Source organism: Chelonoidis abingdonii, chromosome 7 (assembly GCF_003597395.2).
Source record: "Chelonoidis abingdonii isolate Lonesome George chromosome 7, CheloAbing_2.0, whole genome shotgun sequence".
NCBI lineage: Eukaryota > Metazoa > Chordata > Testudines > Testudinidae > Chelonoidis > Chelonoidis abingdonii.
The window spans coordinates 34,626,310-34,758,833 of record NC_133775.1 but is presented as its reverse complement, the minus strand read 5'-3'; the positions used below and the strand labels follow the sequence as shown (position 1 = coordinate 34,758,833).

The 132,524-nt window shown below is 42.9% G+C and overlaps 3 protein-coding genes and 1 non-coding gene across 11 annotated transcripts in view; 2 read left to right on the top strand and 2 right to left on the bottom strand.

The window, feature by feature from the left end:
* The first annotated feature begins 27,794 nt into the window (after nucleotides 1–27,794).
* Nucleotides 27,795–70,394, top strand: DIPK1A (divergent protein kinase domain 1A). Its single transcript, XM_032773015.2, is given in 5 exon segments — nucleotides 27,795–27,911; nucleotides 61,992–62,126; nucleotides 63,489–63,596; nucleotides 66,327–66,503; nucleotides 69,551–70,394. Coding segments are annotated over 5 exon segments (1,287 nt in total). The 5' UTR covers nucleotides 27,795–27,857; the 3' UTR covers nucleotides 70,364–70,394.
* Nucleotides 70,395–74,808: 4,414 nt separating this feature from the next.
* Nucleotides 74,809–84,003, bottom strand: RPL5 (ribosomal protein L5). Of its 3 annotated transcripts, XM_032773013.2 has the most exons (8): nucleotides 83,884–84,003; nucleotides 82,684–82,753; nucleotides 82,457–82,572; nucleotides 80,963–81,097; nucleotides 80,301–80,503; nucleotides 79,022–79,199; nucleotides 75,726–75,814; nucleotides 74,809–74,970 (listed from the first exon to the last, which is right to left on the bottom strand). In XM_032773013.2, exons 1-8 carry the CDS (start codon nucleotides 83,884–83,886, stop codon nucleotides 74,871–74,873), a joined length of 894 nt encoding a protein of 297 aa, XP_032628904.1. In that variant the 5' UTR covers nucleotides 83,887–84,003; the 3' UTR covers nucleotides 74,809–74,870. The 3 variants fall into 3 exon arrangements, with proteins under 3 accessions (XP_032628904.1, XP_032628905.1, XP_032628903.1); XM_032773014.2 differs by lacking the exon at nucleotides 82,684–82,753 and having other exon boundaries at nucleotides 83,884–83,983; XM_032773012.2 differs by lacking the exon at nucleotides 83,884–84,003 and having other exon boundaries at nucleotides 82,684–82,786.
* Nucleotides 79,436–79,531, bottom strand: LOC116820516 (small nucleolar RNA SNORD21). Its single transcript, XR_004372635.1, has one exon. It is a non-coding gene; the product is annotated as a small nucleolar RNA SNORD21 (small nucleolar RNA).
* A 16,905-nt stretch (nucleotides 84,004–100,908) lies between the features above and the next one.
* The window catches only part of EVI5 (ecotropic viral integration site 5), a 138,877-nt gene continuing 107,261 nt past the window's right edge, over nucleotides 100,909–132,524 (top strand). For all 6 annotated transcript variants that reach the window (XM_075067792.1, XM_075067794.1, XM_032773011.2 and 3 more), the window contains exons 1-3: nucleotides 100,909–101,056; nucleotides 124,212–124,441; nucleotides 127,412–127,601. In XM_075067792.1, the coding sequence (XP_074923893.1) occupies nucleotides 124,293–124,441; nucleotides 127,412–127,601 (339 nt within the window). In that variant the 5' untranslated portion in view covers nucleotides 100,909–101,056; nucleotides 124,212–124,292. The remainder of the gene's footprint in view (nucleotides 101,057–124,211; nucleotides 124,442–127,411; nucleotides 127,602–132,524) is intronic.

Below are 132,524 nucleotides of genomic sequence, written 5' to 3'. Positions count from 1 at the left end.
AGAGTGAGCCAAAACACTGGAATTTTTGGATGGTGGCAGCGATATCAGATCTAAGCTGGTAATTAAGCTTAGAGGGTTTCATGCAGGCACCCAGATTTCTGGACGCTAAGGTCCAGATTTGGGAAAGATGCTTATGATACACCCACTTCTTGAATCCTATGTAAAGATCTGGTTGCCCCATCTCAAAAAACGTATCTTAGAATTGGAAAAGTACAGAGAAGGACAAAAAAAAAAATTAAGGGTATGAAACAGCTTCCATATGAGGCAAGATTAAAAACCCTTTTCAGCTTGGGAAAGAGACAACAAAGAGGGAATATGATGGCAGTCTATAAAACCTTGACTGATGTGAATAAGGAAATGTTACTTTTCCTCCTTCATGTAACACAAGAACTAAGGGTCACCAAATGGAATTTAATAGGCAGCAGGCTTTAAAAAACAAAAAAAAGGAAGTTCTACTTCACACAATGCACAGTCAACCTGTGGAACTCATTGCCAGAGGATATTGTGAAGGCCAAACTATAATAGAGTTCAAAAAAGAACTGATAAGTTCATGGATAAGTCCAAGGGCTATTAGCCAGGATAGGCAGAGATGCAACATCATACTCTGAGTGACTCTAGCCTCTGTTTACCAGAAGCTGGGAGTGGACAACAGGGGATGGATCACTTGATTACTTGTTCTGTTTATTCCCTCTGCAGCACTTGGCATTGGCCACTGTTGCAAGACAGGATACTGGGCTAGATGGACCATTGGTCTGACCCAGTGTGGCATTTGTATGATACTTACTCTGGAACCCCAGGGAACTCTGGAGTGGATGTTGATATTCCAAGGGCCTTTCTGAAGTAGGGCAGGCACATATCCTGGAGAGAGCTGCTTACCGGTTTTCTTTTCTATTCTTTTGTTTAACCCCCTTACTGACTACTAGCAGTTCTGTGGTTCTGCCTGGGATCATGGGAGGGGACGAGACTCCAGAGGCCTGCCAGAAAGACACTCTGTAACACCTGCTAGGGTGGGGGATAATTGGACTCACATGTGTGCTCCCCTTGTAACTCCTCAAGTGGGGGCTCTACCATGGACAGGTTTGTGACTTCCATTAACTCCTTTTGTGCAGCTGCTCTGCAAAACAAAGGAACTTTAGAAAAGTTGACTGCCCATTCAGACAAAGGAGAGTGCTTGAACTCATACAATCCCCTCAACCACTGTCTGGACATGGTACTGCATTGGGTAACTTTAATTCTTTCTCTGTCTGAGTTTGGTCCTGAGTCCTTACACAATGATGACTTGTAACCTTCATGACAATAGCAACTGTGGTCATAACAATAGATAAATTATATTTTATATAGACAAACTTTATTATATCAGCCTATCTATTAACTCAGATTTTCATGCCTACATTGCTTTTCTTTCAGAGATTCATGTAATACATTTAAGTGAATAAAAGCTTTCATTTAGCTGGGCTGTCTGTGTGTCCTTTTTACATGTACACTAATTTCATTATAGTTATTTTTCAGAAGAGTAGATTACATTTTAAATCTAATGTGCAAAACAAAATTGCAGGGTACAAGCAAATCCAGCCTAGTAATGACTTAGTTTCTGTTAAATCGCAGGGATGATTCTGAGCTGGTCTCTATCCAAACAAACCATCAAATATCATATCATCTAATTTGGATACACCCAGGGGCGGCTCTAGGAATTTTGCCGCCCCAAGCATGGCCGGCAGGCTGCCTTGGGCAGTGTGCCTGCAGAGGGTCCGCTGGTCCCGCAGCTTCAGACCGAAGCCGCGGGACCAGCAGACCCTCCGCAGGCAAGCCACCGAAGGCAGCCTACCTGCCACCCTCGCGGAGACTGGGAGGGCAGCCCCCCGCGACTTGCCACCCCAAGCATGCGCTTGGCGTGCTGGGGCCTGGAGCCACCCCTGGATACACCACTTAGACACAAATATAAAAAAACCTCTAAATCTAATTTATTATTCACAGTATAACTATAACCACTATAAAACAGTAGCCCTATGACTCTACAACAGTGATGATACATAGTTTTATCAAACTAAAATCTCTAATTACAGAAATATTGTATATTATAATTAGCAATGTCTAAGGTGCTTCTGACCCCAAATTACCTGCTGTTGTTCAGTGCAATAAAGAACAATTAGAAACTGAAATACTAAGAAGTTAATGTCTTAACATTACTAGCGTATGGATGCATCAAAGGTACATACTGTGCAAAAGTGTGTGTATATATATATATATATATAATATCTCCAGGATTACAGAGGCTGTAGCGTATACCAGTTCATTGGTTTGAGTTATGGTGGTAGTAGGGATTGTCATGAGGGCTCTACTGGCATCTTCTAACATACTATCTGATGGTACTTCTCCACTGAGCCTTGGTAATCGGTCTCGAGGGGATGACGGGTAGCTAGTTTTCCCATGATCTTAGTGCCTCATATGAGCTGCTGTGCTCTGCAATGGAGGGGGTGGCAGTGAAGTTTCAGCTTCAGTGTGGCTGCACATCACTTGTTCTTCCAGGTCTCTTGAGTCTGGATGTAATGTGGAGTTGGTCTATCTCAACTGTGAGAGCATTCCTCTTTACTTGTTGAAACGTTGGGTAACTAGCTGTTCTCAGTAAGTGTGGATGTAGGTCTTTTGTCCATCCATAGTCCCTCATACGTTTCATATATCCCTCTCATTAGTCTACTGTTGTAGTAGCATTCCATCAATTCCAGGTTCTTCTTGTTCATCTGAATGTGTTGTTCCAGTAGCCCACTTATTGTCAGATTGTCGTTCCTCAGCATCTGGTGCGGACCTTGTAATCGGGCGACGTCCCAAACCGCGATGACTCCTAGTTCGTGTCACTCTCATATTGGGTAGGCAGTGAAGTTTAGGGGGTCTTTTGCCCAAGGACCCCTACTGGGAAAGTTGGGTACCCAACTGGGATTTGAACCCCAGTCTCTCGTATCAAAGGGCGGTCTCCCATATCAAAGGGCGGCATCTTAACCACTACGCTATCCAGTTACATATGTAGTAATACCTGTTCTCCAAGAAACCATCCAAGGTGTACTCCCAACTGCAGTGCACAACACAATAACACAGAGCCGCCAGCAGCAAAAACTGGAACAGTACTGGAAACATATGGGAGAAAGAGAAACTCATACACCAGTGCAAAGTGGCTGCAGGACCTGAGAACGAGAGCACAGCAATCTGCCCAGACAGAAACCAGTCACCATCACAGTAGAAGACATCCAGCAGCGGGTCAAGAACATGAAGAAGCTGGACAGCACCTGGACCGACATGATCACACCTACTGCTAAGAGCTAACAGCATGCATGAACGCTAGCAGCACAGATGAACCGCTGCTAGCAGCAGCTCCACCCAAACTGGCTAACACAAAGAAGGACAGTGCTGATCATGAAAGACCCTGCAAGGGAACGAACCGTCCAACTACTGGCCAATAACCTGCCTCCCCACAAACATGGAAAGTCCTATCAGGCATCATAGCCGCCAAGCTACAGGACCATATGGGCCAGACATAAGCACAGCTCAGAAAGGCATTGGAACAACACCAGAGGCTCAAAAAACCAGTTGCTCATAGATAGAGCAGTCGCCAAGACTCAGATCTAGACAGACCAATCTGAGCACAGCCTGGATTGACTACAGAAAAGCCTAAGACTCAATGCCGCACACGTGGATCTGTGAATGTCTGCACTATACAAAGTCAACAGGACACTAAGTAACTTCCTCAAGAACTCAAGGCTATGGAAGACAACACTGGAAGTCAACTCAAGGCAGCTGCACAAGTGGCCATCAATGTGGCATATACCAAGGTGATGCACTGTCCCGCTGCTGTTCTGCATAGGCTTAAACCCCTCAGCCAGATAATCACAAGGACTGGATACGGGGTACAGGTTCAGGAGTGGAACTACCATCACCCCTCTACATGGATGACATCAAGCTGTATGCTAAGAATGAATGAACATCGCTCGCTAATCCACCTGACGCGGATCTACAGTGAGGATATCGGGATGTCATTCGGACTGGAGAAGTGTGCCGGATGGTAGCGAAGAGAGGGAAGGTAGTCAAGACTGATGGGGTGGACTACCAGCGGGCCACATAGCAGACATACAGACCAGCTACAATACCTGGCGCCCACAGTCACATGGAAACCACGATGAGGAGGCAGGAAGACAGCAACATCCAAGTATCCAAAGGATAAGACAGGTCCTGAAGAGCCAGCTCGGGGAAGAACAAGATCCACGCCATCAACAGATACCCTGCCGGTATAGTGAGCTGGCCAAAAGGAGGACATGGAGACATGGGGCTGCCGATGTGAAGACCGGAAGCTCCTCACATGCACGGAGGTTTCCACCCCAAGTCCAACACCCAGAGACTGTATACCAGCCAGAAAGAAGACGGGCAGGCCTTGGTGAGCGCTCAAAGCCACTGTCCTGGATGAAAACCCGGAACATCCAGGATACATCAGTAAGATGGCCCCCAAAGAGATGAGCTGCTGAGAGAATGCGGAGGCAGCAGCAGACATGAGAGGAAGACCAAGCAGAAGAAGTGCCATAGCAAGACAAGACCTGCATGGACAGAGAGAGAGAGAGAGAGAGGAGTGTGTGTGTGTGTGTGTGTGTGTTGTGTAAAAAAATTCCCCTCTCACCCCTATGGGTGTTATGTGTCTTCCTCAACCTCGGGTCCTCTACCAGAGGCCTGGAGTTTGAGGGTCTGTGCAGTATCTTAGCTGTTCCTAGCACTGCACTTTCTGACAGAGGCTCTGATGTTGTTGTCTCTGCGGATCTGTTGGAGCCACTCACCCAGCTTAGGAGTCACAGCTCTGAGTGCTCCTACCCACTGGGACCACTTGGGCCTTCACTTTCCACCTCCTCTCTAGTTCCTCTTTCAGGCCCTGGTACTTCTCCAGCTTCTCATATTCCTTCTTCCTGATGTTGCTGTCACTTGGCACTGCTATATCTATCACCACCACTGTCTCTGGTCCTTGTCTATTACCACGATGTCTGGTTGATTGGCCAGTACCTGCCTGTCCGTCTGATCTGGAAGTCCACAGAATCTTAGCCTGCTATTCTCCACAACCTTCTGTGGAATCTCCCATCTAGTTTGAGGGTCTAGCCCATACACTGTGCAGTTCCTGTACACAATGCCAGCCACTGGTTGTGCCGTTAGTGTAGCTTTTCCTGCCTGCATCTTACATCCTGCCATATGTGTTGGACTGTCTCGGAGCCCTCTGCACAGTCTGCACCTTGGGTCTCTCTATGTGTAGACCCTGCTTCATGGATCTGGCGCTCAGTGCCTAGTCCTGTGCTGCTATGATCAGTGCCTCAGTGCTGTCTTTTAGTCCAGCCTTTCCAGCACTGGTAGGATTTCCCAATGTCAGCCACTCAGCTATCTGTTGATGGTACATCTGATGCAGGGTCTTGTCTTGCCATGGCCACTTTTCTGCTTGGTCTTCCTCCCATGTCTGCTGCTGCCTCAGGCATTCTCTCAGCAGCTCATCTTTGGGGGCCATCTTACTGATGTACTCCTGGATGTTCCGGGTTTCGTCCAGGACAGTGGCTTTGACGCTCACCAAGGCCCGCCCACCTTCTCTCCGGCTGGTATACAGTCTCTGGGTGTTGGACTTGGGGTGGAAACCTCCGTGCATTGTGAGCTTCCTTTATATATATAAAAAAAAAAATTCCCCTCTCACCCCTATTATATATAATATAAAAGGAAATCCCATTACAAGACTCCCCCTGCACATTCTGTCCTTTTCTATCTTTGTTTATTTTTTATGGTGTTGTAAGAAGTGTTGAGTGTGACTGTGCATTCAGATATTCAGAAAATTGCAGTTACTCTATTAATACTTTATGGCATCTTTTATGTAAAAGATCCCAAAGTGCTTTCCAGAAAGTGTGTACAGAAATTAATCTATAATTGAAATGCAGCTATCTCTGGGGAAGAAACACAGCTTCTATTCTATGCCAGAAATTTACTTAACTCTTACTTTGAAAAGAAGTGAAGAATATTATATCAAGTTGAAACCACAATGAAAATATAAGTAGATTGTAAATATTGGTATCTGATTTAGAATTTAACCAGAGCATTGACATGTCCTGCAGAATGTGGGATTTTTCAGAGAAAAGTTAACATGATATACAAGTAACCTCAGACTTATCAGGTTTTAAGAAAATATTAAAAACCAGCAGATGATTACGTTGCTCTAACACACACAAGCTTTTAAATCTTGAGGTTAGATACTCCATGAAGGGGATGAGTTATTTCCTAAGCATGCTCACTGATGATAAACCTCAGATTACTCATTGCAAAACTCTTACATTCCTAACATAAAGGTCTGTGCATGATGGAAGACTAATACATGAAGAAAAAAGTGGAGTAAGATTATTTTATTTTCAATCACTAGTGCAAATGTTATAAAGGATGTGTTATGCAAGGTCCTGGGACATGCTTTCACTCTTATTCATGGATTCATAGGACCAGACTCTTAGCTGGCGTAAATTGGTGTGGCTCCACTGAAATCAATGAAGCCATGCAGATTAATACCAGCTGAGGAGTTGATCTATAGATTTTTAAGGCCAGAAGGGTCCATTATGATCTAATTGTACCTGTTCCATAAAATAGTGTTTTACCTGGTGATTTCTGCATCTAGCCCAAGAAAGTGTGGTTGAACTAGAGTGTATATTTTATAAATATTTATATTTTACAAAGATTTAGTTTTAACTTAACAAATCCACATATTGAAGAATTTACCTCATCCCTTAGTAATCTATTCCAATGCTTAATTATCTTAAGATGTAAATTTTTAACACTGATCTCTAATTTGAACTTTGCTGACTTCAGCTTCCACTGTTGGACCTTGCTATGCCTAGGTGTGTTAGATTAAGGATTGTGAACAAGTTGACTCTTAACCTTCTCTTGGCTAAACTAAATAGTATCAGAGGGGTAGCCGTGTTAGTCTGGATCTGTAAAAGCAGCAAAGAGTCCTGTGGCACCTTATAGACTAACAGACGTTTTGGAGCATGAGCTTTCGTGGGTGAAAACCCACTTCGTTGGATGCATGTGATGCATCTGAAGTGGGTTTTTACCCACGAAAGCTCATGCTCCAAAACATCTGTTAGTCTATAAGGTGCCACAGGACTCTTTGCTGCTTTTAAACTAAATAGATTAGTCTCTCACTGTAGGTGTGTTTTCCAAATTGTGAAAATTTTCTGATAGCTCTTTTTTGATCTTTCTCCAATTTGTGCACATCTTTTTAAAAAGGTGGACATTTATCCTTGGACACAATATTGCATTTGTGGTCTCATGAATGCCATATACAAAAATAATTGGAGTCTCAGAGTTTAAGGCCAGAAGGATCACCAGATCATATAGTTTGATCTCCTGTATATCATAGGCCACTGACACCACCAAGCACCCACACACTAAACCCAACAAGCCCATCTTCAATTCCTGCTTGATAGTCCCCTGTCTATACATCAAGGGATTATGTTTTTGCCACAGCATCACCCTGGGAACTGATGTTCATCTGGTTATCAAAGTCCTTTTTGGAGTCACTGCTTTCCAGGATGTAGTCCCAACCTTTTTGTAAGTATGGCCGGTGTTCTTTGTTCTTCTATGATTTACTTTACACTTGGTTGTATTAAGAAGCATGTTGATTGACTGCACCCATCTTACCATATGATCCAACCTGCCCTGTATCAGTGCATCCTTGACAGAATTTATCACCCCACCAATCTTTGAGTCATCTACAAACTTAGCAGTAATGATTTAGTATTTTTTCCAGTTCATTGATAAAAATATTTGAATAGCTTCCTCTGCCTCCATTTAAAAAAAACAAAACTGGTTTCGTTTGTGTTGTTTTGCTATGTGCACCCAGGCCTTTTTAAATCTTTCAAAAACATGCTTGAAACTTAACATTTGTCCCACCAAATAAAATAGGCAGTATGGCATTACGTTTTGGGAAGGTATCTAATGGGACCTTATACAAATCCTAAAATTATCTCATCTTGTTCAATATCTTCACTAACTACAATGAAGGAAAGTCAAAAGCACATTAATTAAATTTGAGGATGAATCTAAATTAGGAGACGTGGCAAACACCAGCGAAGATGTACCCTAGGAATAGTAAAGAAAGGGAGTTAGAGAGAGTAAAAAAAAAAATGAGCAGAAAATAACAATGAGATTCAACATGGAAAAATATAAACTAATCTGAAATCTACATATTCAATGAGAGATTCTTAGGCCGTGTAACCTGCATCAACCAAAGTTTGTAGTGTAGACATCAGCATAGAGCCACCACAGTGAGTATGCATACTTGGCGCTGTGTGTATTCACTGAGTGCCTGAGACGATGCACAGTGAGGTGCACCATGGGCAGGTATCCCCATGTACAACTTGCCATTGTCGAGTGCACTGTGTTTTACATGATGGGGCAGGGATCAGAGGGAGTGAGAGACCAAGTTCCTATCACACACCTTTTACCATCCCTATGTCATAATTTTCATGCCTTTGAGTTAAAATCTCACAAACCCGCTTGGCACTTGTGTCTACCATCTCTGACAGAAGCATGGAGCCTGTAAAGCTCCGCGCTATTGTCATGAGTGTTGCAAACACAGGATGTACGATCCCCCCATTTCCTGTTGAGGCTCCTGAGCCTTTCTTCTGTCCACTCTTTCCTTCTTCATACAGTCTGAAATAGTCATCCTGCAGGCCCTCCGTTCATGGTCCAGTACAGCACTGCCTTAAAGGGTCTCACTGTACATGTCATCCTGAGTCCTCTTCTTTCCCCTTCCTTACCTGGCTCAGGCATTCCATGAGTGTGGAAGGGGAACCCCTCAAGGCCACAGATAAAACACACAGAGGTACCATTATCAGTACAGTCACAGCTAAAGTCAAGTTTCAGAACTCCCCTCCCTTTGACCCCCATGTAGAGGAAATAGAGAAAATGGACTCCTGCGTCAGCTGGTTTGAACTCTGACACTGTAGTAACTTATCTGGAGACAGCAGCAACAGTCCCATGTAAGAACACCCTTTGGTGCACTGGTGTCATACACGGAGCAGTATGATCTCATGCCCAGCTGGCAGTACACTGAATTTAGGTAAGAGTAATAGCCAACATGTGGGACAGTTATGTTTATAGCCTGGACTAACAGTGTCAGTGTGTCAATTTATATGTTGGAAAAAAATATATTCCTGGTGGAGAGGGCCAGTACTGTGTAGTGATCAGCCATCAAAGGTATTTTTATGGTCAATTGAAGCACAAGATCTCAAATTCAAAATTTGCCTTACACCAAAAAGGCGCATGTGTGTGTATATATATACGCACACACACACGGCCCCTGAACCTGTTATCTTCACTATATTGTGGTGTATGCATCAGAAAAATCAGGTCTTTAAGCAAAAGTTATCAAGTACTACCCCACATATTTCCTGTGGGAAATCAATCCCAAATTATATATGCACCAAAAGAACCATTCAACCTCAGGTAATCACTCAGCCTCGGGTAACAATACAAAGAATGGAATAATTGTTTTCATTTGGCCTGCAGTTACAGCAAGGGTATAGCAGGTGCCAGAACACCCTTATGCAACTAATCATCCCAGACAGTTAATCACAGCCTAACAAATTTCTTAGCCTTCTCATGGCAATCTAGTAAAGCCCTAAATTTATGTGACAGGGTGATTATTAATAAACCCTATCAAAGAAGCGGTGGGACTTGTAGCCTATACATAAGGCATAAGTATAAGAAAGTAGTAATGCAATGAGCCTACAATCTCAAGACCTGTAAGATAATAGCTGAGCTAAACTAATCAAGGCATAAGGCTCAGAAAGCCTTAACATAAGCAGCTATCAAAGAGGAACCTTAGATCATAAAGTATCACAATATAGACAGCTGCTAAACTGCTGACAGGTAACCACAACATGCTACTTTATGCCAGTTTGAGATATTTTAAAGTTAGGAAAATCAGCAGATGCCCAACCACAAAGATGCTATGGTAACTAATTGATGTTTATGCTAATAAGCTTGAGGTAAAAAGATTAGGAACCTATGGGAGAATGGCACCCCAACATTAGTAGGGTGAGGAAATACAAATAAGGAAAAGGGGAGAAACTTCTACTGAATATGAATTAGGTGTAGTTGTGTCAGCTAACACATTATAAGTTATAGCCTGGTCTGTGTACTTTGGGAGATATAACTCTTGGGATATGCCAGGATGATGACCACTGGTTGATGGTAATGGTGAGTCTGATGAGGAAGATAATGATTAACACTTCAAGTTGTTTTGCAAGGAATTGTGCATCTGAGCATCCACACACTCACACCTTCTATGTTATCTCTATCTACCCTGCTGTGTTGGAGTGTTTTCAACTTTGCTAACTGTGTTAATAAAACTTTTACAAATACAGAGGGTTTTTCCTAGGTGTGAGTGTTGCAACTAGTGCACATTGGGGTTACCAGCTGAACAGTAATTTTAATAATACTAGGCCTGATTTTGAGACAAGAACCTGTCAAATCTCAGAGCACTAACTGGGATGTTAAGTCATCAATATAATTAATACACAATTAATAGATCAGGCAACTCTCTCCTAAAGTTTTAAACAAGATACAGTAACTCCTCATTTAACATGGTCCTGCTTAACCTTATTTCAATGTTAAGTGGCTGCTCAATTAGGGAACATGCTCGTTATAACATCATTTGGCTGCCTGCTTGTAAGATTCTGTGGAAGAGCAGTGACTTTACAAAGGAGCGTTGCACAAGTTCCTCTTCTCCAGCACTTCCCCCTCCACCAAACAGCTGTTTGGAGGTGCTTAGGACTTTCTGGGAGGGAGCGGGAGGAGCAGGGAAGCACCTCATCTCCAATCCTCCCCCGCCCTCCCAGAAAGTCCTAAGTGCTGCCAAACAGCTGTTTGGCAGTGCTTAGGACTTTGGCGGGGAGGGATGTGGTGTGCTCCGGAGAGAAGGTGGAGTGGGGGTGGGAAGAAGTGGGCCTGGAGTGGAGTGGAGACAGGAAGAGGCAGGCCTGGAGCATTCCCGGCAAAGTCCAAGCCTGTTCTTCTCTGGGGAAGCTGCTGCTGCAAAGATGCGTCCTTGCCTGCAGTGGGCTGTGCCTGTGGGGGTAAGCCGGGGTACTTCCCAACCACAGTACAGTACAGTACTCTACAGTATATAATGCCTTTTGTTTGCCCCCAAATTTCCTTGAAACCTAACCCCCCGCATTTACATTAAATGTTATCAGAAAATTGGATTCGTTTAACATTGTTTCACTTAAAGTTGCATTTTTCAGGAACATAACTACAACGTTAAGTGAGGAGTTACTGTATACTTATTGACACTTCAGTTTCAGAGCGCTTGGGCACAGCACTGCTCTCCAGTTCCAGCCATGGGGAGCATGGCTTGCCAGAGGTGAGGGGGTGAAGAAATGAGTAGGGAATTGTTCGGTTGCATGAAACAATATGAGTATAGGGCAATGGCACTGAGTACTAACACACTATTTCCCAAAGGGGGTGGCGATTTTAGATTGAGGTAGGGCAAACTTTTTTTTTTTTTCTTTTTTTCGGCCTGAGGGCCACATCGCAGTTTTGTAAATTGTATGGAGGGCCAGTTAGGGGAGGGGGTTGTGGTCTGGCCCTCCCCCAGGCCGATGACGCCCCCCCCCGGACCCCTGCCCCATCCACACATCCCTGTCCCCTGACTGCCCCTGGACCCCCGCTGCCCCATCCAACCCTTTCCCTCATTCCTGATGGGACCCCTGCCCCGACTGCCTTCTTCCCCCCCCAACCCTTATCCACAACCTCTGTCCCCTGACCACCACCCCAAACTCCCCTGCTCCCATACATGCTGCCTGGAGCACTGGTGGCTGGCAGCACTACAGCTGCATTGCCTGGCTGGAGCCAGGCCACATTGCTGATGTCACTATGCAGCACAGACACCGGTTCAGGATGGGCTCTGCAGCTGCACTGCCCCAGGAGCTCACAGCCCCACTGCCCAGAGCATTGCACCAGTGGCGGAGTGAGCGAGCTAAGGCTGTGGGGCAGGGGGAACGGTAGGGGAGAGCCTGGGGCTAGCCACCTGGGGCAGGAGCTTGTGGGCCAGGCAGGATGGTCCCGCAGGCCGTACTTTGCCCGCCTCTGTTTTAGATGATACCTCATTCCTCAGGGTAACAAAGGCAGTGAGAGCACAGCTGTTGCTGGAGTCCAGAAGCCATTCAGGCCTGTATGCTGCTAGCTTGTTTACTGCAGTAGAACCTGCAGAGGAAGAAATAAGGCTGTCATCCTAAGAAACTTTCGGAAAAGGATTGCAGAGTACCTCCTTGGAAGTTTCATTGAGACCTCTCAGGAGGATTCAAAGGACATCCCTGGGTACATAAACAAATTGTTCCACATTCCAGGCCCCGGCCTAACTCTAAGGGAATGAAAAGCAGGTAACAACCTCTCTGTTGTACTGTGATCTCTTCTAGTACTAGTAATTAGTGAAAAGTCAATAGCTCTGTCCTACTATCCTGGAGTCTAGCACCTTCAGTACATTAAATGCTAATGGGAAATATATTCACACACTTACCCAAGGTTCCTTCCCTGTATCCAGCTAGCCCATGCGTGACTGCTGGGACCAGCTGGACTGTGGTCAAGCCTTAAACAGGTTCTGGCTAGTGGCATAGCTAGACCTCCTTGGTTGCATGTCTCCCATCATCCTTCTTCTTGCTGTTCATGGCAGGGCTCTGGCTTGGGCTTCTGGGAAGTATCCATGGTGGTCTGCAGGGTACTAATTGTAAAAGCAGCAGGTCTGTGGCTCAGCACTGGATTAATGGCTGGCCTCCCGGGTCTTCTGGCATGCCTGCCTTAATTCCTTCACTTTCACACCCATGGCTGCTGATCCCAGTCATACCCATTCACTTGCATCCCCCAAGCAATCTGCTTGTAGATGTCAATGTTTCTATGACTGCTTCATAGCTGTGCCTGCACAGCCTCTTCTCCCAACATTCCCAGGAGATTCAATACCCCTGTATACTCCAGGCAGGAATGCATCTGAAGCATGTAGCTGGCCTGATCAGGTTGGCAGTTGTGCAAAACAGGGGAGAGCTGCTAGGTGTGCTTGCCAAGCTGGACAATCAGGCAATGTCTTCCAGTCTCTGTGACCTCTAGGCAGTGGATTTCACAATTGAGACCAGAGTGGTCTGGTCAGTGTTGGGCGTTGTGGGACAGTTGCTGAAGGACTGTTAGGATCAACATAGGTCATACAGTGTCTACATCTGCATTGTGTTGACATCAGTATGTCAACCATGGGTCAATGCCATTTGGAGAGGTGGTCTTACAGCATTGCTGTAATGGGGTACTGTAATGGTGGGAGACACATTTAAGTGTAGAGATATGCACAATTAAGTTAATGCAAGGTATCTTACATCAACCTAACTTTGTAGTGTAGACCAGGCCTTAGAAAGCAACAGTTATGTTGAGACTTATATGTATAACTCTGTAAAATGGTGGAGCAAAATAGGCTAATGCAGTTTTGATGTATACATGAAGAGGTATCACAGTCATGCAGTAATAGTCTCTCTCTCTTTCTCCCTCTTTGGATTTGGGGTCTCTACACATTAAATTTAAGTTCAGTCTGTGCACTACAACAACAGCAAATGCTGGGTGGAGAGGGAAAAGCCTAACTGGCTTTCACATACTTTTCTCCCACCAGGATCCCTGCCTCAGTTAGTGCACAGGATGGATGCACATTGGGTCAGAATTAAGGTTGCCTGGGTAACCATATAGCTGGCATTTCCTAGCTTTTGAATGCATGACTTTACAACCTAAATAATGTTCTTTTAACATAGCTTTTTTGTTTTGTATATATGTGGCTTGCCTAACAGTGGATATATAAAGAGAGGGGAAAATGATACATCTACAAATATTTCAAAGATTAAAAGGTAAGGGATTGCTTTAGGATTTTGCTTTCAGCATGAAGAAGCTGAGCCATTTTAATGGGCAAAAGAGAATTGCCTTGCAAAAGTGTGCTAGGTTGAATTACTGCTATGCAAGAAAAGGAAAAATGCTTATCCACGATGATTACCTGGGAAGACTATTAAGGCCCTCTCCAGAGGGAGCAGGGAGGCTGTATAATATCTGGTGCATGTGGAGTTCTACCTCTGGTAACCTTTCCTCAGTGTGTTGCCAGAGACAAACAAATACTTTGAGGAAGAATTTGTAACTGTGAACCAGACATAGAGTTTTCTTTTAGCTCAGTTAAGTCAGCCTGCTTTACAGAGTTTGACGAGAGCCATTTTTATTTTTGTTAAGAAGACTGGGTCTGTAAGAGGGAGAAAATCTCAGGGTTACATTGTACCTCAGGCTGCACAGCCATTTAGGGGCATAAGACCTCCCCCAACACCTCTGAGGGGCCACCTGTACTTGGAACTGGGCATGTATTAGTAAACAGATACTGTGTTCCTACTCTCCCTAAGTAGGTGAGGGGGGGTGGGAAGAAGGTAGAGCCTGTGCTTCCCTTCCCCTCTGTCCTCCAGTATGTTGGCCAGCACAGCTAAGGAGGCATGGTAGGGTGGTTGTGGTAGACTGCTACTGGTGGGGATTTATGGCAGATTCTCTCTCTAAAGCAAGAGGGGAGAGAGGTATGTGATGGGGTGTTCATCTCACACTTGTCCTGAAGGGGTTAACATAGGCTAAGTAGGACAATTAATCATACAGGCCACAGTTGAAGGAGATTAGGTAACTTAAGTAATCCACTGACTGAATAAGGCAGGAGCATGCCCAGCTGAAGACGAATGAGCTAGGCTGAGGCCTGGTCTACACTAAGAGTTTAGGTCGAATTTAGCAGCATTAAATCAAATTAACCCTGCACCTGTCCACACAAAGCGATTTTTGTCGATACTCCTCCTCGACGAGGGGAATAGCGCTGAAATTGACATTGCTGGTTTGAATTAGGGTTAGTGTGGTTGCAATTCAATGGTATTGGCCTCCGGAAACTATCCCACAGTGCACCATTGTGACAGCTCTGGACAGCAGTCTGAACTCAGATGCACTGGCCAGGTAGACAGGAAAAGCCCCGTGAACCTTTGAATTTCATTTCCTGTTTCTGCAGAGTGAAGAGCTGATCAGCACCGGTAACCATGCAGAGCTCATCAGCACAGGTGACCATGCAGTCCCAGAATCGGAAAAGAGCTCCAGCATGGACCATACAGGAGGTACTAGATCTGATCGCTGTGTGGGGAGACTAATTTGTGCTGTCAGAACTCCGTTCCAAACGACAGAATGCCAAAACATTGGAAAAATCTCCAAGGCCATGACGGATAGAGGTCACAACAGGGACTCAACACAGTGCCACATGAAACTTAAGGAGCTGAGACAAGTGTACCAGGAAGCCAAAGAATCAAACGGACGCTCCGGGACAGAGCCACAGACATGCTGCTTCTATGGTGAGCTGCAGGCAATTCTGGGGGGGGCTGCCACCACTACCCCACCCCTGTCTGTGGACTCTGATGATGGGGTACTCTGTTGCCATGCTTGAGGATTTTGCAGACAGGGAAGATGAGGAGGATGACAAGGTTGAGGAGACCACACAGTACACCATTCTCTCCCCAACAGCCAGGATCTTTCTCTCACTCTGACTGAAATACTTGCCCAACCCAGTATCCGAGACCGTGAAGCCATAGAAGGGACCTCTAGTGAGTACCTTTGTAAATATAAAACATGGTTTAAAAGCAAGCATTTTTAACAATTAATTTGTCCTGAGGACTTGGGATGCATTCATGGCCAGCGCAGCTACTGGAAAAGTCTGTTAATGGGTCTGGGGAACGGAGTGGAAATCCTCAAGGGACATCTCCATGAAGCTCTCCTGGAGGTACTTTTTGCAGAAGGTTTCTGGGGAGAGCAGCCTTATTCCATCCTCCATGGTAGCACACTTTACCATGCCATGCTAGTAGCAAGTAATCTGGTATCACTGCATGACAAAGTCTGGCAGTGTATGGTTCTGCTGTTTGCTGGCATTCAAGCAACAGCCGTTCTTTATCTCGCTGTGTTATCCTCAGAGAGATCGTTCATGGTAACCTGGTTGAAATACATGAATTTAATTAAGGGGACATTCATAGGTGGCCATTCCTACTGGGCTGTTTGCCTGTGGCTGAAAAGAAATCTTCCCTGCAGTTAGCCAAGCAGTGTGAGGGAGGTGGGGGGGGGGCATTGGCACTGAGCTGTTCACGTTTGGCTAGCAGAGATTGTCCCCGATACCAGCCACGTGGTGCAGGGAGTGTTAAAGTGGTCATCCCAGAGAAAAGGAGGAGGCGGTAGTTTGGTTTCTGCTGCTGCACGTTAACACAAAAACCACAGCCCTAAATGGGCAACTCAGTGGGCTTTGCTTGGTATGGGAAAGGACAGCACTGCTGTTATGAAGGTTCCAGAAGCCGAAAGACTATTGTTTACCATGGCCTCCTGCAAACTGAATTCTGTTGCTTGGCATGTTTTGATCTCAACACCAAAGCTGCAGGCACTCAATATAAGATGCAAAAATATGACCTTGTACCAAAATCACATGTGTTATGTAATGTGAATAGTATTGTTCACTGTGAAAGAATACCCATTGTTTTGTAAGATGTATCTTTTAAATAGTTCTCTCCCTTTTTTCTTTCTGCAGCTGCAGATGTTTCAAGCCTACCTCCTCCATCCCAAAGGCTCTCAGATAAGGTGGTGGGGGGAGGGGGGGAAAACACGTGTGATAAAGAGTTCTGAGCTCATGCAGGCCACCCACACTGAAAGAGCTCAGCAGAAAGGGTGGAGGGACACAGTAGCATAAGACAGGAAAGCAGCCAGGAACATAAGAGGCAGCAGTACAAAGATCAGAGGATGCACAAAGCAACACTGAGGCTACTGTAGGAACAAATGGACATGATCCAGCATCTGGTGGAGGTTCAGGAACGTCAACTAGAGAGACTGCTGCTGCAGCCCCTCTTTAACCACCCACCCTCCCCCCTCCTCATGTTCCATAGCCGCCTCCTCACCCAGATGCCCAAGAACGCGGGGCATAGGCTCCATGCACCCCAGTGGACAGAAGGCTGTCATTTGACAAGTATTGAAGTGGCCTCTTCCTTCCCTCCTCCCACACCCAGGCTACCTTGCGTTATCTCTCTATTTTTATAATTAATAAAGAATACATGATTTTTAAACAATAGTGACTTATTTCCAATTTGTGATCAAAGGAGGGGGGGGAATGGTGGTCTGCTTACAGGGAATTTTAGAGTCAATCAAGGGGGTGGGTTTTCATCAAGAAGAAACAAATAGAACTGTCACACCATACCCTGGCCAGCCATGAAACTGGTTTTCAAAGCTTCTCTGATGCGCAGCGCTTCCTGATGTGCTCTAATTGCCCTAGTGTCTGGCTGTGTGTAATCAGCTGCCAGGCAATTTGCCTCAACCTCCCCCACCACAAGCATCTCCACCTTAGTCCCACAACGATTGTGGCACATATAGCAAGCAGCAATAAAGATGGGGATATTGGTTTCACTAAGGTCTGAGTGAGTCAATAAACTGCACCACTGACCCTTCAAATGCCCAAATGCACATTCTACCACCATTCTACACTTGCTTAGCCTACAGTTGAATAGCTACTTACTACTGTCCAGGGTGCCTGTGTATGGCTTCATGAGCCATGGCATTAAGGAGTAGGCTGGGTCCCTAAGGATAACTATAGGCATTTCAACATCCCCCAACAGTTATTTTCTAGTTTGGGAAATAAATCCCTTCCTGCAGCCATTTAAACAGACTAGAGTTCCTGAAGACGTGAGCATCATGAACCTTTCCCAGCCATCCCACGCTGATGTTGGTGAAACATCCCTTGTGATCCACCAGTGCTCACAGCACCATTGAAAGTACACCTTGTGGTTTATGTACTGTCTGCCTTGGTGATCCAGTACCAAGATAGGCATATGCATTCTGTCTATTGCCCCACCAGAGTTAGGGAATCCATTGCAGGAAAGCCATCTGCTATGACCTGCAAATTTCCCAGAGTCACTACCTTTGATAGCAGCAGCTCAGTGATTGCATTGGCTACTTGCACAACAGCAACGCCCACAGTAGATTTGCCCACTCCAAATTGATTCCCGACTGGCTGGTAGCTGTCTAGTGTTACAAGTTTCCAAAGGGCTATTGCCACTTGTTTGTGAACTGTGAGGGCTGCTCTCATCTTGGTATTCTTGCAGTTCAGGGCACGGGAAAACAAGTCAAAGTTCCATGAAAGTGCCATTTCGCATCCGAAAGTTTCAGAGCCACTGGGAATCAGCCCAGACCCGCAACATTATGCGGTCCCACCAGTCTGTGCTTGTTTCCCAGGCTCAGAATTGGTGTTCCACAGCATGCACCTGACCCATTAACACCATGATGTCCACATTGCCAGGGCCCCACACTTTGAGATAAGTCTGTGTCCATGTCCTCACTCTTGTCACCGTGCTGCTGTCACCTCCTTGCCTGGTTTTTCAGCTTCTGGTTCTGCATAAGTATGTGAGGTGTTTACAATGCTCAAACTGCTGTGGTGAGCAGAATGGGCTCCATGCTTGCCATGCTATGGCATCTGCACAGAAAAAAGGTGTGAAACAATTGTCTGCAGTTGCTCTCATGGAGGGAGGGGCGACTGATGACTGTAGCTATCCCACAGTTCCTGCAGTCTCCACCAACCATTTGAATTCTGGGTTGAGCTCCCAATGCCTGATGTGGCAAAAACATTGTCACAGTTAGTTCTGGGTACATGTCATCAGCCCCACCCCCATGAAAGCAACAGGAAAAAGAGTCTCACCTTTTTTCACTGTCACCGTATGTCTACTGGATGCTCCTGGCAGACGCAGCAACATCTCCTTGCCTTGCGGACAGCAGATGGTACAGTATGATTGGTATCCATCATCGTCGTCCCATGGATGCGCCTGGCCAGCCTCGGTGAGGTCAGTCGGGGGCACCTAGAAAAAAAGGGAATGACTTCAGGTCATTCTCTAAGTTCTGTGTAATGGAGATTCAGTCCTGCCTGGAATATCATGAGAGCTGGAGGCTTCTGCCTCAGGCTGCTCTCCCAGTTGGTAGCCCTGCACAGTCACACCTACTCCAGCCTACCCCTTGCTCCTATGGCTCATGAAGGCTGGACAGCAGTAAGGAGTAGTTCAACTATAGGCTGAGCAAGTGCAGAATGGTGGTTCACTCTACTTCCCTGTAAGCCAACCACCCTCCTCTCCCCCCTTTGATCTCTGCTTGCAGAGGCAATAAAGTCAGTGTTTCAAATTCATGCATTCTTTATCACTTCATCACACAAATGGGGGGATTACTCCCAAGGTAGCCCAGGAGGGAAGCAATGGGTGGGGTGTTGTACAGGCACCCCCTAGAATGGCATGCAGCTCATTGTTTGTGGGATGTCTGGGGCTCTGACCCAGAGCAACCACTTGTACCTGCGGTTCTTCAGTAGGCTTTCCTGATATTCTAGGCAGCACTTGATCTCCCTTAGACAACATTTAAAGAGAATGAACTGAGAAGTCATTCCCATTTTTGTCCAGGTGCTCCCAACTGACCTCACAGAGGCTGGCTAGGAGCACCCATGTCTGCTTAAGCGCCCCTGACAGACCTCATTGAGGCCAGCAAAGAGCACTCATGACAGCAGCAGACAGTACAGTATGACTGGTAACCATCTTTGCTAACTTGTAAAGGCAAGGAGCTGCTGCTGTGTAGCACTGGAGTACCACATCTGTCAGCAGCATCCAGTAAACATATGGTGACAGTGAAAAAGGTTGAATGGGCTCCATGCTTGCTATGCTATGGCATCTGCTCAGGCAATCCAGGGAAAGGGCACAAAATGATTGTCTGCTGTTGCTTTCACAGAGGGAGGGTTGACTGACAACATTTTACCCATAACCACCCTCAACAAATTTTTGGCTCCATCAGGCATGGAGAGCTCAACCCAGAATTCCAATTGGCCGCAGGGACTGCGGGATAGCTACCACAGTGCACTGCTCTGAAAGTCACCGCTTGCCATGGTACTATGGATGCACACCGCTGAATTAATGTGCTTAGTGTGGATGCATGCACTCGACTTTATACAATCTGTTTCCAAAAACTGACTTCTGTAAAATAAGAATAATTTCGTAGTGTAGACATACCCCGAGTTTAAAAAAAAAAGACAGGAAGTAGTCCTCACTGAAGATTACTTAGTTCACACCAGTTATCTGCAGTCACTTTTTGGGAGAAATGAGGTGTGGTTGAGGGGGCTATAGAGTCAAAGTAGCCCACAATACCCCCCTGGGAGGAGAGAATTTCTGTGTTGGCAAACAGGGGAACGGGGGTCCAGAAGGTTAGGAAAGGCTTAGGGAAAAGGCAGTAAGGTACAACATGGGACAGACTGCAGCTGCAGATTAGAGGGTCCTGAAGCTGGAATAATGGGTGGGCCCATGTTTCCCTATCAGCCACTGGGGAAATGGCACTGGCTGGGCAGTGAAGAGGAAGACTGCCTGAGCCTGTTTGGAATAAGGGGCTTTGATAGCCTGCAAGAGGAGAACACATGTGACTTGGCTGGAGGCTAAGCCACAAACACAGAGCATCTTGTCTTGCTGAGAGTCAGAAGGAGATGGTAGGGCATATGGCAAGCAGTGGAAGGGAGGTGTGAGACCTAGAATCAGCTAATCCCCAGAGTAACCAGGAGGAAACAGAGTAGTAATAAGTAGATCCCATGATAAGGTGCTGCTCTTATAGGGCAGCTTGGAAAATTGCAGTGGAGCCCCATGTAAATGTCAGCTGGAATATTTACCTTAAAGAGCAAATACACAGATAAGAAACAAGAATTAAGACCATAGAATCAAGTCAACCTTGACAAGTTATTTTTCAGTGGATGAATATTAAACACAAGCTAAGTAAAAAAGTATTTCTGTAAAAAAAAAAAAAAAAATGCAAAAATTTCAAGCAATAAACATGTATATTAAATTACTAACTCAGATGGGGAACAGCCACAGACAATTAGCCAAAGTACCCATGATGAAAATTTGGTAGTCCTCTAACAACATTAGGTTAAAGGACTTTTGTGAAGATTTTCGATATCTGATTAAAACCTTTCCCCAAAGCTTATAATCTAGAGGACTCTTGAACAAGAAATACAATAATGCTAGCAACTGTGTACCAATCGAGCCTTTTAAAATTCATCTCTGAATGAAAATCCTGAATCTAAGGAAAATTAGCAATTAATGAAGGAAGTAGGCTGGAAAGGATGTGTATGTGTGCACAAAGGAAGACTTTTTTTTAAATTGGCTGACTAAATCTGAACTGTGTAGTCTTTGTAGACTCTGAAACAATAAGAACACAGATGCAGACTGTTGTATAGATTTGCTAACAATTGGCCATTAATGAGGTCTTCATTTTCATGACTACAATCAAACCTTTCCCTCTGAACAGAACAACTTTAGAATATCTTAAGTGCCCTAATATATGCAGCCTGCTATATTGAATTTATTAAAACAGATGTCCAGTAATTTAATTGATGGATACTTCATCGTAAAACATCTGGTGAAGCTCAAATTTCTTTGAAATTCAGAACTGAAATTAGATGGCAGTGTTTGAGTAAAGAGCTCCAATCACTTTGCAAATATAACTGATTTCACTAACTATTTTCCTAATAGCCAAGTCCACTACATGATTAACTTCAATGAAATAATGGCTATATAGCTCTTGTTTTAAGATGTAGGAACAAATTGAAAACATTCTTTGCTCAAGTAACACAGATTTTCTTCAAACATAGGTTAGACCAAGCTCTTTATTTAGGAGTATACAAATTCTACTGGATGACTGTGGAGAGCTTAAATTCTTCCTCAAATCTTCCATGTTGTTAGTCCCACACTCTCTTTCAACCTATGTCCAAAGCACACTGCACTCTGGATGTTCCAACAAGCATAACAGCCTGCAGACTGTTTTAAATTATGCTGGGTCCCTAACCAGCCCCAAGCTGGCTCCAGAATCAGGAATGAGTGCGAGAAGTTGGTGTGCCAGGTACTGTTCCAGTGCACCTGAGGATTGAGCCTTTTCTAATTGTAAACAGAGTCAGGATGAGCTCTACCCTGACATCTGGTGGTGAATTGTGGCAAGTTGTGGAAAAGAACTTCAGGGGCTGATCTTGTTTGCATAGGCACACCCACGCCACCTAGCATGAGTCCAAATGTTCAAGTGGGCTGCTATAGGATCCCCAGTTTCTCTGTTATTGGGGCAGGAAGAATAAAGCATTGTTACCCTGATTATGTGAATCAAGGACAATGAAATGGTTTTATGACAGAGGGACTCGCTATTAACTAAGTAGCACTCACTAGACAAGGGACATGGGTTCCGAAACCAGGTAAATTGAGAGAGGTTGGGGCTAGGTAGTTGTACCTGACTGTATGGGTTCCCTTTGAGGGCATGCAATACCATTTGCACCTTTTTCTTGGTCTACTGTAGACTGTTAGGGCTAATTTTAATTCTATTAGGAGTCTAGTTACAGGTTGCTGAGCTGAATTCACTTTGGGCCAATGGTGTACTAGCACTGAGGATCCCCACTACAAGCTGAAAGAGATAAAATTACTGAGTGCTGGGGGAGGCTGAAGATAGGTTGCTAAGCAGCTGACAGAGCAGTTTGAGGAATGGCTGGAGTGGTTCATGGTGAAGGCTGCAGCAGAACCCCATGGAGAGGTGGAGCAGTTGGCCTCAGATCACGTAAGGTGCCCCTTAACACCACCATGTGCCACCCCCGCCACCCCGAGGCTGGGAGGTAAAACTCTGCAGATAAACTTTTGAACTCTGTGGCTGCACTGACCAAGAACAGAGATTTTTGGGTTGTTGGACTTCAGACTCAGAGGGGAAAAGGATACTGCCAAACTTACTTGGGAGGGGGTCTTTTGTTCATGGTTTGTGTTATGAATCCTGTTTGTGGTGTTTCCCCAACATAATGCCACATTGTTTCCCTCCTTTATTAAAAGGATTTTGCTACACTCAGACTCCATGCTTGCAAGAGGGGAAGTATTGCCTCTTAGAGGCACCCAGGGGTAGTATGTAATTGTCCAAGGTCACTGGGTGGGGGTTTGAGCCAGTTTTGCATTGTGTTATTGAAACGGAACCCCTAGATACTGAACCCGGCCCTTCTTGGCGCCAACTCAGATGGACAGAAGGGTTACATAAACCAAGGTTTTTGTAGTAATTATTTGGAAATGACACTGAATTCAATTGATGAAGTTCAGTGTTGACATAAATGGTGGAGAAAGTTACATGTTGGGTGTAAGTAGTAAAGCGGTGTAGCTTGTATTGTTCTGACAAAACACATACCTTGCACAAATTGCAGAGCAGAAGGATGTGTATATGAGGAAAAACATCAGCAGTGGGGGAAGGATGGATGGCTTTATGTTGCACCTTGTTTGATTTTCCTGCTGTGTCTCTCCCTTTCCATTCCTTCAGAACATTCCATTTGTTTTGCACTCCCCCTGAATACAAAGTCAGTAAAAGCTATACCTCTTCTGCTGCTATTACTGCTAAATTGGCCTGGAGATTCCATGTGAATTGCACCCACACACAGTAGCCTGAATTTGGCCAACTCTATTTACAATATAACCAAAAATCTTACCTGACTCTGCATAAGGGAACAAAGAAAAAAATAAACTCCAGTGCTGGAAAAAAGCATCTACTCCTATAGTCAATAGTGTGACTAAAGTCTCATGTACTGAGTGAGAAACTTAGTAAACACATGTCTGGATCTGGTGGTATTCAGACATAATCAGAAATGGAACGTCTAGACCTCTGACTACCATGTGAGAAACCCAAGTTTTACTGTTAGTCCTAAACTATCATTCCCAGGGCTGGCACAATGCACTGGATGAAACAATTGCTCCAGATTATTCAACAATATTTTAAACTTTTGCTCTGTGTTGCCTCTAATGCTCTTGCCCTCTCCCAGTCAGAGGGAGGCCACTCAGGCTAGTCTTATAGGGTCCAGACCAGAGTCTGAGAGACGGGCAAATAGTCAATACCAGGCTTTAACCTGGTCTGGGGTAGCTCAGGTAGAGTCAGCCCTTAACTACAGTTTATCAGAGCTGTCTTTGGCCTGGGCAGAACTCACCAACTAGCAAACCAACAGTCTCAAAGGGGCTGACTGTAGCCAGAGTGGAGCTCAAGTGGCCAGCAAACAAACAGTATCAACAGGGCTGGCTGTGGCCTGGGCAGAACTCAGGCAGCCAGCAAACGAAGAGTCTCAAAGGTGAATGAGTTCCTATTCTGGGCTAGAGCCTCCTTGCACCATATATGGTGTCAGCCATCCAGGGTGGAGGTGGCAGGGGGACACAGCCCACCCTACTCCACTGCATCCCAGCCCAGAGCCCTGGCAGGGGCAGGACTGGCTGCCCCTGTGTCAGCAGGGATCCAGACACAAACACATCAACTGAACCACACTGGGTTCTGCAGCCAACTACTCCATGGCTGTCCCTGGGCTACTTCCTGCCTCCCCAGGGTTTAGTACCTGCAGCCTCCAGGCCTCTTCCAGCTCTTTGGGGTAAACAGAAGCAGGTACTATGGGCCAGTCCTCAGTCACACCAGGGGATGAGGAACAGCCAGGCATGGGTTCCTCTCAGGGCCTCCAGAGAGCAGACTAAGCATCCTCTTCCATTGCAAGCTCTCCCCCCTGAGCTGCAGGGCCGGCCTTTTATACTTCCGGCCTGCCCTGGTCCTTCCAAAGAGGGAGGTGGGGTTATCTAGGCCCCGCCCCCTCAGGAGCGTGGAATGCTCTCCCTCTCTCCCACTTGGGGGGAGGCCACTCAGGCTCACTATATTGCCTTTCTGTTCCACCTCCACACTGTAGCTGGACTAATACAAGGAGGTGGAGTGAAGAGAAGAGTAGAAATGATGCAGAAAGCATAGCCAGCACTGGGCCTGTTGCTATAGGAAGAGAACATTCTAACTGGTAAAATTTTGACTGTTAAAGCCTGGACTACTTTAAGAGGTACTAATCTTGTTCATGAATTAGCAGGGCTTCACTTCAGAGAAGGTCCATCAGTGACTGTGTTATTCCAGAAGTGTTCTCACAGCATTCCTGGGCCTTAAAATGCAAGACACTTTAAATTCTGCACAGTTCTCTACAGCTTCATAGCTTCACAACCATATGTAGTTTCCAGACTCACTTCCTTCTTTAAAAGAAGGTCCTGCCACAAAATCACTACTTAGAAGCTCAGCCTAGTATTTTTCTTTACCTTCAGTTTAATCAGAACAGCCTTCCTGAATGAACGTAATAAAATATATACTTGGTATATGCAGAATGCTTTCCCTCCATAGATCACAAAGCCCCAGATTTTAAAAGATTTTAGGCTTTGATGTGCTCAGTGCTGCAATGTCTAACTGATTTAGGAGCCTAGGTCTCATTTTTTCAAAAGGGATTTAGGCTCTTAGGAATCCAAATCCCATACTGTCAAGGGGATTTAGGCTCAGGCATCTGCTGACATACGATTGTTTGGAGGAACCTAGTGACCTACAGATCTCTGGGGTACCATAGGGGGAGAGTTGCTTCATGGGCAATCCTTGGGGGCTTGTGGGCTGGACACTGAGGATGCTCTTGATCAAAGGGGGCTCTGAGTCTCCTGTTGGGCAATTCTAGGCTGTGGATCCCCACCTTGCTGGGGACAGGAAAGACTATTTTTGGGGGGAGTAGGGAGAGTGGTAACCCCTTGGGGTTTAGAGAGCATGTTCTCTTTAAAACCTCTTCTTAAAGCAGAGGAGGTGCTGGTTGTTCCAGTGGGGAGGGGGTTGAGAGAGAGAGTGACAGTGACAGGTGTGAGTGTGGTCTTTACATAGCAAAGCGGCCGAGAACCAGCCAAAATACCAGGTAGGACAGAGTGCCAGCCAGGAACATCCCAGGATGGGAGGCAGGAGGAGTGTGGCACTGGGAAGGAAACACCTGAGAAGGACAAACTGAAGCCAGACCCAGTATTGCTATCACCCAGAACTATATGGGTCTGTGAGTACTGGGGCTTGTGACTTTGCACTGGGAACTAAGGAGGGAGGTTGTTGCACTGTGTGGGTGTGCAGAGAATGGCAGAAAAGGGCACTGGAAGGGTTTGTTGGGGAAAGTTTACTGGTGCCAAAGACAATTAGGAGCACCCAAGAATCACTGCTGGACTGGAAGTCTGCCAAGGATTCCTGAGGTCTGAATCTAGATGCATTGCTCAGTGTCTATCCTTTTATACAAGGGTAACATTGGGCCCGTGGGTCCTTGTGTTGGATGTAACCCTGCTTAGTGCTCCCCCTCTCTCTTCCCTCTATTTTCCTCCATTCATCTCACTGTCAATAAATATTTCCTTTACCTGTAGTCATTGTACTAATCCACTGTGTGTATGTATTTAGTCAGTGGGGTTAGGAACAGGTGCTCTTGGGGTGGAAGGGGGATTCTCTACTGTGTTCCTGCATATGCCTTTTCTTGGCCAGAGCTGCCCTGTAGAGTTGACTCCATCTTGGCCATGAGAGTAGGGTGGCCAGATGTTTGGTTTTTGACTGTAAAGTCTGGTTGAAAAGGGGACCTGACAGTGTCCAGTCACATCTACTGACCAGACACCATAAGTCCAGTTACGGTGAGCAGGGGAGGTGCCAGGTCATCACCCACTCCAGCCCCTACTCAGAGCCACCTGTCTTCATCAGGCAGCTGCAGCTCCCAGCCCCATCTCTGCAGATAAGTTCCTCCTGAGCTGGGTGGGAGGAGGAAAATCAGTGAGGAACTTGGGGCAGGGGGGAAGAAGAGGGGATAGGAGCAGGGCAGGGGTGTAGGGGGGAAGAGATGAGGCAGGGGAGGTTCTAGCACTTCTGCTAGAGACTCTGGTTTTTAAATATTACCAAGTTAGTAACCCTACATGAGGGTGCTGTAGTTATACTGAATGTGGAGGTGACCCACTAGAGAGCTATTGCCAGAGCTGGCCTGCAAGATACTTGGAATTTATGGATGGTGAGGCCAAGGCCCAGTTTGCAGTGCAGCAGAAAATTTGAACACGACTGCCTAGGTATTACTGGGACAGATGTATTAGAAATCCCATAGGGAGGCAGATAGGAATAGAGTTGGTAGAATAATCAGCATGAATAATGTATTTCAGTTCTTCCCCATCAACTATTCAATAAAGATTTTCATTATTCAAATGCCTCTGTACTACTGGAATATTATTTTGTGAATATCTTTGACCAATCTGACACATTAGTAATAACTTCCTTCCTTATTTGACCAGCACTAGATGGGACTAGACCTGCTGCTGCTGTCTGACCACGTGGCTGGAGGGAAGGGAAAGGAGAGATTAGGGGAAAATTAACCACACTGGGACAGTGCCCAGCATCTTAACTCCAGATGTGGGTGCTACTCCGCCCCCCCCCCCCGCCCTAGAACTACGGAGAGGGGCACCCTAGCTCCACGGCGTTGGCCCAGAGCCTGCGGGGGAGGGAGGGGGTGGATTTGGGCTCGTGACTGAGGGGGTGTCCTACCCACTATTGCAATCGCTGCCCCACGTACTGGGAGGGTGCTCGGCACTCGGTTGGGGAGCAAGCCCGGCCCCTTAGCGCTGGGGCGGCCAACTTCCCCTTTAAGCCGAGGAGGCGGCGCGGGCGGTCTCCGTCGGCAGAGACACTGGCCGGCCGCCCTTTAAGACTCCGCGCTGCCTTGCCAGTTGCTGCTGCCCTCAGCGCCGAGGGGCAGCGAGGACCGAGCCGCTATCTACTTCTCCTGCGCTGCGGGCCGCAGCGGTCCCCACCCCAGCCCGTTCTCCCGGCGCCGCGGTGCGAGCGGAGGGGGCCGGCCGGGTAAGCGCTGCCTCCGCTCCGCCTCTGAGCGCAGCCCGCTGCGGGGATGTGCCATTGCCATGGCGAGGAGGCTCTTCCCGGGGGCCTGGCTCAGGAAACGCTACTACGCTCAGGTAGGCCGGCAGCGTGCCGCCCCCCGGCGCTGGGTCGGGGCCGGCCTGTGGGGCGAAGCTGGGGGCGCTGTACAGGGCGGGCCCCTGGACCGAGCCTGGGGGGAGGGACGTGCGGAGCCTCCCGAGGCTCTGGTGGGTCCGGCCCGGCTCCCCGTCGCGGCCCCACTTGCCTTTGCCGGCGGTGCGCGGCACAGGGGTGTGGGCATTCCCCGGCCTGGCGTGCCGCAGCTATCCCCGCGTGTCAGGCGGCGCGGGCCGGCACCAGCTCGCTGCTCTCAGCTGTGCGCGCTCCAGCTGGCCGCGGGGCTTGGGCAGCCTCCAGGAGTGGGGTGCGGAGCAGCCTCGGCCGCGTAGCAGGTTACACATCCCGGGGCTGTGAGACCGGCAGTGTCGCAGGGGCACTGGGCCCTGTAGCCAGACTTCGTTTGTAAGATCTAAAACGCCAGCCGCTAAGCTGAAGTATCAGCACTAGTGTCATGTGCATGTCACGGGTTAATGCAGGTGTATAATGCCGCGCCATGCGCTCGCGCTCTCTCTCTGCATTGACTGTTGAGAATAGTGTATGTTGATGGCTGGGCTCACTGGTTCTTCATCAGCCCCCCTAACATACTGTCCTAGATCTCTCAACTCTATCACCCACCTTAACCAGCTCTCTTCATCATTTCCCTGTTGATGATCATGTAGTGTGTAAAGTCATCTCTGACATAAAAGGTTCAGAGAAGGGCAATTAAAATGATTTAGGGGTTTGGAACCAGTCCCATATGAGAAGGGATTAAAGAGGCTAGGACTTTTCAGCTTGGAAAAGAGGAGCTGAAGGAGGGATATGATAGGTATATAAAATCATGAGTGATATGGCAAAAGTAAATAAGGAAAAGTTATTTACTTGTTCCCTTAATATAAGAACTAGAGGCCACCAAATGAAGTTAATAGGCAGCAGGTTTAAAACAAAGAAAAGGAAGTTCTTCACACAGCACACACTCAACCTGTGAATCTTCTTGCCTGAGGAGGTTGTGAAGGCTAGGACTATAAAAGGGTTTGAAAGAGAACTGGATAAATTCATGGAGGTTAAGGCCATTAATGGCTATTAGCCAGGATGGGTAAGGAATGGTGTCCCTAGACTCTGTCTGTTTGTCAGAGGGTAGAGATGGATGGCAGGCGAGAGATCACTTGATCATTACCTGTTAGGTTCACTCCCTCTGGAGTACCTGGCATTGGCCACTGGACGGTGGACAGGATTCCTTGGGCTAGAGGACCTTCTGGGGTCTGACCTGTACGGCCAGTCTTACCGTTATGTTTACGGGTTATCAGAAAACAGAGAGAAAGAGGCTGTTTATGTTGGACTAATGTGCGTAACAAGTCCCAAGCGGACCTTATAGACTAACAGAGGTTTTGGAGCGTGAGCTTTCGTGGGTGAATACCCACTTCGTCAGACGCAGGTAGTGGAAATTTCCAGGGGCAGGTATATATATGCTAGCAAGCAAGCTAGAGATAACGAGGTTAGTTCAGTCAGGGAGGGTGAGGCCCTGTTCTAGCAGTAGAGGTGTGAAAACCAAGGAGGAGAAACTGGTTCTGTAATTTGGCAAGCCATTCACAGTCTTTGTTTAGTCCAGAGCTGATGGTGTCAAATTTGCAAATGAACTGAAGCTCAGCAGTTTCTCTTTGCAGTCTGGTCCTGAAGTTTTTTTGCTGCAGGATAGCCACCTTAAGGTCTGCTATAGTGTGGCCAGGGAGGTTGAAGTGCTCTCCTACAGGTTTTTGTATATTGCCATTCCTGATATCTGATTTGTGTCCATTTATCCTTTCCGTAGTGACTGTCCAGTTTGGCCGATGTACATAGCAGAGGGGCATTGCTGGCATATGATGGCGTATATTACATTGGTGGACGTGCAGGTGAATGAACCAGTGATGGTGTGGCTGATCTGGTTAGGTCCTATGATGGTGTCGCTGGTGTAGATATGTGGGCAGAGTTGCATCGAGGTTTGTGCATGGATTGGTTCCTGAGCTGGAGTTACTATGGTGCGGTGTGCAGTTGCTGGTGAGAATACGTTTCAGTTGTGCAGGTTGTCTGTGGGCGAGGACTGGCCTGCCACCCAAGACCTGTGAAAGTTGTGTGGATCATTGTCAGCTCAGTTGTACATTGTGGGCCAGGATGGGTTGTAGATCCTGATGTCGTTGTGTAGCTGGTTTTATGCAGACCTCACTGGGTTCCATTTTCTTGGTTGTTGTCAACCTCAGACAGAGACCAACACTACAAAATCTCCACACGGAGGAAATTAGGAAACAGATCAACAGAGCCAGACGTGTACCCAGAAGCCTCCTACTGCCCAGAACTAAAACTCCCTGGCCACACAGCCGCCCAGCTAAAACCCCTCCAACGCATCATCAGGATCTACAACCCATCCTGGACAATGATCCCACACTTTCACAGGTCTTGGGTGGCAGGCCAGTCCTCGCCCACAGACAACCTGCCAACCTGAAACGTATTCTCACCAGCAACTGCACACCGCACCATAGTAACTCCAGCTCAGGAACCAATCCATGCAACAAACCTCGATGCCAACTCTGCCCACATATCTACACCAGCGACACCATCATAGGACCTAACCAGATCAGCCACACCATCACTGGTTCATTCACCTGCACGTCCACCAATGTAATATACGCCATCATATGCCAGCAATGCCCCTCTGCTATGTACATCGGCCAAACTGGACAGTCACTACGGAAAAGGATAAATGGACACAAATCAGATATCAGGAATGGCAATATACAAAAACCTGTAGGAGAGCACTTCAACCTCCCTGGCCACACTATAGCAGACCTTAAGGTGGCTATCCTGCAGCAAAAAAAAACTTCAGGACCAGACTGCAAAGAGAAACTGCTGAGCTTCAGTTCATTTGCAAATTTGACACCATCAGCTCTGGACTAAACAAAGACTGTGAATGGCTTGCCAATTACAGAACCAGTTTCTCCTCCCTTGGTTTTCACACCTCTACTGCTAGAACAGGGCCTCACCCTCCCTGACTGAACTAACCTCGTTATCTCTAGCTTGCTTGCTAGCATATATATACCTGCCCCTGGAAATTTCCACTACCTGCGTCTGACGAAGTGGGTATTCACCCACGAAAGCTCACGCTCCAAAACCTCTGTTAGTCTATAAGGTGCCACAGGATTCTCTGCTGCTTTCACAGATCCAGACTAACACGGCTACCCCTCTGATACTTAATCTTTGTAAAGTAACTCAAGATCTTCTGGTAGAAAATGCTCTTTGCCTTAAGAATACTTTGTGATATGGAGTCTCATTGAAATCCACAGACTAACTCAGTCTAGGAATGTCTTCAGGCATATGGGGAGGAAATTCCTTTTTATTTGGTTCATATTTGCATTTTCATTTCAGTGAGTGTCCATTGCTTTTTCTGTTTTGAGAGAGAGTAAATAGGGCACTTGTCTAATCTTCTCTGTACTATTATTCAATTACTATGTCACCTCATTCTTAAACCTAGTAATCCTAAACTATCTTTTTCATCTCTTTGTACTAAAGTATTTTCAGATCTCTAGTCATTTGAATTGCCTCTCTCTAGATCTTTATAGGGGGTGTTTGGAGTGGAGGGGTGTAACAGTGCTGGTTTTGGTGAGGCCCAATTGAGACTGCCAATTCAGGACAAATTGCTTAAAGCAGGGCGGTTACAGCCCAAGGCTGGGGGTTTTCCACCTCTAAAGCAAACCAAACCAGCCAGGCAGAGAGGACTTCGGTTTTACCCCACTGACTAATCACAAGTCACACAAGCAATTCCCTTAGACACTCCAGTTTCCCAGTATCACCACCAGTGCCATTTGTTATGGGGACAAATGATTATGAAAACCAATGCCCCAGTAAAAGAAAAAGGACCAAGCCCCAGACCCAGGTCAATATACAAATCGGATCTTGCACACACATCACACTGTTGCCAATCCTTTAGAATCTAAAGTCTAAAGGTTTATTCATAAAAGGAAAAAAATATAGATGAGAGCTAGAATTGGTTAAATGGAATCACTTACTTACAGTAATGGCAAAAGTTCTTGGTTCAGGCTAATAGCAATGATGGAATAAACTTCAGGTTCACTCTCTGGAGTCCATCCCCAGCTGGCATGGGTGATCTGTCCTTTGTGTAGAGCTTCCGTTTGTAGCAAAGTCCCTCCAGAGGTAAGAAGCAGGATTGAAGACAAGATGGAGAAGCTGCAGCAGCTTTTTAGTCTCTTGCCATGTGGTCTCTACTTTCTTTGTCCCAAAGAGAAGCTATCAATCACATGGCATGGAAAAACCTCAGAGTTCTATCCATAGGGATGTCCCTTGTTGAGTCACAAGGTGTGTCTGCCTTCTCTCAAAGGGTCCGTTGTATAGCTTATGGTCCTTAATGGGCCATCAAGCAGGCTAGGCAGAGCTGACACCAACTTGTCTAGGATGTCACCCAGAAGGATAGCATAAGTTTGAAATACAGACAGTATGGAACCAATATTCATAAGTTCAACTACAAAAAATGATACATCCATATAGACAGCATAATCATAACCAACAAACCATAACCTCTCCAGAGACCCCTTGCATGACCACCTTTTTTACAATATTTGCTGCAAATATATAACAGTGGTCGCAACAGTCACCTAGTCTAGTCACAGATTATGTCAATGACGTCACACTAGATCTTTATAGGGGGTATTCGGAGTGGAGGGGATAGTATTGACTTCTGTAATGATGCTGTTTGGTATGCAATATTGTCAGTAACATTTGCGTTTAAATAGTTTAAGGATAACCCTTCCCATTTTATTTAGTTAAGGTACATGCTATAAAATACATTTAAAAATGAAATGAGACACTTGTACAGGCTTCCTAGCTAGTATCCTCCAAACTAGTTACCTTCTCTACCCTAATGTAACTCAATCTAACCACCATCAAATCTCACCATTTTACCTCCACTCACCCCTCACTGGGCTTGGGGTGGGAAAACTTGGCTTTTGAAACTTTTTTTGCAGAGACACAATTTTGAAATATACAGAAAACATGAGTCAGAAGGCTGACAGAACTTCTCATTGGGATCCCTGGAACAATGATTTTTCCTTTTAGTTTCCTATTATATCTGTTGAGGGGCGGGGAGAAGGAAAAGCAGTAGCCATTGTGACTTTGGAGTGATGCCTCTAAAAGACTGTTTTATGACTCTGTTTTGAGAGGGTTAATGAGATGGCCTTTGAGTGTGAATTTATTTTGCTATGTTATGATATGTGCCTTCTGCCACTTGATACATGTGTAGAATTGGCAGGAGGCTGTCAATATGTTGGCTTTACTTCTTGTTATGTGGTGGTATTCCCACATTATATAGCTCTTCCTTCTAAAGATCCCAAAGGGCTCACCAGACTTTATATAAAGGGTTCATTTAACCCATTATTGAAATGTAGTTATGTCCGGCATGGAGATTGGAAGACTCTAAACAACACATAGCAATACTATACAACAGTGCAGGACAGAAAGGGAATATTATTGTAAAGAGAGAAAGCTATTGCCTAGTTCAGTGGTTCCCAGCTTCATTGGTTCTTGTACCACCTTCTTTTTAAAAAAAATTGAATTGATTAACATCTCACTCATGTAGCAAGTTTGGGCCTCCAAAGGTTGGTTAAAAGTGAGGATGCAAGTCTAAACACTTGTTTAATGTGTAAACAAGAGCAGAAAATTTGGCCTAATGTCTATCTGATCTGGCCATATTGTACGCCTCAGGCTGTACAAAGGGGCTGAAATCTGGTTATAGTTGGCTGATTGATAATACCCTGGCAAGGAGGATGGAGTGGTTTGATGTCTCAGCTGCTGTAAAGTCGTCAGAAGGCCCCTCCCAACCCTGGCATCAGGGGCGGCAGGTTTGTATAACTTTTGGTAGTGCCCAGAATGGCCCAAGTCCTCCTCCACTCCCGCCTAAAGCTCTGGGAGGGAGTTTGGGTGTTGGAGGGGTGCAGGCTCTGAGATGGAGTTTGGGTGCTGGGTGTAGTCTCTGGGCTGCGGCAGGGGGTTGAGGTGTGGGAGGGAGTTTGGGTGCAGGAGAGGTGCAGGCTCAGAGAGAGTTTGGGTGTGAGCTCTGGGCTGGGATGAGTTTGGGGTGTGGGAGGAAGTTTGGCGTGCTGCGTGTGGGCTCTGGGAGGGGGGTTGGGTGTGGGCTATAGGCTGGGACAGAGGGTGCGGTGCAGGTGTGGGGCTGGGTCAGGGATGATGAGTTTGGGGTGCAGCAGGCAGGCTGCCCTGGGGCTGGGGGCCAGAGAGGGGGACTCACCCCAGCCCTCTCTCTGCCAGCAGCAGCGAGCTTTGGAGGGGGAGGGGGGCCCTCCCTGACACTCAAGCCCCACCCCCGGCTGCTGCTCAGGAGGTCCTGTCCGGATAAACCCACCTCCCCCTTGGAGTTGACTCGGAGTCTCCTGCCTGGGGGGGGGGTCCTGCCTCTCCTCCTCCCTCGCAGGCGCAGCAGCCGCCTCAGGCTGCCCTGAGTACCACTCCCTTGTAGCCGGCTGTGGCCGGTGAGGAAGCACAGCACAGAGCTGCAGGGGACAGTCACCTGCTACCCAGGGCAAGCAGGGATGCTTGGTGGGGAGGGGGCAGGCAGGGCTGGGGGATGCTCTGGGGGAGGTGTGCAGGGGCAGCTGGTGGGGCCGGGGGAGAGATCGGGCCCTGAACATTGGTGGAGCCAGGCCACCCGGGCTGTGAATTTGCTGGAGCCCAGGCACCACGGGCCCATACAACTTGCCGCACCTGCCTGGCATAGGTACTAGGAGAATCAAGTGTTTTCTCTATAGTGTTTCTCCACTAGCATTTATTCTTTTAGGGAATATAGAGCAGCCCTGGGCTGCAATAATTTACACTGGTGTTGGGACAGTACAGACCAGCCCTCAGAATCTGGGACCCAGAACTGTCTTGTTTGATGCTCCCCTTTTTGGAACACAGCTTCAGAAGAGAATCTGTCTTGCTGCTTTTTAGTTAAATCCTCCTAATTAACAGTCAAAAGCAGTATATCCCGAAGTGTGGGTATATTTACCCTGGGGAGGCACAAATAACTAGCCAGAATGGCACTGGCAGATCTGTTTTTTAGAGCTTCAGATTTCGAGTCTCTTACCCTTTTAAAGAAACCAAGTCTCTACTTATTGTGGTTATAAAGAAAAACTTGACCATGCATCCGATGAAGTGGGTATTCACCCACGAAAGCTCATGCTCCAATATGTCTGTTAGTCTATAAGGTGCCACAGGACTCTTTGCTGCTTTTACAGATCCAGACTAACATGGCTACCCCTCTGATACTTGACCTGTGTCTAACATACAGATCAAGTATCTGATGAAGCAATGTCTGCCTGAGTGTGAAGGAAGTCTGAAACAATGGCTCTGAAGTATGAAGTACCCCGTTCATTTCAATGGATGTTAACTCAGTAAATAATTTAAATGTTAACACTGTTAACTATTTCACTGCTCATCAAACACACCTGGGTGTGTCTGATTCCCTTTATTTTGAAGGGAAGGGGGCTTAGCTTTTAAAAGTTTGGGGGAATGCTGTTCTAGGTTGTTCCTAAGAGCAGCCAGTTTACCTGCAAATCTTTTAACTAGAATAACTGTATTGTGAGGCTGAAGAGATTGACAAACTAGTAGGTTCATGTGTAGCAACAGAAGAGAAGAGCTTTTCATGATTGGAAATTTATGAGCTACCAAGAGAGACTGTGCTGAATTTTTGAGTCATAACATGTGCAGTCCTACTGGCTTAAATAATATTGTGAGGCAAAATTTTGCATGTTGTCTTTAAAGATCTCAAGTGCAAGCAATTAGAAAAGTCACTGGTAGCAGAAAATTACTGTCATCTGATTTCCCTCAGTTTTTAATCTTTGATTTATTTTCCATCTTCTTGTGAGAGAACATCCTGTTTTTCTGTCTAATCTTTTACTATAGTACAATGTCCATTGCTCACTTGTTCCTCAAATTGGTGATTATTTAAAATATAAATAGTTCAAGATATTCATCATCATAATGTATATGTTCACCACTTTTAGAGAAAATGTGAATGCATCTATGCCTTGTCAACTGAAGTTCTCCATTATTCACAAACCCCAAATGTTATGTGTTCACACCAACCTGGCTGAAACATACTGTGTCTTTATAAATCCTTTAAAATAGAAATGAGCAGATAACAAAAGGAAATTCATAATGTGGTCAAATGACAATATTAATGAACTGGAAGCATAATAAACATTACCTGGAACCTGCAGTACAGAACTGGGACCTGTGTTCTATGTAGTTTATTTAAACATGATTTATATAGTACAGTGGTAAAACACTTTTTTTTTTTTTTGGTAGAATTAACCAAAGGGATACATGTTACTTAAAAACCTTCTTATAGCCGAAGAATATAAAGTAGTTATAGAAAAACTGGCTGCTAATTCTTCCTGATATCTTTCAGTTTGCTATTACCCGTGTAATAGAATATCAGGGTTGGGAGGGACCTCAGGAGGTCATCTAGTCCAACCCCCTGCTCATAGCAGGACCAATCCCCAGACAGATATTTGCCCTGATCCCTAAATGGGCCCCCTCCAGGACTGAACTCAAAACCCTGGGTTTAGCAGGCTAATGCTCAAACCACTGAGCTTATCCCTCCTCCCTCTCCTCTAGAATGCATCCAGCTTTGAATTTTGCCAGAAGTTGTTTTACCAGATCTGCATCCCAGGGAATGACAGTATAATTACCATGCAGCACACATTTTTGTAGAATGTAAAAGTGATGGCAAGATGTTCGACTGTGTCTATGCCTTTTTAGGTATGTCAAGCTTCTTCCTTCATGCCTGTGTTCCCTGGCTCATGTCCAAGACCAAGAGGATTGGTGAGAATGTAGGGTGCAGGAAAGAAACAGTATTTGCTGGCTCTGAATTATTTTCTTCCTTTCTGGCTCATCTCAAAATTCTTGCCCTCCCAGAGTCCTAATCATGTAATGATTGTTCATAGTTTCCTATAATAGATTTCATATGGACATATGGCAATATCTGTATGAATAATTATCTACACAGTGAATATATTAAAACAAAATTTCCATAAAACCTACATTCTTCTTTTTCCCTCGGTCACTACCAGATTTTCTAAAATTATGTTCTGGCGTAGTTCTGTTTCTGTTCTACAGTTGATCAGCCATTATGTTAAAACCCTTAAGCAAACAAAACAAAAGAGAAAATCCTGTAGCTGTTTACCAGGATACTTTTCTAAATAAAACTTAAGACAAAGAGGTTTTCTTCACACTATTTGCATTAGCTTTCACTTGCTGTAATTTCTGGTCAGTTGTGCCAATCTTACTTCCATAGTTTGTGTGGCGGGGTGGGGACTGAGGAAAGCATGTTAAATATGCTTTACAAGAATTGTCAATAAATCTATATCGTGCTTCTGAATTATAACTTCTTTGTTGAGGGGAGTTTTGCAGGGAAGAAACCTGTAACCGGCTGCAAGAAGGCAGTTTTTAGTATTGCCTTAGGTTCTAAGGATCTGATGAAATCATTCTTAGCCACTTTTTCCTGTAGGTATTATTGAAGATTACATCAAGAGCAGGGTAACTAAACTAGTTGCAATGCAGCAAAAGATTCACTCTTTAAAAAATCCAAGGAGAGAAAGGGTCTTCCTGCAGTAGAACAACAGAGTACCTTTCTTTCCAGCCAAACGCTGCCCCCAGCGTCCGGTTATCTGCAGACTTGCTGCTCTTCAACTGCAGTCCTTCCCAAGAGAATCCTTCACCTCTTTTGTTTAATTGCTGTAAATTACTCTGGCATCCTGCCTAAAGTTGCTTGTCCAAAACAAAGTTTGCAAGCCATATGGATCCCAGAGTTGTATGAACAGCCCTTTCATACAAATGCTCTGCCATGAAGGACATTTAGTCTTAAAATCAGTCTTCCTAAAATGAAAAATATGTCTAAAGTAAAGGACTAAGTTAAAGATGAACTGCAAAACTAAAGTGAGAGTGGAATTAAGTCCAAAGTGCATGCTGAACAGCTCCTACTAAACAAGCTTTTTGTGTTGCAGTATGTGTGTTTGGAGGTGGTGGCGCTTAGAAATAAGTTGGATTTTTTTTTTTTTTTTCTGGCCAACCTGGGCAATAGCGTTTAAAGGGAGTAACTGAAATCCAGTCTTAGGCTGATATTTACTACTGATATAGTGCTATTGCTATTGTGTATTCTGTAGAACCCCGATCCCAGGTACTGAACAGAATTGCCCTGGACTATACCCTGAAGGAGCTCACAGTGTATAGATAGCTTTACACTGGGGAGCAGTTAGTCAGCTGATTAATTTATTGACATCAGTACACATTACATTTCAATTGTATGTAGATACCTAGTTGACTTACGTTAATATTGCTGAGTTCTAATTTAAAACAAAACAAGGGGCTTGTCTTTACTGCATTGTTGTTTTGAGGAATACTTTCAATGTTGTCCCTTAGCTGACTCAGGTCTGCACACAAACTTCTCTAGCTAAAGTCAAGTGGTGCATTAAGCTTGAGGTAGGTGTCAGTGGCCTGCTGGGGTGGATGGGTTGAAGCTTGAGTGCATAGTAATACAGTCAGGACTCTACATACAGTCCAGTTCATTCAAGTATCGGGCGGTCCCCCCATGCCTTCCTGAAACTCCCACCCAGGTTAATTGTTGTCTGTCCTCCCCGCCCCCTTGCATCTTGATTGGACACTATTTCCACTCTGTATTAATACTCAGTTTGATACTTGGACCCTGTCTTCTATGTGGCCGTCTGCACCTGTAGCATTTGTTCTAGCTCAGCTATTAAATCACTGAAGACACTCTACTGCTGGGAAATGACTAAGTGAAACCCTGGCAAGCTCATTCTACTACAGTTTGACTGGGTGATTCCAGCATGCACCTGGGCAACTCAAAGGCCTCTTGGGAAGTTCATGAGTGACTGACCATGGAGGATCCTGAGTAGGACCCAGAGCTGGACCTGTTGCTGGTCACAGAGTTCTTGGGTGAGGCAGAACCAATGCTAGGGGCCACAGTCACTCCATCCTTGACTAAGACTCTGGGAGGAGATGCTGAAACAGCATTATTTCAGCCAGGTGAGGACTTGATTGACCATTGTTATGGTTAGGGGGGATATGACATAAGGGACCTGTTGTTGGTTCTACAAAGGTAATCTATACAAGGGGATGTTATGTGATGTAGGGTGGCCTTTAAGAGATGCCATCTGTAGCTTCCCTTTGGGGTATGGGAACAACCATTACCTTCACTATCCCTGGCATCCAGAGGATAGGTTTTAGGTCATGCTGCCTCAGCGTTTCTTCCTGGGCATAGGAAACCATGATCTCCTTTCCCCCGCAGAACCTGGCATCCAGTAATGTCCACTCAGCACAGCAAGGAATGTAGACGTACCAACTGACGTTTCAGGAACTCTGGAATTTAGCAGCTGCAAAGTGAAGAGTTTCACTTAAGGCCTTCACTCCCCTCAATTAATATCTTGATGTGACAAAGAAAGCTAAAGGGGAGATTCTCTTCCTTTTTTTACCCTACACAGTAAAGCTATGTACTGTTTCTTTGCTTTAAAGCCCATCTGCATAGGCGCAGTCCAGCCACACACCCAAAAGGTCACTGACTATCAGCACCAGAGTCTAGAACCAGAGAAGCAGAAGGTAGAGGACACAGGAGGACCTTTTGATGGAGATCCATAGGGGCTTTGGCAAAAAGTCTGACCTGCTCTTTGAGCTTCAAAGGGAGATGCTGGAGCAGGAACAGCAATTCCAGACTGCAGCTAAGATGATGCTGGAGAGGGAGGAATGCATGGTGGCAGAGTAAGTTGCCCATAATGTGCTATGTGCGAGCAAGACTGCTAGCAGAAGCACAAGGAGAAGCCACACCAAATGATTGCACATCTTCTAGGCATTGTGGTCAGCCTGGCCACTGCATTTGTCCAGATTCATCTTCAGCCTAAACTTGCAGCCATGCACCATAATTAAGGCTAATATTTTGTAACAGATATTTTTAGTAAAAGTTGTGGGCAGGTCACGGGCAATAATGAAAAATTAATGGAAGACAGTGACCTGTCTGTGACTTTTACTAAAAATATCCATGATAAAATGAGGAGCCTGGGAAGCTGTGGGTGGGCTGGGAGCTCCAGGGTCCCCCTCTGCTGGCAGCTCCAAACTCTGAAAGTTCCACCCATGAGCTGCAGTGGTGCCACCTGCAATGGCCAGGACCTGCAGAAGGTCTGCCTATTGGTGGTGGCAGGGGACTGACCCTGCAGCTCCCAGCCGGGACTGGCTGAAGTCAAAGGTCTTTGGAAGTTACAGAATCCAGTCAATTGGCAATTATTTTTGGACCAGTCAGATGCCCACTTAGACTGAGAGTAGGTCTACCTTTTGTGGTTATGACTGAATGTTCTGGGTATGCTTGTAGCCATCCTTGAGCTGTAATTTTGTTCAAACTCTCAGGGTTTGTCTACACTTACAGCACTGCAGCAGGCAGCGGTACCACTTCTTGAAGGCATTACTTATGCCGATAGGAGAAGCTCTCCCATCAGCATTGGTACTCCACCTCCCTGAGAAGTGGTAGCTATGTCTGTGGGAGAAGTCCTCTTGTCAATATAGCACTGTCTATGCTGGGAGTTAGGGCGATATAACTGCATAACTTGGGGGTATGGTGATGTAGTTAGACTGACATAAGTCTGTAGTGTCGACCAGGGCTTAGGCTAAGCGAGGAAAAGACTTGATCAACATCTGAATGGAAGTCTTCCAAGGAAAAACCCAGCTGCTGTAGAAGATGTTGCTGCTGATTCAGTAGTTAGTACCCTTCCCTCCAAGTTTGTTGAAATCATATATATTTTTAGTGTCTATGTTCTCTACTCTTGTCTTGTAGAGAGTATGTAACAACAGCAACATTATTTTGCACCTGTATTCTGCGCTGAGAGTGACTACACAACTGAACTTGTTGGGCTCTCCACTTCCTGCCAAAAAGTTGCAGGATCTAGCCCAAAGCTGGTAAAGATGCATAAGGAATTGGGGTAATTAGGTAAAATGTGTATTGTTGAGCCCCTATATCTTGTGCTAAGAACCCCTCCGCAGCTGGAACTATTTCAAGATGTGTTGAATATGATCTCTTCAGATTGTAGGGGAACTGAGACTGGGATTTGATTCTTGGCATAAATGAGAGGCAATAGTCAGTCCATAGTGCATATCATTATTAAAGAAAATTGAAAAATAGGTCCGCTAATATATTACATTATTTCCTAATTTGAAAAACTGCAGTTTGCACATGCTCCTAGAGACTTGCTAGAACTCTGCAGCTAAAATCTATGTGTGCTCAAGCCAGGAGCTCAGCAGATTTCCTCCCCCCCGCCCCCCCATTCAGCTGCAGCTATAGGTTGCCGTAGGCTGGGACCAAGCACCTGAACTGAGCGCAGGGAGAGAGTCTCCTGTTCTCTGTCCCTTCCTGCTGACACCAAGACTATCTGGAGGAGGAAGCTGTCTGATAGAAATGCAGAGGGGACAAGAACCAGACCAGAGGGTGGCAATGGGAGTTGATCAGGACAACAAGCCTCTGGGAGTTGTGGGGAGGACTAGAAGCTGAGAGGGGTGGGGGAAAGAAAGGGGAAATTGGAAATTCCTAGTGAAGGAGACTAGGACTGGCTGGGCAAGAAGACTAGGATTGGGAGCTGGTGTAGGGAAGTGATGATGGGTAGGGGAACGGGACTAGGAGCCATTGGTTGGAGAGAGAGACTGAACTTGGGTGAGGAGTGGAGGACTGAGAGCCAGGGGGACAACAGGAGACAGGCAGATTGGATAAGGTGCCAGGAAAGGATGAAATTGGGACTGGCTGAGCAAAGAGACTAGGAACAAGGAGGTAGGGGGAACTAGAAATGGCTGGGCAAGGAGAATGGGTTTTAAACTGTAGGGGTGTCTGGAGAGAAGGATGGGGGTGGAGAAGCTTGAAGAGCCAGATGAGAGGCAGAGCTGGCTCCAGGGTTTTCGCAGCCTCAAGCAGCAAAAAAAAAAAAAAAAAAAAGCTGCAACCTGCAGCACTGCCGCAGCCGCCTCATTATTCGGCAGCAGGCCTTTCGCTTGGGGGAGGAGTAAGGGACTTGCCACCGAAGAGCCGGACATGCCGCCCATCTCCATTGGCCGCCCCAAGCACCTGCTTGCTGAGCTGGTGCCTGGAGCCGGCCCTGATGAGAGGATTGGATGAGGAGCCAGAAGTGGACAGGGATAGGGCAGAAAGGATAAAGTTTTAGGGGGAAAGGGACAGAAGAGGCTATGCCCACTAGAGAATGTTCCCCTCCAGAGCCTAGAATGGAATCCAGATTCCTGAGTCTCATCATTCCTCTGCTGATAGAAAAGGATGGGGCACTGTCACTGGATTTCCAGATATTTGCTAATACTGGTCCATAGAGGATGACACTATTACTGTTATGAATTGTTCCTTTTAACTTAAATGGCAGAGGTCTTTGTGATGGATCTTAAAGTTCCAACCCTGGTGGAAACCCATATGGGTGTCAATATGATGCCACAAGATGGTTTTTGTGTGCAGTTTGCTTTTTTAAAAAAAAAAAAACCTTAGAAATGAAACACACACAACACCACAATAGAAGAACATTTTTAAGGTCACAAAGTCAAGCACTCAGAAGTTATGAAATGCCAGAATTAAGGTTGTTTGTGCAACCTTAATTTAGCCCCCTGGTGTATATACATTATGATACAGTCTTTAATTACATGATCAACTATTTTTCTGACTTAGGGCTCCTGCCTCATTTAGTACACACAATGAATGGTGCTCAACTTTTTTTTTTCTAAAACATTTCTCCTGATTGCTCTATGCCTTATTTTTGCATATGAACAATTAGAACATAAAGCACCAATTTTTGGCATGGTTGGATTCTTTTTCCTCAATTTATCTCTCACCTGCAGGGCTATTGGCAACCATTAATATAATGATATTTGCTTAATACATGTATTTGTTCCTCAAACCTTTTATCTTTAGGCACAATGGTGAAATCCCTCATACTTCACATTCTTTCCCAAGTTACACTATTTAGATTTACAGTTTAAAAGGTAACACATCATGGATCTAACAAGTTTAGTAATTGTATTGTAATGGCACATTTAAAGATAAGGAACCAGTTCTTCATATCTGTTACAATTCTTCTACAGCATCACTTTTTCTTATGTTATTCCCATTTCTTCATGAAAGGCAGTTATGCGCTGTCAATACTATTCAAAACTTAGTATAAATTACTACAGCGAATTCCTTTTAAAACTTGTATGTGCAGCAGCATATTTTACTACTGCTGAAGAATTTCTACTGAAAATCTTTTTTGGGGGGGGGTTATTGATGATCTTTGATTTGTAAGTACTATGAGTATTGCAAATCTTCATCTGTTTAAAATCTAATAGTTGAGGTTTTTTTAATTAAGCCAGTGAATGACATAGGGAAGCAGCTATTTATAATAGTCAGAGTTCCCTTCTCTTAATCTAGGATTAAAATTCTTAATTTAATTGGTGATAAAGGAGATGAAAAAAGACTTAGTTACTTTGAAGGATAATCTTGTTTTTTATAATGACCTTAGCAATAGGGTGATGTATAAGGAAATGTTGGATATATATATTTTTTTTCTCATAATATACCCTAGAGAAGTGCTCTCTCTACCCAATGCAGCATCCCACTTTGATTTTTTGACTGTCATTGCATGCTAATCTTAAGAGTTATAGACAAAGCAACAAAACAGGATGGTTCAGATTTGTTTGCCAAAGCCACATTTTATATCATTAATTCTCTTCTGCTTCTGTATGGTGCAAATAGAATCTCTGAGGGTCTTCTAAGAATGTACAATGTTACCTGCTGTGCATGCGAATATGGCTTTAGATCTACCTTCTGTGCCATTTTGTACTATATTATTTTGCAGCAAACTGCTTGGGGGTATGTTTCACTGCTGAGTGTGGAGCTAGGAGAATACTGCAAAATCTTTCCACAAATGTTTGATTTTGACTGTCTGGGTCCTTTTTATGTTTGTGGAAAGTATTACAGAATTACTTTCCTGTTAGAAATGGTTGGAGAAACAGGTAGTAAACATTTGAGAACATTCACAGAAAATAAAAGTTGGATTTTTTAAGTTATGTTTCTGATCCCTATTTAGATTAACCTATATCAATAACTAAAACACCTTGAATTTTGATTATTAAATAGTCACAATTTGCTGCTCACAAATTTATGGCAAAGATTTAGTTTCAGAATTTATACAATGAATAATTTTAAATTTGTACATTTGGGAAAACTGACTTGTTCCTGGATAATGTGTGCACAGAAAATGGAATAGTTTGAACTTCTTCTTTTATCCATTATCTGTCCAGTTCTACCTGAGGACTTGGGATTTGCAGACAGTCCCAGCTTGTCTTGGCTTTGCAGAATTTATGGTATAGTTCTGACCTAATAATTCCCTGGCAGAGTTATCTTGCCTTTTAATGTGAATGCATTTTTTTTTAATGTTCAGTCTTAATTCAATGAAGCAGTGGCGCAAGCACATTTAAAAACTTGGAGTGTACCAGGAACGTTGAGAAGTCTAGGAATGATGAAGTAATTCACCCTGAGTGTAATTTAATAACAAAGAATTCGTCTTCCCTACAAGTTTTCAATAGAGAATCTGTTTCCTTTAAAATGTTATCTGGATCCCAAATATCAGCTCTTTTTAAGGTGTTCTAGGATCTAACATTCTTAATGTAGGGAAAACCAAATTGTAAAGAGCAATGGGAGAAGCTCTTCAGTGTAGCAATGTGAGGTACAGTACTAAGGTCTCTAGTGAATTTTCTAAAGAAGTAATATTTTGTTTGAAGCATTTTGATTAGGGCTGTGAAGTGATTAAAAAAATTAATCACGATTAATTGTTTTTAAATTGCAATTAATTGCACTGTTAAACAATAATAGAATACCATTTATTTAAATACTTTTGGATGTTTTCTATATTTTCAAATGTTGATTTCAGTTGTAATACAGTGTACAGGGATCACTTGATATTTTTGATTACAAATATTTGCACTGGAAAAAACAGTTTCAGTTCCTCCATTTCAAGTACTGTTGTGCAATCTTTATCATGAAAGTTGATCTTACAAATGTAGAATTATGTACCGAAAAAAACTGCATTCAAAAAATAAAACAATGTAAAACTTTAGAGCCTACAAGTCCATTCAGTCCTACTTCAACCAAACAAGTTAGTTTACATTTAAAGGAGATAATGCTGCCCACTTCTTATTTACAATGTCACCTGAAAGTGAGAACAGACATTTGCATGGCACTGTTGTAGCCAGAGTCACAAGATATTTACGTGTCAGATGCGCTAAAGATTCATATGTCCCCTTCATGCTTCAGCCACCATTCCAAAGGATATGCATCCATGCTGATGACGGGTTCTATTAGATAATGATTCAAAACAGTGCAGACCAATGCATGTTCATTTTCATCATCTGAGTGAGATTCCACCAGCAGAAGATTGACTTTCTTTTTTGGTGGTTCGGGTTTTGGTGGTGGTTTCCGCATCGGAGTGTTCTTCTTTGAAGACCTCTGAAAACATTCTCCTCCCCTCGTCCCTCTCAGATTTTGGAAGGCACATCCAGATTCTTAAACCTTGGGTTGAGTGCTGAATCTGTCCTTAGCCCTGGTCTACACTACGAGGTTAGGTCAAATTTAGCCACATTAGGTCAATTTTTATAAGCAGCGGGTCTACAAAACCGATGGAATGGGGTTGACCTAAACGGCTCTTAAAATTGACTTCTGTACTGCTCTCCAGTGAGGGGAGTAGCGCTAAAATTGACCTTGCTGGGTCAAATTTGGGATAGTGCAGATGCAATTTGACGGTATTGGCCTCTGGGAGCTATTCCAGAGTGTTCCAGTGTGACCACTCTGGACAGCGCTTTCAACTCCGATGCACTAGCCAGGTACATAGGAAAAGCCCCAGGAAACTTTTGAATTTCATTTCCTGTTCGTCAGTGTAGCGCAGGTGACCAATGCAGTCCCCCCAGGATCGCAAACAAGCTCCTGCATGGACTGAAAGGGAGACACTGGATCTGATTTCTTATGGGGAGAAGAAGAATCTATGCAGGCTGAACTCTGATCAAAAAGAAGAAGAAATGCTAATATATATGCCAAAATTGCACAGGGCACGGTGGAGAGAGGCTACAACAAGGACACACATCAGTGCTGCATGAAAGTTAAGGAGCTCAGGCAAGCCTGCCAAAAGAGAAAGGAGTCAATCAATCACTGTGGGTCAGAGCCCCATACATGCCGCTTCTATGATCAGCTGCATGGCATTCTAGAAGGGGACCCTACCACTGTCTGTCTGTGTACACCTGCAAGGGTGCGGGAGAGTCTCACACAACAGGGAGGAGGATTTTGTGGAGGAGGAGAATCTGTTTTCCCCAGCAGCCAGGACCTTTTCATCACCCTGGAGTCAATACCCTCCCAAGGCGGGATCCTGGACCCTGAAGCAGGAGAAGGCACCTCTGGTGAGTGCACATTTGTAACTAGAGTACAGAGTTTAAAAGCAATTGTGTTTAATGTTTGACTTGCCCTGAAAGATTAGGATGCATTTGCAACCAGTACAGCTATGGAAAAGTCTAATGTCCAGGCTTTTGGGTGGAGCCCGGAGCTGAAGTGTAGACCAGTAGGTTTTTGCCCAGAGCTGGAGCAGAGCAATTCAAAAATTTGATTGCTCCAAATACCTAGTTAACATGTCTGGGGATGGAGTGGGAATCATCCAGGAACATCTCCATGAAGCTCTCCTGGAGGTACTCTGAAAGCCTTTGCAGAAGGTTTTTGGAGAGAGTTGACTTATTTTATCCTCCACGGTAGGACACTTTACCGTGCCAAGCCAACAGCAAGTAGTCTGGAATCATTGCAGCACAAAGCATGGCAGTGAATGGTCCTGGATTTTGGTCGCATTCAAGCAACATTCAGTCTAACTTTCTGTGTCAGGCCTGGTCTACACTACGCATTTAAACCGATTTTAGCAGCATTAAACCGATTTAACGGCACACCCATCCACACTGAGGCCCTTTATATCGATATAAAGGGCTCTTTACATCGGTTTCTGTACCCCTTCCTGACAGGAGTAGCGCTAAAATCGGTATTACCATATCGGATTAGGGTTAGTGTGGCCGCAAATCGACGGTATTGGCCTCCAGGCGGTATCCCACAGTGCACCACTGTGACAATAGCAAGTAAAGTTCCATGAAAGTGCCCTTACGCATGTGAAAGTTTCGAACCACTGCGAATCGTCCCACACCCCGCAAAACTATGCGGTCCTACCAGTCTGTGCTTGTTTCCCAGGCCCAAAAATGGCGTTCAATGGCTGAAACCGTCCCATTACCATCAGGATCTCCAAAGAGGCAGGCCCGAGTTTGAGATAATTCCTATGTCCATGTCCTCATCACTGCTCGTCGCCGCGCTTGCTGTAGCCGCCGCCGCCTCCTCACCTGGCTTTGCCGGTCCCGGGATTGAGCATAGACTGCACGAAGAGTGCGCGAGGTGTTTACAACGTCCACGATTGTGGATTTGATCTGAGCAGGTCCATGCTTGCTGTGCTATGGCGTTTGCAACAGTTCACCCAGGAAAAAGCACGAAATGGTTGTCTGCTGCTTTCATGAAGGAGGGGTGAGGCTGTATTACCCAGAACCACCCTTGACAATGATTTTTGCCCCATCAGGCACTGGGCTCTCAACCCAGAATTCCAAGGGGTGGGGAAGACTGCGGGAACTGTGGGATAGCTACCCACAGTGCAACGCTCCAGAAATCGACGCTAGCCTTGGACCGTGGACGCACACCACCGAATTAATGTGGTTAGTGTGGCCGCGTGCACTCGACTTTAAGTTCCATTTCCTCCTCACTCAGATGCCCAAGAACGCTGGGGGCGGGGGAGGCTCCAGGCACCCAGCCACTCCACTCCAGAAGATAGCCCAAGCAACAGAAAGCTGTCATTCAAACAGTTTTGATTTGTAGTATGGCTACAACAAGCAATGTGGCCTTGTCCTTCCCTCCTCCCTTACCCTACCTGGGCTACCTTGTCTCTTGCATAGTGTCAAAACAATAGTGACTTTGCCAGCTGTGATCGAAGAAGGGAGGGTGTTTGGCTTACAGAGAATTAAAATCAACAAAGGGGGTGGGTTTGTATCAAGGAGAAATGCACACAAGTGTCCCACCATAGCCTGGCCAGTCATGAAACTGGTTTTCAAAGCTGATTAGCTGTGCTCTTCTAATCATCTTAGTGTCTGGCTACTCCAAATTGGGCACCAGGCAATTTGCCTCAACCTCCCAGCCGGCCATAAATATCTTCCCCCTTACTCTCTCAGATATTATGGAGCACATAGCAAGCAGCAGTAACAATGGGAATATTGGTTGTGCTGAGGTCTAACCTAGTCAGCAAACACTGCCAACGAGCTTTTAAACGTCCAAAGGCCCATTCTGCACTTGCTCAGCCTGTCGTTGAACTGCTTCTTACTACTGTCCAGGCTGCCTGTGTATGACTTCATGAGCCATAGGAGCAAGGGGTAGGCTGGGTCCCCAAGGTTAACTATTGGCATTTCAACATCCCCGACTGTAATTTTCTGGTAGGGAAGTAAGTCCCTTCTTGCAGCTGCTCAAACAGCCCTGCGTTCTTAAAGAAGCTAGCTTCGTGTGCCTGTCCCAGCCATCCCACGTTGATGTTGGTGAAATGTTCCTTGTGATCCACCAGTGCTTGCAGCACCATTGAGAAGTACCCCTTGCAGTTTATGTACTGGTTGGCAAGGTGGTCCGATACCAAGATAGGGATATGCATTCTGTTTATTGCCCCACCACGGTTAGGGAATCCCATTGCAGCAAAGCCATCCACTATGAGCTGCACATTTCACAGAGTCTCTATCCTTGATATCAGCAGATCTTTTATTGCGTGGGCTACTTGGATCACAGCAGCCCCCACAGTAGATTTGCCCACTCCAAATTGATTCCGGACTGACCAATAGCAGTCAGGCATTGTAAGCTTCCACAGGGAAATTGCCGCTTGCTTCTCAACTGTCAGGGCAGCTCTCATCTTAGTATTCCTGCAATTCAGGGTAGGGGAAAGCAACTCACAAAGTTCCAGGAGAGTGGCCTTATGCATGTGAAAGTTTTGCAGCCCCTGGGAATCATCTCATACCCGCAACACTATGTGGTCCCACCAGTCTGTGCTTGTTTGTTGGGCCCAGAATTGGCGTTCCACATGTATCAACCTGCCCCACTGCCACCATGATGTCCTAATTGCCACATCCCGTGCTTTCAGGACCATCTGTGTCCATGTCCTCACAATCATCCTCATGCTGGCGTCTCCTAGCCAGGTTCTGCACATACTGCAGTATAATGTGCAAGGTGTTTACAATGCTCACAACAGCATTGGTGAGCTGATCAGGCTGCATGCTTGACATAGTATGGCATCTGCACGGGTAACCAAGGGAAAAAAGCATTAAAGAATTGTATGCCGTTGCTTTCATGGAGGGAGGGGAGACTGACATGATGTACTGAAAACCACCCATGACAATCTTTTTGCCCCATCAGGCATTGGGATCTCAACCCAGAATTCCAATGGGCAGCAGAGACTGCAGGAACTGTGGGATAGCTACCCACAGTGCACTGGTCCGTGAGTCCATGCTAGCCATGGTAGTGAGAACACGCTCTGCTGACTTAATGCACTTAGTGGGGACATAGACAATCAACTATATAAAATCACTTTCTAAAGATCGACTTTTATAAAATCGACCTAATTTCGTAGTATAGACATACCTTTAGAAATCTCACATTGGTACCTTCTTTGTGTAACCCTTCTGCCCCTCTGAGTTGGCAGCAACAAGGGCTGGGTTCGGTATCCAGGGGTTCCGTTTCAATAAACACAATGCATAACCGGATCGAGCCCCCACCCAGTGACCTGGGACACTTACATACCACACCCTCCTGGGCGCCTCTAGGAGGCAATACTTCCCCTCTCGCAAGCACGGAGTCTGAGTGTAGCAAAATCCTTTTAATAAAGGAAGGAAACAATGTGCCATCCCATTGGAGAAACACCACAAACAGGATTATAACACAAACCATAAGCGAAAACCCACCTCCAAGTACGTTTGGCAATGTCCTTTTCCCCTTAGGGTCTTAAGCCCAATCACCCCAAAGTGCAACAATCCGAAAGTCTCTGGTCAGTGCCACCCCAGAATTCAAAAGTTTATCGGCAGAGTTTTACCCCCCAGCCTGGGTGGAAATGGGGGGGGGGGCGTTCCACACAAGTGTTAAAGGGGCACCTTACATGGGCAAAGGCCAACTGCTCTGCCTCTCTGTGGAGTTCTGCTGCAGCCTTCACCACGACCAGCTCCACTACACCAGCTGTGCTGCTCCTCCAGCCGTCCCTGCAAACTGCTTCACTCCGCTCACTGTTCCATGGACTGCTCCAACATGCTGCAAACTGCTCCACTCTGCCAGCCGCTTAACAATAGTCTTCAGGCTCCCACTAGTTAATACAGCACTCAGTGATTTCAGCTCTTAGTGGGAAGCCCTGGTGCTGGTGCACCATTGGCCAACATGAATTCAGCTCAGGCAGTCTCTAGATGGACTCCTAATGGAATCAAAATTAGCTCTACTCTTTAATAGTGGAGAGAGAAGGATGTGCAGTTGGTGTTCTAGGCCCTCAAAAGGGGCCCATACACACAGGTACAACACTAGCCCTAACCTCTCTCATTCACTGGGTTTTGGAACCCATGTCCCTTGTCTAGCAAGTGTCACTTAATTTTATTGAACATCTCTGTCATAAAGCAGTCTCATAGTTCCTCATTCACAATAATCAGGTGCAACACTTTATTTATCCTGCGCAATAACAAAGAAATTGGGATCCCGAAGCTGCAAAAATAACCATCCCAGGCTGCTTGGGCTATGCTGGCATACCATGCAAATTACCCAAGATTTCACACTCTGAAATTCTTTCCACCACTTCCCATAATTCACCACCAACATCAGGGTAGAGCTCATCCTGACTCTATTTACATCTGCATTTTGTCAAATCTGCAGTGAAAGTGTTCTTAAATGAACAACACGTGCTCGGTTCATCATTCAAGACTGCTGTAACATGAAATATATGGCAGAATGCGGTAAAACAGAACAGGGAGATGTACAATTCTCCCCCAAGGAGTTGAGTCACACATTAATTAATGCATTATTTTTAATGAGCATGGTCAGCATGGAAGCATGCCCTGTGGAATGGTGGCCGATCATGAAGGGCATATGAATGTTTAGAATATCTGGCATGTAAATACCTCGCAATGCCGGCTACAAAGTGCCATGCGAACGCCTGGTCTCACTTTCAGGTGACATTGTAAACAGGGCCGGGGCAAGGATATTTTGCACCCTAGGCGAAACTTCCATTCTGCACCCCCCCTCCCCCAAATCACATACATTATACAATACACGGTCACAGAGTAACATGTTTATAATTTAGAATTTATGTTTGCTGCGCTTTAGTTTAGCAAAATTAGAAACAAGTTCCTCCAAGTCAATGCTGTGAGCAATGTCATGTTTCTAGTGACAGGGTAGATAGCCCAACAAGTCTTTGTTGCAACATTGATGTTCGCATGTATGTTTTTATCAACTTGAGCTTCGAGAAGCTTCGCTCACCACTGGCCACAGAAACTGGGAGAGTCAAGAGGATGCGAGAGCATAACTGTGTTAGGGACACTATCTGTCAGCTGGGGTCAGGGCTGTGGGGAGATGGGTCAGGGGTTTTCAGCTCAGAGGGACTGGCTCGGAGCTGGGGGTCAGGGCTGTGGGGGGATGGGGTCAGGGGGTGCCTGGGGCACTGGGGCAGCTCAGCTCTGCAGGCTGCTGTTCTCTCCAGCCATCCAGGCACAAGGGGAGCAGGAGCAGGGACCAGCCAACGACCAAGGGGGCAGGAGACAGGCACCTGAGGTCAAGCTGTGGGAAGCACTTGCTTACCTTGCCCAAGGCATGAGCATCGGGGTCCTCTTTCTTCCTCCGCTCCACCAAACCACTACTGAGGCTCTTTTCTCTCTCCATGCCCCTTGCTGGGGCTGACATGGAGCTGAGCCAGGGGGCAGCCCCCGCTTTCCTCCAGAAGTCCTGGTGCGTGCTGCCCTCGCAGGACTTCTGCCACGTGCCCTAAGCAGAGCTGCACAGCTCTGCCCAGCCGCCGGCGCCTCACCCGGCAACGAGAAAAATGGCCAGGCTGGAGCCCCTGCTCTGGGAGGGAGAGGGATTCTGAGCCTCTGCCTGCAGCCCAGGGATTCCCCTGGGACAGCGCGCTGCAGGCAGCCCGAACCTCTGGGCTGCCGCGGCGGCGCCCTGACCCAGGGGGCCCTGGGTTGCCGGCTGCCGCGCGGCGCCCTGACCCAGGAGGGCCCTGGGCTGCGCTGCCACTGCCGCCAGCAAGCTCAGACTCCCTCTCTGTCCCAGCAGCAGCGGCTGCTCAACCATTTAAAAAAAAATTGGGGGGCGCCGCTTTTTGGCGCCCCCAAATCTTGGCACCCTAGGCAACCGCCTAGTCCGCCTAAATGGTTGCACCAGCCCTGATTGTAGATAAGCAGCATTATCTCCCGTAAATGTAAACAAACTTGTTTGTCTTAGCAGTTGGTTGAACAACAAATAAGACTGAGTGAAGGCTCTAAAGTTTTACAGTTTTGTTTTTGAGTGCAGTTATGTAACAAAATCTACATTTTTGAGTTGCACTTTCACAATAAAGAGATTGCACTACAGTACTTGTATGAGGTGAATTGAAAAATACTATTATCATTTTTACAGTGCAAATATTTGTAATAAAAATATCAAAAATAAAGTGAGCACTGTATACTTTTTATTCTGTGTTGTAATTGAAGTCAATATATTTGACAATGCAGAAAAAACATCCAAAATATTTAATAAATTGCAATTGGGATTTTATTGTTTTTTTTTTAGTTAATTGCGTGAGTTAACTGTGATTAATCAACAGCCCTAATTTTGACTTTATGATCCCCTTAAAGATACATACTGTCATTCAGAGAATGTTTGGTACTCAAGCTTCTGCAATGTCACTTATTTATTCCTCTCGTAATTATTAAATTTCCCTTCTGTAGTTCCATGCTGTTAGATCTGACCTCTACTAAGTTAGGAGGAAAGAATTAAATTAGATCATGCCATCTTAAAATTGCTGTGTTTTTAAAATAATTCCATAAACTGTTCATAGAACATTAAAGTTGAATGAATAAATATCAGTAAACACCAAATTAAGATGCACGTGCAACTTTAGCAGTGGCCTCTTGTACTATTATATTTAGTTATATTATGTATTTGCATTATTTTAATTACATTAGAGCATTATATCTAAAATAATATAGTATCTTACAACTTTTTTCTACAACCATGAGTAATTTCCTCCAGAAGGAGTGAAGATACCCCTTTTCAATAAGGTCCACATATTTTTATGCCAAGTTTCAATCCACAGCTAATTTGGCTGTGGATTTATGTGTGTGTTTTGTTTTATTTTAATAGAAGTTGCAAATATATTTTTTATAATGGGAAAAGTGTGTATTACTTTCCTACCCTCCTATCTGTGCAAAAAAGGTCAACTGATTTTATTCATACTTTCCAAAATAATTCACCTCTAGGCAGAGCCCATGCTAGGAAATCATCTTCAATTAGGTTGTTAGGCTGGTGACAGTTCTGCAAATTCAACTGTAGCCAATACTGCTCCCATTACAATAACATTGTATTGTAGTGAAGCATAGATTGTTATTGCCATCTAATTTGGTATGAAGGTCAAAATCCCTCAAATGATTCTTTTGTGACACTTTGCTACATTTAGGATGCAGATGTTAAAATAATAACAAAAAGCATAGGTCCAAAGCTTTAAAAACCCAACTGTTTTTCCTAGCAGGGACTCTAGCTCCCAGGCTTAAAAAATTAAGCTAATGATTTAAAAATCAATAGTTGACTCCCAAATTAAATTTTATCATCAGTTCTAATGTGCATGAAGGTTAAGGAACTGGCTGTTCTGGAAACTGAAATCCTCTGTTTATTCACAGGTCAGATACGATGCAGGCAGCCAAAGTGTGAGCTTTCTTACACTAGCCCATTGCTGACCTGAGCCCTGATCTGGAGGGACCACCTTCTATAAGGGTAAGAGGCAATTCAGTCTCCTTACTACAGGTAGTTCTCTCCCAGGCCTTTCTCCATCAGAGATTTCTAATAGTAATTTACTTTGAGTTTTGTATGAGATGAGCATTTATAGTGTTAATGACTCTTCTTGCTTAGAGAAAATATATGATCTGAACCGGGGTAGGTAACCTATGGCATGCGAGCTGATTTTCAGAGGCACTCACACTGCCTGGGTCCTGGCCACCGGTCCAGGGGGCTCTGCATTTTAATTTTAAAGGAAGCTTTTTAAACATTTTAAAAACCTTATTTACTTTACATACAACAATAGTTTAGTTATATACTATAGACTTATAGGAAGAGATCTAAAAACGTTAAAATGTATTATTGGCACACAAAACCTTAAATTAGAGTGAATAAATGAAGACTCGGCACACCACTTCTGAAACGTTGCCGACCCCTGATCTGAACCATAGACTCATGATACTATACCCCTTTATTTGAATTATAGAATTAAAATCTTTTCTATGTGGATAATTCCATTATGAGGTTTCTTGCACCTTCCGTTGAAGTGTCTGGTACACTGTCAGTGCTGTCTACTCAACTAGATGGACTATTTTTCTGATTTGATAAGATAATTCTGGTGTTCCTTTATAATTCTTCTGTTGTAAGTTGCAGTTTTCTCTAAATAGTTATTTGAGGAAGTGGAGAGGGAGAGAAACTAGGTGTAAGTAAAAGGAGCCTCGAGTATTCGAGTTGTTCTAGGCTACCTGAATCCTTAAAAGTCAGCTCTCTTTAGTAAGAGTTGATTTGATTAATCTTAATTCATGTTCCTTTCCAAAATGTATATTAAAGGTGTGTAATATCTTGTTAAACTGTAGGTTGAACATTCACAGAACCCTGAACAGTTTTGAAAAATTCCAGTAATCTTTTTCAAGCATCATAAGCAAAAATTTAAGTTCAGTTACTATAAACCATGGTACTTATACTTTCATAGAAAATGTCAGAGAAGCCAGTAGTTACAAATACTTTGAAAAAGTGTTCATATTTTTTAACAACTGTGACTATTTCTAGGTAAATATTCTCTTTGTATTTAAAGGAAAACTGCACTCATTTTATTCTCTTCAGTTCAAAGTTAGACTGAGGACTCACGGTTTGTCAGATTTCAGAGTAGCAGCCGTGTTAGTTTGTGTCCACAAAAAGAACAGGAGTACTTGTGGCACCTTAGAGACTAACATTTATTTCAGCATAAGCTTTCGTGGGCTACAGCTCACTTCTTTGGACCACTCTGTTTTATTAGAACAGCGCTCTGCTAACAACACCCAGATAATATGAGCACCCTGGAAGACACAAACTATCTTAGGGCTTGGCTACACTCAAAACTTCAAAGTGCTGCCGTGGCAGCGCTTTGAAGTGTGAGTGTGATCGCAGCGCCAGCGCTGGGAGAGAGCTATCCCAGTGCTGCACGTCCTCCACCTCCTCATGGGGATTAGCTTGCAGTGCTGGGAGCCGCGCTCCCAGCAGTCTGTCACACAGGTGTTGTCACAAGTGACATTTCTTCAACAAGATGGCTACTTGGGCTCAGAGTTGCCAATTTATTTTTCCCAAATACACTGAATGTTTTATTCATGGCAAGTTATACTTCTTGGAAGACTCAAATAAATCTAAGTGGAATAGATAGGGAGACATGGATATTAAAAATAAGAATGATACTTTCAAAACTGGATAGCAGAAGGTGAGAGGACAGATAGTGTTGCAATTCAAGTACTAGACTTCCACCCACAGGAGGGGGAGGGGGAGGGAGAAAGGAAGGGATGACCTGGCCCCTGTCTTTGCAGAGCTCATCTCTTCCCCCACCCCCTTGTGCCTGGAAGCAGCTCCTGTCCCTTCCTGCCTGCACAGTGTTGAAAGGCAACTAATACCTCTCATTGGCTGCTGCTGGCCACTGACATAACCCAGCTACCTCGGGGTTGGCTACACTCAAAACCTCAAAGCGCTGCCGCGGGAGCGCTTTGAAGTGCGAGTGTGGTCGCAGCGCCAGCGCTGGAACAGAGCTCTCCCAGCGCTGCACGTACTACAGCTCCTCGTGGGGATTAGCCTGTGCTGCGACACTGTTTACACTGGCGCTTTACAGCGCTGTATCTTGCAGCTCTCAGGGGGGTGTTATTTTCACACCCCTGAGGAGAAAGTTGCAGCGCTGTAAAGCGCCAGTGTAGCCAAGCCCCTCCTGTCTTTCTGCCTCTGCACCCCCCCTGCCCCAGCTACAGCGTGAGCAGGAAGAGGTTAAGCCCTAAAGCTGCATTGTGTACTAGGGCCCAGGGGAATCTGGCTGCAGAGGCTTCAGCAAACCTGGCCAGGGAGGTGGCTCAGCAGCATAGGGTGCCTAGGGGACAGAGAAGTCCTGCTGTCCCTGGGGGCAGGACCCAACGCGGGAGGGGGCAGGTGAAGAGGGTGCTAAGCACCTGCCTCGGAGCTGCTGTGGATCCTGCAGGTTCAGGGCATGAACAGGCTGGAAATCACACACACACCCCATCCCCACCACTCCAGAGCTTAGCTGAAGGGCAGAGAGGCACCCTGTGTCAGCACTGTGTGGGGCTTTGACTTCTCCTGGCCAGCACTCTGTGCCAGAGTGTTTTGGGCTTGCCTGGGGCACTGGCCCAGGCAGAGGCAGTGGTAGAAGGAAGGAGTCTGCCAGTGAGCTGAGCACTCCAACCAGGGTTTGGTTCTCCACACAGCACTGGGAGCAGGATGCTGGGGGAGATATGGAGGAGCAGCAGGAGTGTGTGTGTGTGATGGGGCAAAGCAGGGAGCAGACAGTGAGAGGGGGAGCACACAAATGGTGGACAGTAGAGGTGACAGGTAACCAGCCACTGCCTAGTGCCTGCCCTCACTTACTGGCTGCCACAGCATGCAGTCAGTGCTGGTCGGAAATGGGATGAGGAGTGAGGCCCTGCTGGCTGAGAGCCGGCATGCATCAGGGGCTGCACTGACGGACCAGCAGAGGGAGCAGCCGGCCCCGTACACTGCATAGACTCATAGACTTTAAGGTCAGAAGGGACCATTATGATCATCTAGTCTGACCTCCTGCACAATGCAGGCCACAGAATCTCACCCATCCACTCCTGTAACAAACCCCTAACCTATGTCTGAGTTATTGAAGTCCTCAGATCGTGATTTAAAGACCTCAAGCTGCGGAGAATCCTCCAGCAAGTGACCCATGCCCCATGCTGCAGAGGATGGCGAAAAATCTTCAGGGCCTCTGCCAATCTGCCCTGGAGGAAAATTCCCTCCTGACCCCAAATGTGACAATCAGTTAAATCCTGAGCATGTGGGCAAGACTCACCAGCCAGACACCCAGGAAAGAATTCTCTGTAGTAACTCGACCACTGGCAAACTTACCTGCGTGATCAGCAAGATCAGGTCGCCAAATAATTGCCAAAATTAGCTATCCCATCATACCATCCCCCATAAACTATCAAGCTTAGTCTTAAAAAGCCAGATATGTCTTGCCCACATCCCCTTGGAAGGCTGTTCCAGAACTTCACTCCTCTAATGGTTAGAAACCTTTGTCTAATTTCAAGTTTAAACTTCCTGGTGTCCAGTTTATATCTGTTTGTTCTTGCGTCCACATTGGTACTAAGCTTAAATAATTCTTCTCCCTCCCTAATATTTATCCCTCTGATATAGCTGCAGGTGGACCACCAGCCTTCCACCCCAATTGTCAGCCGAGCCACTGGACCCTCCCACTCCAATTGTCAGCCGAGCCACTGGACCCTCCCACTCACCGCTGGTGGGCGGGTAGCTGGTGAGCAGGGATCCAGCCAGCAGCAGGACCCACCAGTACTAATGTGGAGGGGAGAGCGGAAACAGAAAATATGGGACAATTTGCCCATTTTTAAGAAAAAGTCAGGACACCTGTAGGAGGGCTTAAATATGGGACTGCCCCTTTAAAAACAGGATGTCTAACCCTACTTACGGACTTTGTTCAGTGGCAAAACTTAACTAAATTGATATTTAATTTGTTTTTATTAGTCTTCAGAGCGAACATGCAATTGAGATGAAAAGGAGCAGTATGTATTCAATATGTACTGAGTTTGTGGACTCGGGCAGACTTCACTTCATTGGTTTACACTAGGTTCACGTTCTGAAGGTTTTCTTCACAACCGTAAGGGTTAGAGACTTACATGTGGGTTAAAAATTAAAATCTTAGGTTTGGAGGGGAAAATAGCAGCCACCACAGAAAAGTACCCAAGTAACACTTGCCTTTGCAGAGGTATGAATGAGTGTAGGAACAGAGTAAAATAGTTTTTGTTTCTGCCCTAAATGCTGCCACAGAATATCTCCTACCTTGGTCACAATTCTGACCCTGCTTAGTTCCTCTTCAAGTTTCCTTTACACCAGAGCCAGAGTAAGGCCCTACAGGCCTTTGCCCAGGGTCCCCATTTTTAAAGTTGTGATCAGCTTTAATTTTTCATAGATTAGAAAAGAAAAATCAAGGTTTCCTGCTTTTTCTATTTGCACTGGTTTCTTTATTTTGAATGAACTAGTCATTGAACGGAAGAGCGCTGAATAAATTGAAATGAAGGCAATATTTTGTCTGCCTTTGAGGAAGAGGTTACTGGTTTAGCACTGCAGCAAACTCTTGTTCCATGTGCATAGCCAGTGACTTCTACCAATTCAGTAGTTTGGCTCTCTCTAATACCTCAGTAGCAAACATGTACTACTTTAATTTAAATTAAATTACTTTAATAAATTATAATAAATTTAGGCCTTAACTTGGGTTGTTATAATTTCTAATTTAATTTTAAATGGGTTTATATTAAAACAAACATTTAATTTAAATTAAAAATTCTATTTAAATAAAAAAATATTTTTATTTAAAAAAATCATTGATTTTTATCCACCCTGTTTCTAGATCTTACAGTTGAAGAAAAGCTTATAAATGTGACTTCAGTGTAACTGATGACTGCCTGCATGTTCAGACAGCCTGAAACAATAATTTCAAGAGGTGTGAACTGACAAATGCTAACAAATAGACACAAGAAAAACACACAAACAAAAACAAAAAACCCATCCTAAACCAAAACTGTGGAACAAATAAGACACATTCTATTCCACTATTCATTCCCTTTGCTTTGTGTTGCATCACATCCATTCTCTATATATGCTCTATTTAAAATAGGAGGTTGTTGGCAAAAGAATCTTCCTTTTTATACTTGTTTCCAAGTATCTAGCAAGTAGAAATAAAACTAAATAGACCACTAATTAGAAGATATCCGGAAAACAAAAGTAATATGTCATGGCAATTTTTATTTTCTTCAGGGAAAAGTGTGTTAGAATATAATTATGAAAGCTAATGATATTTAAAGTAAAATCAGTACTAAAAGCAGAATTTTTTTTTAATGTTTAAAAAAAAAAAATCTACTTTGTTTAAAAAAACAACAAGGAATCCAGTGGCACCTTACAGATTAACATTATTTGGGCATAAGCTTTCGTGGGTAAAAAAAACCCACTTCTTCAGATGCATGGAGTGAAGGTAGGATTATATAATGAATGCAAGGATTGAGTGCAAGGAGTGAATGCAAGGATTATATAATGATACATGAAGAGAAGGGAGTACCTCACAAGTGGAGAACCAGTGTACTTTGTTTAGACTTCCAGCAAATTCTCTCTTTATTCTCCTTTGTAAGATCACTTTTTAGATTGAAGTATGTTATGCTAAGATCAGTGGAGAGCCGGAGCCAGTTCCCACTGGTTCGCAAGAACCGGTTGTTAAATTTAGAAGCTGTCAAAGGGGCAAGCGGGTGGGTAAACAACTCTGGTCCGTGGGCCACATCCGGCCCGCTGGACTGTCCTGTCTCTGGCCCGCCCGAGCTCCCAGCTGGGGAGGCTCCCCCAGCCCCTCCTCCGCTTCCCTCTTCCCCCGCAGAGCCACAGCGTGCCATCCTGCCAGCGCTCTGGGCAGCTCTGCAGCTCCTGTCGCTTTGAGAGGCAAGGTGGGGGGGTGGGAGGGCTGCAAGCTCCAGGGGCCGTGCGACGTCCTTTCATGCTGCCCTGAGCAACATGGTAAGGGGGCTGGGCCGGGGCTGGGAGGAGGGGTTGGATAAGGCAGGGCCCGGGCAGGGAGCGGTTGGAGGGGGCAGAGGTTCTGGGGGATGGTCAAGGGATGGGGAACGGGGGAGTTTGGGTAGGCATGAGTTCTGGGGGTCTGTCGGGGTGGTGGTGGATGGGGTTGGGGGAGTCAGGAGACAGGGAGCGAGATGAGTTGGGTGGGGAGGGGTCCTGGAGTGCAGTTAGAGTGGGGGGGTCTCAGGAGGGGGTGGTCAAGGGATATGGAGTGGGGGGGTTGATGGGTTGCTTGCGACCTTTGCGGGTTCTATGGGGAGCAGTTCGGGGCAGGACATGGATGGGGGTCAGAGAAGGGAGGACAGGCTGTTTTGGGAGGAACAGCCTTCCCTACCCAGCCCCGATACAGTTTTGCAACCCTGATGTGCAGGGCTGGCTTTAGGAAGTGCGGGGCCCGATTCGAACAGTTTTGACGGTGCCCGGCAGGGATGACTAAAAAAACCAAACATGTGGGGCTTGTACTCACCAGGCGGCGCTCTGAGTCTTTGGCAGCACTTCACTCGCTCCGGGTCTTCAGCAGCACTGAAGGACCTGCTGCCAAAGTGCCGCCAAAGACCTGGTAGGGAGCCCTTTGTTAAGATTTTGGCAGCTCATCGCTGGCTAAGATGCTTAAACAATTTTGTATATTCTCTTTGAGTGGTTTAATTTAAAGACATTATCATTTACAGCAATCCAGTATTACAGAGCTCTCTCTTCTGGAATTGCTATCTCCAGCTGAAACTGGTATTCATATTTGGTGTGGGTGGATCTTTAAAGGCCTCTGGGTGTGATTTAAGAACAAGAACCTTCAGAAACAGAATCTTTTATGTACTTTACTATCTCTCATATCCATGCTTTTGCATTCCCATCTCTCCTTTCCTTGCATGCCTGCTAAGTCTCACTATTTCTCTATACAAAGCACAGATTTCATGTGGCTGAAGAAGAATGAACAGGCATTTTATGTTTACGTAATCTGAATTCTCACTCTTTATGTTGTCAAGACTGGTCTCTGCTGTTCTGTTCTCTCCAACGCTTTCTGTTGTTCCTAGTGCAAAATCAGATCCTGAGCACTGCATATTGTTAGTATTAAAAACTAAATGGCCAGATCAGCATCTATCCCTGCTTGTTTGTTTTTTAAAGCCGGACAGCAGCAGCCCACCCTCAGACTTTAAAAACCCAAACAACCTTCCGTTGTCCAAAGGGATAACATGTAGCTGATGGGGTGGAAGCAGCCAGAAAATGAAAATATGGCAATGTAGAAGACCGTTGGAGATCAGAATAGTACATGGAAATTCCCATCACCCTCCTTTGAATGCCATTAATTAGCTACATAATGGAAAGTGTTCAAACACATGGGAATTATTTCCATCTACGCCACCACCCTCCATATACTGATGATTTCATATTTGTTTTTCATCTGGATTAGGTTATATCTTTCATTAGTTTCTGCTCTGTTGGAACTGATTTTCCAGAAGTAGCGCTTCTAAGTGACTGACAATAAATGCTTCTTCCAGCTGGACTGGCATAGGTGGAAATAGTAGAAATTTGGCAGTTTCAATTTTTTTTACAATTTGGTAAACTTTTACCAACCTCCCTTTGGTCTCATTTTTCCAATTTCTTTTATCAGAGTTCTTCTTTTTCCCCTATAGCTGGCATCCAGCACCAGTTCTGTTTGATCTTGGAATTTAGTGTTCTAAAAGGATACTACACATTAACAAAAAAGATGACTGGATTTTATATAGAGTTTTTGTAAAGACTGAATGGCAAATCATGTTAGGACAATGGAAGCAGTTCAGTCTATTCCTGAATTAATTATCTTCATGTTTTTCTTTTATATCTTCAGGTTCGCTTCTCATATATGCGAATGAAGTATCTCTTCATCTCTTGGCTAGTAGTATTTATTGGCAGCTGGATTATATATGTTGAGTACTCCACTTACACAGAGCTATGCAGAGGTCACGACTGTAAGAAAATAATAGTAAGTATATTTTTATGTCCTGTTTGTTAAGCTTTTTTATCATCTATGGATCTACTTTTGTATTATTCAGTAGTTACCATCAAAAATAATATTTACTATTACATTATGCAAGTACAGTAATCCTAATTTCAGTTACCTACAGCTAAAATCAATTATTTTTGTACTTTATTTTCTCATTGATTAATGGCTCAGTTGTAAACTGCCATGTGATCAAATTCACTTTGTGACACTTTTGTTGTGGGAGAATCAATTATAATTGACATACTAATTTTAAGTTAGTGATTCCTCCTGCCTTTGTTTAACACCTTCTGGTGAGTTAAAAATGATGCATGCTGCTGGAGTACCCACAAGACACTCAGGTAGAATCTCACTCTTATAAGAGAGAAGCAGCTGGCAGTGTTTTCTCCACAGGGGCCCTGTAGATTTGAAACTTTCTCTTTCATAGTCCAAAATAATTTTAGTTTATTGGCTTTTTAGGGCATGCTGTCCATTTGTTTTCCCTGGCTGCAAGGGATCGGGAGGACTTTGGTGAATAATTGTTAAGATCTTAAATATGTTTTTGTTTGCTGGTCTATTATACCTTAATTATTAGACAAAGGGGGGTTGCTAGAATAATCTAATCTTATACTTGTATTTTTAAAATGTGTTGGAGTACCTATACCAAAGCATAGACCTCTTTACTGAAAGAATGTATAGATTAAAAGAAATAATACTGTGAACTCAGTGGCAGGCTGTTCCTTTTTCTATTATTTCAGAATGGTGAAATCTGAGGATTCCATGTGGAAGTAGAAATACATATTAGCAGACCCCCGTGTAAAAGCAGAGATAAATGCTAGGAGATGCATTAACAAGTTTGAGGCATTAGCTGTCATTGTGCTTCTTACCCCCCTCAACCCCCCCCCCCAAATAAAAAAAATAAAAGGCATCTTCTGGCACCATCTAGTGTGTAGTTTTGTTTGTTTCCTGTTTTTGGTAAGTCTCTTCCGATCGAGAGTAAAAGCTCCCAGTCTGTCTCCCAGTTTGAATCATTGACCCAGTAAGGCCCTGATCTTGCAAACTGCTCCATGCAGGCAGACCCCTGGGCCTGCGCAGAGCCCCATTAGCTTCAACATTCTGCTGTATTCTATTCTATATAGTGTCCTCATGCAGATGCAGGGGGTTCACCTCTGCAGAACAACTTCCAGAATTGGGGTGTATCTGAATATTTTTTTGTACCCCAGACACATTTCAGAGTTTCTACAGCTTTTTCCCCACTCATTTTACAGGACAAAAGCATAGATATTGGAAAAGCCAACAGGTGTATTATTTCCTCTTTCTGTTCTTCAGTTCTTTCTAGAAACTGTTTTCCTCTTTGTCTTTCAGTGTGATAAATATAAGACTGGAGTTATTGATGGATCAGCATGTAGTAGTCTTTGCGCTAAAGAAACTCTGTATTTTGGAAAATGTTTGTCAACAAAACCCAATAACCAGGTATGACTTTATTTATATGAGCTAATTATATGATTCTTTATCTAAACCGGATTTGGGGTTTGTTTGGATTTTGCAGAATATTAAACAGGCCTTATGTAAAATTACTTGACTTCAGTTAAATTTTACTTATTTAAAGTTTTGCTCACTGAGATATTCAAGGGATGAGAATTTTAAACTAGGGATCCTGTTGGCACAGCATTTATAATCCCAGTCTAAAAGCGAGAAATCTGAGCTGTCAACCAATATAGAACACTGCCTTAGAAACAGCAGACAACAATTCAGAATAATGTTTGATTCCATTTTACAAGGCTCATACTTGTCTGAATTTTGTATTTAATTCACATTTCTGTTTCCATGAAATAGGATGTTTGCCACTCAATCATTTTTAACTTTAGGCATTTTAAATCCAGTATCCTCGATTCAGCAAATCTGTGATAAATTGGGTATTGGGGGAAATGAGGACAGAGATTTAACTTTTACAGTGATTTAGATAAATACTACTGTCCAGTAAAGGTAGAGATGTGGTATTTCTTAGTGTATTTGATGATTTGTCATATCATATTATACAGATGTGTATGTATGCTTTAAGTAATATTGTCTAACACTCTACTTCTCTAATTTTACAAACACCACTTTTAAAATACTGAAACTTTAAATGTACAGTAAAGCTATACTTGGTGTGGACCCTGCACTAAAACAGCTATGAAATCCCATTTCATAATCCCAACTATATATATTGTGACAAAGTTCCTCCTCTACCTTAGTGGGTCCTGCGCTTATTTGGCAGATTTGCTCACCTCAGTGATCTTCCCCACAGTCTGCTTAATCCGTGTCTATCAGTTAGTTGAAGTTGAGGACCCGGCCACCCTCTACTCTGGTTCCAGCCCAGGCCCTGTGATTGCAGCTCTATATCCTCTTAACAGCCAGACAACTACAACTCCCTGGACATTCCCATGCCTCCTCCAACACCTTACTACGCACAGACCTTCCTCCTGGAGTCTGATAATGCTTGTACTCTTAGTCCTCCAGCAGCACAGTCTTCATCTCAGCTCCTTGTGCCTCTTGCTCCCAGCTTTCACAACATACTTCCCTCCTCTGCTCCTCCTGCCTGACTGAGTGAGCTCCTTTTTAAACCCAGGTGCCCATTGCTCCTTGATTGGCTGCGGTTTCTAATCACCTGTCTGCCTAATGGTTCTAGCAGTCTCGATTACTAGTGCAGTAGACTCTCGTCACTCAGGAACAAAAACTCTCATTCAGTGACTGTATATTTGCCTCTACCAGACTCCTGTTCCAATAGTCTAGGTCTGCACAATATATAAATGATGGGGTCTAATTAGCTGTTACCACTCAAGAAAGAATTTGGAGACATGTGGTATTTCTTAAACATCCATCAATGTGCACGCAGTGAGAAAAAAGAAACAGAATGCTGGAATATAAGAAGGGATAATAATAGGAGAAAATATCATGTTGCCTTTGTATAAATCCATGCACCATATCTTGAATACTATGAATTCATCCATCACAAAAATTATATATTGGAATTGGAAAAGGTTCAGAAAAGGGCAACAAAAATGATTAGGGGTATGGAACAGCTTCTGTATGAGGAGAGATTAATAAGACTGGGACCTTTCAGCTTGGAAAAGAGACGGCTAAGGGGAGATATGATTGAGGTCTTTAAAATCATGACTGGTGTAGAGAAAGTAGAAGAAACCTTAAGGAAGTGTTTTGTTTACTGCTTCTCATAACACAAGAACTAGAGATCACCAAATGAAATTAATAGGCAGCAGGTTTAAAACAAATAAAAGGAAGTATTTCTTCACACAATGCACAGTCAACCTGTGGAACTCCTTGCCAGAGTATGTTGTGAAGGCCAAGACCATAACAGGGTTCAAAAAAGAACTAGATACAGACGTCCCCCGGGTTACACAAACTCGACTTACGCAAATCTGCACTTATGGAAAAATTTCCATAAGCTAGATATGGGAGGTCTTTTTTTTTTTTTTTGTAATGGTCGGGTATACATTTCCGACTTACGCAGATTTCGAGTTACGCAAGGCGTTCCAGAATGGAAAGCTTGCATAAATTGGGGATTGTCTGTAAATACATGGAGGATAGGTCCATCGATGGCTATTAGCCATTATGGGCAGGAATGGTGTCCCTAGCCTATGTTTGCCAGAAGCTGGGAATGAACGACGGGATGGAATACTTAATGATTACCTGTTTTGTTCATTCCCTCTGGGATGCCTGGCACTGGCCACTGGGGGAAGACAGAATACTGGGCTAAATGGACCTTTGGTCTGACCCAGTAGGGCCATTCTTATGTTCTTACGTTCATTATATGGTCACTTCCAAAACTGCTGACGCTCCAGATCCATTAAAGGTTTTTACAGCGTGCCCATGTTCCAGTACAGTATGCTTCCTCTCTCCCATCCTGCATCACCAAACTAAAATAAATGCCTCTTATCAGCCTTAACGGAGAAGGTGCTGATGCCATTGTATAAAGCACGCTTTTATGGAGCATGGGCATGTAGCTCTTTAAAATCATATTTGGATACAATGGTCTCTCTTAAATATCTTTTAAAGTGGCACATTAAACCCACTACCAGTCTGAGTGCTGGCTCCTTGCAGTTTCCATGAGCAAACCCAGCATTCTGACTCAGGACAGTAGAAGACAGGAGAGCTTTTGAGGAAATTTTAATGTAACTATATCATTGCCTTTTCTCTGCATAGATGTATTTAGGAATCTGGGGTAATCTACAAGGTGTTGTAAAGTGCCAGATGGAAGAAACTATTCATCTTGATCTTGGAACTGAACTGGAACCAAGAAAAGAAATAGTTCTGTTTGATAAACCAACTAGAGGAACTACTGTTCAGAAATTCAAAGAAATGGTATAAGGTCTTTTTAAAGTAAGTATATGTCAAAGAAGAGAAAATGAGCATAGATGCTCATTCTCACCATGTTTATTTGTTATTAAAAAAAATTTTTTTTTGCCTGACTCGTTTGTCTGTTTATTGTCTGTTCGTTTGTTTTCAGCAGGAAGAGTACACAAATTAAATGTAAAGTCAAAACCTACTAAGTTGCAATTCCAGTTACGTTAGGGATGACCTTCTATTGTAGCTTTGAGAACCATTTTCATATTTTTTCATTTTAAGAATCTACTCTGATTGCGGAAAAACTCAGTTATGTTCTAAGCTACAGTGGTTGCTGGTGAGTAGATCACATAAGCATGAAAAATTTCAGATCCAGAGTTACATGTTAGAGACAATCATGTGTAATTTAAAAGAAGAACAAAAATAGAGGGGTGGAGGTGGCGGGATAGTTATTGGAATGAAAGCTAGCATGAAACTTTTACATATTTAAGGCTTGAACCTGTTTTTGGCCCTTAAATAGGTATCTCTTCCTCTGCACTTTTTCTGTACCATACTAATAACTATTCTATCCTACTAAGTAGTCTACAGCCCAGTTTTCCCAGTATAGAAGCATTGATCTAAGGATATGTTTACACTGAGGGTTTTCTGAACTTCTCCCTCAATTAGTCTTATCACTTGTGCAGCTCCAGTAGTGATAGCAACTGTGGCAGTGTGAGTTTAAAAACCAAACAGAAAACCTGACAGCTGATCTACAAGTGTCAAGTACCCCTATTCAAAGCAGGTCTATGCAACATGATTGTAAGAATGTTAGTGACGGATTTACACTAGTGCTTTCCCCTATAATTAACATTGGTGGAGCTGCAGAGATGCTAGAGTAATTGCAGGACAATATCAGAAAATGTTCAGTGTAGACAAGGACTCGAAAAAATGTCCTGTCTGTACTGGTCATACATGGGTGAGGTGCAGTTTTGATTCCAGAAAAGACAGGACTTCCCTATTCAAAAGCGCAGCAGCAGTCCTGCTGGTTTGTTAAACCAATGAAATGAAAGTTATTATAGTAAGTGACAGAACTAAGTATGAAAGTACATTTATTAGTATAAGAGTAGTACTAAGAGATATTAAAAACATATTTATGACTGGCTAGAAATGATTGTATTCCTTGTTGTAATCTCTAGTCAGTATTGCAAGATCCAAGCTTTAATCAGATGAATTACAATAATCAGAGCTTGTTTTATTATGAAATGTTGTTTGAACTCTCAAAACTTTTCTAGCAAAAGAACCACAAAATGTTTTTATTACAAGTAGGGTTGTCAAGCAATTAAAAAAATTGTGATTAATCACTCAAAAAAATTAATTGCGATTAATCGCACTGTTAGTAGTAGAATACTATTTATTTAAATATTTTTGGATGTTTTCTACATTTTCAAATATATTGATTTCTATTACAACACAGAATACAAAGTGTACAGTGCTCACTTTATATTTATTTATTATTACAAATATTTTCACTGTAAAAAACAAAAGAAATGGTATATTTCAATTCACCTAATACAAATATTGTAGTGCAATATCTTTATAATGAAAGTTGAATTTACCAATGGAGAATTGTGTACAAAAAATAACTGCATTCCGAAATAAAACAATGTAAAACTTTAGAACCTACAAGTCCACTCAGTCCTACTTCAGCCAGTCGCTCAGACAACAAAAGTTTGGGTACAACTTGCAGGAGATAATGCTGCCCACATCTTGTTTACAGTGTCACCTGAAAGTGAGAACAGGCATTTGCATGGCACTGTGGTAGCTGGATATTGCAAGATATTTACGTGCCAGATGCACTAAAGATTCATATGCCTCTTCATGCTTCAACCACCATTCCAGAAGACATGCGTCCATGCTGATGACGGGTTCCACTTGATAATGATTCAAAGGAGAGCGACCGATGCTTGTTCATTTTCGTCATCTGAGTCAAATGCCACCAGCAGAAGGTTGATTTTCTTTTTTGGTGGTTCGGGTTCTGTAGTTTCCGCATCAAGAGTTTTGCTCTTTTAAGACATCAGAAAGCATTCTGCACACCTCATCCCTCTCAGATTTTGGGAGGCAGTCCAGATTTTTAAACCTTGGGTCAAGTGCTGTATCTATCCTTAGAAATCTCACATTGATACGTTCTTTGCGTTTTGTCAGATCTGCTGTGAAAGTGTTCTTAAAATGAATATGTGCTGGGTCATCATTCAAGACTGCTATAACATGAAATATATGTCAGAATGTGGGTAAAACAGAACAGGAGACATACATCTCTCCCCCAATAAGCAATTGGCTGAACAAGAAGTAGGATGGAGTAGACTCAGAAGTAGTACTGAAGGCTCTAAAGTTTTACATTGTTTTGTTTTTGAGTGCAGTTATGTAACCAAAAAAAATCTATATTTGTAAGTTACACTTTCACAAGATATTGCACTACAGTACTTGTATGAGGTGAATTGAAAAATTCTATTTCTTTTATAATTTTTACAGTGCAAATATTTGTAACCAAAAAGAATATAAAGTAAGCACTGTACACTTTGTATTCTGTGTTGTAATAGAAATCAATATATTTGAAAATGTAGAAAAACATCCAAAAATATTTATTAAATTTCAATTGGTCATCTATTATTTAACAGTACAATTAACTGCAATTAATTTTTTTAATCACATTTAATTTTTTTTAATCGCATGAGTTAACTGTGATTAATCAACAGCTCTAATTACACGATACCTAACATAATTTATTAAAGACTCTCTTACTGAGGACAAGGGGCAAATTTTTAGGACTTTGAAAAGGAAGAAAACACATACTTTCATTGCACCATATACATCAAAGGAACACTCAGTATATAGTCCTAAAAAGCACTGTGTATGTATCATTACTGAAACCAGAAAAAACAGAGCATGACCATAGACATTGCTGTAGGTTTCACATGCAGCTGAGTAGAATGGGTAAAATACTTCACTGAATATAAAAACACAGGACAGGTAATCAGTTAGATTAACAGTTTTTAGAAGAAAAATGTATATGGAATTAAATATATATATATATTTGTTTTTTCTAGCAAAAGTTGGGTGAACAGGGAAATCTTTCTGAACTGGTTAATCTCATCCTGTCAGTTGCTGATGGAAACAAAGATGGTCGAGTTTCCTTACCAGAAGCAAAGTCAGCATGGGCTCTTCTGCAGCTAAATGAGTTTCTGCTTATGGTGATCCTCCAGGATAAAGAACACACCCCAAAATTGATGGGTTTTTGTGGAGATCTCTATGTGATGGAAAGAGTTGAATATACCTCTCTCTATGGAATAAGCCTTCCATGGATCTTAGAACTTTTCATTCCCTCTAGTTTCAGAAGAAGCATGGACCAGTGGTTTACTCCATCATGGCCTAGAAAGGCAAAAATAGCTATAGGGCTTTTAGAATTTGTGGAAGACATTTTCCATGGACCTTATGGGAATTTTCTTATGTGTGATACCAGTGCCAAAAACTTGGGTTATAATGATAAATATGACTTGAAAATGGTGGACATGAGAAGAATTGTGCCAGAAATTAATTTGAAGGAATTACTTAAAGATCGTCACTGTGAGTCTGACTTGGACTGTGTTTATGGTACAGACTGTAGAACTCTATGCGACCAAAGTCAAATGAAATGTACCACAGAAATAATTCAGCCCAACTTGGCAAAAACATGCCAGTTACTAAAAGACTATCTCCTTCGCGGTGCTCCGTCAGAAATACGTGAGGAGTTAGAGAAACAACTGTATTCTTGTATTGCCCTTAAAGTCACAGCAAACCAGATGGAAATGGAGCATTCTTTAATACTAAACAACTTAAAAACTTTATTGTGGAAGAAAATATCCCATACAAATGATTCTTAGTATCTTTAACCACAGAAGAAAACATTGCCACTATAGGAGATTTACCACTTTTTATCAAATGCATCTTTGGCATTTTAAAAATATTTCTTCTTAGCTCAGAATTCATTAACTTTCCTAACTCTTACTCCAGCAAACACTGCTACTATAGTGCTTCTCAGAGAAAGAATGTGCCACTTAATGAATTGTCTGACAGAAGTTAAAAGAGCCTTGTGGTTAGAATACTCCATCATGGAAATAAACCATGTGCTTGCCCTCCCCTTGCACTTTGGCAGAAGACCCTAAACTGGGGTCTCCTGCTGTCAATATTCACTGTGCTACCATATTGACTAATTTAACTTTTTTTTAATGCTGTGACTAGCATCATTCATTTGTAAATATCCACTGAGAATTATTTTTTTCCAAGTAGTGTTACAAATGCTAGCTGAAAGACCCACCACTATTAGAAATAATGTGCTTGAGTCCAAGAGATTCTTTTGAATGAACTGAACATTTTGAGGATGAAGTTTACTAATAACTTAGCATGGCAAAATTTGCACAATGGAAGATTTTTAAATTGCTAAACTCAGTGTGACAATTAAAATGTATTCCAGAAAACTGGATATTTTAGTATGAGAGATTTTTAGTTAGATTTTGTTTGCATACACCTTTTTACCTCATACTTACATATATCTTGAATGTTACCACATTAGCTGAAAGTTCTTAATTAAAGGTCCTGGTACAACATGCCATGTTGGGAGCTAAGAATTTAAAATATGTATTATATATTTAAAAAGTTGCATATACTGGAGCAACACTATACTGTTACACAATGGGGAAACAAACTACAAAGCCAGAGTCTTGAAATGTCAGTAGGATATAAGGAAAGTTAAGCAATAGCCAGTTTTGAAGCCAGGGATTTTGTGGATTAGGTGATTCGAAAAGGGTCAGGAGTTAAAGAACTTTAATAGTTTTGGTAGCTGCAGCGTTGTAGCCTTTATAATGGAGATCCTCATAGTAAAGGTTCAGAGTCCTTAGATACTTTTCACTTAGTCAAACTAACAAACTACATTTCTAACACTGATGTAGTCTAAAAGTTTGATTTTGTAGCTAAGGCTGTGTGGCAAGATGTCTTGCATTTACTCTCTCCTGGTTTACTTTAACAAATGTCTAAATTATAGCTAGGCCTAAGCCATGGGACAAAATCTAGATCCTGATCTGGATTTTCCTAAATTTTGGAAGTGTTCAGATATGGAGATTTTTGTTTGGGACATCTTTACCCTAAGCACTAAATCAATAATTAGTTTATTATTGGAGATATTCTCCTTGTCATGTTCTTGTTTAAATTTTTGCAGGGTGCTAGGTTTATTCTCTGCAGCAGAGTGAATACTAGACTTAGGTCATGAGAGAAATAACTTCTCATCTTAACTCCCATTTGTCCACATTCCACACTGTTCTTGACTGCTCAGGAGTGGCTCAAGTCACAGATGAGATTTTGCAGAACTGTGTGTGTATGTAAAGCACTTGTGAACATTATGCTTGTAGTCACCCATTACTAAACCTTCGTAAGCACTTCATTCACTTCTACCTTTTGTTCAAGGACAATGAGCAAAAAATCTTTTATTTAAAAAGTACTAAAGTGTTAATTCTTAATTGCTTTGCAGGCCTTTTATGTTAAACATGTTTCCTAAATGATTATTAGTATCTGGATTCAACAAAATTCTTGTTCATGAAGGCATATAATAAACATACTTAGAGAAGGTAAAATCATCTATCTTCCCTCTGTGTATACTGTGGGAAGTATTAATTCTCTTGGTTTAGGTGTGGTTTTGCTTCTTTGTAAATATTCAGTTTGACTCTTGCACCGTGTCTACCATTCTGCTGTCTCCTTAAAGTTGACTGATTCCTGCCCTCCAGTATATCTGCAACTAGTAAAGAAACCAAACATTAAGTATATCATTTTCTAACCAGATAAATCTGAATGTGAATACTATGATGGCTATTAGGCATTGAAACTATTGAACAAAATAGTGTGACTATTTTAAATGTTTTTCGGATAACTGGAAACTTGTCAACAATGCAGTTTATTGTACATTTTCATTGCTACTTGCACCACCTTCAGGAGCTTTCATTTAGAGTTTTGTTTACAATAAATCAAAGAAATCCTTCCCCTCTTTTACAGCAGTATTTTTTATAAATTAACAGTGGGGGTTTGAAAGACTCTTAAAAGGAAGGTTTATCTTAAAATAACTTCAGATATCCAGCTTCAATTTGATTCTTAATTTAAATTATAGAAAAGGAGCAAGTCACTTAATCTTTAACGAGATCATTACTGCTTACCGTATATACTCAATCATAAGCCGGTTCATTTATAAGCCAACCCCCCCACCCAAGATAGATAAGTAAAAATGGAAAATTTGTATTACTCGTTCATAAGCCGACCCTATAATTCGGGGTCGGCAGACTTTGGCTCCCGGGCCATCAGGATAAGCCGCTGGTGGGCCGAGATGGTTTGTTTACCTTGAACATCTGCAGGCATGGAGGTAAACCTAAGTAAACAAGTGTCCCTGCGGGCCAGCTGCTTACCCTGATGGGCTGGGACACCAACTGGTGGGGAAATTTTGCGCAGGGGGGGAAGTGGGAGTCAGGGGACTAACCCCTGTGACCACCCCCCACGACTCCACCCCTAGCCCAGGACCCCCCCCCTCTCCCCATCCCATCCCTTCCCACGTTAGCTGGGGAGGATGTCTCTGGCCTGGCTAGAGCTACTCTTAACAGCCTGCTCTGGGGGGAGGGGCCGAGCTGTACAGCTGCAGCCTGCCAGTCCCCCGGCTGCAGCTGCTTCAGAGGCTGAGGGGGAGAGCAGCATGGCCAGAAGCAGAGAGACTCTGGCCCTACCTCTTCCCTTCTGGCTCTGCTGCCTCCTTACTCCCTCTGTTGGAGGGCGGGGGGGCGAGGGGTTGTGTCCCACCTCTCCCTCATTATACCTGTTCATAAGCCACCCTTCTCTGGTGCTCCCCTTTTTTACTCAAAATATTCAGCTTATGAATGAGTATATATGGTAATTTTCACTGGAAGACAATCCCATTCGATAGTTTTCATACTACTATTGGAATTACAAAAGTTAAAAGGCAGAAACAGATTAATTTAAGCAAGGTTTTAAAACATGGAATTAGCCTGTTTTAAGAAAGTATGATTGGCAGTAGTTTTTTTTTTTTTTTTAGTGTTCAACATCCTCCCTTCAATAGCAATTGCTTCAAATGAAATTGGATATTCCAAAGAATATTAGAGATTAAAATCAACATTGGTAGGATAAATCATGACTCAAGGTATCCCACTGTTTCAATTATTAGTTTTTATGTAGATAATTTTTTAGAAAATTATTCAATGAATCTTCTCATTGCACAGCATTGTCATTACTTTGTTGCTAATTAACTGAAAGAACTCTGCAAGAAAGCTCATACACTAGCATTGCCACCAATATTCTTTTACATTTTCTTGGTACCGAGTGGGCTACCAAATTCATTGAACACTACATTTTTGTCCTTGAGCAAGTTTACCCTTGCCTAAGGACAAAATTGAGAGTGGGACGTGCCAGCCAGGAATCTCTGCAAGGAGTCTGTGTGCATCAAACAGCAACTCCCCCAGGCTAGTGGTTTCAAACCCCCTCTGCCAGGAACAACTGTCTAATCTCCAGAAACCAACTGATGGGCAGGGGTGATATGCTTTGGGCTCTTCAGATCAACTCCAGAGCCTCCCAGAACTGGGTGGATACTGCAGAGCTGTTGCTAAAGGAGCTGTCCCACCATCTCCTCCCCACAGCCAGACGTGGCCTCAAGAGGAGGAGGAAGGCTTTCATGCCACAGGGGAGTGTCACTGAGCACTGAGCAGAGTACAATAGGTACTTAAAGGACCAGACCACAGCCTTGCTGGGGCCACAAAGAGGAGACAGAGGCACAGTTTGACTTGTGCAGCCACATATGTGCAGTTTACAGGAGACACTGATTGCCACTATTAAGTACATATTTTAGTTAGGAGGAATGGATAATTACATGCATATATAACACCATTTAATTAACACTAATTTTCTTTTGGCTATTATCTAGACTCACCAATGCCTATGACTGGTCAGCAAAGTGTATTTAAAAATCTCATTTTACCTTCCAATGCATAAAGCTAAAACTCCAGTAGAACTACAGACAAAAGGTAGTTAACTAAGAGAAAGAGCCAGTGCCAAAAATTCACAGGGTGAGAAAATCAATAGGTGTCAAAATGAAACTTTACAACATTATCCAGTGGTCTGTGAAATACAGTAAGTTGGATCCTTAAACATACTAAAGTTACCTTGAAAACAATCATCATGAGTCTAACGCTGTAGAATATTTTCTAAGCCTCTTTTTCAGATTGTTTGGACTTTCATTTAGATAAAGCATCTTTAGATCAAATGTCAATAAGCCAATGCTACACAGTTGCTGGTTCAATAAATTTATTGTACTTTTCAAAGTCTTCACAGAAAATTGTGGAAGATATCTTAGCTATCAGCTGTACGCTCCTGGGCCCTGAGGAAGCTAGCCTTCTTCTGAGCAACACGATCTTTCTTCTGGGCAAGGGATAACTTGGGACGGTTCCATCTGCAATGCAAACATGGTATAAATATGCAAGGCAGTAATAGTAAATCTAAATACCAGAACACCAGGAGTTACATGACCATAAGGAATGAGTGAGAGATTATGCCTAGGAAATAGTGTTTCAGAAATTACTTTCTATAGCACTCTTTCTTTCAGTGGTCAAGTCAATGGGTTAGTTAGTATACCACAAGGTTTGGTCACATTATGAAAGTGCATCATGTTTTTCACTGTAGTATCCAGTTTACTACCAAGGGAAATAATTCTAAAGTGTGGTGGCAGCACTGTCAAACAGGCAACTAGCTAGATGGACCTCAAGTCTGATCCAGTTATGTTCCTAGATTAGCTGTTCTCGAACTGTGGGTCAGGACCACAATGGGGTCGCCAGAGCCAGCATTAGACTTGCTGGGACCCAGGGCTGAAGCTGAAGTCTGAACTCCACCCAGGACAGTGGGGCGTGGGGTGTGGCCACCTCTCCCCAGACCTAGGGTGGCAGGGCTCAGGCTCCAGCCTCTGTTCCCTGCACCCAGGGCAGCGGGGCTCAGGCTCCAGCCCTCCCCCTGGTGTAATGTAGTAACTCTGTTGTCAGAGGTGGTCAAGGTGCAATGAAGTTTGAGAACCCCTGTCTTAAATCATGTCTGAAACATCCAGTTAGTTTCAACACCAAACAGGGACTGGAGGAATTAATTAACATAAATGCCACAGCTCCAGAAAATTTGCTTTGAACAGGCATATCTAACTCAAAGGAGGAAAAATTTTACCTCTTCTTTTTGACTTCTCTCTTGGGTTTCTTTTCATGGACTGGATTCTCCCGTATACCAGCATGGGCTTTTTTATACATTTCCTCCATCTGCAAGAAATACAATGTAGTCCATAAAGTCATGAATGTCAGAACTTCATTCAATGCATACAAGTTAGGAGTTATCCCACTGCCAAGAACATACTAGTGAGTAGAGAAAGAATACTGACTAAGGTCAAATGTGTTCTCTCAACATCTTCAAACAGTCCTACAGAGAGGTCTAAACCAGACTGGGAACAGAATACAGGCACCTAAGGTGCTAAGTAATCCTCCAGAAACAGCAACTTAAGAGAGAGCAAGGCTGTCAACACTGCGCACCTTTCAATGGCTTGTGTTGCAAGGTGCGCTGTGTGACAGCTCTCTCACTGGGACAGCATTCTCCTGCTGACAAAATAAAACCATCTCCAACAAAGAGTGGTAGCTTAGTCACCAGGAGCGCGGCTCCCACTGACGAAGTGCTGTCCACACCAGCGCTTTTTGTTGCTAAAATCTGTCATTCAGGAGAGTGTTTTTTCACATCTCTGAGTAACAAAAGTTTAAGTGACGGAAGTGCCAATGTAGACAAAGCCTAAGATGTAGTTCAAAGGAGCACCTCAGAAAGGCAATAAGCCTGCAGCTCCCTCAGGAACTGTGCACACAGGCATGCACTACAGATTTCACACCAGAAACTTTCTGCTGCAAAACCTATCTGAAGTTCTAAAAATACTACTGACATCAGATGCCACTCTTCAACCAGCAGTGCACTCTTGTGCTCAGGAGATAGGATTTTACCACAAAAAAAACAACAACCCAGTCATCCTTCAGTTAAGAGCATGATTGGCTTTGGAATCCAAAGGAACCTTTTCTTTACAGGGCAGAGTGTCATTGGTCTCTATCTATGGTGCTTAGATGGTCCCACCAGTGACTATAGCATAGTATGAGCATCTCGCAATACCCATGGCAGGCAGCGAATAGAGGCACAGAGAGACTGAGTTAGTTGACCAAGGTCACAAGAAGTCTACAGGGGAACAGGGATTTGCACCAGTTTCATGAAACCCAGGAAGCATCCTAACCACTAGATCATCCTTCCTCTGAAGTCTATCCAGGTTATGTGCATCGCTTTTGCAAAATGTCTCCTTCCTCAACCTAAATTAAGAACTAGCTCAGGAAGTTCTCTAAATAAAACTGGAATGTTTAGCATGTCCCAGGCAAACGAGGAAAACTCAAGTCATGCCAGTTTCTCCAAAGACAATACAAGTCTGAGGGAACATTTAGTTAGGTTTTGGTTCAAGTCAGTGACCAACAACAATGGCCATGTGTGAATGAAGTAATCTGAACTAAAAAACATGCAATTTTTCACAATAGTGGTAGTTTTGTACAGCTGTGCCTCAATAAAGATAGAAATTTTGTTGTTAATGCAGGGGTGAGAGAATGGCAGAGTTTGAGTCACTAATTCTTAAGCCATGCAACTGATAAATTTATCAATTTAGGTGTTAGGTCATCCCATCAGAAATCACATCGTTGTGGGAGGTAAGGGAAATACATCTCTAAACAGAGAACCTCCATCTTAGCATACTTGAAAATAAAAATTCCTAGTTCTTAAATAGCACTTTTCAGCTGCAGATTTCAGTGCTTTAGAAAGGTCAACATCTTTATCCCTGTTTTATAGATGGGCTGAGGCACAGAACAGTAGTGATTTGCCCAAGATCACACAGCATACCAGTGATACAGCCAGGAATAGAACCCAGGTCAGCAACTTCCAATACAGTGCTCTATGCACTAGGACTAGGCCACTACTAAGGAACAATTCTGACTGCTTCAGCATAAGTTTTCTTGTCTAACATAGAGGTTCTCTTTAAACATGGAATGCATCTAAACCACATCGCAGGGACATGTCTCCTCCCTTCATGACTGCAGTATATTCCTGGCAACTGCATACATGGAAGTGTACCATTAGTATTCTTTAATGCAGATTAGTGCCGGGGTAGACAGTGCTATGCCGGTGGGACAGAGTCTCTGACTGGCACAGCTACCACCTTTGTTGGGAGTGGTTTAAATTATGCCAGCAGGAGAGCTCTCTCCTGCTGGCACAGAGCAGCCATTCAGGAGACCATACAGCAGCACAGCTGCAGTGCTCTGGCTGTGCCGCTGTAAGGTCTGACATGTAGACATAGCTAAAGTTATCTCGGTAGAAATTTGTATGTAGGTCGGCCCTGAAAGGATTTTGAAAGCTTACAGCTCTTTAGCATATCTAGTGTATGGGCACTAGGAAAGAGTTCTTCCTGTAAGTATAAGACTTCAGTACAGACTTCATGGCAACATAAACTTCATAAATTACTTCAGAGAATAAAGAAGTTAAGATTGTAAATGCCAAAGTTTCACTGTAATTTTCATGGAGTTTCTTAACTGTTTAGTATGCAGTATTTTAGTATTTTAAGACAAGACGTTAAGACATACTAGCAAAATGATTTACAAGATACCAACATAACACACCTCTACCGCAATATAACAATGTCCTCGGGAGCCAAAAAAAAAAAAAATCTTACAGTGTTATAGGTGAAACCATGTTATATCGAACTTGATCTGATCCGCCGAAGTGCACAGCCCCACCCCCCGGAGCGCTGCTTTACTGCATTATATCCGAATTCTTGTTATATTGGGTGGCATTATAATGGGGTAGAGGTGTACCTAAAAACTAACAAGTAAGGGGCTGTATATAGTGTTCTCACATTGTACTGCTATTTAATTGGCTTTTTCAGGTGATACAAACAGAACATTCTCAGACAATCAGGAGTGACAGGGAAACAAGGAAAACACCATAACAGTGGGACAGGCAAGAAACTACTGGTAAGGAAGAGTTAGGAGAAGGGAGGGCAACAAATTATTCTGGTAGAACAGTGTCATGGAAAGGAGTAGATCGTTGGTCTGATATCTGTCAAACATGACATTTAACAAGCTGCTAAGCTTTTTGATAGCAGATCACACCTTTATCATCTTTTTGGTGAAGCATGTGGTATGACAAGAAAGGTCATATATTTGGCCTTCATCACCAGCTGTTCTGGGTTCAAGGACCGTGTCCAACTTTTAAGAATCATAGCACTAGGTTTGCAGAGGCCTGGCACTGGGAGTACCCCTCTGGTCTGATAACATGCCATCTACATGGCCCACATTACTATTTTGCGAAGTATTTGCATTCCAAGCATCAGTTTTAAACAAGACAAATTATCTTTTAGTGCCACTACTAGTATGCAATTAATTTACAGACAGACAGTGTCTTACCATGTCAGGTGTTACATTGTTCTTTATATACTGGGAGAACTGTTTTTTGTAGGCATCTTCATCCTCCTCCATCAGGTAACGCATGTAACCTGCAACATTCTGACCCATGATGTGTGTGCGATGAACCTCTGCATTAAACTCTTTGCTTTCCGAGTCATAACCAGGGAAACGTTTGGTACTATGAAACACGAGTTACAGGTTAGTGGTTAGAATTTTACATCACCTAATAAAAGTTGGTTTAAGAAGTTCTTTAAGACTGAGACTGCATTCTACAAGTTTCAAGGTGAATGATACACTATAGCTCCCCTACAGGTAGCTAGAAAGTGTGACTAAAGAAAAATAATTTTAAACCAGCTGACAGATTATACTTCTAGAAGCAAAGTTAAGAAATCAACTTGCAAATTGACATCCTTAGCTGCCATCAGTCCCGTCTTGAAACAATGACATACATCATACACAGACCGAGGACCAACTACAGACTGCTCAGTCACTGGGGTATCATCATATAGCAGCCAAGTTAAAGAACTGACAGAAAGTTGGCAGCCTTAAAAAAAAAAAAAAAAAGCAGCAACACTGAACTTTCCCCCTTTCCTTTAAGTTATCCCAGCTACTGTTTGCACTATTTTCACAACTGCATTCATAGAAGCAATCAACAAACATCAAAATTAGACAATGCAGACAACAACCCTGAGTCATGATCCTTCACTGATCCTAGCTTAAAGCAGAGGTCGCCAGGACATCTACACAGAAACCTCTGCCACCACTGTAGATGGATTTTAGGTTCTGGCCTAAGTTTCCACTAATAGTTGTATAGAGGGCTTAAGGCCAATGATCATTCTGAATGTGGTGTATATAGTTTCTCAAAACAGAAAAGTCAGACAAATAGGAGTTAAGACAGAGAATTAAAAAGAATTACACATTTACTACAAACTGCTTCTATGGCAATATGAACAGTAAGAAGTGTTTACTCTGCTTAACTGCAGTCACTAGATATTCAAGGCGAAAGGTGATTATATTGCTGTATTTTTAGTAACCTTTATGGAAATAAGCATTAATCTTACTCTCTTAACTTCGAGTCCCTGGGAGGAATGTCAATAACATCTACTGAAAACAAGTAAATACAACTTGGATTAAACCTAATTACCACATTAACAGGGTCACTCCACAGTGAATTCAGCTAACCTAAGGTGAAGCTGAAATATCACTATAATGCATATAAAAGATGTGAAGTCTCAGTTTTCAAAATTCCCTTTTTACCAATTTATCTGAGATAAGTTACCTATGAGGGATGGACAGGCCACCATCCACTGCGCCCTTTAGTGCACCGAAGACTTTGTTTCCAGTCGTAGTTCTGGCAAGACCTGCATCCAGGTAACATGTAAAAGCACCAGGCTGTCCATCCACACTTTCCACATTATATTCATCACCAGTCACTTCAACTTGGCCTTCATAAATCTTATCAAGGCCAAATTTGTTCAAAAGCTGTAACAGGAACAGTACAGTGTAAGTATGTCTTCCTCTAGAGTTCTCTCCACATTTAGTTGCTTTGATTTAAGAACCAAAATGAAGTGTTTTCATGTTGCAAGACAATCGTCATAAAAGTTGATTCTGTATTTGTGGCAGTACCCAGGTATTCTACAGTAATGCTTTCTCAGCAGCAGTGCACACTAATCTTACCCTCAGAAGGTTTTAACAGGAATCACTAAATAAATCTGTGCATACTTTAGCCCACCCATGTTTGTTAGACAGCCACATTGGGCAATCAAATCAATCTACAAATTCAGGGTTGTTTTTTTTAATATTTAGAACACAGTTCCAAATAAGTCAGTGGTACATACAAAACAGAGGGTTCCACTAATGTAAGACAAGACTCCTTTATTTTCTGACCATCTACTAAAGCAAGCCCTTTGACATTTAGATATAAGTTTAGTGGGTACATACCCTGCGGGCCAGCAGCAGGCCCGTACAATAGGCGGCAGCATAATTGGTCAAACCAACTTTCACACCATACTTCGGCAGCTCATGAGAGTACGCAGCACAGACTATCATATCACCTTCGATCCTGGCATATGCAATCTGACAACAAAATAAATGTTAGTGTTCTCACAGCGGTTATAATATTGTGGGCTCAAACCTGCCTCCCATCTGCATGTGGAATCCTACTAAAGGCAATGGCAGTACTGCAAGACCTCCACATGCAGGTCTGGAAAACACAAGTTTAGATCTAAATTCTTCATCCTTCCTCATTTAAGACATGACGATGAAAGGTTTAAAAGTAAACCTCAAAATGTAAAAAGTATAAAAAATGTAAAGAGTTGAAGTACAGCTCTGTGATGATGCAGCCTCAATACTGCTTCTTCTATTGCAACAGCGCTAAACTGACAACTAAAAACGAAGTCACTTCTATCTGAACCCCCGCCCCAACCTACCATTACAATAGTTAAGATGACAACAACAGTTATTTTCTTAGTTTCACCTTTGTGTATTTGACAGCAATTACATCTAGTTAACTTCACCATTCATCTGCATTGATATTTCCCCTATTTGTGTGGTACTTTCAGACAGCAAGAGGAAGGAACATGTTTTTTAAAAACTTGAGGGGGATTAAGGGGCATGTGCAGCATTTGTACATATTCTACATTTTTATTGCAGTTATCTGTTGTCCTGTTTTCTTCAAACTTGGACTGTGATATAATCCTCATTAAGGACTATAAAAAACAACTTATATGAAGCTTCCAAGCTTAAAGTGTTCTATTCGCACAGATCAGAGAAGTCTATTCACGCATAATTCAAAAGGTGTCATAGAATCAGAATATCAGGGTTGGAAGGGACAGGAGGTCATCTAGTCATATCAGGAGGTCATCTAGTCCAACCCCCTGCTCAAAGCAGGACCAATCCCCAACTAAATCCTATGATTCAGGATTTTATGGACAAGCTGTTAAAAGCACATTTGCTTCTGGAGCCAACAGAATGTTTGGGGGTGAGAGGAGACCCCACAACAGTGCAGGAGCAGGACCCAGCTGACAAGACGTCATGGTCAGTCTTGCTTCTTTCTGCTTAAGGAAGATGGAGATAGCTCACAGTGTGCGTCATTCTGAGCTGAAAACTAGCACTCAAGATTAAGAAAACCACTTCATTTCTGCTTCAGCAGTAAGGGTTTGAACTGCCTCTGATGCAATTACATCAGTTCAACTGTATTTGTACTATTCCATCTGGGAATAAGCACATTTATACCTGTATAACTACGTCCATGATATAACCATAATGCTTTATCTATAATGATCAAAATCACACTCCTAACAGACATTGCTATAACACTACAAAAACTGTGGTTAGACCAGACTTTAGAATACAGAGTTGCTTTTTTTCCTCCTTAGTGTAAAGGTAAAAAAAGGCAGTGCTTTGGTATAGCCAAGCAAGCAAAGAAATCCTTACCTGGCAGATAATATCTCTGTTGGTAATGCGTACTATCATCCTATATTTAGGGGTGTTATACTTGTTTTTATCTTGAATCACCAAACGCTTACGGGCATAATAATCAGTCTTTCCCTCTGAAAAGACAATAGTATGGACATGAGAAACAAACAGCAGGGACATATAGCAAAGACATACGTCAATATAGTTTACCAGTATAGTTTGAGCTATGGAAAAATTAACTGTACCTCTTCTTCTCCTGAATTTCACTTGGTACCTCTTGAAGTAGGCCTTATTCTTGACAACTTTCACAAACCCCTTGAACAAAGAAAACATAATTACAACTGGACACAGTTAACACAGCATCAAGAAGTCTACTGATGGCTACTGTGAATTAAAAAAGTGTCTGTCGGAGGCAGGGTTGAAAAGACAGGAGATACAGTGTCTTCTCAGACTAAACACATTAAAAATCAGAAGTTACCTTCAAATTCTAACTTAAGGCACATCTTATTGTCTCATTTCATGTGGATTTATGTGAAGTAGAGAAATACAGCAGAGGACCATTAGATGTATAATACATGTTCATTAATTAAATGCTTCTTAAAACTATGTTACCCAAATAAATGAATTTAATCACTTATTACCATGTACTCAATTATGTTCTTGAGCAAGGTAATAGTGTCAGAAAGACAATTACCAGCTTTAATGTCAACATGATAAGAAAACTTCCAACCAGTCTCCACTACCTATCACTGACTACACTAACTTGGCGCAATCGCATCAAAGCCCACCTGTGGCAGCGAGGGGAAGGGCGAGGAAAAACAATATTGGTATGAAACTGGCGCTGCCAACCAAATTTGAAGCCAACAGCCAGTGGCTAGAGGAAACATGGAGCATTTTCACAACAACCCAGGGAGACCGACAAAACAAGTGTTTCAGCCCAGAACCCCAGTGTCGTGCCCCCAACGTCTCACTCGCAGCTAGACAGCGCCAAGCACAGCCCTGCCCATACTCCAGGAGCCAGGCCGGGCCATACATGCGCGGCCCAAGAACTGCCATGCGGAGCCTCGCAGACAGGGGCTCTCCACCGCACAGAGCCGGCCGCACTCGGAGACATGGCGGAGACACTCAGCCCGCCGCTCCCTACGGCCCGCCGAGCCAGCGCTGGGCTGACACAGGCCTGAGGAGCCGGCAGCTGAGGCGCGGTGCAAGGCCCATGCCAGCGGCTCTTGTCCCCGGGGAGCCGCCGGTCCTGTCCCGGCAGCAGCGGACCCGGGCGGCGGGGGCGGCCATTAGGCCACGCTGGAAGCTGCTGCAGCCGGGCCCGGGCGCCTCCCCAATCAGAGTCCATCGGGCCGGCGGGGGCCGCGCTGGAGGCTGCAGCGGGCGCGGGAGCACCAGCCCGTATCGCCCCTACCCCTGCTGGGCCCCTGGTGCGCGGTACTGACCATTGCGCCAGGTTCTGTCCCGTCTCAGCTTAGGCCGGGGCCCGCTCAGCGCAACGTCCACAGCCCGTAGCACTGGGGGAAAAGGCCGTGCCCACTGCGCAGCCGCAGCACCTAGCCTGGCCGACGAGGCGGAGGGAGGTGCCGCGAGAGAGAGCCGCCCTGCACACTAGGGGCGCGAACGGAAGTTGGTGCCCCCTCCTGGGAGGCAGAGAAATCGCACGCCGGAGCCGTGAGTGCAGAGGGAGATTCCGGCTTGCAGGAGTGGCCGCGCCTCACCTGCCACTGGCCTTGCTTAGCTTGTCTTTCTAGACTTTCCTGCAAAGCTCCGGGTTCCCAAGCGAACCCCTCTCGGCTCCCACACATCCCCATGTGTGCGTTAATTCATCCAGGGGTCCCCAGGCTCCCATCTTCCCCAGGCACCCAAGGACACACACAGAGGGATCCCCTGGCTTTCATTTCACCCCTCCCAGGGCTTCTCCAGGACTCCCCAGCCTGGCTCCCTCACCATAACCCTGGGTGGCCAGCCTGAGCCTGAGAAGGAGCCAGAATTCACTAATGTACATTGCTAAAGAGCCTCAGTAATATGTCAGCAGCCCCACATCAGCTCCCCCTGCCCTGCTTCCAGCACCTCCAACCCAAGCGCAGCCCTCCCGATCAGTGCCTCCCTCTCCCGATCTGCTGTTTCCCTGCATTCAGGAGGCTTTGGGGGAGGAGCGAGGACACTGCAGGCTAAGGGGAGGGGCTAGGAAGGGGTGGAGTGGGGGTAGGGCTTGTGACAGAGACAGCAGTTGAGCAGTGGGCTTCCCTCCCTCTCCCCCTGGCACATTGGAAAGTTGGCACCTGTAGCTCCAGCCCCAGAGTTGGTGCCTTTACAATGAGCTGCATATTAACTTCTGAGAGCCGCATGTGGCTCCGGAGCCAAAGGTTGGCCACCCCTGCCATAAATGCAAGATTCCCCAAAGCTCTCCCACCCAGCTGGATTCCCCAGCACCCTTGCTCCTGGAATGTCCCCATGGAGTCCTCCCCAGGAATCCCACTCCCCGCCTCCTGGATCACGTAAAATTTGTCTTCCCCTTGAAATTTACTTTCTGCCAGCAGTGGCTTTTTTCTTAAGAGCGAAGGCGCTCTTCCCTCACAATTGTGCATCTTCTTTGCAATCACTGGAATGCTTGATTACATACAGTAATAGTTAGTCACTGACAAAACCATCCTTAACGCAGCGTTAAGATTGCTTTGTAGTAACTTATCCCTTCCAGAATCACAAATGAAGAGTCGAGGTATTTTAAACTTCTGAAAATCAGGAAATTCAGAGTTAAGGTACATGCCAATGCAGCTTTTAGTCTGCCACCCTTGAGCAGGCAATAGCCAGTGGCAATTATCTGTCTGCACTCCAGCTTTCTTCACTATGTTAGGTGGAGTAGTACTGAATGGTGGAGGGATTAGTTGGAGTATCTTGGCAGTGGTGTGATTGGGATATGAGGAATTCTGTGGGTCCCCAGTCCCACTTGGTTGATCTGACCGTCACCTTCCCTTCCCACCGCCCCCCTGTATGTGTGGTGGAAGTAGGGTGACCAGATGTCCCAATTTTATAGGGGCAATCTCGGTATTTGGGCCTTTTTCTTATACAGGAGCCCATTTCCCCCCACCCCTGTCTCAACTTTTCACACTTGCTATCTGGTCACCCAAGGTGGAGGAGGTGCATCCTTGAGATATGCTTCATTTCAGTTCTGTAGGTTGTGTCAATGATGGAGCACAGGGGTCTTCTTGCCATGGGGATTTCCATCACTGCAGGGGGGATATGGGTTATGAGACATGGTTTTTGGGTTTAAAGCTCGGTAAATGAAAATATAGTGTTAGATTGAATACTGTGGGTGAGAGTGAGTGGGTTGAAAAAGAAGTGAAGGGGTTGTAAAATGTATTAAGGGTGGGGTTGTTTTTGAGGGTCATTGAATGTAGAACAGGTCTGAGTAACTCATGTAAACACAAGTTTTGTCTTAGGACAGAAAAGGCATTGGACTCTGTGCTACAGTTGTTATGTACCCTATTTCTTGAGTGATGTGCACTATCTGCAAAGGAAGATTGCGAACGTGCATTATAGGTGAATTGGCTCATCGCTCAAAGAGGACAGAGTTAAGGTTGTGTTTGCATGTATCTTAACTCTATATTTCAGGGTTTTCAGAAGTTTCAGTTTTACTTAGTTATATATATTAATGAAGTTTTTGGTCAATTTCCTATTTTTTAACAGAAAGATAAATATTTGTTGTAGGAGTCAGTGGTCATGTAGGCAGTAGGAGTTATCATATAGGTTTGCAGCTGAGACACTACTGTAGCTAAGAGCCAAGCTACACTGGGAACTTACACTGGCATAGCTAGAGTACTCAATGGTGTGAAAAATCCACACCCCTGAGTGACATAGCTAAACCAACCTAACCTTTGGTATAGACAGCACTAGGTCAACAGAACAATTCTTCCATCGATCTATCTACCACCTCTTGGGGAAGTGGATTATCTATGCCGATGGGAGAACCTCTCCCATCAGCATAAGTAGTGTCTACATGGAAGTTTTACAGTGGCTGCTGTAGCATTTCAAGTCTCATAGGCTAATCTAGAGAGCCTAACTCTTTCTGTAATAACAAGTCCAATATTGTTTTGCCAAAGGGTGGGTGCCATGTGCCAGCTAGGTTAAATGTTAGTAGTAGCTGAGTGAGGGATGATCAAAGTCATGGTTTGAGCTCCATACATATGCAAAAAATGTTGGTAGAATGTGCTGACTTTATGAAATGCTGGTCGTTTTTTTCAGGGGACTCCCTTGCTCAAAATCAGAAGCTGCTCAAGGCAATCTGCCATCCTTGACAACCCTTCAGTGTGGCACTCCATCCCATTCAAATTTGGCCTACCCATCCCTCCATCATGATGGAGGGGCAACTGGACCAAATTTAAGGGAACAGTGTTGCAAACTGGCACATGGAGTCACAACATCACTCAGATCTGGTCTGGATGCCCCTGCATCATGACAGAAGGGCAACTGGGCCAAATCTGTCACCCTAGGCAGTTGCCTATATTGCCTGTAGCTAGAGCAGCCTCTGGCTCAACTGACCTCAAATTTGGAGCACTAACCCTACCCGCTGCCAAGGAAGCACATCAAATTTCAACTCAATTTGACTAAGCATGAAGATTTTAGAGCACTCGGTAAGTGAAAGTCAGAAATATCATTTTTTAAACAATGAAGGGTTTGCCAATTTTAATCATAGCAGAGCTGATGTGCTGATATAATACTGTAAATCATCAGCAACTGCTTTGTTATAGTCAAATCCCCAAACAATAATCCCAAAACAGGGATTTTTTAGGTAGGCTAGAGAGAGGATGGAAGGAAGGGGCTCTATACATCCATCTGCTGCATAAGAGGCTCAGAGATATGTGAGGTAGCCAATTCATCTCAATGTCATAGTCTCAGAATACCCTAAGGAGATGAATGCAATCTGAAACAATAGCTCTGAGCCAGGTGAACTGCTTTATTAATCTCCGTGGGTGTTCTCATTCCTCCTCCCCACTGCCAATGTTTGAGAGCCTGTGATATGCATCAAACATGCCTGTTATCAGCTCCTGACCCACCCTCAGCAAGGTGTTCTTGGTGCCGCTCCCAACATGCAGGTTCTCCACTCCCCACCCAGAGGATCAGAACTTCCCCAGAAGTCAGATCACATGGGGGACAGGCAGTGGGGCTCAGACTTCCCAAGATGCTGGCTCACAGTGGGCAGAGAGAGGGGCTTAGACAACCCAGAGGGGTAGGGCCCCCTAGAACCTGGCACACACACAATAGGGGAAAATGGGGGTCTGACAGGTATGTCCCACTCCTAATCTCCCCACTTGCCCTACCACCCGTGTTACCCTTGCTCCAGTGTCCCACCCATGCCAATGCCAATGTTACCAGTGTCCTGCCTGTTCCCTCCCACTTCCCCAATCCTCCCTTCCCCTGATCTGTGACCCCAACCTCTCACCCTTACCATCCATCCCCGTTTATCTTTCTCTTTCTGGTCCCCCTCCTCTTGCTGCAGCCTCAAACTGCTGTCCCCATATTCTTCCCAACTTCTCTGCCCCTCTTATCCCCCCTTCCCTCCCAGCAAGCATTAGTAATTTATTTCCTTTTTAAAAATAGTTTGAGTGCTCTCTGAATTTTCTGCTCAAATTTCCTCAAAACACCCCACCCTCTCTGACACAGGGTAGCAACACACTTACATTTCACTTTCAGATTTTGGCCAAGGGTAGCAGAATTTACAATGTTTGGGTGTTACACAAATTCAGTGGCCACAACAACTCCCCTTGAACCACACAGATAATGTGAAAACTGGCAGGCTACTAACTCTCTTGGGTAAACTGTCAACGCACGCACCATGTAATCCATTTGGCATGTGAGTATTAGGCTTGAGCCCATGTGTACATCTTAACTCTTGGTTGAGTAATATTCAATATTGTGGGGTAAATGTCAACTGATGGAGACCCTTTGGGGCCCAACCAAGCTATGGTTTGATCCCCTGGTGTGTGTAAAAAACATTGATAGAATCATTTATTGGACCAATTTCTATGGGTGAGAGAGAGAAGCTTTTGAGCTTACACAGAGCTCTTCTTCAAGTCTGTTTAAATTGTGTGTGAACTCTCTAAACTCAAAAGCTTGTCTCTCTCATCCACAGAAATTGGTCCAACAAAAGATATTACCTCACCCAGCTTGTCTCTTTAATATCCTGGGACCCACATGGGTACAGCAACTCTGCATATATTGATAGATCTGTCAAGCATAAGTGGGGGTTTTGAGGGGCTATATCTTGGGAACTCCTCTGTCAAATGATTCCAAATTTGAATCACTAAACCTAACCTGCTCCTCCTTCAGGTACACCAAATTTCAGTGCAATCCAGGTAATCATGCAGACTTTAGAGTACTTAGAAGAGATGTCCTTTGAACAGAAAGCGTTCCTCAGCCTTAACTATAGTGGATCAGGTAGTCCCCTATAAATTAGGACAGTTGAGAAGATGATAGTAATTAAAATGAAAGTGGTGGATGAAAATGTTTGATGATGTCCCTCCTATTTGGTACATGTACTGTACTATGTATTTCTTCTGAAAGATTTTATGCTAAGAATTAATCATCAATATTGCTAAACACTCTAGGTCTTCTGCCAGTATTTGCAACTGTGCCTAATATAGGAGTGTAACAAGGCACAAGTGGGCCCCCTCTATCTTCTGCTACTTCTACACCCAGAAAAACAGTCAGAGACCTCTACTTTGGTGCAATCACCCATGCGCTTTATTTACAACACAAGTTCCCACCACCTTATACCTACAGCCAGCATCAGGTTTGCAGCCAACAATGCCACCCCCCAGCTCTTCCATTTTCTCCCCCTTAGCTTCCTTCCTGATCCTGACAGTCTTTATGTAGCCCCTGGCTGATGAGGTCAGCAGCTGTTCCCCATTTGCCACTTAGGCCTGGGCTTACTCAGCCAGCTCCAATTCCTCTTTTCTGATTGGAGCTGGTGTGCCAGGGTTTCGTAACCAGCACTCTGTTACAAGGAGCCTCTGTGAATGTAGTTCATGTACTGTTTATTCTGTCTTCAAGAATATTAATGCAGATTTTAAATCTTAGGGTATGATACAATGGATAGGGCACTGGAATGAGACTCAGGTGTATTGCCTTCTCTTCCTGGCTCTGCCACTGGCTTGCTGTGTAATTTTGGGCAAGTAACTGCACCACTAGATTCCTCAGTTTCCCCATCTGTAAAATGGGGGAAAAGATACTTACTTCTTCTGTAAAGTCATTTCAGATCTAATGACAGAAAGTACTATAAAAGGGCTAGATACTATTAAATATGAAGGACCTAACACAGTTCCCTATGGTTTCCCCTCAAATATCTCCACAACTGCATATATTACTGTTTTCTTGACCTTTTGTTTATGGGCTTTCCTTCAGTTTTTCAGTCTGTGTCAGTGTTGTATTATGAGAATAAGATTATCAAATTGCTCACAAAAATCCACTAATTTTACACTATTAGGAAAATCAACTTTAGAAAGATTTTATTTTTTGTAAATCCATCCTGCTAATTGTTTATCATTCCAATTACCTTTTAGATACTCAGGGCATGACCTTGTGAAGTGCTGAGTGCCTACCTTTCTCAGTAGAGTCCATGGAACTTGATACTACTCACCACATTTCAGGATCAGGCTTTTATTGTTTTTCTCTCTTAGCTCCTGATCCTGCAAACATTTACACACATGCTTCACTTGTAAGTACATGAGCAGTTCTGATAAATTCAAGTGTGTACATGTTTGCAGGACTGGGGCCTTAGTTTCATTATTTTGTTAGGGACGGAGCTTAGACTTACAGGAGGACAATTTCCAGGATCTTTCTTCTTTTCTTTTTTTGAAGATCTGTAAGTAGTACATCTGCTTATCTCTAATCTTCTGGCACCATTACCTCCCCGATAATCCATCACTTTTCTAAAATAACTGTTGGATAATTCTAATTCATGGACAAATCTTGGCCCTGCTTGCATGGCTGTTGAAGGCAAAGCCAATATGGTTTTTCTGCATGGGAGTAAGGGCAAAGGGGCCAGATCTTAGGAAGGCTGCCCAGGATTCCAAGTCCCATAAACATGATTTTAATAGAAAAAATAAGTGTCCTGAGTTTGTTACTAGCAGTCTATCTCTTACAGCCTGATCCAGAACCCACTGAAGTCAGTGAGAATCTTTCTATTAATTTTAAGGGACCTTGGATTAGGTCTTTGACTAGTTGGGAGTGCTGTAATGCTCAGTTTGGAATCTTCTACGTTTTTCATGAAGAGAAAGACAACAAAAAATATAGGTTATATTTGTGGCCTGTGAAGCTCAGGAGAATCATTCAGGAGAAACATCTGCACTTTCTTTTCCAGTTTTCTCTGATTTTAAAGAAAAACTCATTTTTATGGTTGTTTTTATTATTTTCCTGAGTTAGTTATGAAATCTGATACATTTATGTCTTGCTTTATTGTATTTGGGTTGTGTACTTGTTTTGTGTATTAAAAAATGAGCTTAATAAGAAAAGCAGAAAGCTTAGTTCCATTAAAACTGCATAGGATTTTCTCTTCTTTAAAATTCTAATCTTCTAATGAATCACATCAGATTAAAGAAAACAAAGAAAAAATTCTGATGCAAAATGAGTTTGACTGCTGTCATCTAATGCCCCCTTTCCTCCTGCTTTCAATGTCTCATCACTTCCAGTTCTTCCTTCTGCACCCAAAAGATACCTAAAAAGTTTTAAGAACTACTATATTCCTATTAAGAGTTTGATGCAACATTAAAGTCAATGGATAAGGTTCAAATTTATTGTCCTTTGGGAATATGTTTCATGAGTATGATGCCCTGGTGCAGATCTTAGGCAAATTCACATGAACATCCATATAGTTAATACAAAAATAAAAGAGGAGTCTAATGCCAAATATTTCCAAAGCAATTTGTGAATGCATAAGGTCATTAATGTTTCATGGAAAACTTTGAAAAACATTCCGATTAGAACTAGATCTGAGTATACTGGGTCCAAAGTGTGAGGCACGCAGACACTTTCCTCCACTTTTTGATTATTAAAGAAATGGCATATAAACAGCTTATTTGTTCCTGACAGACCCATCTGTGTGTTCCTCAGATGAAGCTATAATGTTGCTTGTGACATCATAGTTATTTGCAATAGAGATAACTATAATGTAACAAATAGAAGATTATGACTTAATGGGCCTAATCCTGCATTCTTTGTGCACCAAAATCACCATTCATTCTAACAGGAGTTTTGGATGCACAATTAATTCAGGTTTGGGTCCTAGTTGGGGCAAAAGCAGGAGTAGCTGCACACTAAAGAAGGAAGTTGGCGATCTTCAGGGACAATGGGTACAGTCTTCTCATTTGGGCCTAGTGGCTGGTACTCTAGAGTGGAACTCAGGACACCTAGGTTCTAGTCTGGGCTCTGCTATTAGCCGTCTGTCACGGAGTCTGGGGGTTCCAGCCCTGCACCCCTCTTCCTGGGACCCACAGTGACTTTTATCCAGCCAGTAAAACAGAAGGTTTATTGGACAACAGGAACACAGGTTACAGCAGAGCTTGCAGGCACAGTCAGGACCCCTCCACTGAGTCCTTCTGGGGGTTCAGGGTGCTTGGATCCCAGCTAGGATACCCTGAATTCCGCCCCACAGCCCCAAACCCAAACTGTCCTGCCTTTCCTCCTCCGGCCGAATCCTTTGTTCCCTTCTCCTCCGCCCAGGTGCTCCCCCCTCCCCCCTGCCGGGTCGGGTTACAGCCTCAGCACCTGTCCGTCACCTAAAGACATCCCCTGCTCTCCCATTCCCCATGCAGACAGCCCCTACTCCATCACACCTTGGTCAAGTCACTTCCCCTCCCTACACCTCAGTTTTCCCATCTATAAAATGGGGATATTTTAACTGCCGTCCTTTGTCAAGTGCTTCGAGGTCTGCTGAAGAAAAGTGTTATATAAGAGCTAAGTATTATTATTAATCTTAGTCAAAATTTTTGTTGCGGTTCAGAGTATCAATAAACTAAGGGTAAAAAAATCAAGACAAACATATAGAAAGTCAAGGAATTCAGATACAGATTAAAGTAAAAAGTTTTCTGAACATTTGCAAGTATGGAAATGCACAATTTAAGCATCCAGATACTGTTAACTCTGCTCCTGTAATGATGCCAGCTTCCAATCTTCTTTTTTATTTATTTCATACCTACTTTGTAAGAAGTGATTTTTGGATCAAAGACTTCTAAGGGTTTTAAGAAGTCCAAAGCCTTTAGCTGCACACATCTTCCACTTGTAAAAGCCACGATACGCATATAGTGACTGTGCCAACACCATCCTGCCATCTTTTCTTCATTGTTCTTTTGTATAAGGTCTTTAAAAAGTCTGCAGTCTATAGCTGTGTGCATCTTATGTTTGGAGGTAGCACTATACAGTAAAGTTTATGAGGGATGTATTCAGATGTGCTCTGCATAACATTCATTTAATAACTGATTTCATAAACATCTCTGATACTGAGTGTGATGCTTTATCTCAACAATGATTTTGCTCTTTTTTACGTAAGAGCTACAGTTTCAGAAGTCTGGTCCTATGTTTATAGGTATGCAAGAACCCTTTTTAATGATGTGTATAATTGTAGCACATAGAATCTTGCTACAGAGAGGGGGATGACTGCCTTTCATGGGTTATTTGCAGAGCCCTACCAAATTCACGACCATGAAAAACACATCACGGACCATGAAATCTGGTTTCCCCCTATGAAATCTAGTCTTTTGTGTGCTTTTACCCTATAATATACAGATTTCACAGGGGAGACCGCGTTTCTCAAATTGGAGGTCTTGACCCAAAAGAGGATTGGAGGGGTCACAAGGTCATTTTAGAGGGCTTGCGGTATTGCCACACTTACTTCTGCGCTGCCTTCAGAGTTGGCAGGCCAGAGAGTGGTGGCTGTTGGTTGGATGCCCATGTGTGAAGGCAGCGCCCGGACAGCAGCAGTGCAGAAGTAAGGGTGGTAATATCATACCATGCCACCTTCACTTCTGCACTGCTGCTGGTGACAGCTCTGGCTTCAGAGCTGGGATCCTAGCCAGCAGCCACCACTCTCCAGTTGCCCAGCTCTGAAGGCAGTGCTGCCACCAGAAGCATTGCAGAAGTAAGGGTAGCAGTACCACAACACCCCCTACAATAATCTTGAAACCATGGGTGGCAGGTATAATAGGCCAGGGAAGGCCTTGCCTTCCCTGGTGCTGACACCGCCGGCCACCTGGGCTGTGATGGCCCTGGCCCTTCCCTGAGACTCCTATCTCCTCCTGCACTGTACACTCCCCACCCCCACTGCTTGCTGCATCCCTCCTCCTCAGGTGCTGGGGCTGGTGGCTCAGTGTGGGAGCAGGGCCTTCAAGGGTGGAAGGAGCTGGCGCTAGGGGGCTGTGGCTCGGCACAATAGGCACTTGGGGGTTGGGGGGACCGGTGGCTCAGCCCAGTGCAGGGGAGGCCAGTGGCTTGGCCTGGCCCATTACTGAGGGAGGCCAGTGGCTTAGCTCGGCCTGGCACTCGGGGTGGCTGGCGGCTTGGCCTTGCCTGGTGCTGGGAGAGACTGGCAGCTCAGCCCGACTTGGGAGGGGCTGTGGGTTGGGGGGGCAATGGTTTGGCCTGGCACTAGGGGTGGGGTGGTGGGCGCGGTAGCAGCTCAGCTCAATGTGGCTGGGACCAGGGTGGGGCCAGTGGGCTTGCCTCCCCAAAGCTGGGGTTCATCCACTGCCCATGCCTGCAACCTCCCCCAACATCTCCTTTTTGTGTCAGGACCCCTAGAATTACAACACCATGACATTTCAGATTTAAATAACTGAAATCATGAAATTTATGATTTTTTAAATCCTATGACTGTGAAATTGGCCCAATAGACTGTGAATTTGGTAGGGCCCTAGTTATTTGTGTAATCAGGAATTTGTAAAATACAGCTCTTTCTGTGGCCTAAGTCTGGCTGGGCAACAAGAAAGTCAAGGTTGATGCAACCACTGTACAACTGAGAGTAAGGAATTTTAGTTTTTGTAATCACTGAGGGTGTTATGAATGGATAACATAGTCTCAGAATGTCTGGTTTTACTGGGGACAGATTTAAGGTGACTGGAGTGCTGTGCATGTTTGGATTTCTTTTACGTTTAATTTTTACTCTGATTTTGTTTTTTTGAAAATTCAACATTCTTATGGTTTTTTTTAAACTTTAGATTACTGATATTCTCCACTTTAACTGATTTTTTTTGGCCTGGGAATTTCCTTAGGTTTTTAATGTAAACAATGTTTCTCACATGCACTAGAAGACAAGGGAGCGAGGAACCAGCTACGACATGAAGCTCTTAATCTTTACAGAACACTGGGACAAGATGAGCTGGAAACACTGGAACTTTGCATAGAACTGTGTGTCAGTGGGAGCAAGAGGGTGAGGAAGCCTGTGGAGCTTAGGAGCTCTTCATTAGTTCCTGGCTCCTACTGGTTCCCAAAGCTCCATACCTAGATTCCTCCTTCCATTACAGTTTTACTGTACAGTGGACCTTCAAAAGTCTATAGGACATGTTGCATATCTTAATATATCTGCAGAAACCAGAGATCCAATGCAGATGTTATAAAGTCAGCAAGGAGACGAAGCTGGATCTGGGAGTAGGGGTCATGTTATGGGACTTGGGGAAGCAGATGAGGCTGGGAAGTAGGAGGATGTGATTTGAGGAAGCTGGTGGGGGTTCCAGAATGACTGCAGTATCCACCCTGGCCTGAGGAAGCTTGCAAAACTTATGAGGTCTGGAGGTGTTCTGAGCTTAGAGGAAAGGGGAGCCCTCTTAGTTTAGTAGCTCTGTTGAGATACAGGAGTTGCTGAAGCCAAGTGAGTTGCAGTCCGGCGGCTGTCTGTGCTGATGCACTGCAGCTGGTGGCTGTGGCTTCTCCACTATTTACTTGTGCACATGAGAGAGCATTTTAAATCCTGACCTACCCTGTTTTATATAAAAAGAAAACATGTAACAGTAATTTTGCAGTAGTGTTCACAGAAGACAGGTGAAATCCTGACCTTAACAAAGTCAATGGGAGTTTTGCTATCAGCTTCAAAAGGTCCGGGATTTTGGTAGTTTGATGAAAATTCTGCCACTGCCTACAGCCCCTTATACAGGAGCCTGAAGTTCATACAACCACATGTTCCCGGAAGGGAAGGGATTGAAGATTCTCGCATTGGACAAGTACATTAGCATATGCCTTAGATGTCTTTGAGAGGATCCTACCTGAGGCAACGCTTCTGCAGGGGACAGGTCAGGGTATGACCATAAAATCCCTGTAGCGGATAATCCTCTGGATGCTCCCTAATCAAAATAAAAAAGTGTGTCCTCTGTAAACAGACTATGCTCACAGTGCAATTAGTCCACGGATAATAAGATTTAGATCGTTTTAGAATGCATCCCAGTAAATAAGATTGAATTCTATCTAGTCAATGACTTCAGTGAGAGTTTTACCTGTGTACCTCAGACCAGAATGGGGCCCTTAATTTGGGAGTTTCAACCTAGTCTCTAGTGTCAGTTTTATCAATAACACTCAATTTTGTAAAGTTCGGCATGACTATCTCTCTCATATATATGCAGACATCAGATCTTGATGTTCAGCTTCAGTAAGCAGTGGATGATCTGTGTATCAAGGGAGGCTAGGCATTGTAGACTGCCCTCCAGACATTGGGTTGAGCACTAGTTCCACCACATGAGTTATTGACTATGACATTGCTCCAGACTCCTGAATTTACTTGGTGCATTAGCTTCTTTTCTAGCAATGCTCCTACTCTGCAAGGACATACATTTCAGCTCCCTGGCAGTGCTGATCATCCGTGCATGGGAAATGGTCAGTAGCCCTCTTGTCCAAGAGTACATGAACTGCCATAGCAAGGGGGTGTTGAGAGATCAGCCATAGCATTAAATCCTGGACCATTGCAGGAGGGTTCCTTCCCTGAATACAAGAACGTAGACCTTCGAGCTGGCCCAGGGTGTCGTTCCCTGTCTGAGACTCGGGTATCAGCCAACTGGAGATGTAGTTGGTTGGTTTCATCTGTTGCGGTTCTCCAAAAAGACTTAACAGTAATGGGATCTTGTCGAAGGTCTGATTGAACTATGTGCACTAGCACATACAGACTGGAAGTTCAAACAGCCAGTAATAATATGAATGGCCTAATTCAGCTCTGTGTTGACAAGCTGAGCGTGGCAGCTGCAACCCTGGACCGCAGAGCAACATTCAGCTGGAGCAAACACCAGGGCCAGTACAAAGGACTTGCTCCCCAGGAAATTCCCAATAATTTTCATATCAAGGTGTTATGGGAAGGGATCTTAATTTTCCTATTCTGTGTGAGGCTGGTATGTCAGGCTATGGTTGAATTTTACTCCCGTGTGTGACAATGATATCAATGGATTATTGAGGGAGCTGAACCTCAGCAGCCTCACATTCAGAGCAAGCTGGAAGGGAAGTACAGAAGTTTGTTTAGCTGAAAAAAAGATTCTTCTGAGCTTGACAGGCCATAAATGTAAATTTGTTTTTTTATTGAGACCCTAGGCAGAAATAGATTTAAAATGCTGTCCCCTCCCACTTTGGCCCTCCTTCTTAGGTTTACTCTACTACAATAGACAAGCACAGTAAATATTTTAGGTTTTTAATTATCCAGGTATCCTTAAATTACTGCATCAGGCTATAACATGCAATGAAAAAGGGAGATAATACAGTTACAGCCTTAATCAAGACCCTGATCCTTTAAACAGTTATTTACATACTTCACTTCATGCCTGCAAGTACTACATGTAAAGTTAAGCACTTAAATAATTGCAGGATTGGGGCTTCTGTTGTAAGGGACTCTCTCTTATGAGCTCTAAGACTCCTAGAAAAATGAAGCCTGGAACTGGCTGGGGTTATAAATGACAAAAACAACAAATACATCAATTTTGCAAGCTGCTGTGCATGGATACGGAGATCTGTCCATGGTGAGCTGTTTAAAGGATTAGACTCTTAAAATGTCTTGGCATTTATTGGTTTCTATTATAATTTTAATGTCATTTTAGACTTTTTAAGGTGATGTTTACATAAAAATAACTTTAACGAGTGCTTAATTTCCACCTGATCTGTCAGAATGGCTCCTGTGCTAATAGACATAAATTGGAACTGTACCTGTGTATCTAAAAAGACATTTAGGCACATTACTATACAACAGTCTTCAAAACAGGATTTGTACCTACTTCTCCAGACAAGAAGAACTGTCAGTTAATCCAAGTGTGTTTCTTAAACTACTGGACAGGTCATAGGAGTTCTTTGGTGACGGTAAATTAACAATACAAATAACTGCAAGTAGACATCCTCTCTCCCATTTATTTCTAAAATGCTGTATGGATTACATTATATTTTTCAGCCTTTGCTGATAGAGATGCTTTTTGTTATGAAAAGCAATGGGAAAACAACCATTAATCCTAAAATACATTGTGCAAAAATAGTTTACACACAAGAGTTCTGCGAATTTTAACTATCTGGTAAGTTTGAAGAGTCTGTGTTGTACACATATTGCAGTCATTAGGGGCACATAAAAAGTCTAACACTGAGTGCTAAATTTCTTTAACGACCAATTCTTAATTCCTAAACTAATTAAACAGCTTCATTTGTAAATTCTGAGAAAATTCATCTTGCACTCAAAGAGCAACTGCTGTAATTTTGGGGAGGGTAGGCTTTATTTTTCCATTCAGAGAGGTTGAATCCCTGCTTTAAAGGCAAAACTCAACTCATCCTTTACTATGGAGTTATTACTGCATATTTAATGAATATATATATATTTTTTTTCCCCCAAACACACACTTTCATTAAAAACAAACTTCCCAAGCCAATCTATAAACACCAATCACAATATACAAAACCAATAAAAAAATAATAATCTAAGTCTGATTATTATATAAGTGTTTGCTGTGACAATTAATTAATGGAAGGAAAAATAAAAAAATAAGTGACTCTCAAAATCACAATATTTTCTTAAATCAAGTAAGCAGCACTATGCCTCTCCATTTTGCTAATTCCAGAAAAAGTTTGGGTTAGAACTTTGAAGGGTTCAAAATTCTACCCTATTTTCCTTTTCCCAGGAAGAAACCATTCATAGCAAAGTACTTGTTTCTTTTTTTTTATAGTATGTCTCTCTAAATTAATGCTTTTTATCTAATCAGAATTCTCACAAAGGTCTTACATTTTAATATAAATATCTATAGTTAAAAATATCCCAACCAATATTACACAAGACAGAAATAACTTAATTTCCCCTCTTCTCTTCAGATAGAGCCTTTTTGCATGTACAATGTCTTAATATTACCTACATCCCCATTATGAACAAAACAAAAGGGAGTTGTGTGGGTAGATGTAGGTGGAGTCACTTACCACACCCCCCTGGGTCAGCTATAAATTCAGGTCAAATCCCTTTTCTCAGTTTCTCTCCCTCTAAAATGTTTGCTGCTAAGATGACTACTATTCCTAGAGGCCATGGTTTCAAGCAGGTAAAAACAAAGATGTTCCATTTTGTAATAAAAAACTGCTTCCTGAAGGCAATGCCTTATAATTAGAAAGGGTTTATATTTGAATTTTTCTCTTTGCAGCTTACCACCATCAAACCTTCAGTTTCTGTGTTTAAAGAAAAACACTTTTAAAATACATTTTATGTTGTGTGGAACAAAGAAGTCCACAAATCCTTGATGGAAATGGTTTGCCCATATCTGGAGGGAAACCTGTTTGAGCAATGTAATTATTGCTTATACTGTAAACCCTTTGGAATAGGAACTGTCTCTTTGGTGTGTGTTTCTAGAGGGCTTGGCACTATAGGGCCTCGGTCCATGTCTGGGGATCCTTGGTGCAATAAATTACTCTTTTATCCTTATTCAAGACCTCTACTTCTGTCTCTGCTGTAATCACAGCTGTGATATTCTTTGTGATATAGAAAGTCATAGCAGCAATTTAGGATATGATCTTACAGTGGGGACTATCTTTTTTTTGAAGCAAATTCCTTTGCCTTTTTAAGTGTCTGTCTTTGATTAATGTATACACTCCTTTTGTAGTTAAACTAAACTGCATATTTCCTTTAGCTGCTGTTCTTCAAACTATTCTGTCCAACTCTGTAGCATACTTATACAGACCAGCTAGAGTCATCCTTAGGCTTAGGGTGCTTCATTTGGTGCTTGGTATTAAAAGTTGCTATTAATAAATAAAGCTTTCATTTTATTTCCATGGTGCCTAGCACAATCTGAAGGGACTTCTTCACTAGTAGAATTGGGGCAGAGACTGTCCCTTGGTTTTTTGTATACTGCTTAAAACCAAGGGCCTCTGAGCTCATTATGCTAAATACAAATAGGCTACAATGTTGAATGAGGTCTTTGGGTACCATCATAAAATAAAGGCATTGTTATATATAGCACCAAATATAATAGGCCAAAGAGCCTACATGTGAAGTGTGACAAACAGGATATACTGCCTTTTATATAAGGAGAAATGTGGCAGCTATGTTTTGCAATTGCTGTGGTTTCTGGCATAATTCCAGTGGAAGTTTTAGAAATGAAGGCATCAACTACTATTTGAAGTCCACCGTCGGGGTAGGGAACAACCTTTTTAGGGAGTACGGTGATGGCAATAACTGAAATGCTGTTAGTGGATGGGTGGCTGGTGGATTCAAATAAGGGCTGCTCCTAGACTCTGTCTAAACCAAATGATAGCTGGTTCCAATAAGCTTAAAATAGTCACTAGCTAATGAAATCAGAGAACTGGCATTGAAATCGGGGAATACTCAACATGAAGCACACTTTTATGCAATTCTCCTCCCAGTTGGTCATTGAGTTGGAGCCAATACCTCTCTTCCAACCTCTGCAATCCAACAAGACGGTCATGGGTGGGAGATGGGCCTGGGGCAGTGGCTGCTGCCCTGAGAGGACTCCACAAAGGGAGCCCTGCAGACAGTGCTGTCACCCACTGGAATGGGTTGCTGAGGGAGGTGGTAGACGCTCCTTCCTTAGAGGTTTTTAAGGGCCAGCTTGACAAAGCCCTGGCTAGGATGACTTAGCTGGATTCTGGTCCTGCTTTGAGCAGGGGGTTGAACTAGATGACCTCCTGAGGTGGCTTCCACCCTGAGATTTTATAAGTCTCAGCCCCCCCCCCCTTGTCCTCCTGGTGTGGGGTGTCCAACTCCCTTCCTGACCTTAGGGGACGCCTGACCCATTTCCATTTCAGGGGAGGGCCAGTCCCCCCAAGGCAGCCGACCTTTCCTGCAGGGGATGCTGACCCCAGACCCGGGCGTGGGGCTCGGCTCCCTCCACCGGCTGCCCCCTGCTCTGTATGGGGGACGCGGAGCCCCGCGAGGGGCGCTCTGCTGCGCAGGGAGGGAGGTGTCCTGCCGCGGCCGGTGGCTCGCTGACGGCGGCCTGGGCGGAGAGCGTGCGCCTGCGCGCCGGGCTCTCGGAGGGACGTGGCCCGGTTGCCTGGGGCCGGAGGAGCGCGGCGAGCTCGGGGGCAAGGCAGCGGGACAGGCCGGGCGAGGAGCTCCGCGGCTGCGGGCCGGGCTGCACGGGAAGCCGATGTTCGCATTCTGGCCCCCCGGCCAAGGCTTCCAAGGTGAGGGGCGGGCGAGACCCCAGCCCCGCTCAGCGGGTATAGCCGGGGTGGGGACGTACCCAGCCGCCGGGCCTAAGCGCTCTCCGCAGGCTACGGGGACCCCCGCGGGGAGAGCCCGGGGCCCCCGGGCCGGGGAGGAGTGACGGGGACATGCGCTCCCTTCCGGCTTCCAGCCGCGAGCCGCCCCCTCTCGCTTCTCCCTGCCTGCCTCCCCTGGGGGCCGGGCCGGACCGGATCGGCCCCTCGCCTCGGCCAGCGCTGGGCTCAATCTGCGGAGCCGGGAGATCCGCCTTCCTGCGAGTGCTGCAGGAGCAGCCTCTGCTCGCCCTGTCGTCTCCGGAGCGTGGGCGGCGGTGGCTACTGCGGCGAATTGGGGTTTGCCCCGTGTGGGGTGGGAGCGACTGTCTCGGTTTCGGGCTGTAAACCCGCTGCGAGGCAGCCCCCGAGTGACCCGCCGGAGCTCCCCTGGGCTAGGGGGAGGAGGTGGCGGTCTACTGGGTTAGCTTTGGGTTCTCATACACAATCTATCGGGTACTTGAGTCCTCCTTCCTGAGGGCGAGAAATATCAGCCCTGCTCTGACCCTGCGTGAACGCGCTGTTTCAGCCCCACTGACGAGCGTGAGGGGTAGGATGCGCCAGGATAGCACCAGGCTTCAGTCATGCAAGGAGGAGATTCCACTGCGGCATAATCACAACATTTATTCTGCTGTTACACGTTCATCTTGTTTTAGGGGGTGTGAATTAACTGCTGGCATGGTTTCAGTTTGTTTGGATTTAGTGGTCTTTAAAGGTGGTGGACTGTGGTGATTTAAGTAGAGATGGAAGTGGCTAGCTTATAGCATCACAATAAAATAGCACTCCCATGAAAATGTCAACCTTCTTTAGAGGTGACCTAAAAAGAGCTTGTGCCTTTTGTCCAAAAGAGATCTTGATGGTCTTATCTGGAGAGAGTAATTTATCTTGATAAGATGGAGTTGACATATTAAACCAAAAAGGTTTGGGAGTTTCACTCTTCCACAGCTTTACTTAGATTCTTGAAATATTTCAAGTATCACAGGGGGTAGCCGTGTTAGTCTGGATCCGTAAAAAGCAACAAAGAGTCCTATGGCACCTTATGGACTAACAGATGTATTGGAGCATGAGCTTTCGTGGGTGAATACTCACTTCATCATTCACCCACGAAAGCTTATGCTCCAATACATCTGTTAGTCTGTAAGGTGCCACAGGACTCTGTGTTGCTTTGAAATATTTCATTTATTATAAATTCTTGTCTTCAAACATGGTCTGTACTGTTCTGGTTGTGTAATGGATAAAAATTGAAAATTTAGAAGTCTCTTAATGGTGGTTGGTCAGTGTGGAGTCCCTAACAATTTTTTTTTCTGATTTCAATATGTATTTCCATCATATTTGTTGAGTTGCATATAATTCCTTCTTTTCTTTATTATGAAACAGAGGGAGCTGCTTCATAGTTAAATTTGAAACTGATTTGCCATTATCTCAATTTCCAATCCTCCAACTACCAAGAAGAGCGATCTTATCAAAATTTATATACTTCAAGAAATCATCAGACAGTTTTTCCCCAAAAGAAGCTTGGTTAAACACTTGAAGTCTTGTTCTGAAAACTTACATGATCATTCTTCCAAAATTTCAGGTGTTCTGACCCATATCTCCAAAATGGCTCAGGGTATGTGAGTGGAGGGCTAGTGGAGAAGATAAAATCCATAATAGAAATAAATACCTTTTGTGATGCTCTCAACTGTATGTGAGAAGGGGTTAATAGACCTCACTAAAACAGGATTATTAAACTGAGCCAATGGAATTTTGAGATGGTGTGAGAAGGAAAGATAGAGGAAAATGTTTGGCCTGTTGAGTTTATTCAAGGAATCATCATTCAAGAATGAACTAGGAAATGTAAGGACTATATACTGCTTACGGCCACTTTGAAAGCTGACTATTTTTCTTTGTAACATATCTGTTGATGGAGGGGAGAGATGCAGGTGGGGAAGAGAAGATTTGGGCTAGAATAAAGACAGTTTGAGATTTCATTCACTAATCTACTGGGGTGTGCTGGAGAAATGCTCTGCCGAAGAATGGCTCTGGCAAGGAATGGCTCTTAAAGTGCCATATTTTATTTTCCCTTTCTCCTTTCTGCTCTCTGCAGTTACAACCTTTGTTGTGCTTTTACGGATTGATTTTTCACGTATACAGATCAAGACTGTATACAGATCAAGATGGGGTTGTTAAGGAAAATGTAGAGGGGGAGGAATCTGGGAGGTATGTTGGAGCCAGTGGAGTTGGAGGGACATGAACAGGGGACTAGGTAGCATGAGACTGCTGCCTGGTGTTGGAAATCTTAATGTGTTTGAGCAGGAAGCAGATAGTGATGGGAAAAACTGAAAGGTTGAAATGGGGGAATTGTAGAGAGGAGGAGGGAAGATGCAAGGGAAAAGATGCCTGTGGTCCAGAGGAATAGGGAAGAGACAAAAATAGTGACTTACTTTGTGTTAAGTGGTAAACATATCAGTTGCTTACAATCATCATCGAGTTAACCATGGTTGTAAATAGACTGGTAGCAAAATGAAACTGGGAGGAAACCCCCTACAAGGGGATTTTTCCCTGAAAAGCCTCCCTCACCAGGAAGTGAGATTCTGTCCTGCTAGTACAGAGATATAAAGTCAGGATTTAAAGAGATTCAAAACAATCTTACTTAAATCAATTTTTAACTCGGTTTTTATTACATGTTGCTTGTTCTCTACTTCCTTCTCATTTTATAGTCTTCAGTTGTAAAATGGGTGTTCTGTACTTGTTCCTTTAATTTACTAATTGATGATAGACCTCCAGATTTTATGTAGAGATTTTTTTTTTCTTAGAAGTTTCACACTTAAAATGCCTTTTTTTTTTTAAAATGCTCTTGCATCCAGCACTCTGGGCACATGTACTCTTAAGAATAACAAATCTTAAATTAATAAATTATAACCCTTCCTTACTGAAATAGCCTGTAATATCTCTCTTGATTCCACTCTAATTCACCTACTTTTTGAAGGTCTGGTAAAACAGTATCTTATGTGGAACATATCCGAAATGAATAGCATGGTCTCAACTTTTTCTGAAGTTTAAATAGCAATGAAAAATATAATTGTTAGGGTATTGTTCAAGAACTGAGAACATATAGCACACTGGCTTATAGATGGCACACTAGTGCATTTCTTACCTATTTTTAGGTTTACTTGTTTGTAAATTCTGGTTTAGTTGATATTGGAAAACTAGTATGGTTTCATCATAGGCTCTTGTGGATGTTGGCTACAGCACAAAATAATGCTAATTGTGCTGCCTTTTTGGAAAAACGCTAAATGGAATAGAAGGGGTAATGGAAGTTGGGACTAAAGTGTATTGGCACAATGTATAAAGATTCTTGAGTGAATCATAGAATCACAGAACTGGAAGGAACCTCGAGACGTCATCTAGTCCAGTTCCCTGTACTCAAGGCAGGACTAAGTGCTATCTAGACCATTCCTGACAGGCGTTTGTGCAACCTGCTCTTAAAAATCCCCAATGATGGAGATTCCACCACCTCTCTAGGCAATTTATTTCGGTGCTTAACCACTCTGACATTTTTTCCTAATGTCCAACCTAAACTGCCCTTGCTGCAATTTTAAGACGATTGCTTCTTGTCCTGTCCTCAGAGGTTAAGAAGAACAGTTTTTCTCCCTCCTCCTTGTAACAACCTTTTATGTACTTGAAAACTGTTGTCATATTCCCTCTCAGTCTTCTCTTCTCCAGTCTAAACAAACTTAATTTTTTCAATCTTTCCTCAGAGGTCATGTTTTCTAGACCTTTAATAATTTTTGTTGCTCTTCTCTGGATTTTCTCCAGTTTGTTTGCATCTTTCCTGAAATGTGGTGCCCGGGACTGGACATGATTCTCCAGTTGAGGCCTCATAAGTGCAGAAAAGAGCAGAAGAATTACTTCTCGTGTCTTGCTTACAATACTCCTAATATATCCCAGAATGACGTTTGTGCTTTTTTTTTTTTTTTTGCTTGCAACTGTTACACTATTGACTCATATTTAACTTATGATCCACTATGACCCCAGATCCCTTTCCACAGTACTCTTTCCTAGGCAGTCATTTCCCCTTTTGTATGTATGCAACTGATTGTTCTTTCCTAAGTAGAGTACTTTGCATTTGTCCTCATTGAATTTCATTCTGTTTGCTTCAGACCATTTCTCCAGTTTGTCCAGATCATTTTTCAGTTTTAATCCTATTCTCCAAAGCACTTGAAATCCCTCCCAGCTTGGTATCATCCACAGACTTTATAAGTGTACTCTCTATGCCAGTGCTTCTCAAAGCCAGTCTGCCGCTTGTGCAGGGAAAGCCCCTGGCAGCTTGGGCCGGTTTGTTTACCTGCTGCATCCACAGGTTTGGCCGATCACGGCTCCCACTGGCCGCGATTCACCGCTCCAGGCCAATGGAGACTGCAGGAAGGGCGGCCAGCACATCCCCCGGCCTGTGCCACTTTCCGTAGCCCCCTTTGGCCTGGAGCGGTGAACTGCAGCCAATGGGAGCCACAGTTGGCTGAACCTGTGGACGTGGCAGGTAAACAAACTGGCCTCAACCGCCAGGGGCTTTCCCTGCACAAGTGGTGGACCGGCTTTGAGAAGCACTGCTTTATGCCATTATCTAAATCATTGATTAAGACATTGAACAGAACCGGACCCAGAACTGATCCCTGCAGGACCCCACTCATTATGCCCTTCCAACATGACTGTGAACCACTGATAACTACTCTGTGGGAACGGTTTTCCAATCAGTTATGCACCCACCTTATAGTAGCTCCATCTAGGTTGTATTTCCCTAGTTTGTTTATGAGAAGGTCATGTGAGACTATCAAAAGCCTTACTAAAGTCAAGATGTGCCACATCTACTGCTTCCCCTTATCCGTAAGGCTTGTTACCCTGTCAAAGAAAGCAATCAATTTGGTTTGACACTATTTGTTCTTGATAAATCCATGCTGTCTGGTGTCTGTATTACATATGCGTATGAAATATAGTTTCACTTCTAGAAGAAGGGAGAAGGGACATTTTAGGTGAAGTCCAATGTTTAGCCCAGGTAATATAATTGTTACCTAATGTCTTTAAAATGTTTTCCTTGATGTTTCAGTGGCTGCTCTCAGCATTGGTTCCAGTGTCAAGCTGATATTGTGAGGAATTTTTTTCCTCCTGTCTAAACCTGCTCTCATGTAAGTAACAGAGAATTTTATAGTGAGGCTGTAAATGTGTTTGAGCCATGACGTTATTTGGATGTCCAGCTTGTATAAACTGCCTAAATACTTAAGTGTTTTTGAAGTGTTCCATCCAGGAAAACTTAACAAATATAGTACTATACTGGAACAGGCAGTTTGCTCACACAGAGGTTCTTTAGCAGTGGCCTCTATCTGATATTTCAGAGGGGATCTTATGAAGTGCCTATCTTCTTGTGCCTAGCCTCCATATAAAAGGGGGCTGTTTCTTCCTGGTCCTGGTAGATGATCATGTTATGCTCCTAATCAGGTTTGAATACCCTTAGATTATTTTGGTTTGCATAGCTTGCAAATGTTGACTATTCATTCCTCTTTAAAATCTAACTACTTTGTGTGATCTCTTGTTATAGTCCTTTCCACTGGTGCAGTGAGGATACATTTGTAGTTAAGGCATCAGACTAGGAAGCAATTCCATTCTGCATACTGTTTCTGGCTCTGCTGCAGACTGATTCCAGTGAAGTTATTTAATCTATGTAATAGTTCACGGTCTGTGCAAACTGGTTTTAATTTGGAAAGCAATCAAGCCATCACATAAGTTGTGAACATTTCTGCTAGCCCGGTGCATGTGAGCCATCTCTGATAGCTTTCCTTATTAAAACCTGCATTTTCTCATCTAATCTTTTTGTTGCCTATATCTTATTTGCACAGTGAAAACGTTCAGAAAAGTGAATGGAAGTATTCTGATAACGGTTAAGTACAATGGACTCAGCCACAAGATCTGCTAGTGAGTCTAAAATGAAATGACTAGAGTTTAAATTCATATTAATTTTTAAGACTCCTGAGTGTTTTTAGTATGGACTACTGAACAATGTCTGATGGCAGTGTGTGAATCAGGGTGATAATTTGATATTCATTTGGCAGTGTCCTAATAGATGTTTAATCAATTATTCTAAGTGTTCTAAAATAACATAGCATAAATACCAGCTGAATGTAGTTATATTTGCTGCATAATTTTTCTTCAGTGTATAGGGATAAGTCTTCTAAAAATGGATTGCTATTGTCTCAGGTTGTGGAAAGGCTCCTGTAGCTTTTATTTGGTAAGATGACATGGCAGAATTAGCTTAGTATGATCTTTGTTTGTTAGTAAAACATATTGAATTTAATGCGTGATGGTGTTCAAGTTGTGTTGCTTGTTAAAGACACCTACCTTCCCTGGAGGATATACAGAGAATGATGGGGCTACGAGGGAACTTGAATAAGAGTACTCTGAGAAATGGAAATCCAGAATTAAGCAACTTTAATTTTGAATTTAGCAAATTTGACTTTAAAAAAATTATTTCTAATGTTCTTCCTCATGTTACTTTAGTTTTAGGAATGTGGGAAGCCATGATCCTTTTTTAGCTCTGGAAAACAAATAAGACATGGCTTTCTTTTTTGGGGCAGTCTCCTATAGATTATGCAAATTGACTTTTGTATTGGAGAATTTGTAGGCTATGTGGACTGGATATTGGGGCTTTGCTTAAGTAACTGTTGTCAACTCTGTGCCAAAAGTAGCATAAATCAGCTTTACTGTCTCCCTGAGATCTTTCTTGCCAGTCTCCACTAATGACTCTTTTTTTGTAGATTCCTAGAATAGATGGAATAAATTCTTCTTCCAAAATTAGTACACAAAATGCACTGGCCAAATAACTCTGAAATGTCATTCATTTTTATAAGTGTTGTTGGAATATGAGTAGGCCTCTGATTTTTAATGAAGCCACCATCTTCATTGTTCACTTAATCAAATGGCCAAAATGTTAATTTCCTTCATTAGGTGCTCTGCTCCTATTTGAAAGTTTATTGGAACTTGGTCATGGACTTCAGTGGGACCAGAGTAAGATTTTTCATAGAGCAACACAGGTGGTGTACTAACCTCAAAGAAGGCATTTTCTCCTAATAATTGTACTGTAAATGCTTGTGAAGATAGGTCATGAATACTGTAAATGTATTAACAGGTAAAATTTAAATTCTAGTGCATTACAAAAAGATGTGAACATACGTCAACTTGCACTGTGGTCAGACTACTGATGCAGCATAACCTATATTTGAAATCTGTGCTGCTCTTGGTGAATAAACTGGCTTTCCACTAGATAGAGTGAATTCTACTACCTTTTGAAGTAGAAACTTACACGTTTTAGCAGTAGGGTAGTAAGAGTTTTGATTTCAGCCTATGGATTGTGATATGCAGACTAAGTATTGTAAAGATTGTTTCCCTGTAATTATGAACAGTTTATATGTAAAACTGAGCTGTTTGGATGCTTTAACTGTTTCCATATTGCCAAACGTTGGAGTTTTTTAAAACTTACCAGCAGAATTCCTGGTTTACTAATGCTTGTTTTGATAAGAATTTTCACTCTCAAATTACTGTTATGCTCCATCTTAATTCAGGTTTAATGAAGCTTTCTTGGAACATCTACGTGTGATTTGGTGGTATTTTCCTATTTGTACAGCACATAATTAAGGCTTATAAGTAAGTCTTGCTATGACTTTGGCAATATCTTGCTGCGTTCTTGATTTCTGTAGTAGCTATACTTATGACTATCCCAAAAATAAATTGACTAGAAGCAGCATTGTGGAAGTTAGTGGTTGAGTGAGAAGTGGGAAGAGACTATATTTTTGTAAATATCTGTTAGCAGTAAAGATTGAAAGTCCAAAGACTTATCATATAAATCATAGGGGAGGAAACTGATAAGACTTTAGTCATTTCCCCCAGAAATTCAAGTAAGATTTTATTGTCTTCAGTAGCACTGCAGTGTCTTGCAATCTGTTTCTTCAAACAGATTTTACAGAAATGTCATTGGTCATCACTGATGGACTTATTCTTCCCACATCCTCTACCTCTGAAAGATCCCATGCCTTCAAATATGCTCAACTTTACTTTTGTGGCTGAATCTAAATGTTTTCAGGATTGAGGTCTACCAGTGCAAAGAATCGAAGGGAGTAGTGTAGTTTCCATTTATGTCGTTGTGGCCTCTAAACTTCTCTTCATAATTTCGTCTGCCTTTTTGTATCAGGCTGCAAAGTGGGGCCACCGCAGTGCAGGCAGCTGTCTTTCTGGTTGTGGAGAACTTTAGCTCAAAATATTTAAGAATTTACCTAAGCCTATAAAAGAGAAGTGTTATGAGAATTTAGCTAAATTTCTTAAATGCACCACTGAGGAACTATTACTTTGTTTTTCTTAAGGTTCAGAGGAAGACTACAGAGCATACAGTATTTGTTGTATTTTTAAATGTCTTGCTGTTCACCTTAAAATGGAATGTGATCTGCTCAGATCACAGCATTTGTAAAGTAGTTAAGGTATCTCACAGAACTGGAAGGGACCCCGAAAGGTCATCGAGTCCAGCCCTCTGTCTTCACTAACAGGACCAAGTACTGATTTTGCCTCAGATCCCTAAGTGACCCTGTCAAGGATTGAACTCACAACTCTGGGTTTGGCAGGCCAATGCTCAAACCACTGAGCTATAAACTAGTCAATAATGCTGTTTTATTGCTAAAGCATGTACAAATTTCCCAATTCAGTGAAATGGGAAATTGATTAATTTAAAAGCAATTCATGGTACACATACAATTAGGGATATGTAAGAGTAAACCTGTTAAAAGAATGCTCTCTGTTTAACAAATGGGAAAATATGGCCAACTTGTTAAGTGCAGCCATAAGCAGTTCTCTGGCTTTTATGTAAAGAATAATACACAATCCAGAAACGTTCATGGAACAAATTTACAATTACGTGAATGTAATCTGAGGTGTTAGTCTCCCTTTAGTATTCCTCTTTACTTAAACCTTCACTATGCTGTTTCCTCTGTAGATTCCTTTATTAGAAACTCGAAGCCTCAACTCAACACCCCATATTATATGTGTAATAAAACAATTGCAATTAACCGATGGTATTATATAACTTGAGGTGATATAAATTAAAACACCCATTACTCAGTATAACTCATTTGCAGATACACATGATGGATAGTGGTGGTTATAATATATCTTTTACATCCTGGTTAAATATATACAGAATCTTGTAGTAGTTGATGAGAACATTCAGAACAGGAATTGTTTTATGAACTAAAAAAGCATGCAGATATGTCGCACCACTAGCTGATATTATGCTAGTAATTCCTCAGTTTCTTTTGGTAACAGTGGCTGATGATAATATGGAATTGTAATATGTAGACAGTCCATTAAATGATTACTATGAAAACCTTGTTACTGCATCTCATTAGTGAAAAGCAAATTGTATTCTGCAGACATTGTAATATCACATCCATCACTCTGGTATCAGACTTCCAAAAAGCTCAAACTTAATAACATGACCTACTAACATGGCTTTAAAAGTCCTGATCTTTAAACTGACTGAAAGGATTTCATACGGAGGAAGACAGCAGTTTTCAGATACTTAAAGGAAATGTATATTTCCCCAAAGAAAGTTCATTAAAACTAGTTATGGTTGTTTGGGTGGGTGTCCACCCATACAAATCCTTACCTTAGCTGGACATTTCCTTTATTTTATCATGCTTTAACATATCTTAATTCCCATATATCACATTCATCACTTTCATTGGCAGACTCTGCCCTTCTATAAAGTCCCATTCGCCTTTGTTACAAACAGTAACGATACAATACATATGGCACTTTCCTCATGCTTATACTAGATTGCAAAGCCTTAACTCTGACTTCAGCAGCATCAACATACATATCTGTTAGACATGTATGGTGTGTTTTCTCATAGGTAAGTATGAGGTCTGAGTCTTGCAATGAAAGTGGTGGATCTGGTGTGTGGGAATTAGGGTCTATTAAAGGACACCTAAAATGGGTGTTTCCTCTTATTTTAAGGGGGACTATCTTGTTGTTGTTGTTCTGTTTGGACATTACCTACCACAAAGGGATCCTGGTCCATGACTAGGGATCTTTGATGCTATGGGAATATATTTAATACAAGGCTACCATTAATCTGTGTCTCACTTCTTTATAGTGGAGGCTTTGCAGAAGTATCTCATTTTTAAAGGATAGCAAAGCCTAATCTTTCTGAGAACAGTCTGGCTAAGTGGATGAGACTTGATTCTGTCAAGGTAGAGACCTGGGTTTTATTCCCAGGTCTGCCAGAAAAGTGATTGTTGTTTGCATTCTCTTACCCTAGTTAACATTTTTATTAAATTGGGGTGAGAAGGGGATGAAACTGGAAGTCTTGCTCAGTCATAAAAATTGAAGTATATAGTTAACACCACTCCAACCTCACACTCTGATCGGTCTTAAAAATAATTGGCTTCTGTTCTATTTTTTGCCAAAGTTCTAATAACTTCAGCAAATTTATAAAACGTTTATAGTACATATGTGCAAAGACCAGAATTAGGATAAACACAAATACAAGGGAAGGGACATACAATCTAAAACAGAAACAGTGGAAGGGATGATCTTTCCCTTTTGGCAGACAAAGTGACAAACTGACAGTTTTATTGCATGCTTTGGGATTTTGTTTTGTTTTTAATTGAAAGTAGGGTGATTGTAAATGGCAGAAACAGGGTTAGTAAGAGCTAAACTTTCCTTTAAATGCTATTTATGAATGGTTGTAGAAGTGAAGTATTCCATAACTATTGGAGTAAAATTAGGATTATTGTTGCCCTCAGTTTGGCTCTTTGGACTGTATTGATGTAATCTTGGCTTTATTTTCTTTTGACTTTATTAAGTGGATGATACTTACCTCCTCTAAACTACTTAATTTTGTGTTCTGCCAAAAAGCTGATTACACCTTTCCTCTTCTTGTTCTTCATTCAGGCACTTGCAGTACATCATTCCAAGCCAAGGTGTTCTTGATGTGTTTGCTTACATGGGAAATATTACTCAGAGGCATTGCAAGACTGTCTCTCTCTAGTGATCATATTAGCTGTACTTTTTCTTAAGATCAACCTGATTCTGTCTACATTTATATTTGGAGGAATTGCAATACTTAGCATTTTTAAAGCCATTCAAAGCCTTTGACAAACTAATCAGTTCCTACAACATCCTGTGAGGTACATTATTAATCTTTATAATAATGCTGTGTATATAAACTGAAGCAGCAATAATTTATGCCTTCACTGCAAGGGAGCATCCTCTGTGCTCTCTTGCAATCTGTATGATGCATGCATATGTGTTTAAAAGTCTTCAAAACTCCCATTTAGCTTATCTTTTTGTATGCAAGTTGCTGCCCAAACACTGATATTGAAGCAAATTTGGCTTCTTAAAGCTGATCTTCAAATAAAGGAACATAGTCCCCCCTCCCCCCCCGAAGTCCTCTGAATTGGAGGTGGGCAGACAAGTTCAGTTAAGGTAAACCAGTCTGAACCTTTTCTCAAGCTTAAATTAGGACCTCACTGTTCCCATATGTGCCCTATTACCCCCATCTTGATACTTCTGCCTTTGGAGATTCTGTGGGGCTTGGCAGGATCTGTTCACATTTTGTTGAATGAGTCTTGCTTATGAAAGTAAGAGATTCATAGCACTCTGTAGGAGAGCTTCTGAACACCTTGTTGTTAGGGTGGGTAAAAACCATACATTACTTCTCCTGCTCTCATGGCATTCAGCAGATCTTCCCTCTCAATATTAGACATAAAATGAGAGGGAAGAATTTGATCATCTTGTATTGGTGAAAGATGAGCTTTTGAACTTACACAGAGATCTTATATCCATGGATATAAACTGGCCATCAGGAAGTTTAGACTTGAAATTAGATGAAGGTTTCTAACCATCAGAGGAGTGAAGTTCTGGAACAGCCTTCCAAGGGGAGCAGTGGGGGCAAAAGACATATCTGGCTTCAAGACTAAGCTTGATAAGTTTATGGAGGGAATGGTATGATGGGTTAGCCTAATTTTGTCAATTAATTGATCTTTGACTGTTAGCAGTAAATATGCCTAATGATCTGTGATGGGATGTTAGATGGGGTGGGATCTGAGTTACTACAGAGAATTCTTTCCTGGGTGTCTGGCTGGTGAGTCTTGCCCACATGCTCAGGGTTTAGCTGATCGCCGTATTTGGGATCTGGAACGAATTTTCCTCCAGGGCAGATTGGCTGAAGCCCTAGGGTTTTTTCACCTTCCTGTGCAGGGTGGGGCAGGGGTCACTTGCTGGAGGATTCTCTGCCCCTTGAAGTCTTTAAACCACGATTTTAGGACTTCAATAGCTCAGACACAGGTTAAGGGATTGATACAGGAATGGATGAGTGAGATTCTGTGGCCTGCGTTGTGCAGGAACTCAGACTAGACGATCATAATGGTCCCTTCTGACCTTAAAGTCTATGATTCTGTGATCATCTTCAGGTCACAGATTCCCAGCATTTGACTCAAGTTAGTATACAGGCTTAGATTTTTTTAGAGAATCTTTCCGTTGGAGTGTTGATAATAAGTTTCTCCAGAGCGAGCTGCAGGAATTTCAGAACTGAGGAGCCTATCTCCTACTGAGTGATACAGTCCAGCAAAGCTCACTTGTTTCCTGTTGATAGGTAGCCTAGCCAATATTTCCCTTCCAGTATTGAAGCTTTAGTTCTGATATTTTACTTCAAGAACACCCACACTTCCTCTAAACCACACTTCAGTTCCCCAGGAGTTGGTTGATCTCTAAGATAGATACTCCTGAGGACATTCTGCTCCAAAAAATTAAAAATTTTTGCCCAAAAATTATAAATTCTGCAAGTTTCATTGGTCAATAAATAAATGCAGAGGCTCCAGCATGGCAGTGGGGCGCACAGACCACTGGCTGCACAAATGTGAAAGATCACCCTGCAGCCTCCCTACTACCCACCCTTGGGACACAGACTCAGTGGTGAGGCTGCACCTGACCCTGACACAGCACAAGGCCTGGGCCTGCCCCCGAAAAACCCTGGAGCTCTGCCCATCTGTACCAGGTGTGGGGCAGGCAGGATCCAAGTGTGGGGTTAGATGATTCTGTGGGACAATCTGGGTGCAGGCAGCTCAGTGGGCTATAGTTATAGAGGGATCTGGATGCACAGAGACTTGTTAGGGGGGTTCCAGTTGGAGGGGCAATGGGACTCTGCAGGGGCTTCCAGGTAAAGGTGGTTGGGAGCTCAGTGGATGGGGAGGTCTCCTCAGGGGGGCCTGGGTGCTGGGAGAGTGGGGCTTGATGGGTGGAGGTCTGGGTGCAGCTAGTTGAGAGTAGTGTGGATGTCTGGATGTTGGGGCTCAGAGTGGAGCAGTGGGTGGGGGTTTCAGTGCAGGGAGCTCAGTGCGAGGTGGTCTGGGGCAGGGGGGTCTGTGTGCAGGGAGACTCCAGATGTAGGGGTTGAGGTTCTGTGGGGTGGGGTTCAGATATGGAAGTCTTGGGGGGGTGGGTCCTGGGTGTATGGGGTGAGGCTTCGTGGGGGCATCTGGATATGGGAGCTCCAGATGCATGGGAGTTGGGTGGATGGGGGAGCAACTCCCTATACGGTGAGCTCTCCCCCTGCAGTTGAGGAGTGATGGGTTCAGGAAGCAAGGGAGGATGCTGAGCTTCCTGGAGCTGTGAGAGGCTTCTGGGGGTGGGTCTGACACAGCCCCAGCCAGTCCTTGCAGGGGAAGAAGTCCCATCCTCTCGCTTCAGCCCAGCCAGAATTAGCAGCTGATCCTGGCTCAGGGTAGGAGCCATTGGCTGGGGTGTCCCCAGCCCTGTGGTGATTTACCTCTCCACTGGCTGCTCCGGGTGCCTGAAACAATGTACCTATGCAGCTGTGAAGTGATGCTTGACTGCTCTTGCAGCTTCCCTGTCAGAAAGTCATTTTTCTGCAGGGAAGCAAAGAAATCTGTGGGAGACATGCACAGTAGTGCAGAATTCCCGCAGGAGTAGATGGAGGATAAGCTCAAACCTTAGGTGCTCAGATACATAGCAAAAGGTCCAACATAAGAACCTACCTAGATGGATTACTTGGAGAGTGTGCAGTTCTTGTTTCTTGCATACACTCTACATTGGACTCCCATTTTGGCTCCTTTGCCATCCAGAGATATAATCTCAGACTGACAGGTCCAAAGAAGGGCAGGTAAGAAGGAAGAGAGAAGATGAGAATAGTATATTGGCTATAGCCTTTGAAATATGATTGAAGGAAGACGTAGAATTAAACTGCGGGATACACCCATACCATACATGGGCCACAGGCCTATTATTGAGTTTCCCTGGAGGGGCAGCAGTAGGGTATATATGAACAAACCACTTTTCTCCTCCGGACCATTTTTTCTTCAAAAAAGATGGGACTAATGAGTCAGTTCCACTCACCCTCTCTAGGACTTACAAAAAAAAAAATGCCAAGCATATGCCTTTTCTTGGAGCCCGGCTGCCACAAAAGAATATTTGTTGATTTTTCTCCTTTTAATCTCATTTCTTGTTGCTGATCATGTTACATTTACTGAATGAAAACTCACCGCACTGTGTGAGCTAGCCATTATCTGGCAGGCACTTAGCATGCTCATTTACACGCTGCCTGTTCATTCTGCGTGGTTTTGAAGTCCTGAGTAGTAAGCACAACTTTGGCAGCGTGATATGGGTTCTAACAGATACCCATTTCCATACTGGGCTAAGATCACCAATACATCATTTGAAACCATTTTTTCATGTCTCCAGGGCTGACTAGTTTGTTTCTTCCATAGGGGAAAGCAATATTTTAAGTTCACATCCATGCTGTCATTGTTCTTGTTCTCATGTTTTGCTACGGATATTAAAAACTATGTATAAAGGCCTTGGTTTTGTTGTTAAATGTTTCTTACATATTCTGTTCTTTAATGAGTTTTCAGTGAGGTGAAATGGCAAAACAGTAAGCAGTAAAAACCTTCCTTGAATGTTTCCGTTTATAGTAAGTAGGCTATAACATGAGATAAATACATAAAAGCACAGAAGAAAAGGGAAAATGGAAACATGATAAAAGTGCAGAAGATTCTTACAATTCCATTAGCTATTTTGGTTTTGTAAGCCTAAATATGGACCTAAAATTTGTGCTGACAAAGCCCTACAAGAGGGTCCAGTTTTAAAGTTCAGAAAATGAATTCAACTACTGTATTTGTGTGTGGTGTTGATCCAAGTAATAAAGCATTAACAGAATGTGGTTTAACTCTGCTTCACTAGGTGGAGCCTCTAGGGTCCAAATAGATAAAACTATTTTTGACTTCATTGATATAGAAAAGTACAATAATATCCTTGTGTAAATGAATCTGGAATTAAAATAAAATTTTAATTCTATGCTGCCAATTCTAAACTGCTTTGAGCATCAATGTTTTTTCTAATTTGTATATTTTGCTAGCAATGTTCTTTGCAAGTCCTGTTAGTAGACACTGTAAATGAATAAAAATCAATTGCTGGAATGATACCATTTATTTATACTTGTGAGCCTTAAGATAAGTTGTTTAATTGCTGCAGAATGCATGTGAAGATGGTAAAAAAGGTAATGTGGATAAATCATGGGCTGCATTATGCTGTTTTCATAAACTGGTTTGCCTAGTTTTGTGTGTTCTGTAAGTTTTGTTGCACTTCACCTTTCATATCAGGATCTCAGTGTCTTATAAAAGCTGGGTAAACATTATCCTCATTTTACAGATGGCTAAACTGAGGTACATTAAAGTTAAGTGACTTGTCCAAAGCTGTCGAGTTGAGCATTGAATGTGGGTCTTCAGTTTTCCAGTTCAATTCTCTAACCACTAGACTATATTCTGGAGTTCAGCAATTTCTGCAACTATTGAACATTTGCAATGAAGTATGCTCATTCAGTAGATCACTATTTTTACATGTAAGATTCCCTTTTAATGCTAGCCTAACTGACAACAAAATGAAGTTAATAAGTTCTAGCATACTGTCTTGATTTTGTGATTTTGGGCTAGACAGGATTCCTGTGGCTGAAATCTCAAAGCTTTTAATGTAATGCTTGACTTGCAAAGCAAGTAAAAGGTTTGAGGCTGACACAAAATAACGTTGGAATTTTTAGACATGCACTTTAACCTGCTGTGAAAGCACTGAATTTACTTGATAACTTAATAGTAACGTTGTAGTTCAGAAGAAATTGTAATTTGCTTTTCTTGCCATCTTCCTCTTTCAATTAGACTTCAAACTGCAAGGCACCTTTGCATTTTACTTTAGCAATTTTTTTCCCCTCAGTTTAACTATATGTAACTTGTATATCTTTATATTTTGGTGGAATTAAAGGCATTGAATGAACATTGCATTTTACGTTTGTGTGCAAAAGCAATTCAGAATTAGTGACTAGTACTATCAAGCCTTTGTTTAAACAATTACTACTTACACTTCTCAAATAGAATTTAGCCCTTATTATAGATGTGGGGTTGACATCTTTGAGAATGAAGTCACATCCACAGAAGAGATGCAATACAGATGTTGTCAGAATAGGCTTCTCCATAGTGTCCTGTCAGAGTGCTGTGGTGTACTGTTCGCTTGGATGATTCATAGATTCATAGACTCTAGGACTGGAAGGGACCTCGAGAGGTCATCGAGTCCAGTCCCCTGCCTTCATGGCAGGACCAAATACTGTCTAGACCATCCCTGATAGACATTTATCTAACCTACTCTTAAATATCTCCAGAGATGGAGATTCCACAACCTCCCTAGGCAATTTATTCCAGTGTTTAACTACCCTGACAGTTAGGAACTTTTTCCTAATGTCCAACCTAAATCTCCCTTGCTGCAGTTTAAGCCCATTGCTTCTTGTTCTATCATTAGAGGCTAAGGTGAACAAGTTTTCTCCCTCCTCCTGATGACACCCTTTTAGATACCTGAAAACTGCTATCATGTCCCCTCTCAGTCTTCTCTTTTCCAAACTAAATAAACCCAATTCTTTCAGCCTTCCTTCATAGGTCATGTTCTCAAGACCTTTAATCATTCTTGTTGCTCTTCTCTGGACCCTCTCCAATTTCTCCACATCTTTCTTGAAATGCGGTGCCCAGAACTGGACACAATACTCCAGTTGAGGCCTAACCAGCGCAGAGTAGAGCGGAAGCATGACTTCTCGTGTCTTGTTTACAACACACCTGTTAATGCATCCCAGAATCACGTTTGCTTTTTTTGCAACAGTATCACACTGTTGACTCATATTTAGCTTGTGGTCCACTATGACCCCTAGATCTCTTTCTGCCATACTCCTTCCTAGACAGTCTCTTCCCATTCTGTATGTGTGAAACTGATTGTTCCTTCCTAAGTGGAGCACTTTGCATTTGTCTTTATTGAACTTCATCTGGTTTACCTCAGACCATTTCTCCAATTTGTCCAGATCATTTTGAATTTTGACCCTGTCCTCCAAAGCAGTTGCAATCCCTCCCAGTTTGGTATCGTCTGCAAACTTAATAAGCGTACTTTCTATGCCAACATCTAAGTCGTTGATGAAGATATTGAACAGAGCCGGTCCCAAAACAGACCCCTGCGGAACCCCACTTGTTATACCTTTCCAGCAGGATTGGGAGCCATTAATAACCACTCTCTGAGTACAGTTATCCAGCCAGTTATGCACCCACCTTATAGTAGCCCCATCTAAATTGTATTTGCCTAGTTTATCGATAAGGATATCATGCGAGACCGTATCAAATGCCTTACTAAAGTCTAGGTATACCACATCCACCGCTTCTCCCTTATCCACAAGACTCGTTATCCTATCAAAGAAAGCTATCAGATTGGTTTGACACGATTTGTTCTTTACAAATCCATGCTGGCTATTCCCTATCACCTTACCACCTTCCAAGTGTTTGCAGATGATTTCTTTAATTACTTGCTCCATTATCTTCCCTGGCACAGAAGTTAAACTAACTGGTCTGTAGTTTCCTGGGTTGTTTTTATTTCCCTTTTTATAGATGGGCACTATATTTGCCCTTTTCCAGTCTTCTGGAATCTCTCCCATGACTTTCCAAAGATAATAGCTAGAGGCTCAGATACCTCCTCTATTAACTCCTTGATGCACCTCTGGGGGGGAGTAGGTTGGCTCAGACACTCTACCTTGCAATTTTGACCTTTCTTGAGGCTAAGGTGCTAATTTGTGTCAGTTATGGCTGCAACTTTTTTAATGTGGATGGTTCAGACTGGACTGAGAGTGCTGGTTTATTCCATGTGGGCTACTTTACTGTAGTCTGATAGTAACAACTGACTTGAGTGGGGCTGGATTTGAGGAACTTCAGTACGGAATGGCTCCATATGGAATTACCAATTCCTGAAACTGGGGGTTCCCAAACTTGTTTGTTATGTGGACCACATCTCATGGGTCATCTACCCTTTCATTCATGACCACTTCACACTGCTGTGATCATTAGAGGAATCACTTATATGGACTATTGTATTTGCAGCTGTTAATGATACATCATCACGGTATGACTGACTAACAAGTGCTGTGTGAACCACTAATGGGAACCATTGCCTGGAACAATATAGACAATTCAAACATATTTTTAAACTAAACTCCTTGGCTTTTAGAACTAAGTTAACTGAAATCCCAATAAACTTGAATGCACTCAAATTTTTAACAGGGAGCATTGGGTTGATCAAAGAATTATGGTGGTGTTCCTAACTAATTCCGTTTGCTTTTCCTGATTAAGGAAAAGTAGAGTCTTCAATGATATTTAAGGATGTTTATTGAAATAACTTGTTAGCACAATTTTCTCATTAGGTAACACGGCTTAAAATAACAAGAACAGCATAAGATGTTTTGGCTCTATGTTAACCTTAGAAATTTGTAATGATCTAACATTGTCTTAACTAGGACTGCAATATTAAAGCTTGAATCACCTTTTTTCTATAGGGAAACTTTTTTGAGCGCCTAGAGCCACTCCGAAATGTGTCCAGCTTTGGTTTTGTGGCTGGACTCCATAGTGTTACTATACTCCTTTTTGAAACTAAATTTCTTTTCATGGCTATAATGGACTTTTCTGATTTAAATAAATTGGTTTGAAGTAAGTTTATAGATACTAAACTTGCATAAATGTTTAAAATTACTCTAAATATGAAGATAATTATACTGGTGTTTTAGGGTTCTCAACAATTTTTTTTGGTGGGTCCTCAGTGTGGCCACCAACTCCTTGCTGGTGGCTGCACTGACAATTTTTCCTAGAACACTTAATTAACTTTAGGAAAAACAAATATGCATATATACATGTCCAAATCATTGTAATTTATTTATGTAGGGTTTTTTCAGACTCATTAATAAAATAATGTACAGTAATCTCTATTTTTTTTACTGGACCTAAACGGAATAGAAACACTAAGTGCTTTGCGTGTTCTTGTCTTTTGTTGTTTTCTTCTGCTTTTTTGATTACTTTTTTTGTAAAACTTGCTAGATGGTAAGTCTGCTGCTGTGAAAAGTGCTATTTGTATGTTTAATATCACTTTTCACAGTAGCCTTACTCAGCCCCAGCAAGCCCTTGGACAAATTAAGTCCTGGATGGAGAGGTGGGCAGGGCGGTCGCAGGGCCAGGGATGATGGCGTGGGTGGTGAGCCTGGGACAAGAGCCTGCTACCGCATGGATGGAGCCCGAAGTCCAGTGGCCGAAGCCTGCCCGCCCTGCTCCCAGAAAAGTGGAGGATTCACCAGCTGCCTGCACCTCTAGCATTTGTCTTTCCAGAATAGGGCAGGGAGGCTGTGGCTGCAAGAAAAGCCCCTGGTGGCCACATTTGAGAAACACTGTAAAACGGGCTGTATGTGTGTTCTGCTATGTGAAAATTCAGATGCTTAGCTTGTTTATGTTTATGTTACATAACTGCAAATATACTTTGCAGTTGTAAAAAGCCTCCAATTTGATATTACATATCAAAGTACATATCTAATGTAATGCATACCAGTAAAAATGGGGAAATTGAAACTCCAAGATTAAATAACTTGCCCATGGTCACACTTCAAGTATAGAACCTATTCCATACTTTTTCCTGTTCTTAACTATAAGTTGATCCTTCCCTTTGTTATCAAAAAGTAAGTTACAGAATTATAGGGTCAAACTTCTGACAAATAATTTTAAAAATCTTGAGTGTTACAAGTGGGAGATAAATGTAGAAAAATAACATTAAATTTTAAAGTTCTGACATGGAGCTCTACCAACTTGGAATAGTTGTAACATAAATTTATAGGCAACAGTTACCAGCCGAGACAAGCGTTTGACACACTGGAGCCTTGATAGCTTGCATACTCTTGCAGCTCAGTCACTGCAATGAGACAGTAACATCCCTACTGAATCTTTATTACTCTCATTGTCTCCTGAAATGACCTGGATTTGGAGGCCACAGCATCAGCGGGAAGGAAGAGTGTTGCATCCAAAAACACCTGGTGAACTTACTAGTCCATGTGACTGTGGTACTGGTCTGTCTCCCTGCTTACCTCAGTATCCAAAGATGAGACTGAAGGACTTTCTTCTAATCATCTTTTGATGGAGGTGGATGCTTCTCTGGTAAAGGATATCTCCATGCTTCAAGCATAGGTGTTATGTTGGGCTTCCCTTACCAAGTCCTCAGTTCTAACCAGTCTTTATACCTAAAAAGGGCAAGCAAAATCTTTCCCAGTCAAGTTCCATCAGCATCTGCATAGTAGAAGTTTTCATTAAATACATTTATATCCCTTATGGCTCATTTATAAGTGTAGCCAATGCAGTGTTGCCTTCCAGAGCCGGAGCTGCTAGTGCCTCTTCTGCTCAGCTTTACCAAGCTGCAGCAAAGGGAGAATTCACCAGTCTTGTCAGTTTTCCCAGGTGCTGCTAGAATCTTATGGGCAGTAATCATTGAAACTAACCACCAAGTCAATTTCACTCAGCTTTTTTCCCAGGCTGCAGCAAAAGTGAGCCTAGGACTCAAAAGACCTTGGGTATGGTGTTGTGTAGCAGAGCTGCTAAAAGGCTCTACATTGGGAGGTGGGGGAGATGGGGATTCCCTTGTAAGAACTTTTACCTCTCACCTTTCCCATAACTGGAGCAGAGGTTTATTTTTCACCAGATGTTGCTCCTAATTATTGGAGGACCCAGTCTTCTGGATCACTCTTTACTTAAGAGGTTTAGTCCTGTGGCTTCTGGATGTCTAGTCCAGTATTGAAGTGGTTCAGGGAACAAAGGAAAGACTGATAGGAAAAGGTAGCAAACGGAAGTGTGGTGCAAATGAGATCTCTTGGGAGTCAGGGAACACAGTGTACGTGAGTAATATAAGGAAGTAGGGAAGAGAAGGAAAAGAGGAAACACTGACAACCATGTGGGCAAAGACCCAATGATCCATTACAGGGAAGAGGGGGAAAGATGGTAGAACAAACACAAGGTTACTTAACTTTATTTTATTAAACCCCAGTCATGCTATTGCAAAGGATGTGGCTTTGAGCACACAAATGCACAGAATTACATTGCCTCTGTAGGCAAGAGGGCTTGTCTACAGGGAGACACTCAAGAAAATTTATCAGAATTAACTAAAGGTGTGAATTCAAAGTGGATTAGTTAAACTGCATTAAATCCCTGTGTGGATGCTGTCATTTAGAATTAAAGTAGCCTTAATTTGGTTTAGCTTAATTCACTTTGGAAGCAATCTTTGCTTTCGATCAGGCTTTTTTCAAATTGTAAAACTTCCCCACTGCACAACTCAATGTATATCGATTCAAAATGTGATACTTAGCAAAAGAAGCATGATTTATGACAATTGTACAGTTTTCCAGTCCAGCCTTCCCAGCCTCTAAGGAAGGGCTGCCTGTCAGCTACTGCTAAACCTGAAAATCTGAAGCCTGCCTTAAAACGTGGCTTTTTGTCATCCAACAGAAGAAATGGAAGTTGTCTGTTTAAATTACATTTGAATGAAAGATCTCAAGGAGTGGGATGGAACACTTTCCTTGTGGTTCTAATTGTTTGATATGTTTGCTATAAGCTGGTATTATTGGGTAAGCTGTATTTCACATGATTTGTTCATGCCAGCCTGTCAATGTAAGGAATTCTACATATGTCAAAAATAGGTAGTTTTTGGCAGTGTGACTTGAAAGAAAATTTCTTCTTCAGTCTGTTCTTGACTAAACCTTGACTTGTCAGCCATCTTTGTTCTGCATTTTCAGATGTGGCCCAAGTTTTCTTCTGGTGGACAACTTGGATAAAAGTTAGGCTTGCCAGTAGTCTAGATATTCTGTGGCTGAGGAAGTGGTTCACTTCAGAAAATAGCATAAGCCTCTTACATTCCTTCAGTGGTAGAGCTTCAAGGAAGTTCTTGGACTAGGCCTCTGATTTTTTTTTTTTTGATCAATTTCTTTTGCTTTTTTCTGAGAAGTCTAGCTCAGGGTTTTCCCAAGTAGTCCTTCCCTAACCCACTTGTGGGAGTAGACTTGTGTTGTATTCTAGAATCTAGATTCATTTCAAAATGACTATTTCATTCCCCACTGTTAGAGATCTCAGGATCATTTTATCTTTGATTTTTAGCTGTAGTTCTTGTTGACTTTTAGCCAAACTTCCAGCCAGTCCCTCTTTGAGATTAGAGAGGGTACTGAGAGCAGAGGCATTTTACCTGCTTTACTTGATTTCTGCACTACTATTTTTATCAAGAGATTTTGAGAGGATCTCACTACTTGTGTCAGAGGTACAAGGTGGTTCTGGAACCAGAGGCACTACACAGAAAAGACTAACCCTGTGGGTATCTTTGGGTAGTTTCCTTGATATCCTTTTGGTGAATCTGCTGCCGCATACTTTATATATTTGTTCTCACATAGCATCTTAACATGAGCCCATACCTTTCTCTTGGGCTGCTTCCAACAACTTTGGGATTTCTGGGAAACAGGATTACCTTAAGTCATACTCTTTAGAAGGTGCAAAATACATGACAAACACTTCAGTTTATTTGTAGAATATAGCTATCCCACTAAATATCTTTTCCACTGGTTTGAGTGGGCCTGCTGATCAAAGTCTACAAAAATAACCTCTACTATCCCTTTTTCTTTTGTAATTTGCAGGTGGCGACAGACAAGGTTGCAGGAAAGCTGAGTTCTACTCTCTCATGGGTGAAGAACACTGTATCGCATACTGTCAGTCAAATGGCCAGTCAGGTGGCAAGTCCATCTGCCTCATTACACACTACATCCTCCTCTACCAGTCTTTCTACTCCAGCGCTATCACCATCCTCACCAACACGGTTGAGTCCAGATGATTTAGAATTATTGGCTAAACTAGAGGAACAGAACAGGTGAGTGGGGGAAACATGGCTTTCATATTTTGCTCTTGAAATTGTAAAATGAGAACTAAAATAGACTTATTAAAATTATAACAGAGAACCCATTAAAAGTGATTTGTTTTTCCTGGACCAATATTTGACTCAATTTAAAACTACTAGCTGCAAGGAAAAGATTGTGCATTTTAAATATTCTTAATCTGAGATTTAAAAAAGGATCTGCTTTTTCAGAACCTCTAAAACATTTATCTTTTCTAGCTTTATAGAAATCATTAAACATTTTTTCTAGAATTGTACTGATAACTGATGCTGGAGCCCATGAGATTCTGAGATACAGTTTAAAGAGGGAGTCTCAAGTCTTGATGCTTTCACCTAACCTGTTCTTTGGTTTGTGATATACTAATGCTGGCTTTTAAACCTTATGAAAGGATGCAGACTTGTGACTCCTAAACAGTCTAGTTTTATCCTTCTCTGCTCACTGGGGGCTTGTCCAGAAAAGCCCCCAGTGAGCCAGGATACAAAAACTTTTAAATGGTGATCAGTAGCACCTCTGACCTCTAGTTGTCCAATTATCTGGTTTTAGTCAGGCCTTTTGGTAAACCTTTCTCTAAGCAGTTTATCTCATGAACTGTGAATTGTGCTCAGAGGTCCAGACCCTCTGTTACAGTAAAGTTGACATTTTAAGAACATGCTCTTTATTTAATGCCATAAAACAGCACTTGGTTTAAAGACATGGGAATTTAAAGTCTAAATCAATTAATTTTAGCAAACAGTTTCAGACAGCTTTCAAAACTTTTCATGAATGGAATAATCTTATCTCCCTCACGTCTTGTTTTTATGGGTTGGATTGGAGTATTTCTCCTTGTCTCTTGAAAACAGGCCATTTTTATTTTAGCTGTAGTGAAGCTTATATACATTTCACTAGAACTCCATTATTGGTTGACACACTCAATAGGCGATAAGGAGTCTCCTTGCTTATCTTCCTTCAAACAGTTCACACCAAGCCTGCTTTTTCACACCAAGATAACACTTTTTCAAGGAGAGAGTTGATGCACCTATCTCGGAAGCTGCTGTGTACTGTCACACAACTTTTTGAATCTGCTACTTTTTTTTTTTTAAAACTAGAATAGCTCTTTGGAAGTAAAGAATTGAACTCTGAACCCAAGAAGCCATACTTGTTTCTGCTTGCCAGACAAATTGCCGCTGGTGATATCTTTAAATTCAGGTTTCCTTGTCTGTGTGGGAGAAAAATTGGCCTACGCATGAAGACTGGGATATAGGTGAATTAAACAGTTCAGGCTACAGTGAAAGAACCCAAAGGAGAAGTGACACAAGGAAACTTAAACTTCCTGCAACCAAATTATATGGTTTTAACCTCTTAAGTTAGTAAAACTATCTACTTTTTATTGAAGGCCTCCTAAGAAGTGTATTGGAATGGTGCAGTCCAAAGGATCTGTTTGTGGATAGTAAATCATTGATAGGGTTTTACCTGAATCTAAGCGGTTTGTGTTCTGTGCTTAGTTACTACTTACAATATAAAGAAACTACATGTTACGAATCTGAGAGCAATGGATTCAGTAAGGTAAGGTTCAAATGATAATAGAAATTTAGTAGAATTTCATAAACTGAGGAAGAAAGCCTGGATTGTCAAAACCTTAGGTTTTGCAATCTTAAAATGTTTGTTCTGTACTTTAAAAGTACATACAACTCTTCTCTCTGATGGTATTTGGAGTCTGATCGGGTTTAACATGGTGCATGTTGAGAAAAGCAGTTCTAGTTTTTAAGTTGGTAGTGGTATGTGGTAGGTTAGGCTTGTAGAAGTTTCGAAATGCATTTTCGTGTGTACACAATACAACTGGCTAATGATTCTGTTCATCTCAGCTTTGAGTTCATTTTTTCTTGTGAAAATGAGACTTTTTTTGTTTCCATTAATTGGGGCTAAATTCAGATTTAAACTTCTGGGACCATTGAGGTTAAAGGCACATACTACTACTTTAAGCCTTTTGTTCAAAAGCTGAAAATAATAAAACTGCAAAGATCACACTTGTAAGATGTTGCTTTTTACAGATTAAATCACATTCTGATACATGCTTTGTTTACCTAGTACTTAGGATTTTATAGAAATGCTAATGGGCAGGAGCAGAGAAGGGGAAAGACCATGTAAATATCTGAATTAAATGTTTGTTCTATCTGAGAACCTGAATGTGTAGGTGCACTGAGATTTATGCACATACATGGTCAATACTGTGCAGAAGTTTATAATTTCCTGAAAAAAATTAACGACTCAACCTCACTAATATGGTGGTTGGATGCTACTTTTTAGCACAGGGACATCAGAATTTACTTGACTCCTGGCTTAGCTTTCATAGCAGCCTCCCTTTCCTATAAATACAGCCCCAGTGCTAAGTGAATAGGGAACATCCTACACCGTCTCCTAGACTTCAAAGTGTAGTCTGATGTTTTGCTTCCTACCTGGTACCTAGACTGAAGTAAATGGATATATTTTTATTACATGGCTCGTTGTTACTTGAAGATAGGTAGATCTTAAAGCCCAGTGCCTGCTGCCCCTGAGCTTTTCACAAAATCAGTAGCCAACAGGAAGCAGGTGATGAATCCAGGCTCAATATTTAGTCTCTCTGTCTGGAGGGGCACAGAGGAATAAGGGTACAGCTACACTAGAGTTTACAGCAGTGCGGCTGCGTTAGTGCAGGTGCGCTGGTGTAAGCTCCCTAATGTAGGCACTGTAAGCCAACAGGAGAGAGCTCTCCTGTTGGCTTAACTACAACGCTCACAGGCTTGGAGTAGTTGTCATTTCATTTACAATTTTTATTACAAAAACACATTAAGTAAAACAATATGAATGAATGGATTTGTTGGATACATTCTATGAAGAGGGTGGAAGAGTTATCTACTTTGCATCATTGTTGATAATCGAATTGTTTAATCTAATGTGGTTAGTACTGTAACTAGCTTTGTATGTTGCAGACTGTTGGAGACAGACAGCAAATCCTTGCGTTCAGTAAATGGGTCAAGAAGAAACAGTGGCTCCTCCCTTGTATCTAGTTCATCAGCTTCTAGCAACCTCAGCCATCTCGAAGAAGACTCCTGGATTCTGTGGGGAAGAATTGTAAATGAATGGGAAGATGTACACAAAAAGAAAGAAAAGCAAATTAAGGTATTAGTCAGTATTGTAGGACACTTTTTTATAGTGCAATGCAACTGGTGCTATTTGGTTTATTCTCCAATTGGTCTTCCATGTTTTTTGGAAAATAAGTGATAGAAACTAGGGCTATCAATTTAATTGCAGTTAACTCAGGCGATTTAATTTAAAAAGGTTAATCGCATTGTTAAACAATAGAATACCAATTGAAACTTATTAAATATTTTTGGATGTTTTTCTACATTTTCAAATATATCTATTTCAGTTACAACACAGAATACAAAGTATACAGTGCTCACTTTATATTTTGATTACAAATATTTGCACTGTAAAATGAGAAAAAAAAGAAATAGTATTTTTCAATTCACCTCATACAAGTACTATAGTGCAATCTCTTTATCATGAAAGTGAAACTTACAAATATAGTTTTTTGTTACATAACTACACTCAAAACCAAAACTGTGTAAAACTTTAGAGCTTACAAGTCCACTCAGTCCTATTTCTTGTTCAGCCAATTGTGAAGAGAAACAAGTTTGTTTACATTTATGGAAGATAATGCTGCCCACTTCTTAATTACATCACATGAAAGTGGAACAGGCGTTCGCATGGCATTGTTGTAACCAATGGAGATTGCAAGATATATTACGTGCCAGATGCGCTAAAGATTCATATGCCTCTTTGTTTTCAGCCATCTTCCAGAGGACATGCTTCCATGCTGATGATGCTAGTTTAAAAAAAAAAAAGTGCATTAATTAAATTTGGCTGAACTCCTTGGGAAGAATTGTATGTTTCCTCCTCTGTTACCTGCTTCTCCATAATTTCACGTTAAGCAGTCTCGGATGATGAACTAATACATGTTCTTCATTTTAAGAATACTTTCACTGCAATTTGACAAAATGAAAGAAGATACCAATGTGAGATTTCTAAAGATAGCTACAACACTCGACCCAAGATTAAGAATCTGACGTTCTTCCAAAATCTGAGAGGGATGAAGTGTGGAGCATGCATTCATAAGTCTTAAAGACAACACTCCGATGCAGAAACTACAGAACCCAAACCACTAAAAAGAAAATAAACCTTCTGCTGATGGCATCTGATTCAGACAATGAAAATGAACACGCGTCGCTCCATGCTACTTTGGATTGTTATCAAGGAGAACCAATCATCATGTACGCATGTCCTCTGGAATGGTAGTTCTTGTTTACAGTGTCACCTGAAGTGAGAAGTGGGCAGCATTATCTTCTGCAAATGTAAACAATTGTTTGGTGATTGGCTGAACAAGAAGTAAGATGATTGGGCTTTTAGGCGCTAAAGTTTACATTGTTTATTTTTGAATGCAGGGTTTTTTTGTATATAATTTTATGTTTATAAGTTCAGCTTCATGATCTGAGAGGTTGCACTACAGTATTTATTAAGTTGAATTGAAAAATACTATTTCTTTTGTTTTTACAGTGCAAATATTTGTAATAAAATACAAAAGATGACTGTCCGCTTTGTATTCTGTGTTGTAGTTGAAATGAACATCTGAAAATGGAAGAAAAAATCCAAAATATTTAAATAAATGGTGTTCTGTTGTTTAACAGTGTGATTAATCACGATTAACTTTTTTAATTGCTTGACAGCCCTAATAGAAAACTTCTAACTTATTCTTTTTCATTCTGAAAATCAATTCTATTTATGAGCTAGCAGACTTGTATGCCCCATGTCTTTATGAATGCCAGATAATATTTAGTATGTCCAGAATATTGAACATTTCAATGAAACTGCCATTGGAATGCCTTGCAAACTAGGAAGATTCCTCATTTCCTTAATCTATTTCTGAAGACAGAATATACTTCATGTTCAGAGCCTGTGCTACTATGTAAGGCATGTGACAGAGCATCATTTGTGCAGATACTTCAGATTCTCACCCAACATCTGTCAAAAAAGATGAGAGCCCACTTGTCTGAGGCAAGTAGGAGTCTTTTTTTCCTGGCAAGTGCAAGCAGTTTTGCAGACTTAAAATTAGGTTTCTAGCACCTTATAGGTGCAAATAGAACTTCAAACTGTGACCAGCATAAACCAATGCAGTGTTGTCCTCCAGAGACAACGGACCAGTGTCTTGTCAGTTTTGCTGCTGCTGTCAGTTTCACTATTGTACACGGGCTTTGTACAAGAATCAGGTCAGTTTTATTCCACTGATGTTTGATCTCTGCTGCACAGCTATGTGCTGTAGTTCTTCAGTGGGAGGAGAACTCACAGGGAGTCTGTGGGAGGAATACAATAGCTTGAGATGCCTTACCATACTGTCCATGCAGCAGCCAAAGGACAAGAGGAGAGGAAGAGAGGATGTTTCTCTCTCTCTTTTTTTTTTTTTTTTTTTTTTTTTCCCTACAGTCAGAATATTTTGGGGGAAGGAGGGATCTGTTAATGTCTGTTTAATAGATAACTGATGCTCAGGGGCTCCTTACTTTGTAGGGTTCAGGGAGAGCACCTTTCCCAGTGGCTTGGAGTGGGGTGGATGGGAGGAAAATAATTTATTAACTAAGAATTGGCCTGTGACAGTTGGATCTGGCCAGAAATTGATATGGAAGATGGCAGGTAGGCTTAGTTCTGCTAGATGTTGAATAACTTCCAAGCCCCATGTAAGTGGTTGGGTATTTGTGTAAAGTGAGGAGCTGAGATGGAGAGAAATTAGAGGAGTGTGTGTGTGTGTGTGTGTCTAATTTCTTTGAGATGACTGTGAAGAAGGAACATAACATGGAAAGTGAAAGAAAGATTTGAGGTCAGAGAAAAGAAGGAAAAGAGAAATGGACTGTTTCTGCTCACACAGCAAAGACAGCTTGTGAAAAGGCACATGGAAAGAAAGTGATTTGAAGTCAAGAGGAGGGAAGACCAGACAAAAGCAAGAGACTGTAGGAAGTAGGGCATCTGAGTAGGATTCGGTGAAAATATTTGAGTGTCACATACTCTGTCAAACGGTTTTTGTGGTATTTTCACCAATTATAAAACTAGTCAAAATACTATGTCAGGGAACATAGTCAACAAATTTAACGAATATTAGTGGAATATCTTTTCAATGAGTTTTCTTTTGCTGTTCAGCCAGCTCTACTGGTAAGTTACACTTTTAAAGCTAATAAGGTGGATTGACAATTTTACAATTAAATACAGTGTAGAACAGTATGCAACAGCTTCCCATTAATGCCAGTGGGCATGGCGTTTTCTGAAGAGATGTCTTCAGATTTGGCTACAAAGGCTGCCCTTGGGCTTGTAGACTTGGGGAAATTTTTGAAACTCTGAACATATGGTACATTATTTTTCAGGCAGGTTGATGTATGTTCCATCCTTCGCACTTTCATCCACCTCAAAGCATGGACCTGGACATAATTCTGAAAGGTGACCTTAGGAGTTCTACCTTTCCGTACCCCTAGCATGCATAAAGAATGATGCTGTGCCTGTTACCAAGTGCAGTATTTTCCTGGCATATAGCCCAGGTACCGCTACTATTTCTTTAGGTGTGTAGGAAGAGTTAATCTTTATTCCCTTGTAGAGCATACCTACATAGGTAACTTAATTCAGTGGGGATGAAGAGTTAACTCTCCTCTGCCACACTGAGTGGGATGTAGGGGATTGAGGGTGGTGCATTGTTGGGAAGCAATACCTGGAGGCAGCTTTTGGGAGTTTAGGGGCACAGTTATCACATGGGAGCAGGGATAGGGGGGCATGTCATAAAGGGCTTTTATGAGCTGATGGGAGCATAGCTGGCTCAGGGAGTTTAAGCTCTGCTCCCTGAATCAGCAAGGGATCATCAATAGAGCTACTAAGATACTGCTAAAGTGGAGCTCCAGAGGGGCATTGTTCTCTTAAGGAGATTAAAGGGCTGAGTTCACTGCTGTAGAGCTACAGAACAGCTCCTGCTGTAGTGAAGGTTCTTTGTTAATTACATTCCTTTCCTTGTTGACTTCACCAAGAAACTGTGTAATTGTTTGTTTTTTTAAATTGTTACTTTTTAAGCCCTGTCCTTGCCCTTGGAAACTCCCAGAAGAGACGATGCTGAGAATGATTTTATATATTTGTCTTTTTTTTGACAAATAGAGAGGCAGTCTTTGAAAACTTTAACATGAAGCTAAATTGAAGGTCTTAAAATTAAAAGTACCAGCCCAACTTTCATAAGGCTTGGACAAATGGTAATTACTGAGACTTATCCCTTAAATTAATAGAGGGTTACCTGCAAGGGTGTTTGAAATAGCATTGTAATGAAGTCCTGGTTTCAACCTTAACTATGGAGAAGTTTCTACTTCTCCATAATTCTTATTTAATAAACTTACAGTAATGACAGCTACCAGTTTTTTTTCCTTTTCAGGATTCGATATTTTCTTAGTGAAAGGATTACTTAAGTAAAAGAAGGTTATCCTTTTTCAAGAACTTACCCAAAACAAATGATTAGATGAAGTGCTAGAAAATGCATAGGAAAGGAACTGTTGCATTGTTGAGGGAATAGCTCTGTGGTTGGTGGTTGTCCGCATGATTCCTAAACTTTCTGAGCTGTACCTTTTTCTTAAAATCTTTATCAAGCAACCAAACCCCTTGTCACTCGGTCTTTCTTGACAGATCTGTAAATACAAGTACAATACTTAAGCACCCTTGGAATGAGACAGAATATATAAGTAAGTTGTTAGGGGCCCCAAGAATCTGTTCCTGATACACCAGTTTTATTTAGAAGAGGCTTGTATTGTGTAATAGCTGTCTCTCTTTTGAGAGAATTTATATATGTCCCATAACATGGAACCAAAAAAAGTCATAGAACCTGAACATATTACCCTCTTGGTATGCCTTTGTCTCTGAATTCATGTTCAAATAGCTTTAAAAAATATTTGAAGCACTGACATCAGTGAAATTAAGCAAAAAATTTTTTTTAAAAAAAAAAGCAAGAATTTCTGGTGGATATTGTCTCTAGCC

Coding starts and splice junctions, on each gene's coding strand:
- RPL5 (XM_032773012.2), bottom strand. CDS start 82,771: ATGTTTTCTTTGTTCAAGGGGTTTGTGAAAGTTGTCAAGAATAAGGCC. Junction 79,200..80,300: donor GGCCTGTCCATCCCTCATAG/GTAACTTATCTC, acceptor CGTGTTTCATAG/TACCAAACGTTTCCCTGGTT. Junction 75,815..79,021: donor ACAATGTAACACCTGACATG/GTAAGACACTGT, acceptor TATTTCTTGCAG/ATGGAGGAAATGTATAAAAA.